Source organism: Ochotona princeps, chromosome 8, assembly GCF_030435755.1.
Source record: "Ochotona princeps isolate mOchPri1 chromosome 8, mOchPri1.hap1, whole genome shotgun sequence".
NCBI lineage: Eukaryota > Metazoa > Chordata > Mammalia > Lagomorpha > Ochotonidae > Ochotona > Ochotona princeps.
In genome coordinates, this window is record NC_080839.1 from 43,248,574 (window position 1) to 43,355,806 (window position 107,233).

At 44.5% G+C, this 107,233-nt stretch overlaps 1 protein-coding gene across 4 annotated transcripts; it reads left to right on the plus strand.

Annotated features, from left to right (window-relative positions):
• Positions 1 to 18,376: 18,376 nt before the first annotated feature.
• Positions 18,377 to 94,608, plus strand: ARHGAP25 (Rho GTPase activating protein 25). Of its 4 annotated transcripts, none has more exons than XM_004580078.2 (11): positions 18,377 to 18,762; positions 50,857 to 51,056; positions 57,496 to 57,583; positions 63,936 to 64,052; positions 77,624 to 77,831; positions 83,364 to 83,496; positions 86,157 to 86,230; positions 87,696 to 87,817; positions 88,554 to 88,747; positions 90,744 to 91,273; positions 93,778 to 94,608. In XM_004580078.2, the coding sequence occupies exons 1-11, from the start codon at positions 18,702 to 18,704 to the stop codon at positions 93,983 to 93,985; spliced, it is 1,935 nt and encodes a 644-aa protein (XP_004580135.2). In that variant the 5' UTR covers positions 18,377 to 18,701; the 3' UTR covers positions 93,986 to 94,608. The 4 variants fall into 4 exon arrangements, with proteins under 4 accessions (XP_004580135.2, XP_058523891.1, XP_058523890.1 ...); XM_058667908.1 differs by lacking the exon at positions 18,377 to 18,762 and adding an exon at positions 40,936 to 41,236; XM_058667907.1 differs by lacking the exon at positions 18,377 to 18,762 and adding an exon at positions 45,244 to 45,479.
• The last annotated feature ends 12,625 nt before the right edge of the window (positions 94,609 to 107,233 follow it).

Genomic DNA, 107,233 nt, shown 5'->3' on the forward strand with positions numbered 1-107,233 from the left:
GAATGGGAAGTCAAGTAGCCAGGAAGTGAGCCAACTCCCTCCAATACAGGATCCTGGCATTTGCAAGGTAAGGATTTAGCCGTTGAGCCAACATGTTAGGCCCTAGAAAAACCTAATTCTTACATGAATATCTCAGAGCTTGCTGGTACTGTGGTATAGTGAATAAACACACTGCCTGCAGCACTGGCATCCCATATAGATACCAATTTCTGGAGAATAAACCAATGGATGGAAAATCTCTTTACACACACACACACACACACTCCTGTATGTTTTTCTCCCTATCTCTGTAACTTTGACTTTCAGATAAATAAAGAAAAAAGAGTACTCCACAGTAGATGTTATCACACTGTCATTGCAGATGAGAAATCTGGGGCTTAGTGACCACAGACAGAGGCGATGGCAGGCTGGCACCGAGATACAGCCCTGGGAATCCAAGCCAAAGAAGCAGGTCTTAATCATCATCACGTTCTCAAAATCAACATGAGTGACACCTGACATTTATGCCTTGTCCAGTGATCCATCATGTTTCCTGATCTAAAGCTTATGGCTACTTGGAGAAAGAACCTTTAAATGTGAGGCAAAGATAACATTTATGGTTTTGGTGAAGACTTCTAGCAACTTCCTGTACACTAATAGCTTTTCTAGAAATCACACAGGCAAGGCAGGTCCCCATGTTGAGCATCACAAGCATCAGAGAGAAATGCTGCCCCTTGGCACAGCATGTCTAGAGATAGTCACTCAGATGAGTCTCTCTGATAAACTGCAGCTCTAAGGATCAGCAGGACAGAGGAATGAAGCTGGGACAGACCAGAGATCTTGAATGCTAAATATTGTAATGAAAATAGACACGAGACAGCTGAACAGTAATCTATAACCATTTTAAGATGTATAGAACCCGGTTGTATATAAACTAAAATTGAAATGTCAATGAAGTAGTCACAGGATGTGGTTAAGAACTGCATTTTTAAAAACATATTGGTTACTCAATACTGTGTCAATTAATTCCATAACGTTATAAATTGTTATGTTGGGGCTTTTAATTGATCGGGATGATACTCTGCCGGCTCTACCTTCAGACCAGAGAAGGTCTCCCCAACAAGCCGTTGAACTTATCTGGACAATAAGATGCTGGACTCTAAGCTTGGTATATGCTTGCAAAATGAAAGAATCTCAACTGAACTTGAACTGTGGTAATGCAACAAGGTGGAGGAATCCACCATGGGGGAAAGGTTTGGAGAAAGGTAGGGGGAATCCCAGTACCTATAAAACTGTGTCACATAATGCAATGTAATTAATAAAAAAAAGGAAGATAGGGAAACATGTCAAACACATGTTGCTCTGTGCACAGACTAAATTCCTTTTTATTATGTGACCATATTTACTTTATTACTTATCTTGTCTGAAAAAGCATGTTGAAAAGTCAATTTTCAACCATTTTCCTCATCACAAAAGTCCTATAGCAAGGTGGGATCTGTGGTTTTACAGCTTGTTAGCTATTTTCTAATAGCTATTATACTCATATACCCCTAAATGCTTTGAGATATTTGAAGGTGATCCCAAAGACCAACTTGACCAATAGACTCTTCCAACACTGAAATTCATTTTAAAGAGCTCTGGCTATGCTCACGGGCATGACTGAGCTATACAAACACTCAGGGCTTCCCCAGACTCTAGGGGCTTATTGTGGAGTAATATGCTCATTGCCTTTTTCCTGCCACATGTACCTGGAACCACCTAAGAAATTGCCTGGGGACAGTTGTGACTAATAGCCACTCTAGAGTAACATTGGAATTACTTACGCTTCAAATGAAAATGTGCGTAAGTTTCCATTACACTGGCTGCTTCAAATTTCATAAATACGGTTATTTTTGCACAGCAGATTACGCCTGGTGACTCCTTTTATGAAACTGTCCCAAACTTATTTCCTCTTTTGGACATCAGCACTTATCAACTAATTAATTTCTTTCTTTAGAATTTTACATGCTCTCTTAAAGGTCATATTGTGCATTTTCTGATCACTACATTTTGCAACAAAATATGAATTTCTGATCTGACTAGTGAACAAAATTTCCCCGTATTTCATGCTTCTTAGATGTGAAATGGAAGAATGAATATCTGCCTTCTTCACCCAAAAGGTAAAGTCCTGGTGAGAGTCAGGGGGGTAAGATGGATTTGCATTTGCTCTGAAAGTCGTGTTGTCTTGGCTCATGTGTGGGCTTAGCTAACTGTGCAACTGCATGCCTTTCCCCACCCTGGTGGGACTTCGTATTCTATGTGTAATTCATTATTCAATGTGAACTCTAAGTTTCATATCAGGAGTAGAATCAGCTGCCACTGTCACTTCCTGTTCTGACAGTACCCTGCTGAGAATCTCATGATCTCAGGAGAGTGGAAGCTGACAAGCCCAGAAGTGGGCTTTAGCTCAAAAATAGAGTTCTCCAACCGTGCCATTGGACTTCCTGTTTGTGAAACGCCAGGTAGACAGCAGAGGAGAAGTTCACTGTTCTCCCATGTGGATCCTTTTCCTTTTCCTGGGAGCCAGGATTAGAACTCTCACCCTTCCTAGCTCCCTCTTACCCTTCCCAGGATACCACTTGCTCCTGTGCACTGAGTCCAAGCAATCAGATTGGGTGTGTCATTCTTTGCACACATGCTGGGTTGCTGACCAGGCAAGGGAGTGGGGCTCCTTAAACCACAACGAGGGCTTGTGGTCCAGATTAGTCTCCTCCCCATGCACCTCAGCACTACAGTGCTCTGTAAGTAGACAGCACCCTGCCTCTTTCCTTCCCAGGACCCTCACCAGCTGGTCCATGCTGGCTCTACAGCCTGATAAGCCTGCTCAACAAGAGAGGGCAGTTTTCACAGGATCTAGTGCATCTTAACTCAGCACTGCACTTACTTTCTGAGAGAGTGATGTGACATGCAGGGCTCTTCAGGACTCATAATTTTACTAGTGGAACTCTTCCCTTCCCCCCTAACATTAAGAACTTGCTATGTGCCAGGCACCACACTGGCTGCTTTTTATATTTTATCTTGTTGGCTCTTATCATCAGCTCTGTGAGATAGACATAGTAATTACCTTAATTTTAAATATAAGAAAAGTGAAGCTTAGTGTAACTCATCACACCCATAGCCATGCAGTTTGGTAAGCTGAGGATTTGAATGCAGAATCCTGCCCTAGAGTTGCTGGTCCTTGCATCCCTTCTCACCATGGCTTCTGGACTTTCTGACCTTTCCATGTCACCTTCAGGCTCTTGGATGCTGAAGAATAGCTTTGTGAGCCCAGCATGGTGGTCTAGAGGCTAAAGTCCTCGCCTTGCATGCACCAGGATCCCATATGGCCGCTGGTTCCAATCCCAGTGGCCCCACCTCCCATCCAGCTCCCTCACTATGGCCTGGGAAAGCAGTCAAAGACTGTCCAAAGCACTGGGACTCTACACCTGTGTGGGTGACCTGGAAGAGGCTCCTGGCTTCAGATTGGTACCGCTTGGCCACTGTAGTTGCTTGGGGAGTGAATCAACGGATGGAAGAACTTCCTATCTGTCTTTCCTCCTTTCTGTATATCTGACTTTCCAATAAAAAAATTAAAAAAGAATAGCTTTGTATGGCATTGTAGACACACTAACAGGTCTCACTTGGTGCAGATACCCTTGGGCAGGAAGTCAAGTGGTACAGAGACTCCTCATTTTGCAAACTGGTAAGAGGAGGCTTGGTCTGGGGTTCAGCTGCAGACACATGAGCAGGGACACCACCACCTCTGTGTTGTTATCTTTTATGTATTTAGAGGCAGGGAACCATCCATGTGAGCAATGACTGTTGTCTCACAGAGTGTGCATTTGCAGGAAACAAGAACCGGGAATGAAGTTTAGATTTGAATCTGGCACTACCCTATGGGACATGAGTACTATAACCAGCATCTTCACCCCAAAATCCTCTAACCCCAAAAGACCCATGCCCCTGCTCTAACTCTTTTATGGAGTTTGGGTCACCATGGCTGTGTTCTTTGAGTTGGCTACTCCAGTGTTCATTTCGATGTCTCGGTGATGTTAAAGAGTGTGTAATAATCGGCAAATTCCATGCTACAGGGCCCAGGGAGAGGGATTAGTGTCAGATTACCAGGGAATTACGCACATAATAAAGGAAGCCAGCTGTAATTATTTTTTTAAGCAGAAACAAAAATGTAAGGTATTTAATTTTTTTTGCTGATTACCTATTACAATGATAGCATTCTGTAGTGCTGTGTTAAAATATATAACTAAGGTTCCTATCACTTCTTTCCTTCCACCCTTTTGAAAACAGTTAACTAGAAAAATCTCAATTCCATTTATAGCCCACAGCATGTTTCTATTGAACTTCTCCAGGAGAACAACACGTGAGCAAGTAGCTATGACCCGAAGTCTACTGGCAAAGCCTGCTTCACTGTATAAGAACAGTGGAGAAAGAAGCATATACCAATAAGGGTTCTCAGGGCCCTCCTTGAGCTTGAAGAACTCTGGAACCCAGAGATGTGAGCTTTCATGGAAACCAGAAACCTAGCATAAGCCTCCAGACCACTGCATGAGCAGTGGGTCCCACTTGAGCTCAGGTACAGCCCTTCTCCTCACCCAGGCAGGTCCATGTTGAGCTGCCTGTTGATATTATTGTGGTTGCAAGTATCAGGAAGTCCCCAAGAAAGGTAGCCAGGAATGAGTGCACTAGGAATGGTTCTTGGCTGGCATGGGTGATTACAGGGTACAGAGCCCCTTGTAGCAAACAAAGTAGATCAGGTTCCGGGAGTGGCTGAATGTTCCTGCGGGATGGTGGGGGATCCTGGAGAGAAAGGTTTTTGATACAACATCCTGGTCCTGGCACTTGCAGAGTAGTGTGTTGATGGCCAGATACAAAGCCTTTAGTCAGGTGAGGTGACCATAGCCCAAGAGGCCTGTCAGGTCAAGATCCACAGCCATCTGGCATCTTAGTGGACTGTGGCTGTCCACTCGGGAAGCAGACAGTCTCGTGGTCTGACACTCAGGGTCAAAAAAGGCCCCTGTTGAAAAGAGGGAGCCGTAGAGCCACACTCCATCCTGTGGGCTTAAGCTCAGGTCACTCAAGCCACAGACCGCTTGGCTGTCAAGCAGTGCACCTGTGGGTCAGACTAAGTGGATTTGGCTTCGCTGAGTGGCTGTTTCATTCATGTGTGAGGTCCAGGCAGGAACTCAGCAGGCTTCAGTGGTCAGCTGTGGGTCTGGTGTAATGGCTTTTACTTTCCGGATGCTTTATTTGAAATTGTCCCTCACACTTACAGCCAAGAGGACAGGGGCTGTGGGCACTTGCTGACTCTTGTGCCCTGGGTCTCAGCAGACACAAGCAATCGCATCAGTATCAGAGTGTGCCAAGGTTGAATGAAGGCTGATCAGTTAGGCAAAGAGAGAGTCAACAGGGCCCTTCAAGGTGGAAAGTATCTTTTCCTATTCACTGGAGATCATGGGACAGGAGAGAACTGTAACTAGAATGATTATGTTGTCTATGGGCTAAAAATCCATGAGTGGTTCTTGTCCCAGGAGGGTGAATGGTCTGCTGATGCTGTTGTCAGATACAGGCCAAGAAAGTCTAGTGGAGAAAGGCCTCTCAAAACTCCTGGCTCTCTGAATTACCCATTCAGGGGACTACAGTCTTGAGGTGGCTACATTCTATCCTTTGAGTCTTCTTCACAGGGTGAAGGACTAGGAGGAAATTGGACAAAAGATGAGTCTTTGGGATGGCTCACTTACTGTAAGGATCTAGCTCAGGGCTCCCCAAGCCCATGCTGAAGGAATTTTTTTTAAATTATTTATTATTTAACTTCATTAATTACATTGTATTATGTGACACAGTTACATAGATACTTGGGTTCTCCCCACCCCTCCCCAAACTCTTCCACCATGGTGGATTCCTCCACCTTGTTGCATAACCACAGCTCAAGTTCAGTTGAGATTCCCCCATTGCAAGCGTATACCAAACATAGAGTCCAGCATCTTATTGTCCAGTCAAGTTCAATGGCTTCTTAGGTATACCCTCTCTGGTCTGAAGACAGAGCCAGCAGAGTATCATCCCAGTCAATTGGAAGCTCCAACATACCATCAGCAAAAATTTTAGATGGGGCCTCTCTGCAGTTGAATAAGGCCACAGGACAGATAGGACATGGCTGCCAAAGGGCCCTTGGTTGTAGAATGAGGTCTCTAGGCTGGCTGATAAGAAGAGACAGACACACCTGCTCATGGTGGAACTGGACTTCCAGTGAACATGCTGACACACTTGTTTGGATGTGTAACTTCCTGGAGAACCCAAATGCAAAGCTGTACTCCCCTACCAAGCACCTGGCCACAGCCCGCTGTCCACCAGAACCCAGGCAAATGGTCACAACTCTTTGGTCTCCACTCAGGAAAACAGTTAGGAGACAACAGGTAGAAAGAGCCCTGAAAGGGACAATTAGTGGGACTTATCATCCATGGAGCCTATCATCTAAAGCAAGATACTAAGTATAGTTTTTGTTAGATGAGAAGTCGAGGAGTATCTCATTCTTTTGTTGAGGGGAGACACTGAAAGTCTGAAAAGGAAAGGTGGAAGCAACAGGATCTTGGGAGAAGTGGGACAATGCACATGAGTGTTGCCTGTCTGGGTACTTGGCTTGATGAGCCTGCTCAGGGCAGTGGGTTAGTATTCAAGGCACCAGGCAAGCAAAAATGTTTTTGCATAAGAAGGCCTGCAGTCATCTAGGTGCTTGTACCATGTCAGCTGGTTAACAGCCAAAGAGGCTTAATAGAGCCTGAGTGAACCAGGGGGTGAGGAGCATTCTGAGAGGATTCCCTGTGGGAATCCTTGAGAAACCTGCCTAGGCCTGCAGGCTAAGAAGCCAATCGAAAACCTACACATGGGAGGGATCATGGGAAATTGTGGGTCTGTGCTAGAATTACTGGGAGATCTTGAAAATGGACACTAGGGGTCAAGATACCAAGATCTTCTCTCTTAAGCCCTCTGAATGTAGTGGACTTGGCTTGCCAATCCCTAGAGGGAACCCTAGGGTAAGAGGAGCACCCTTTCCTCTTGCTCTTTGACCGTGGCTTGGATGGTCACCCTCCTTCCAATAACCACTTTGAACTTCTAACTCTCTCCTGACTATCACAAAAAAATATCTTCTAGGAGCTGGCTTGTCAGATGTGAAGACTTGGTGGCACTCTGGATATCCTGAAAGGATATCTTCCCTCCTTCTAGGGGAACCCTCCAGGACTCAGCCTCATTTTTTGCCCTGGGCCCTTTGACTCTCTGAATATCAAGGTGTTGGCATTTCTCCTATGCTGCCCAAACACCAGTATTTTAATCTTACACTTTCTGACACCTGAGCCTGTTCATGCTTACTTCTGAGCAAGACTTCTGCCCCTTCTTTTTAAAATTTATTTAAAAAAATTTTATTGGAAAGTCAGATATAGAGAGAAGAGAAAATACAGAGAGGAGATCTTGTATCTGATGATTTACTCCCCAAGCAGCTGCAATGGTCTGAGCTACGCAGATCTGAAATCAGGAATCTGGAGTCTCTCCCGGGTCTCCCAAGCGGGTGCAGGGTCCCAAGGCCTTTGGCTGTCCTTGACTGCTTTCCCAGGTCACAAGGAGGGAGCTGGATGGGAAGTGGAGCTGCCAGGATTAGAACTGGCAGACATATGGGGTCCTGGTGTGTTCAAGGTGAAGACTTTAGGCACTAGGCTACCGCACCACACCCAGAAGCTTCTAATAAAGGATGCAGCTGCTTCTGGTGGGGCAAGCCCCATGATACTGAGAGGACATGAGCTGTGGCCACTTGTGATCTTTCAGGTCCCTATGAGTTACAATTGCTAATGCCCATCCTGAATTGCTCTAGATGTTCACAAAATGTAAAGCTATGGAACTAAGTCTTTACATTATCTAAAATATCCATCCCCTAAATCTCAGTGATAAACACCAGACTCGTATGCAGCTGTCCACTGGACCACGTCCATTTTTATCCATTTGAGGAGGGGCAGCTCCAGCTTTACATTGTGTCAATCTCTACCTTTCATGCTTGGCTGCTCCTTCTCTCTCTTTTTGGTCTCAGCAAATAGAATCTCCAGAGTCCTGTTTTCTCAGGCCATCACTTTGTAGAGTCCCTTTATTCCTTTCTTTCTCTCTCACCCCTCATCCAACCCTGACAGGATTGGATCCATACAGCTGGCAGGACTGATCCAAGATGCACTTTTTGTCGCTTCCCTGGCTACCACTAGAGACTTCTCTGCTCCATAAGACACTTGTTTTTGTAAGTTAGAAAACATCTTCCTTGTGTCTTAATGGATGGACATAGCCTTCATGCAGCCCGTCCTGTGGAGGGCTGTAGCTCCACACTTAGACTCTAGGCTGTATTCCAATCCCATATCCTGAGGCAGATGCCTTGTATAGTGCATTAGCCATACAACTACATGCAGTGTGCTGGATGGTCCATCCTGTCCCACATCCACAACCCTGACTCACTTGAACTATGACAGTGAGTCCTCAATGTCTCTCTCTCTCTGTTCTTGCTCTCCCCACCACTCAGTCCACTCTCAACATGGAAACCATGGTGATCTCTAAGAGTATAGATCAGATCAAGTCACTTGTCTCCATATAAAGTGACTTCCAAGCCAAAGAGCAGGTCCTGACAGAGTCCTAGAAAGCCCCCAAACAGTTGGACTCCTGTTAGCTCATTGATTCTGATTCCAGCGATCTTCCGTTTTCTCCAGACACATGGCCTTCCTGGTATTTCTTGAGCAAATGAGAGTATTTTAAAACTTTGCCAAAAGTAGAGTTAAGAGACAGATTTATTTTGGTGGGTGAGACAGCTTCTGCCTTCTTTGCATTTCCCTTTGAAAACACCAGGCTCTGTTGATAATTGATAGGTAACAAATTCTCTGTCGAAATGGAATCTCCTTTCCCAAACTCCCATGATCTATAAGAGCAGTTTTGACTTTAGCAGAGTTTTTGCAGCAACAATGCCGGCCTTGGTCTGCAGGCTTTCATGTAGAATTTTCCCTGGCCATAGCCAAGGGTATGGCGGTAGGAAAAGTAAAGGTCAATGTGTTATCAAACTGTAGCCAGACAACAGAGCCCATGCCAGGGACCTAGGCAGAGGTGAGGTCAGTAATAAAACAGGCACTTCTAACCCTTACCCGGGGTGGGAGGAAGCAGCTCAGTGATCCAAGTCAAGGAACCTTTACCTGTTTGCCCAAAGCTCTCATGGAGGGTTTAGAGGATACAATTTTTCCAGTATTTTTCTGTTCCTCCCATATAGTAAGGGAGATGTGAATAAAATGTTGACTTTGCCACTTCTAAATCTAACTTTCTTAAAAAGTGTTAAGGTTCAAATAAAAAGGATTTTATTTTTCTTGCTTTTAAAAAGATTTATTTATTTTTATTGGAAAGATAGCGGTACAGAGAGAAAGAGAGACAGAGCTAGAGATCTTCCACTAGCTGGTTCACTCCCCAAATGGCCAATCTGAAGCCAAGAACCTGGATCTTCCTGTGGGTCTCTCACATATGTGCAGAGACCTAAGACTTTGGGCCATCCTCTGCTGTTTTCCTGTACCATAAGTAGAGACCTGTATTGGAAGGGGAGAATGTGGAACATAAACTGGCACCAATAAGGGATACCAGTGCCACAGGCAGAATCTTAGCCTCCTGTGCTATGGTACTTGATCCAGATCTTTATTTTTGATATCTTCAAATGCTGCACTCCAGAACACACATACCAAGCATCCTGTCATTTCAAATTGAAGATGTAGCCCGTAGCTAAAAGTTGAGTTACTAGTTGGCTGCTCCCCCACAAGTGGAGATCCCAGAAGGGGCCAGGTAGGAAATATGAGCAGCAAAACAGACTGACTCACATGCACAAATCAGGATGCTAACCTGCTTGACCTCATTCAACCGCTTTTTTATTTGGCCACTTTTCAATGAGATGTGTCTGTAGAGTACTTCTCTTTTCACCTTAAATCTATTGCAAGGAAAGCAACAGGACTGATGTGACTAAAAATGATAGTACTGTCTCACAGGACTATAAGGGCTTTGGCTGACTCAATGCACTTGGCCAGTCTGAGAGAGTCTATCTCCGGCAAGCTTCTTGGTGCTGATTAGGAGAGCACAGGCAAGGGCACATGGGATTAAGCCATCACTTGGGATGCCCACATCCCATTCTGGAGTGCTGTTTTGAGTACTGGCTTCCCGCTAATGCACCAGGGAAGGCAGTACTTGATGGTTCAAATACCTGAGTCTCTGCCACCCAAGCGGGAGACCAGGATAGAGTTAGTGGCTCCTGACTTCCAGCCTGGCCCCATCATGATTGTGGCTGGCATTTGGGGAGTACATCAGTAGGTGGAAGGTTTCCTCTGTCCATCTGCCTTTCAAATTAATTACTTATCTTTTCTTTGTAGGGCACAGTGCTACTGCACAGTGGTCTGTGTTGAGAGAAACCACTCCATGCAGGAGACTCTAACAAAGGTGGATACCCATCTTTTGGACTCTCCTGAAGACGCCAATGGAGAATGCAGGAAACTGAACTCCATTCTCCCTGCACCCCTCCTCCAAGTCTCTGATGTTCTTCAGTGAGGCAGCTGCAGCGTTCTCCCTCCCTGCAACAGCAGGCCTGGGTATCCTTACAGATCTCTTCAAAAAGGATGACCACAACAGTGAAGGTGATGAGGATCATGGAGACAATCACAACCTTCCAGTGTGTGATGGGGAAGGTGAGGGAGAGATCTGGTGCTACAGCTGTCTCCAGTATGTCTAATCACACCCAGGAAAGCATGACTGCTTTCTCATAATCAACATCACTTAAAAATTCCAGAGATCCAGGCAGGGAACTGGGACACAATGATCCACTTCAATGGAGCAAATGTACATGGGAATAAGGTTTCCAGAAATTTGGAATAGTATGGGGCACAGCATCCATCAGCTTCTGCTAAGGAAGGATTGAAAAGAAATAAAGTATGGGTGGGTGTTTGGCCTAGCAATAAAGATGCCAACTCAGATGTTCACATCTTACATTGGAGTACCTAGGTTGGATTCCTGACTCTGCTTCTAATCTAGCTTCTTGCTAATGAACACCCTGGGTGGCACCAGGGGATGTTCAAATCATTGAGTTCCTGCCACCTAAATGGGAGGGCTGGACTAAATTCCTGACTCTCAGCTTCAGACTGGCCCATCCTAGCCACTTGAAGGCAGTTGGGAAGTGAACTTAAGAAAGAAAGCCCCCTCTACTTTTCTTGCTTTTCTCTCTGCCCATTTGCCACAAAGGAAACAAAGCAAAAACAATAGAATTTAAATCTAAGTTGGAGGCTTGAGTTTTATTTTATGTGATCTTATGGGGATGCAGGCTTGGTGTGACTTACTACTTGAGATGTTTCGAAAAGCTGAATTTGTGTTTTAGAAAATCAGTCCAATCAATAAGCACAGGAAAGGGTGCACATTATTGTTAGCCACTAGATAAATGCAAACCAAAGCCATAATGAGATAATATTTCTGACCTATTATGATGGCAAAAATAAAAAGGGAAGATGGTAACAACTGCTGGGGAGGATGTGAAGAAAAATGGAACCCATATACATTTCTGGTAGGAATGTATACTTTATAAAATAGTGTACTTGAAAAAACATTCTGGTAATTTCTCAAAGGTTTCAAGATTGAGTCATGCCATGACCTAGAAATTCCACTGCTTGGTGCATATCCAAAACGAGTGTAATCATGTGTTGTAGCCACACAAAATCTTGTACTTGAATGCTCATAACAGTACTTTTCATAATGACCAAAAGATAGGGGGAAAACCAAATGTCCATCAGTTAATAAGTAAACAAAACTTGGCATATCCATACAACAGAATTCTATTTAACTATGACAAAAATAAGGTTCTGATACAATCTATAATGTTAATGAGCCTCGAAAATTGCATGCGAAGTAAAAAAAGATGGTCACAAAAGATCACCTCTGAATATTATCTGGACCTGCTTACATGAAATGTCCAGAACAGGCAAATCAATACAGATAGAAAGTAGATCAGTCAAATGGAAAGGATATGCTAGTGGCCTGGGTCACTTTGAGAATGGTGGCAGTGACAAAAAATGATCTAAAATTGGCTGTGTTGATAATACACAGCTCTGAATATACTAAATCATTGAGTTATACACTCTAAATGGATGGATTGTACTTGTGTGGAAAATATATCAAAAAATATTCTCAGCCAGTACTATGAGGATTATGGGTTAAGCCACTGCCTGCAAGTGCTGGCATCCAATATGGGCACTGATTTAAGTCCTGGCTGCTCCACTTTCAATCCAGCTCCCTGCTAATTTGCATGGGAAAGCAGTGCGAGATGGCCCAAGACCTTGGGCCCCTGTCCCCCTTGGGATACCCAGAAGAAGCTCCTGGACTCTGTTTCTCCCCCATTCTCTGTAACTCTGCCTTTTAAATAAATAAAATAATTTTAAAAAATAAATCAAAGAAAAAAACAAGCAATGGGGTAAAACATAAATATGAGAAAAGGGAAAGTAGTAGAAATGAATACATGAAGGACAAGTGACACAGTGGATTACTAGTACGAGGAAACTTAGAATCTCTTAGGAAGACTCTAGAGCCTATGCATTAAGGCTACAAAGATCACTCAGAAACGTTCAACCCCAACAAATGGTTCAGAATCATATTACACAATCACTTCAGCCCACATATGACACAGAATTGCTTGCTTATTTAGTTGAAGGTTCTACATAAAATCAACTAATAGGCCATGTAGGCAATGAGCTTCTCTCATATTGCTGATGGGAACATATTAGTAGAAACTTCTAGAGGGTAATTTTGAATATATGACATATGTTAGCATCTGATTATCCACTTTCTTACCTTACATGTCTTCAATAATTCCTCCTGGAGTGGGAGGTGGGTGTAAGGTCCAGCCGGGGTGGGCGAGAGTGGCCTAGGAGGAGGCTGAGAAGAGTGGCTGATAAGGCTGCACCAGGAGAAGGCAGCTTCCTCCTCAGCCAGCAGTCCAGCAGTGATGTATGGATTCACCAAGGTCAAAGGGAGCCTTTGACAATCTAGAAGGCACTTTCCTTTGTCCTCCCAACCCCTACCTCCACATCTCCCTAATAAAAACAACCCCTCATGTCCTCTGGACATGTCTTCCCTGGCCAGCTAGCTCTACCAGACCAGTCAACCTTGCCTGGGAGCACTCCCAATAAAGCTTATTTTAAGCTGAACTCTATTCTGTGTGGAATTCTGGTTCTGAACATGAACTCCAATCTTACGGTGGGAGAGTGGATTTATCTAGATGTTTAGCTATAAGAATATGATGACAATTGATACACATCTCAAATGCTCAGTGAAGCAGAATTTAGCAAATAAATTTTGTTCTTACCTTATAATTAAAAACCACGAGTTTATTGATAAGATGCTTCAGAAAAATGCATAATGACAATAATTTATGTTTTTTTCCTTTGGTCAAAGCAAGTCTAACATTATAAAACATATTTAGTATTTTGTAAAATTGAAAAGACATACATGCATGCGTGTAGCACATATACTTGTAAATACAGTAAGAGACAGGAAATCAGAAAACAGTAAAAATTCTTACCACACATTGGATGACAAAGTGATTCTAATTATCTATTGATTTAAAAACTTTTACGGATATCATGCCTAGATCTCTGTAGTAGGAAACAATGGCAGTAAAAGAAAACTCTTCAATGGCCTTCACCTGTGCCTCAGTAAGAGCATCAGGCCCTGGTCTGGTGCCTCTGCAGGATCTGTCCCTCGAGCCATCCCTGGACCCTCCCAAAAGCCTGCTGACTTCTGCTAGGCACTTCGATTTGCTACATTTGTCTGGAGGGTCCTGCCTCCCACTATTTCTCATGGGTCACATTTCCTGGAGGCCACAGTTTGCCACCCAACCACAGCTAGCCACTTCTTGCTCCCACCCTACCCTGTGCCTGCACCACTTTTACACCCCTCACATCACTGCTTTCTGTTTATACTTCTCTCCTGTGAGTCACTGAAGTATTGGGCCAGGTTCCTGATCTTCCATACTTACCACACAGTCCTGGACAAATGTTTATGGATAATGGAAGCATTGAATAAAACGCTACTTCTGAGCTCTTGGCTCTCACAGTTGCAAACCTGCATGCAAATGTTTGTGGGTCTGCAAACACAATGTGATGACCCTGACCCCATGGGTTTCTCCTGGGGGTACCCTGACTTCTTGCTCCTCATTATCAAGCCTTGCTCTTTTTTTTTTTTTTTTTGCATGTACTTGCATCTCTGTGATTGGGGCCTCCACTGAGAAGTGGAGCCAGAATCATAGATATTCCCCCACACCCTGTAACAATTCCCTATCCCCCAAACCATGGCCACCAGTTCACTCCACAAATGACCTGTTGTGCTGTTTTCCTTTGCTAAGGGGGCCCCTGCAGCTGCCCTCTCCCCTGCACCCTTTCTCATACTTGGGTCCTTGCCTCAGCCTCCTCTCTCACCCTAAGAGCAGCAATTTGGAGGCCCCTCTTTCCTCCAGGGTAAAGTCCACACTCTCTCCCAAAGTTTGCTGGGACTTGCAGGCTGCAGCCCCATCTGGACCTGGCCTATCTTTTCTGTCCCCTGACTTCCAGCCCTCCTGAAGACATCTTGATGCCTCTATGCCTCTTGCATGCTGTTTTCCCACTTTTGGAACCCTTTGGCTTCCCTAACTCAGGTACCAACCTTTCATTTAAAAGGTATTTCTTAAAGGAATCCTTCCCTGACTCTCCAAGTCCCAATTGTAGTTCTTCCCGTATGAACCCTCATAGCTCCCAACACTTCCCCAACATAGCCTTTCTAAGGTTGCTTTAAAAATGTTTACTCAGTTCTTCCTCTCCCACAATAGGTTATAAAGTGCCTGAAGGGAGGAACATACAGCCAGTCTGGATGTTTCTGAACATTCCTCCAAGGTCCTGCTGAAATTTAGGCCTCCATGAATGGTTAATGTACAATGAGGCACAATACATGGACTTTGGCTTTTGCTGTTGTGTATGCTAACTCACAATTTGAGGCCAGAGAAGACATCTTGTGCTTCGTGTTTTGCAGGTCCAAGAGGGGGAATGACAATACAACATGGCAGGCTCTCCAGCTGAGGGGCCCAGGTGGGGTTCTGCAGAGAAATGGAGGCACAGCAGCTGTGCTGGGCCTTTCCACAGCTGTCGTTTGTCTGCTTGCTTTTCTGAGTCTGCACAGCCAACTTCCCCCACGGGTCATGAGTTTTTCCAAGACTCACAGGGACCAACTCTATACAGCAAAGGAAGTTCCCTGTGTGCTTCTAAATGCTACTTTGAAGTATTTTCAGAAATTTAACAAAAAAAAAAACAATGTTGAGCTGAGCTGAAAATAGTGATTACTGGAGTATGGGCAAGGTGGAAGAGAATGACAGAGTTGTTGAATGTGGAGTGCCCAAGTGCAGTCAGATGGGAATAATGGGATCTGGTGTTCAACAGCACCGTGGGGTGATTATAGCTCACAATAACACAATATATTTGTATCAATAAGTAGAATAGAGGAGCTGGAGGGCACCCCACACAAAGAAAAAGTAGGAAAACAGAACAACTAATGGTCTGATATGATTGCTCTAAGCTGTATATATGTGTTGACGTATTGCACTTTACCCTATAAAATGTCTGATTGTGACATGTCAGTTCATCATTTAAGAAGAGTAGAAAGTGAAATATTTGCAGGGTTTCTGGATTAAAGATCCCAGGATTAAAACTCTGGATGTTGTCAAGGTCCCTGTGGAGATGCCGTAGCAGAGCTCAGGATGACTGCTGCCCCTCAGCCAGGGCATGAGAGATAACCCGGGTTTGGGTTGGGCAGGTGGTAATGCCGAGTCTGTAACCGGCTGAGCCAAGTTTCGAAGGACTCCAGCACTCCGGGGTAGCTTGTGCGTGGGGTACAGTGACTTGAAGCCTGGATCCCCTTGGGGCGGTATGTACATCCTGCTCGGAAGCTTTAGGCTTGGCTACAAGGATTGTATAGGCCAATGGAATGTTAGCAGGTGGAATATGGGCTGAAGCTTTCAATAGGGTTCTGAGATTCTTCCTTTTAAAATCTCTTGTCATTCTGGATGAGAATATGCCCCAGGCCATCACTAGCCTCTCCCCTCACCTCCCAAATGGAAGTTTTTCAACTCCTATAGTTTGGGATGACTATTAGGGATCTAAACAGAGCTGCATGTGGTTTGGAGTTCAGGAGTGAGGACTTGGTAGGCACAGTGGGTGCACTGCAAACCCTGGGCTGGGCATCTGCAGATTCATGGTGTTTAAAGTCTTGAGGCAATCGAGCTCAACAAGGCATAAGTGCAGATGGAAAAGAAGTCCATAGGTTAGGCTTGATTTCCTGTGATATCAGAGAAGTAAGAAGAAATCATTAAGCAACCAGAGACAGAATGGTCAGAGGATCAGACAGACTGGCCTGGGTGCAGGTAGGCCCCGGAGAGAGCACTCAGAGTTGGAGAAAATGATCAAATGTGTCCGGTCTTGCTGACAGGTCAGGGGGTTTTGGATGGAGGGTTGATCGATTTGTGGCTTTAGCACGAAAAGTTGTAAGTGTCCAGGACAAGAATATATTCTTTGGAGTTTTAGGGACAAAAACACCAATCGTGAGAATTTAGGAGGAAAGGAGAAGCATCATTCAGTGCAGATAATTCTTACCAAAGCTGTGCTCACAGATGAAGAAATCAGGCTGAGGCTGAATGAGGAGCAGTAACTGAAGATTTTCTAGAAGATAAGATAAAAAAAATGATCAGCTGAATGTGACAGGAAAGTTCAGGAAAGAAGGAAGTGGCAACGCGGTAGGAATGGGAGAGTGACGACAGACAGCTCACCCACGGAAACAGGGGTAGAGAGCAAGGGCCCACATGGAGGGAGGTGGGCAGAGTGTGTGATGGGAGCAGGACTCCTTGAGGGCATTCTCTCCCAGTCGCTGCTCAACGAAATGGGGAGACGGGCCATCAATGGAGGGTGAGCATGTAGGGGGTGAAGCAGCAGGAGAGCTGAAGAATGAATGGGCCAAGGATATGTAGCTTGGGTGCTGGCTGGCAGAGACCGTTCTGAGCCATTTGTTCCTGCTGTCTGGTAAAGTCAGACTCATCAAGTCAGCCCTCTGTTTGCTTCATTTACAGTTGAGAGAATCACAACAGAGAGTGGTCAAGAAACTTGTCCAAATCACAAAGAAACTGTTAAAGCCCACATTTACTAAGGTCTGAATACTGAACCACTCACTTAGGCTGTCTCTGTTCAGCATAGGAAAGCTGCCACAGAAGTGAGCTAAACATCATAAGGGTTGAACAAATGCTTGTGGAGCAACCACTGGTGTCAGGCTCTGAGCTAGATTCCTCTACGATGACAAACGTCACCAGAGTTATCGTCAACTTCCTTCTGTTTGATGAGGAGGCAGAGGCGCAGGGAGATTCAGCTACTCGCAAAAAGTTGCAGAGCTGGGATGTTGCCATGTAGCACAGCAATTAATGCGCTGCTTGCAAGGCCGACATTCCATACCAGAGTGCCTGGGTTCAAGTCCCAGCTCCTAATTCCAGCTTCCTACCAGTATGCACCCTGTAAGGTAACCAGTAATGGTCAAAGAACATGGGTCCCCACGACCACGTGGGTGGCCTGGATTGAGTTCCCAGTTCCTTGTCTTGGCCTGATTGTGGTAGGCATGGGGGAGATGAACTAGCAGATGAGGGAGCTCTGTTTGTCTCTATCTTTTGCTTAAATAGGCAAATAAAAAGTTTCTAAAAAGTTTCTAAAAAGTTGCTGAGCTAGAAAGTTAAAGAACTGCGTTCTGAGCCCCATTGTTGTCTGACGCTGAAGCACACACTCACACGGTGTCCACAAGGATAAAGAACCATCTGCCCTTTAAACGATTCTAGCCAACGAATGTTGTCTTAATTAGCTAAAGACATCTGAACTCTCCCTGCATCTGGCTGGAATCACTTGGATGGATCCTTCATTCTGGGCAGGTGGCGCATCTACTGTGTGGTCCTTACAACCAAAAGAACCTGAAGGAGATAACAGGGGAATGCTTGTTGTCTCCCCAATAATTTGGGGATATCTACTTCATCAGGTGAGAAACAGGCAAGCTTAGAGCAGAGGTATGTGGTAGGAGATCCAGACTTGCTTTCTTTTCATCACAAAACCACTTTAGTTTTACAAGCTTTCCAAAAACCATTTTCTCAACAAACAGTGCTCATAATGCACCATTACACAGAACAGCCACCCACTTCCTCAAATGCAAGGAAGCAGACAGTTAAAAAAAAAAAAAAAAAGCCCAGAAGCAGCCACAGCAGTTGTTTATCAGGACCTTGCTTTGGTGAGGCCTGAGATTCTTTTGAAGAGCTTTGCTTCCCATGACGCAGCGCGCAGAAGGGTCAACTGGGATATTTCTGGTAAAACTGAAAGTGGGAGGAGCTGCACACCCGCCCCAAGGGCCAGCGAACGGCCAGAGGGGGTATTTGGGTGACAGATGGGTGCACCTCTCATCTGAGAGAAAAGAGAGACCTGTTGGCAAATCAACCTCAAACCTAAGATTGCTGTGAAGCAATCATAAGAGAGAGCAGACACACGCCGGAGGGGAAGAGTGACAAGGCAAGACGGAGCGCCCGTGCCGACAGCCCCCGCCATTTACCCCAATCTGCCGCAAAGATGTCTCTAAAGTTGCCCAGAAACTGGGACTTCAATCTGAAGATGGAGGCTGTGAAAATAGGTACGGTCTGAGTCTCTGGGCTGCCTGTGTGGTTCTTATACCTGAGCGCACCCCCTTCCCCCCAATTTGCATGTGGCTGTGCAGGGAACAGAATCTTCTTAAAATGGATCTCCCAGCAAATTGGCAGACTTGAGTTTGGAGGGGTAAGGGGCGGGGAAAGGATTTGCATTAAAGTTGATATGTGGACTCCAAGTTCCCGAGTGCTGGGAGGGCCTTCTTTTCCCTTTGGAGGTGACAGGGGAATGAAGTTCTTTGGAGTGTGGGACCTGGGTTACTGTGAATGGTTGAAGGCTACAGACCATGCACAAAACCATGAGTTTTTCCTCCACAGATTATAGAAGAATAGTGTCCATCCTTTTTGGGAATTCTTTCCTGTTTTGAGTTTGTTTACAATAGCAACACCAAGATGGCTGTTCTAAGCGAGTCAATGGGGTGCTATTTGGTGAGCTCGATGGGTACAGGTGGGATTGCCTACAGCAAAGAGTGTGCAAGGAGGATAAGACGTGTGAAAACACAAAACAGGCAATTAAGAGGGAACAGAAAGAGAGGGAATTCTAAATAGCAGTTGAATTAATTAATCATCTTAGGGGATGTTGACACATTTTCTGAGATATTCTGGCTGTTTATCAGTATGTTTTTCCTCTAGTGTTATTGATGGTGCATTCGTTTTGACCTGTTGCTTCATGGGTATTATAGTGTTCTGTCTGGTAATTTCTTTTGTTACAAAACTGACCACAGAAATCTGGCCTAGAGTCTTTAGCCCAAAAGCAATTGCTTATGTTTTAGACGGCTCTCACTTGTGTGGTGAGACAATGTCCATGATACTCACCCTACGTAAATGTTGAGGTGTTTCTAACAGCTTTGCAGAGCTTTGTCTGAAATGAGCTTTAGGTTGGGACCTCTAATGTGCTACTCAAAGAGCGAGCCATTGAAAAGTCACAAACAGGGAGTGGATATGACACGGTTCTGTGGAAGAATTTGACAGAAAACCAAAAGCAACCAGAATTCACTTCTCTGGGTAACTAAAGAGGATTAGTGATCCCCATTCAGGCCTGGAATCATTATATCCTTGGTTCAGAGAGTTCAGAGACAACTGTTCATACCTTTTCCATACATCAGAGATTCTGTTCCTGACCACCACTGATAAAAAGATACTCGACTAATGCAATTTGCATGACACAATAATTCATCTTTCCTTTGAGTGCTTTGCTTCTCCTTACATGGTTCTGTGCTTCAGCAAATATTGGAGTTTTTACTGTCCTTTGGTTTAAAAAGGTAGACATTTAATTTAGTCTTTACTAGTTAAATCATTTTCCCCCCAGAGGCATAGGAAATACTACAGCAGATTAGGGACCTGGGCTTGGGTTGGCATGATTTCCTGATTTCTACTAATACTTCTTAAAATGTGGCCCCATGGGTGACCTGTGTGAGTCACCTTGAGTGCTAGCTAAAACTACAGATTCCTCAGCACCACCATAATTTAGGAAATCTGAATGTCTGGAGGGATTTCCTGGATTCTGCTCTACTGGGCACCCGCCCCCCACCTGCTGCGAGAGCTGCTATCTAATCGTATTAGCTCCAGAGAATTATCATCCATCAAGCACACAGTCCTGTGACTGAACTTACTGGGCACACAATACATCTGGTCTGATTTAAAGAATGTTTGGCTACAGGGACTTGCCATCATTTAGTATTACTTGAAGAAAAAATTAATAATGTCAAGGAAATTCAGAGGAAACTTTGTTGTCATACATACCATCTATTACGCCTGCTTCCGTGGCAGAATTGGGCTGTAATAGAATGCCTTTTGTGTCACAGAAACTAGGATTCTGATCATGAACGGAGTCCTTTGAGGAGAGTCAATCATAGTGTCCTCCATCACAGGACCCCTTATTTCCTCTCCAGCATCCTGCTCTAGGAAACAAATCAAGAGAGTTCACTCCATTCAGAAGACCTGAGGAACTGGGAGACAGGCCAGGGGAGCCAATTTTCCTGCCTGGGTAGTGAAGAGTAGATAAGAATTCTCTACTTGGGCACTAAGGACTTTGGGGCTGGGTAATCCTTTGTTCTGGGGGTGTCCTTTGCATTACAGGATGTTTTGCAGCATTCTTAGCCTCTACTCAGCAAGTTATGAAATCACCTCCACTGTCACCACCACTTGTAATAATCAAAAAAGCTTCCAAATATTGCCACATGTTCCCAGGAGCTAGAGAGTGGAAGGGAAGACATCTTCCCTGGTGGAGAGTCATAGGAACTTGGAGTAGATGATCACTGAATGGATGTGTTTCACCCAAAGAATACTCCATGATTCTCCAGTTCAGTAATCAGCAAGCTTTTAGATATTAGGGTATTTGTAAAAGTTCATGAGCAACTGAACTGATGCATAATTTAATTTTGGTGCAAAAATGTTTGAAACCTGTGCATAAAAACATTCATAGTACACATTTTCCATGAACACTTTGAAGACCCTTTGTTTGACTTTAGGAGAATGGACAATAGTGTGGGAAGACCCTAAAAGAACACCTACTGGCAAAGCAGTATGTTACTGCTTATTGACCCACTGAGTGGTCTCAGAAGGGGCCCTGCTTTTTGTCATTGAGCTCCTCCTCTAAACCTCTGAGTGCTGAGCCAGGGCTTAAGCGAAAGTGAAAGTCCCTGAGAGCTGGGACGGGACTCTCCACTGTGCTTCCACCTTAAAGAACTAAAGGCCCCATGGGGTGGCAAGACTTTCTCAAGACCAGCATCTTGGGCCTGGCACCTCTTGGTGCAGTGTCAGGAGGATGTGGCACAGACTGTCTTGGATCTGAACTGCTGATCCGGTGGGGAGCAAGGCTCGGAAGCAAAAAGGAGTTGGAGCAAGAGGCCTTGAGGTGGAGTCAAGAGAGCATGCTGCTTCCTTTAACACTTTAGCATCTTGTGCTGCAGTCAAGCAGTTCCATTTGTGACAAATTCCCACTCAATTATTTCACTCTTTCCTGTGTCTGATTTCTCAACTGTATGGCCATCACTGGAGGAGAGGTTCTGGGGCCTGGTATCCTTACTTGCATGTACCTCCCAGGCCTGACGCACCCTGTGCCTTGCAGGTAGGCATCCCATGGAGGTGGTACCCCTCAGGCAGGGAATGCCCTCTCTACTGTCCCAAGCCATTTTGAAGTGGGTGTTAGGGAGCCAAGCACTTGGGCCATTTTTCATTGCTTTCACAGGCCATTAGCAGGGAGCCAGACTGGACGTGGAGCAATAGGGACATAAATTGGTGCCCATTTGGAATGCTGGCATCACAGGAGACAAGGCTAGCCACTATGCTATAATACAGGCTCCACTGATATCTTCATAACTATATCAATTTGTAAAATCATAAGGCTTTATGCAATGTAGGTTACCGTTCTTGTGAAAATAAATCAGATTTGGAAGCATTGTTTTACACATATTTATGAAGAAATATGTGGAGAGAATAAAATAAATGTAAAAGGAAGTCCTATCGATCATTAAAAATGATTTGGGAGCAAGGCTCAGAGAACAATCATAGGAGTCTTACGGGGACACCTGTGAGTAGAAAAACTGGTCTCGCCACCCTCTCCCCTTTGCTGCCATTCTGTTCTTGAAGATAGAGATGTGTAGATTCCTCAGTTAGTCACAGACTTGCCATCCTTACATAATCTCTACTGTTGGTGCCAAGTCCATGGTCTGCCAGTCAGCGCAGAGAGAGAATATAATTATCCCAAGCCATTAAAACAGAGACATTCTAGGCTCTGGAGACTACCAACTTTCTATGACAGGAGAGCCGAGAGTGCCCTTGAACTTGCATGATATGAGTCATCCTTCTGAGGAACTGATCTTTTGAGTTTTGAACACAATGGTTTGGTCTTAATTAGATGTGTATCTCTGTCAGACCAGGAGCTGTGCTTGGACTGCATTGCCTTGGTGTCCCCACAGGGTAGGATGTACTCAGCTGTGCTTTCACTTACGCCTTCGCTCTTGTCTTTACTGCCAATAAGGATTTCATTACATCTGCTCCTGATGGCATTGGGAACATGAGACTGAAAACTGGGAAATGCCAGTGACTTCCATGAATCCCTCCCTGGTAGAGAGCTCCTTGAAACGTTGGTGCTCAGAAGTGATTTGGTCTTCCTTGAGGGACTGCTGGGAAGATGGCTATGCAACCTACCATGTGCCCGTCTGGGTCTTGGTGGCCAGGAAGCTGAGCTTACACTGAAGCTCACGCACAGTGACTTCCACTCATCTGCTTGATAAGAATGTATATGTTCACAGCACATGAGTTTCTGTTTGAAAACAAAAACTTCATTACTTTTCTTTTATGAAGATGATATAGGTCTGGTGCAGTAGTCTAGCGACCAAAGTCCTCGTCTTGCATATGCCAGGATCCCATGTGGCTGCTGGTTCTAATCCCTGTGGCCCCACTTCCCATCCAGCTCCCTGCTTGTGGCATGGGAAAGCAGTAGAGGAAGACCCAAGGCCTTGAGACCCTGCACCCACATTGGAGACTCTTGGCTTTGGACCGGCTCAGCTCCAGTCATTACGGCCACTTAGGGAGTGAATCAATGGATGGAAGATCTTCCTCTCTCTCTTCTCTCTGTATATCTGACTTTCCATTAAAAATAAAACAAATCTTTTTTTAAAAAAGAAGATGGTATAAGTATAAGCCACATAGCTGTCCACAATCCGGAGACAATTCCACACTTCCTTGTTGCAGCTGAGCAATACAAATGTACTGTTTTGAAAAATTTTTTTAAATTTATTTGAGAAGTAGAGGTGGAGAGAGATATGGATATGGATATAGATATGGATACAGGGAGAGAGAGAGAGAAAGAGAGTGTTCCAAACCACTGAGTCACTCTCCAATGCTGGCATAGTCAGTTCTGGGTCCGGCTGAAGTAAAGAGTCCAAAAGCCAGGAACTCCATTCCGATCTCCCACCTGCGTGGAAACAAGTCAACTACTAAGTACTTGAGCCATCACCTGCTGCCTACCAGGGTATGTACTGGCAGGAAGCTGGAACCAAAAGTGGAAACAGAACTCATACCCAGGGACCCTAATGTGGGAGGCAGTGTCCCTGGTGGTATCTTAACCTCTGCACTAAGCATTCACTCTAAGAAGAGTACAAAGGGAATGCAAAGTGCTGAGGGCCTTTCCTTTTAGCTCATACATGAGAATGCAAGTCTAGGACCACTCATTTTCACTCCCTGGAGCTGCAGAAACTGATATCTTCACTCAATCCAGGTTAGTCATGTCATGTCATTTACCACCAGCTCACCCGTTCATTCACTTGTAAAACATTGGCTCAGCTCTATGCTGTGGGAACTTGTTAAGCAGTGTTCCCCTTGCTGAGCAGTCCTTTACCCACAGCTCCAGCTTGGTGCAAGGTGTCTCATCTGTGCCTTTGTTCTGCCATATCTTGTCCATGAGCTGCAAAACGCCTGCCACTGAACTGGGACCGACCCAGGCAACGGCGGCTGCACTCTCTCCTTCCCTCCTTATTCTCTCCTTGCACCCCCAATGTCCTCACACCCAGGCTGTGGCTGGAACCTAGACCTGGGACTGCTAAGCCGTTTGTGTGCTTCCTTGTTGGTTGGAAGTTGAAAAATGAAAGAGGAAGTCTCTACAGTACAGAGTATCTATGTCTGATGCAAGATCTTTTTAAAAACAATTTTAATATCATCAAAAAAGTGTACAGAAATAATTTTCTGACGAAAGCTAAACTGATAACATGGATTGAGCCAGCTGTGATATAGTGTCAGCAAGCTCACTCTGGATTCTGAGTGTCTACATTAGAACAGGAATATCACTAATAGCTGCTCTGTGGCCTGGGCCCTGAGATCCTATAACTATAAAATGTGTATAATCATAGTGCTAGCCAGCAGAGCTATTGTGATTATTAATGGAGATGATTTATGCAAAAGTTTAAGCATAACAGTTGACATACAGTGAGTGTTTCATAAGTGTTAGCTGTTGCCATCAGCAGCAGCAGCAGCAGCAGCAGCAAAGGCATTACGCAGTGTAGGCTTTCTCCTTTGAATCAAATCATGGGAGAAAGTCACAACTAGCAGTGGTCTCTGTCAACTTTATCCTTCTTACTTTTCTTTAGACATCTGATTTCTTGTTGGGCATTGCAGTGGCGGCTGGGTGGTTTTCTGTGTGCTGAAAGGGCCCACAGCTGGTTTACCCCTGACTGCCACATACAGTTGTGGGGCTCCCATCTTACCCACCCTCAGTTTTGCTGTTACTATCCAGTGGTTCTCGCTATCACATTCCTTCCCTCTCACTATTGTGAATTCATTTAGAACCCAAATAACCACTTCGTGCCTGGGGGAAGCATCTCACTGCTCACAGACCCCCCAGAGTTGTACAACGATCAACACTCAGTGGTTTTTCGAGTCCTTTTAGACCAGCCCTTCTGGGTTCTGGCTGAAGAGCCTTCTACTTTATCTTCTGTTTGATATCCATGTTCTTCAAGAGAGCATTCCATGTTTTTCCTCCCAGCCAGGTGACTAGCTTTCCCAATTTGCCTGAAACTTGAATTGTGAGATGACACAGTTCAGAGTGAAAATAGAGTTATGGGAAAACTATTTTTAAAGAAAAGATTTATTCACTTATTAATTTAAAAAAAAAGGGACATAGATAAATGGAGGGAGGGACACACACACACACACACACACACACACACACACACACACTCCTATCAGTCCAGGCTAGCCTAAGCTGAAAGCCTGGAACAAGAATTCCATCTGTATCTCACACGTAAGTGTAGGAGCCCAAGCATTGGTGCCATCATTCACTCCCTCCCATGGCACATTAACAGGGAGCTCAACAGGAAATAAAGCAACCAAGGCTCAAATGGGAATGCCAGGGTTGTGGGTAGTGGCATAATTTGCTGTGTCGCTAACGCTGGTCCTGGAATGACTTCTTGAAGCCCAGAATTCTGTTCTTTCTTCCTAGTATCTGCAGTTAGGAGTTCTCCTAATTCATTTTCATGTTAGCCTGGGTGATACTAACATGCTCACTTCCTCCATCTCTGTATGAAATCTATTCTTGCTCAGACTTCCTTTGGAAGGATAGGGGGGGAGCCATATCTACCAGTGCACTGAAGGTACTGCTTCCCAGAATCACATGTGCTGCCCTCTAACCTTCCTGTTCTGTTTTCTAGACCTCCCCTCCCCTCCCCCGCCTTGCTCTATCTCTCCTATCACCACAGCCACCACTCCCTGGGAAGTCTTCTAATATTGTCCGACTATAACACGTTTCTCTTTCCCTGAAACTATGCCACTTAGTTCATTTGTCTTCTTTTCTGGTTGACACATGTTTAGTGGACACCTGCTATCTCTGCTAGACTCAGAATGGAACAAAATGCAGCAGATTTTGTTGAGAAATTGAGGGAAGTAAGACTCACCTGTTGAAAAGTTTTGAAAATATAACATTTCCTGAGCCAGCACATGATTTGTTCTGTGGCTGCAATCTCCTCTCCCCTACTGGAATCACAGCCTGTGAAGACCTGCATGGGACAAGCTCTGCACATAGTCTGTGCATCCCTCCCAAAACAAGTTGAGTTTCCAATTATGACTGCTATGCTGGGTGAGTGTCAGCAGAGAGCACCCACAAACAATGCAGTCACAGTTCTCCTAATGAAGTTGGTCTGTTTCTCTCCAGAAAGTTTTGCAATTAACTAGGTCTCAGGCCAACACCAGATTATCATCATACCTAATTTTTCTGCTGTCAGTCATTCCCAGCTTCGTAATAAACATCGATTGAGAGTGCAGTCACATTTGTGTCTTCTCAGTCAAAAGTAAGGTTCCCAGGTAATATTTTTCCTGGAAAGAAAAAAAGAAAGTCTTGCCCGAGCTGAGTGGGAAACTCAGGCTGTCTTGAACAACAGGAACTTAACGACAGTCTTTTTGTTACCTCTCTGCCTTTGAGCAACTCACTTTTATGTCTTGGGTTCTCAGCTTCCTCTGAAAAAAATGGGGGCAGTGGTTTTGTATGCTCTATAAAGTTCTATAAAGTGGTTTTGTATGCTCTATAAAGTATGTTCTATAATACTTCCTCCAGGCATCTCAGCCACTGTCATAGCAGAAACACATCCACCCCTACATGCTAGCCCCCAAATCTCACTTTCAGACTTCCCACTCTCTAACCACTACATCTGGTGCCCAGTTCACTGTACACGGTAGCAATTTTCTAAAATCATTTCTGTGAGCCACCATTTCATTGGTCCGATCATCTTTTTCACAGCCAATTACCCTGTGATATCCTCTCACCATAGAATCTCAACTCTATTAAATTCTGTGCTCAACAAACTTCTGATCCTCTTTCCTCATCATAACCACTCCAAATTTCCAAGGGTTTAGGTTTAATAAGCTACCATCTCAGGGCCTATACTTCAGCAGTGAACACAGTTACAGAAAATCACTTCTTGGATCTGGCTGGGTGTGTTGTCTTGACTTCTCCATCCAACGTCACCTCCTAGGTGATCTCAATGCTTCCTGTGGCTTTAAATTCTACCCATAAGGTAGGCATTTGGCACAAAAGTTGTTACTACTTGGAAGCCTGCATCTGTATCAGAGTGTTTGGTGTGAGTTCTGACTTCTCTGCTTTCAGTCTAGCTCTGTGCTAATGCACATCCTGGGAGGCAGCAGGTGATGGTATGGGTACTTGATTCCATGCCATCAAGTGGGAGACCTGGATAAAGTTCTTGGCTCTGGGCTTCATCCTAGCCCAGTCGTGGCTCTTGTAGGCATTAGGTGAGCAAACCAGTGGATGGATCTCTTTCGCTCTGTATCTACCTTTCAAATAAAAATGAAAGTAAGTATACAAAACTTAAAAAAAAAAATCTACCTGCACTTTTATTGTTAGTACTGACCTCTCCTCTGGGTATGAGACAGTGATACATCTACATTTGGATGCTTCTCAGTCTTCTTTCTCCCAGGGTAGCCAACACAGACTTCTGAATTATTTTTGCACCTCTTGTTATTCCATTCATCTGACCTTAGTATAGAATCTACCATCTACCAAGCTGCTCAGCTGCAATCTGAGAGTCATCTGCTGCTCGTCTGTACTCCTCCAATCCCACATCTAATCCATCAGGAACAATTTCCGGCTTCTGCTCTGATGTATGCCCATCATCCAATTGCCTCAATTTTATCCGCTGCTGTTAGTTTACCATTTCTTGCCTTGTTTACTGTGACACTTTGCTAGCTAGTTTTCCAACCCTACTCTTGTCCTTTACTGGATGTTTCTGCAGTGGGGACAGAATTGCCATCTTTCCCAAGTAGAAACCAACTTATATCACTTCTTCCTCCAAGCCATAAAACCAATAGACTTAGAAGTTTAAGATTGGGATCCTGGCCTGTGAATCAGGCCCCTGTGCCATCCCAGTCCCTCTTCGCTGGCATCCCGGTTCCTCCATCCATTAGTGTTTGTGGCTTGAGAGCCTGCCTATTCCTGTTCCTGGAATGCTCTTTCCTGGATCCCATCATAACCTTCCTCCATTTTACTCAACCTAACTTAACAATAGTCTCTCTCTAAAGAGAGCTCTCCTGATCATTGTATCTAATATTATAACTATTCCATCACTCTAGCTTCTCTTTATTCCATTGTCTATTTTCTTGTTTTCATAAGACTGTTCAGGCTGGAAGTCATCTAGTGCATTTGCATGTTTATGTCCTAGAACCTAAACTCTTTAAAGGCAGGACTTGATGTGTTTTGTTAGTTTTTAAATCATCCTTTCATCCAACAAGAAGAACAATGCCTGGCATAGAGTGGATATCAGGTACATTTCTGTGCAGTAGCTGGGATCTGGTCCATGTGTGGCCTGCCAATTTTCTTTACCTCAGTAAAATTATGTAAGTTCAAGACCAAAACATATTTTGCTAGGTTTTTGTTTGTTTGTTTGTTTGTTTTTCCTTAGTAGTGTGAGCAATAATTTGATCCAAAGACATAACTAGGACTTTCTTGTGGAAAGAAAAGTAGGTCTTCGGTTTCTGCAGCTAATTCAGAGCAGCATGCAAGTTACTGAGTGTTTAGCCATTCCTGAGGGAGACCAGTGCAAGTCCAAGGGCGTGTACTGCTGAACAAGGTCACAAGGGGTGCTTCTCACTCCTAAGAAAAAGTTTACTGGTGACTAAGACTGGAGTGTGGGCAGAGATGTCTCTATGTCAGCCCTAAGGAGTAGAGGAAGCTGCTTCCCTTGCCTCCACTGGTTCACTTCTCTCACTGGACAGGAGCTCTCAATGCTGAGGCTGAACCAGTCTGGAACTAGGATCCAGGAACTCCTTCCAGGTCTCTCATGTGTGTGGCATGGGCCCAAACACTTGGGCCATCTTTAAATGCCTTTCCCAGGCTATTAGTAGGAGATGTATTGGAAATGGAGTAGCTGGGACATGATGTGGCACCCATATGGGATACCAGTGGCACAGCTGGTGGCTTTACCACTGTGCCACAATGCTGATCCCTAGAAGAAAATCTCACTTCACATTTACTGATGAGCATGGAAAAATCAGCTGCATTCAGGAACCATAAATACTAAAGTGACATATCAGTTTTATAGTGTGATCAATTAGTATAAATAGGACACTGATAAACAAAGAAGAAGATAAGAAGGAAGGAAATAAGGAAGAAAAGATGAGGGAGGGAGGGAAAAAGAGAGAGAGAGAGTGAGTGAGAGAAAGGCCTAAACACAGAAAGGGAGAGGTACTCAGTGTGTGGAGGGAGACAAAAGCTCACCAAGGAAAGAAGGAAGAGAAAAATGAGAGTAGGTGAAAGAGAAACCTCCAGGAGTTTTGCAATTTGGAAACACGTCATCCAAGCAGCCACAAAAGAGCAGGCAGACTGAACTTATCAACCACATGTTGAGGAAGTAAGTATCCTGTTCATCCGTTGTGGATGACGAAACAGACTGATTGTTAGTCTGGTCTATTTCACTAGAAATTCCTTATACTTTCCCTCTATGTGGAGAGGTTGGAAAGCCATGAAAAGCAAAATAAAACAAAGCAAAATAACTTCTATGACTCTCTTGCAGCTAGGAATCTAGATCTAGACTTCCTGGTGCCAATTGCATTCATCTTGGACAAGATCTAGACGGTGGTGGTGCAGGGGAGGAGGGAGCAGGGCAGGGCACACACCTTTCTTTGGAATGTTCTCAGCTGCCCTGGCTGTGAGTAAGATCAGGGCCTAGGAGACTTCCTGGTGACAAAGCTCTAGGGTCCAATCTACAATCTCCTGGGCAGGAAATCAGGGGCAGCCACCGAGAGATGAGTCATTCCTTGTGGAGTTTGCCCAGTCATAGCCTCAGAGGGACTCTTTTTCTGAGAGAACTGGGTCTGATGGCTTGAGGGGGTGCTCCAGGGGATGAGAGCACCTTTAGGTACTGGATACACACCTATATCCCTGGAAGTTCGTTTCTACTCCCCCCTGGAACTCTGACTGGAAGACTGGCCTGTGTCACCACTGCAAAGTTTAATCTTCTCTGTCTGGATCGGCCCATTTCATAGCCTCTTCCAGCAAATACTTTCCATCAGAGTTGCTGATGCCATTTATATACCAATAGCCAGTCGGTGCTTCTAGACCCCAGGGACATAGACTCCCATTTAAATAGACTACAAGATTAATGATCAGTAAGAAAACCCACATCCCTGTAGCCAGTCTTTCTGTCGGTCTTTTCACATCTAGTTACCTCTCTACACACCTCCTCTCCTTGTCCACTACTTGCTCTACCCAGTAACCACCAGTCCATTCCCAGTGTTGGCTTGTGTGAACATGAACTCCTGCAGTTCTCCAGGATAGCCGTGCACAGAAGGGTGGTATGCTGACTTAATGTTTTGTTGTCAATATCTTGAAATTTTTAAATGTGTTTTTGCAAATGGCTCTACATTTTTATTTTGTACTCAATACTACACTATTTAGCTAGCCTTGATATTCTTGTGCCTTTTATCCCAGGAGCTAGGCAAATCTTTCAGCTAGCTCTGATTCTCAGAACCTCTTACTACCCTAATCAGGGCATAATCAGTCTGATTACTTCTCCCTGTATGTACAACTGAAGGTCACCCACTTCTCTTATCGCCATTTCAAGTTAGGTTACACTGTGAGCCTGCTAATTATTTCCAAGTGTTCAACTTTTAAAAAATGTATAAATACATTTTGATAGGAGAGACAGGGAGAGATAAAGAGAGAGAGAGATCGTTCATCATTTAGATCATGGCTGAAATGATTGCAAGAGTCAGGGCTAGACCATGCTGTAACCAGGAACCGGAAGCTCAATCCAAGTCTCTAACCTGTATAACAAGAACCCGTGCACTTGAGTCATCATCTGGTGTTTCCCAGGTTGTGCATTAGCAGGAAGCTAGAATTGTAAGCAAAGTCAGACTCAAACCCAGATCCTCTGATGGGGCTGCCAGAGTTCCAAGCAGCAACTTGAACTGTTGTCCCAAGTGATCTGCCCCAGCGTTCTGTCTCCATGGTCTCTGCATGTGCCTTAGCACCTACAAGTGTCCCAGTAGGACTTGAGGAATCATGGACAGGGAGCAGCAGCCTCCAGTGTTGAACATTCTCTTCCTCTTCCTCTAACTCATTGCCTCTCAAATTTGGCTGTCCTGGGAGCTTTTTAAAAATGCCAATACCTAGGTTCCACTCTGGAGATACTGACACAAATGTCCAAGAGTGTGGTCTAGCAAGTCAAGCTTCTTCAAGCACATTCCCCAGAGTCTGGAATGCAGTAAAGTGTGGGGTCTGTTGCTGAAGTGTGGCTAAGACAGGGTCATAGCAGTGACAGCAGCAGGTCAGAAGGAGATGGGGAGCAAAGAATCTCCTGATATTTGGAGTTGAATTGTTTCTTTTTAAGTGCCTTTTAGCTTTGAGTTTTTTCTCTAGTGATGGACATAGCTGAGTAATGTACAAACGCCCGCAAGGTAAAAAATGACATCATCGGTTGTTGCCAAACCAAAGGTGAAAGGCTATGTGTGTGGCAATAGAGGGAGGAAAGACTTGGAAAAGAGGCTTTCCCTGCAGCAAGCACAGCTGGCACATATTTCACCTGCACTAAGCATGAAGTGCCTGCAGAGTCTCTTGGAAGGGGTCACTATTCGTGGTAACATTGCAGATTGCAGGATTGTTGTGCCGCACTCATTCTCCCACTATTTCTTGCCAGAAGGGATTGAGACATGCTCATGCTCACTCAGAGCCCAGAGAGGGTGTGGGATTTGCTCCTGCCTTGCTAAATTGGGAGTGCTACCCTGAATCTCAGCTCCTCTTGTTCCCTGTCTTCCCAATGTCATCGCTGGTTTGCCAGAAACTTTGGGCAAAAACCAAATGGGGTTGGGAAAGGCTGGGAAAAATTCAGTCGGGTAAAACAGGGAGCCCATGTTAAAGGTGAAAAGGTAAGGTGGAGGACATGGCAGGAATAAAGCCAACCTGAGAGTCATGTATGCATGTGGCATGTTTGGGAAGTTAGGAAGGCGCTGGTCAGTGTGCAGTTAGCAGTAGCTTTCCTTCTCCACTTCTCGTGCCTGTCCTTTCTGTTCTGTTGTCAGACTGACTCACAATCATGTCCCTTTAGTGTCTTTTATCAGATCTATGTTGAGTGTCACTCCCTTTATGTCTGTGGATTTGACTTCAAGAAGCCCCGGAGTCTCCCTGACAAGTGCATGAAGATCATATGTGTGCATTCAGTGTCTCAAAGAAGGCTGTCATCCCAGAGGTGGGGACCACTGTGTTATGGTCCTAGTTCAGAACTCCCCTCAATTCTTCGATCAATCCTGTAATTTGTAGCCCAGGTCCAACACAGGTGGGCACACATCTCTCAACCTCTGCCCTGTCCATTTCCCCAGCCCCAGTCCAATGTATTTTTGAGTGCTTTGTATCAATAGAAGCAGAGGAAATTATTAGACTGGCAGGAAACAAAACATGGGTTCCCTATTTCAGGCTTTTGCTTTCTCAGTCTGATGAAGATAATACATTTCTAGAGCTGTTACGTGCTACCCATTGATGTGTGGGGTTGAAGCAAATAGTGGCCACCAGATGGCATCACATTCAGCCAGGATTTACTATGTATGCTGAAGGCAGCCATTTTATTAGCTTTCAGATCACATGAACCGGTGGTGCAGAGGACTAACTCAATTTTAAACCATATGGAGAGCTTTTTGGGATCACACTTATGGTACTGTGGCAGGAATTTACTGTTCTTTCAGTGATCTCACTTGGTCCATGTATCAGATGGCAAAATGACCCTCCTCCTCCAAGGAGTCAAGCTTGGGTTTGACATAAATAAGCAACATTTGTTAAAGTTCATGAAGTTGGCTATGCAGACTGTTATGTAACTGATTGCATTTTAAATCTGTGGCAATTTAAAAAATACAAACTGTTCCTTAAGATAGAAAGGAAATACAAACTGTTCCTTAAGATAGAAAGGAAATATTATGAATTTCATTTTAGGGATGTACCTGCAATTTCCATTTCCAACTTACGGGTTGGGAGGTGGGAAGGCACAGCCATTTACTAAGTAGTAGTTTCTGCAGTGTAGGAGCCATCACTGGCACATCCGTGAGAAATGCCATTCACCTCTTTGGGACATTTTCCCAACTCCACTTCTCTGGTGGCTCCCAAAAAACCTCCGTGGAGGGCCACAGGCCTGAGTTTGATCACTTGGGCCCCTTGACGTGGTTGACCAGGACAAGATGAAGAGCTGCGTAAAACTGGGTTTAATCTCATTTTCTCTCAGACTGAAACTTATAGATAAAAAGGTATTTAGCAATGAGTCCTGTCAATCATAGGGTATAAGGAAAAGCTTCTTCAACTTGCTAAGAATTCAAAGCATAGCCGGAAGGTGGCGGGGGAAGGGGGCACTGTTGTGACGTAGTGGATAAATCAGCCACCTGCAACACTGGCATCCAATGTGGGTACTGGTTCATGTTCTTCTTGTTCCACTTCTGATCCATCTTGCTATGGCCTGGGAAAGCAACAGAAGAAGATGCAAATGCTTGGGGCTCTGGCACCTACATGGGAGACCCAGATGAAGCTCCTGGCTCCTGGTTTTGGCCTGGTCCAGTGCTGGCATTGTGGCCATCTGGGGAGTGAACCAGCAGACAGCAAATCTCTTCCCTCAGTAGCTCTTTCAAAATAAATAATTCTTCAAAACAAAACAAAACAAAATCCCTCAAATCCTAGAGTAGACATTGTATTATTGCAGGTTAAGAAGCCACGGCTTGGGGCACTCATATCCCATTTCAAATTGTCTGGTTAAAGTCCTGGTTACTCCATGTGTCTTTCTTATGTACCTGGAAGGCATTGGATGATGATCTTGGCCTGGGCTGGACGTCAGCTCTTGCTCATGCAGACCATGGGTGGTTCCACTAGCTGGTTTCCCAACACCCATGTAGGAGACTTGGATTGAGCTCCTGGCTCTTTGTGTCAGCCTTGGCAGTTGTGGGTATTTGGAGAACAAAGCCATGGGTGGAAGCTAGCTCTCTTTAGCCTTTGTCTCTCTCCTTTTGCTGCCCAAAGTAAATGAATTTTCCTTGGATTTTGTGAATGATATGCTATGCTTAATATTTTACACAAACAACATTCTATATACTGTGTTGAGAGGACTTCAAGATGTTTATGGGGCAATGGAACAAAAAATAAAGTTATTATGGTGCAAAAATGCAGTAATCTACATTTTCTATGAGCTGTTTTGAAGACATGGTGTGTGTACATGTGTGTCTGTGTCAGGGTTTCCTAACCTCAGCATTAATGACATTTTAGGTTTGATAATCAAGATAATTCTTTGCTGTTAGGAGTCATGCTATGCATTATTGAGTATTTAGCAGTGTACTTAGATTTCCCCAACTTGGTGCTGATAACAACCTTCCAAGTTGTGACAGTTAATATCTCTAGATGTTGCTGAATGAACACTGGGGCTAAAGCCGTCCCTCAACTATGAACTATGATCTAACTACCTATTTGTCCATGTGTCTGTCCATCCATCCACCCATCCCTCTATCTCTTAGAAACCAACCTAATTCAGTATCTGTTTCTTTCAGCTAAAAATTTGTTGTCTGAGATAATAAGAAATAAAGACATGGAGAACTTATGTGAAATGCACGAATATGAACACAGCGAGTGGCAAAACAGACTAAGAATTACTTTCCTGAACGCTAGAGGACTTTCTGCTGCTTTCCACAGGAGACCTCCAGTGCAGGGACTTTAACCACACCAGCTGCACATGATTTTGTCACTTGTGCTAAAACCTTGTGTTACTTCAACTAGCAGCTTGTGTTCATGGAAGGGAATACCACTGGTTCCATTTCTTTATTTGTTTGAATAGTGTAGGTGAGGATTTTGGGCAGACTTTCTTCACAGGAAGTTGAAGTGGTGTGGGTTTGTTGCTAGGGAGAGTGTTGCCATGATCTTCCCTAGCATCTGTTAAAGGGAAAGTTACATGGAAGGGCATTAACAGCTGACTCTGTACTTGACTCCCAGATCAGTGGGATAGATTTAGTTTGATCTGTTGATCTTGCCTATGTTCCTTTATTTTCTTGTGGTTACTTACCTTGCCCAAGTTGCTGTGGAATGGGAAACATCACTTTTCTTATTCAGAACTTGCATTAGTTTTGGGAGCATTTAAAGATCAGAGGCAGATGTTGATTTTATGTGACAAATATGGAGCAAACGTGGGCAGATTAAAAATGCTTGTTTTAAAATTGATATCCAGGAAAATGTCTTTAGTTGTGTGAGTTTTGACAAATCCATGAAGCCATGTAACCACCACCTCAATCAAGAAACAGATTTTTACTGTCCCTGGAAAAGATGTCCTCCAACTCCTCTTCACTAACCCTGAGCATGGGCATCACTCATCAGTTCTCCATAGGCCTGTTCTGTTCCTATAGGTTTGTTATGCAAATGGAATCCTGCAGTATACAGTAATCTTTGAAGTTTGATTTCCTCTACTTAGCATTATGCATTTGAAAGCCAGCCATATTATTCCTTGATGTAGAGGGGTGGATGGGTGTAGCCTCTTTTCTCCAACACAAGAAGCAATTTGAGGACAAAATGTAGGTATAGGTTAGCAGATAAGCAAGATTTATTGCCATGCAAAGCAAAAGTATATGGTCAGGAAAGAGACTGGGCATACTCAAGGGAGGGTTCCACTCAACAAGGGTCTGGGGCATCCCTTTATGAACTAGAAACATACTGGGTGGAATCTGGGATGCAGTTTAACTGAGTATTCAAGAAAGTTGGAATTTAGGGCAGTGCTTGAGTATAGCCAATGTCCTTGCCCTTCTTTGGAAAATCCACAAGTGTCATGGAATCAGGTACATGATGGAAATTGACATGATAGTTGTAATAATTTTACAGTAATGACCTGATCGGGAGCTGAAAATCATATAGAGATACACCTGTCAGTCACATTGGATAATTTTAACTGAGGTCAGTTCTATAAGGCACAATTTTGGAAGCTATACTTTTCAGTTACATGGAAAGGTGTGAAGTTTGGTGGATAGGGCAGGTAGGTGGAATTGCCCTGCAGGTAAGGTTGTCAGGAGGGGTTGGTGAGCGCTCCTCCTCCTTGCTACCTTACCTCTCTGCCTATATTACCAAGAGTTTTTTGTCCTATGTATTTCTGAATCGCATTCCATTGCATGCATGTATCAGTTGAAAAAATATTAGAACTGCTTGAAATTTTTAGAAATTCTAGATAAGATGCTGTAAATATTTACTGTAAATATTACTGGTATTGTATGATCATAGTATTTTCTTTCTTTAGGGTAAATGTTGAGGACTGGGGTTGCTGGGTCCTGTGATAAGTCTGTTTAACTCACAGTTTAGAAGCTTCCAATTGGCTTCCCAAGTGTCTGTATCATTCATTTCTGAGTTCCCACCAGACATGCAAGAACATTTCCATTGCTTCTCATCGTACCACTCCTTGATATTGCTAGTTTTTCATTTTTATTGTAGTTGTTCTAGTATGTTTGTGGTTGAATCTCATGGTTTTACTTTACATTTTCCTTATGACTGATGATGTTTAGTATCTTTTCATTTGGCAATGATTCAGTTAAAACACCATTTAAAAATTGTATGTTTGCTATCTTATTGTTGAGTGCTAATAGTTATTTGTATATTCTGCATATAAATACTTTGTCATTTTGCAATTTGCAAGTATTTTCTCTTAATACATGCCTTGCTTTTCATTCTCTGAGTACCTTTCACAAACAAAGAGGCTTAAATTTTGATGAAGGCTAGTGTAAATTTTTTTTTGTTTTAAAGTTTTATTCTATTTTTTTGTTGGAAAGTCAGAACACAGAGAGGAGGAGAAACAGAGAGGAAGATCTGTCCATTGATTTACTCCCAAACCGGCCGGAATGGCCAGAGTTGCGCCATCCGAAGCCAGGAGCAAATTTTTTCTTTTTATGGATTGTGTCAAGAGTTGTGTCTAATAATCACAACCCAGCACATTCTATGGTTATCAACTACATTTCAACAGCACTGTAGACTCTGAGTGTCTCATTCACCTCCCACCTGCAATGGCCTACACTAATTTTCTTTCATTTTTTTCCTCTTCAGCATTGCCCACGTGAGCATACCCACACACTTAAGGATTATAAACACACATTTCCTGTCTCTCTCTGAACCCACATCCCTCCTTTTCCAGGCCTCCTTCCTGAGATCATAAAAGTCATATTTTCCAAAATAACTTATCACTCATAGGAAAGTACTAGAAGATTGGACAGGGCTGTTATTTTTATAGCAGGACATTTAAGCTATCATTCTGAATTTTCTTGCTTAAAATTATTCAAGTTACTTTGAAATGACATTCTGAAATCTCATCTTGGTTATACCAAATGTGCACATATAGCAATGGAATTTAGTGCTCCAGTCAATTAATTTGCTATACTTTTGCCTATTTTGGAGCAACCTTCCATGTAGCAAAAGAGAGATGTTTTCAATCTTTTCTTGACTCTAAGTAAAACTTCTTCCTCCATTTCACAGTGGATATAATAAGAAACTATCATGGAACAGAAAGAGGGATTGGAATGATAGAGTTAAAAACTTAAAGAAGAAAAAATAATGATTCATTCTTAAGCAAATGGAAGCAAATCATTTTCTTGTACTTCCCAGATTTCACACTAAAATATTTACTATTTCTTTAAAAAAAAAAAAAAGACTTATTTATTTGAAAGAGTTAGACAGAAGGATTAACGGATAGAGAAAGATCTTCTGTCTGCTGATTCCCTCCCCAAATGGCTCCAATGGCCAGGCCTAGGCCAGTCCAAAGCCAGGAATCAGGAGCTTCTCCTGGGTCTCTCACATGGCTAGCAGGGGCCCAAACACTTGGGGCGTCTTCTGCTGCTTCTTACAGTCCAATCAGCAAAGAACTGGATTGAAACTAGTGTACATATTGGATGCTGGTTTTGCGGGTGGAAGTTTTACCCACCACATCACAATTAGCAGCCTTTTTTCTTTGCTCAGTGTACCCCAGACCAGCATATTATAAAGCATGTAACTTATTTTCTGTTATATATATCTCTCTTTGATTTGTGGAGGATTCGCCCAAGATAAGAGAGCAGGAAGCACCAGGAAACTCTTCCCATCTAGGCAACAATTACCTTGTAGAATCTGCCCAGTGTAATTATTTTGGAAATCTAGTGACTAATGAACATTTGGGACTTCCAGGGGCTACCATGGACAGTAAAGTGTGCTTAATTTTAATCAATTTTGGCTCTAATTACATGAACAGCAGCTACTTCCTTCCCTCCCCATTTCCATGGTGAGCAGCTATGCAAGTTTTTCAGGAACTGCTTGTGCTCAGCTTGGCCAACCCAGGGTAGACCAGCTGAACCCTCACTTCCAAACAGAACGGATCAGCCTGTTGAGCCTAGTGTCAGAGATTCAGGCACAGAGGTGGTCACCTGGTTGTTGCCAGTCTCTACATTGCTGTTAGCCTGTCCCACTTAGTTGAAGGGATTTCCAGTGAATTTAAAGGGCCAGTTCCTTTCCTCCCCACCGAAGCCCCACTGGATTTTGTCCATTTGTGCCTTTTGGGAGCAAGCCATTGAGGACCAGGACGTTCAATTGCAAATACAGAGGAAATTGGACACTTGATCTTAGCCAAAAGGCCGAGAAGTGATATAGAGGAAATTAGAAAGTCCCTGAGTATGCCCAAGGGGAGGTACAGTTGCAGAAGAGATGGTAAATTTGCATCTCAGGCTAGTTGTTGGCTCAAAGATAGTCTAAATGATTTATAATGAGCAAACAAACATGACACATGAAAAAGTGGAGAAAAGGACAGAATCTGACTTAGAGTTGTTATATTGTTAAATTCAAATGTTCCATTTTCAATGACAAAATCACAAAGCATGCAGAAAAACAAATAGAAGAGAGTATCACTTTCAAAGAACAAAAACCAGACCAACAGAAATTGTCACAAAGACTTAACAGTTACCCAGCTATTCCACTTCCCATCTAGCTTCCCAATGCTGTGTCTGGGAAGGCAATGGATGATAGCTTAAATACCCGAGTAGCTCCCACCCACCTGATAGTCCTGGGTGGAGTTCACGGCTTCTGTCTTCAACCTTGTCCGCCACCAGAGGTTATAGACATTCGGTAGAGTGATTCAGAAAAAGGAAGATTGGGTCTCTCTCTTTCTTGGTCTCTCTCTCTCTCTCTCTCTCTCTCTCTCTCTTATTCCTCTCACTACCTCTGCCTTTCAAATAATTACTTTTTAAAAAATTGTTTATAAAAAAACAGTGATATGAAGGATGTTTAAAGAGGTAAAGTAAGATGTAGGAAAGTCAAAAATAATGCTGAACAAGATGAAAATATTCATAAAGAGATAGTAAACTTGAAAACATTGGAGCTGAAATTTACAATAACTAAAGTAAAAATTTACAAAGGCAGATGCAAATAGGCAGAAGAATCGGTAACCTTGAAGACAGAATAACAGAAATGATTAAGACTGAGGAGCAGGAAGAAAAAGCATTAAAGAAAGAATGATCAGATGGAGTAGAGGTTTTGCAGATTAAGCCACTGCTTAGAATACTCATATCCCACAGTAGGGTGCATGAGATTGAGTTCCACCTTGACTTCCAATCCTTCTTCCTGCTAATGCATACCCTGAGAGGCAGCAGGCCTCAAGTGCTTAGGTCCCTGCTGACAATGTGGGCGATCCTGTATCTGGCTCTTAGTCAGGCTACTTCAATTTCAGCTGTTGTGGATATTTAGGGAATTAACTAGCAGACAGAATACCTCATTCATTCATTCTCTCTCCATTGTAAGTAAATGCAAAAACAAACATGAAAACAAGAAATATAATCAGTGCCTGTAGGAGACCATTAAGTAGACCAACATATTGATTCATGCAAATTCTGGGAAAAAAGAGAGAGAAAGGGGCAGAGAGAAGTCTCTAACAATTATTGCAGACCTATTCATTTCTCCCTTCAATCATGTCAATTTTTGTTTCTTACATTATAATGATCTATTGCTAGGTGTTCTGATGTTTATGTTTTTATATCTTCTTGCTGTATTGCACCTTTTATTAACATGTAATGTCCTTTGTCCATTGTAGCATTAATCAGGGTTCTGAAGAGATATTTGTATGTTATGTTAACAGCAGCATTGCTTATAATAGCTGAATTGTGGAAGTCGCCCAAGTGTCCCTTGAACAAATGGATAAACTAAATGTCATGTCTACACACAGATACACACACACATACAATGGAGTATTATTCAGTCTTAAAAAGAAAGGAAATGCTACAACATGGAGGAGCCTTGAAGACATTCAATCACATGAAATTGGACAGTCAACAAGAAGACAAACATTGTATGATTCCACTTACATGACATACCTAGAGTAGATGGATTCTTTAAGACAGAAGGTGATGTTTTGATTACCATGGCTGTGGGAAGAAGGGTGGAGGGCTACTGTTCAGTTGTGCAAGATGAAGAAAGTTCTGAAGATGATAGTCGGGTGGCTACACAGCAATACAAATATGCCTAATGCCACTAAAATTTACGCTTAAGAGGCTGAAATGGTGAATTCTGTAGGTTGTGTGTTTTATCACAATAAAATAATCACCCAAATCAGACACTGCAAGTTGCTATTATTATTATTAGCCTTAAAATAGTTGTTATAGACTATCAGGGGTCAGGCCCAAGAGATTCAAGACTTGGAGAAAGTTGTGGACGCCTGTGTCTGCCTGTGACAGCGCTCATTGTGGTTCCCCTTCTTCCACTTCCTGTTTGGCCATCCTTGGTTCCTGCTGCTTCTGCCTCCGCCCTCACTCTTACAAAGCTTAGCTTGTCTTCCTGCAACTGTGGCCTACAGACAGATAGATAAAGAAAAGGCAAGAACACCATTCCTCCAGGTCTTCTGTGAGAACTGTGAAGGAGTAGCTAGCTACCAAGAGATGTCTCCGCCTGAAGACCAGGGTGTGAACACTCGGAAAGTCCAGATCAGACTGAGGCACTAAAGCCTGCTCACAGCTGTGTCTAAAGTAAGTCCTAGGATGTCTGAGAGGACGCTGAGTGATGAAGAGAAACCTCCTGAAGCATTTTTTCAGACAGCTGATAATGCTTGACAGTTTTGAAGACAGTTTTGAGGACCGCTGGATGTCAGCGGCAGAATCCTGGGGGTGGGGATAGGGTGGGGTGGGCATTCGGCATTCTGCAATGCTAAATTCAAACTCTGGCAGCGTGGTCTGCCATTGAGAAAAAAAGGTGGTGAGGGATGTAATTTCATGGAAAAGTAAAAATCTCAGAAATTGCTCAAAAGTCAGCAGCTCTATGTGAGGCATGACACGAATTTTCATGAATTTCAGGCAACGCACTCCTACCCTCCAAAAAAGCAGAATTACAAAATGTCACAGCTATGGAAATTCTGTGGACATTCATAGCGCTCTAATTATGTGGCATGGTGGAAGCAGAAACATTCTGCTGTGTCACTTTCTATGTGTCTGAAGAGTCTTACCTTGTACCATTTTTCCCTCAACAGCTAAGTACAAGAAAACTCTTGGCCTGATTCCTAAGAACTTAATAGTTCCTCTGATTTTCAGTGGTAGAATATTCAGCAGCACTCAGCATTTCTTACTTCCCTCTCATTGTTTGAGACAGCTATCCTTAAATATCTAACAGTCTTCTAGTCTTGCTAGTTGATTTTTAGCATAAAATTAAGTTTTAATTTTAAAATAAATTTAATTTAAAAATAAATTTAAAAATATAATTTATAGTATGGTGTTGAATTTATCAGATGCAGGTTCATAATCTTTTCAAGATTTTTTTATGCTTTTATTTATTGATGGGCTAAATAGTTTGTTGGTTTGACTGATATTGAAGGTAATTGAGGTGGAAAGGTAATAAAACAGACACAAAAGTCTCTAACTCTGTGAAGCTCCTGATCCATTTAACTTTGTATACAGTGTTGGGACTGGTTCCTTTTTTCTGTGAAGATTGTTTTGTTCTTTATTGTTTCCATTGTGGATTATTTGCATTGGCCATACCTGGGAATCTACTTAGTTCCAGACCTTTTCATTTAGATCTTTATGGAGGTACGATTTACATATTAGAAAATTCCCTCACTGACTTTTAGTAGATTAATAGAGCTGTGGAATAACCACTATGTTCCAATTTTAGAACACCTTCATCACTCTGGAAAGTTCTTTTCATTTCCTTTGTAGTCAATCCCTGTTCTGATCATCAGCCCACACAAACACAAATCCACTGTTTGTCTTGGCAGAGTTGCTGGCTTTGGGTATGTATTTCTTGCATCTGGACTCACATATGCTGTCTTTTGCATTCAGCCATTTGCCCTTAGCATTCTGTCCCTGAGCTTTCTTATGTGGCATGAATCAGTACCCATTACTCTTGGGTGCCAAGTGGCTGTGCATCCTTTGGGTATGGCAAATCTTGTTTATCTGTGTACTAGTTGATGGCTTCTGAATGCTTTCGTGTTTGTGCTGGCATCATGAATGTTACCGGGACCATCCACATACAAGGTTGTCCTTTGTCTTCACCTGAGTGGATTCCTGATGGTGAACTTGCTCTGTGGTAAGGTCAGCTTATATGTAATGCTTCCTCATTTGTGCTTCACATGGAATAATTGTACATATTTGCTGAGTACTGTGGGGTGGTTCACTACATATATCTAGGAAGCACTGACCAACTAGAATAAGTTGGAAGCATCTGTGGTGGGAGAATAATCCGCTCTCTGTTCTTGGGATGTTTTGTCTTGTTTTTCTGTTTGTGATGACCCCAGGCTATTCAGAAAATTGCACTCGGGCCTCCTTGGCATGGTGACTGATTTAGGAGCCAATAAGACAAGGCACCACCTTTTGTCTGCCCTAACTCTGCCCTGTGCTAGTGTCTGTTCTGTGTGCACCTCCAGAGTGGCTCTCTGGGATTCCACCAGTGCTGATGTTCTTTCTAGTTTTTAGTGTAGATTCTTCTTGGGTCCTCGGCTCTCTCTTGCAGGTTGCCCCCATAGGCATGAATTATGGGAGATCAGTTCTTCCCTCACTGGAGTTTTGCCTCATCTTTGAGATATCCCTTCCCCGACCTCTCCCCTCACCATTGCAAAAGGCATGTAGGTAGCATCCTTCTTTACTTTCACTTTCATTTCTAATCTCCGTTTATCACTGCCAACACTGTCTTGTGACCTTTCCAATGCCAATTTTGGACCATAGGAACTGTTGGAGTGAGGTACTGAAGGGGGTTACTGCTTGGGTGCCTGCTGCCCTTTCTCCCTCTAGGGGAGAGGAGTAAATGAGAACTTTACAGTAAATACTCTCTGAACAGGAAGCATCAGGAGCGCCTCCTTTCTTCCCATTCATTAACTGATAAAAGGACAGTGTTGGGGAAAGGGAGGAGTGGGCCTGTCTAAAAGGGAATACATGCATGTGTGGTAGAACATCTGGGTAGTGTCATTCCCCTGCACTCAGACTTATAACCAACAGGTCTGCAAATGCAGACCTAGGAAAATCAGCAAGTTGAAGTTCAGGGCAACAACTGATGCGTGAAAAAATGAAGCCTCATACAACTCACTTATTTGAGCCTAACAGAATCTGAAAAATAGATGTTTTCTTATCCAAGTATTTGAACATCAACATGGAGAGTAAGTGTGATAAACCCTAGGTATATCCATTATAGACATTCAACAATTGTTAAGTTTTTGTCACATTTGCATCTATTCTTTTCTCTGTTGATGTATTTTAGAGAAAATTCCAGACAATGTGTAATTGATTTTCCTCATGCTTAAGTATGCATCTTTAAAACTAGGGATATCACTAATTTTATAAAACAGGCAAATGATTTGAACAAAGGCAGCTTTGGGATAGTAAACATTAAAAGCTGCCTGATACCGTTAGTAATTATGGAAATACAAATTAAAACTCCAAAGAGCTGTCGCTATGCAACTGGATTATCTGAAGTTAGGAAGCCTGCAACTTCACCAAGCAAGGTGGTAGCAGAACTGGTTCATTCATGGCTATGGGTGGGGAGGTAAAATGACTGCATATAGAGTAGGGTGTGTCTGGATGGAAAGAACTGGAAAGGAATGCTTGGGAAAAATTTGGGGATTGAGGGATATGTTCAATGCTTTGGCGGTGGTGGTGACTTCATGTTTGCACAAATATCAAAGTGTATCAAATTGTGTAATTACCTGTTAACTATACCTACATAAAGCTGTTAAAAGTAAGCATGTGAAATTCTCACTGTATGCCAGGCACAGTACTTCATATTGTGCGTATGTTCTGCCATCAATCTGAGAAGTCCCTATAGTTTTTATTGCTATTTACCAGAAAATTAGAATTTAAACCCAAAATGTAAAAATAAAGTATTGGGATATTTTATTTCCTAACCATATTACCTGATCATGTGTGAAAAAATAAATCAGTGACTTATTGGTGTCCTCTGTCCATCATGAAACTGCCTTGGTTTTTGTTATGAATAATCCTTTAGTCAAGATGTAGACTAGGAGAAACATGCCATCACTTGCATGCCAAGCCCATGTCACTGCAAGCATTTTTTGTTGTACACAACACCAGTAGAGTTGAAATCTAACTCACTCTTTTCAAAGACCGGTGAGGGCCCCAGGAACTGACTGGAGCAACATCTATCACCCTAGATGGGTGATAATTGGAAGCTCCCAGCAGCCAGGGCTTGGCTATAGTTGCTAGATAAGCAGGGCATCTCTGGCAGATCGGTCTGTCAGGGACTGAATTCACTGCTGCTTACAAAATACCAATGCTCCAGGTGTCCCAGTGTACATCTTATTTATAAATGCTGGTGGCTAATGAAGTAACACATCTTACCTCAAATGAATGAGTAGCTGTTTCAATCAAGGGGTACCTACTTCTGCTACTGCTCTTGCTGTAATCCCCTGCTGGTGTTGGCGGGGGGGAAGTGGGGAGCTGGTGAGAAGTCTGTGCTAATTATCCCTCAATCCTACAGACTTGGAACTGGTCTTCCTAATATCACACTTGGGAGAGCAGGTAGCTTCCAGATGTAGTTGACCAGGCACGTAGTCAACCCAGGTCAAGCCAGAGTAAATTTACCACCGGGTCGTCCAATCCCCACTTTGCCCTGTGGTGAGGAAGGGCCAGGTCCGGGGCAGGGCTGAGTAGGAAGCGTTCACAATTCTCTGAGCTTCTTGTTAATACACTTGGCTTCCTGTTATGCAGCGCCAGGCAGAGGGTGCCGGCTGAAGTGTGGCAACTGATGGAGACAACTGCAGACACAGAGGAGGTAATTGCATGCTAAACCCCTAAGAAATGTGACAGCCCCAAGATGTGGACCCCAGATGGGAGGGCCCCACCAGCGGTATCCAAGACTCAGGGACTGTGCCTGGGAGTGGGAAAAAGTGGCAAGCTCTGTTGTTAGCTTGTGTTTCTAGAGAAGAAAGAGAGAGATAAGTGTCTCCCTCCTGCCCCCTGTCTCCCCTCAACACACACAGGCATATGCTCCATTTCTCTCCCTCTCTCAGTACTCTTCAAATTGCTACTCAGCACTTTTACCTCGTTCTGTAGAGGAGTTCTGCACTAACTCCCTCTCCAAAGCAGACTTTGTTGTTGTGTTGAAATCTCACTTTGCCACACAAGTAGATTCCTCTAAACTACAGAACATGGAAAAATGAAACTTGCTCCGATCCTGGTCCCTGAGTCAGACACTCAGAGTACAATTTTTGGAGATTCCTGGGCACCATCTATGTAAGTCTGTATCCAGGGAAGGCCTGTGTAGTGCGACCTCATTGGCATATCGAGAAATTCCCATGCCATCACCAGGGATGGTTAGGGACGTTGTCTTTTCTTTTTTTTTTTTAAGAGACAATGCTTTTTTCTACAAGTTAAGAAAGACACTTCGACTTTTAAAGCATTCCAGGAGAACCATCAAAATACAAAAGTATCCAGAAAACTAAAAAGTGAAAAAGTTTTAAAGTCCCCCATAGTCGTGAGCTGCAGAGGCTTTTTTATTTTGGTTTTTATTTTTTTTGGAAAGTCAGATATACAGAGAGGCAGAGAGACAGAGAGGAAGATCTTCCTTCCACTAATTTGTTCTCCAAGCGGTCGCAAAGCCAGGAACCCAAAGCCAGGAGCCCAAAGCCTCTTCCAGGTCTCCTACGTGGGTGCAGGGTCCCAAGGCCTTGGACCTTGGGCAGTCTTTGAGTGCTTTCTCAGGTTGCAAGGAGGGAACTGGATGGGAAGTAGGGCCGCCTGGATTAGAACCAGTGAGTGCAATATGAGGACTTTAGCTGCTAGGCTCCTGTGCCGGGCCCAGCAGCTTTTAAATGAAGGGCAGTTTGCTTTTCAGACAGAGAAGGAATGAAGCAAGTGGCATCAAATGCCAACCTTTTCTTCTGGGCAGAAACCCAGGGCTATGGACCCATAGTCGGTCATGTGACAGGCAGAGGTTGGCCTGTGCGGGATTGCTGGGGCTTGTGTGTGTTGTGTCGGCTGCGGGGAAGGCTGTCAGAATGGTCATCTGCCATGTCTGTGATGAGAGGTCTTTCAGATGGCTCCAGCGGCTCTTCTTGGCCTCGGGCGGGGCATGCCGTTGCGTTGTGTGGGCTGAGTGCTGGGCCCTTGCTGGGTTAACACAGGCTTCCTCCTGCCCACGCCTTGGCTGCTCTGGGATTTGGTCAGAATGTTTAGGTCTCTTGGAAAGAGCCTGAGCAGAGAGCTGGTATAACATGGGTGGATTTCCTAATATGTCCATTTCCCCATGGGGTGTCAGCACAGCTTTGGTGGTGGGCTGGAGGTTTCAGTAGCATTTCTCTTGTCATTCTGTCAAGACCTGCTGAGCCACACAGAGCACACAGTGGGCGGAAATTGTAGCACAATGTTGTTTATGCACAAGACGGAGGCGAATGGGTGGGGCTGAGGCAGGCTGTGAAGGTCTGAATGTGTCCTTCAGAGTTTCTGTATTGGAAACTTAGTCCACAATGCAGCTGTGTTAGAAAGTGGGACCTAACAGGAGGGGATGAGGTCAAGAATGCTGTTACTGTGGGAGTGGTTTAGGTACCACGAGAGTGAGCTGTAATGGAAGAGTATGGTCCTTTCTTGCTCTTCTCTGTTGCCCTCCCCTGCTCTTCTGCCTTTAGCCTTGGCCGTGGGGTGGTACAGCATCAAGGCCCTTGGCAGGTGCTGGCATTGTACCCTTGGACTTGCGAGCCTCCAGGATGGAAAGCAAACTCTCTGCTCTTTACAAGTGACCAGTTTTGGATATCCTGTTAGAGCACAGGAAATGACTAGGACAAAGTGCTTCCTGTGATGGAGTAGAAGGTGTGGCTTTAGTACCCGGCCCACTTCTCTCTTCTCCAACCCTGTGAATGACCATACATTGACTCCCCATGTGGGCAGCCCTCTTCGCCCCTGGAATATGTGCTCCTTTCCAGACTGGCTGGCCTAAGGATGCACATTGGGCTTTGAGATTGGGTTTCTAGCTTCTCCTAATGGAAAAAAAAATTTCTGTGTTTCTGAGCTCCACTTTCTTGTCTGTAAAATGAGAATGACAACCAGGCGTGTTCATAAAGAGTATGAGCGTGAACCGCGACTAGACAGCTGAAGTGCTCGCACTCTGGCTGTCACGTGGCAGCTTCTCAGTAAATAACCGCTGATGGTTACAGTGACTAGATCAGAGGTTGCATGTCCTCCTAGCCACTCTGATTGTGTGGACACAAGAAGCCCCACAAATAAACTGATACTGCAAAAGCAAATACTGAAATGCAACATAAGTAGCTCAATTAGGTAAGTCAGCTCTATTTTACTGTGGCCTTCCCTTGTTCAGGAACGTGAAAGGGCTCCCTATTCCCTTTAAGATCAAGGTTGAATGTCTGATTCTTCCAGATAAGCCTTGTCAGTTAGAAGCCCTCCAGCTTGATTTCTGTGTGTGGTGAAATGGCTCATTGGGTGCTGTGTTTGCTACCAGTAATCTCCAGATTCCAGGAATGGCTGGACAATAGCCACTCTATGGTAACAGAAATGTTCGCTCTGTGTGTTGTGTCATCCTGTGATTATGAGCTACACAGAGCTGCTGGGCACTGCAAATGTGCAAAGTGTGATGGAGAAACCAAGTTGGAACTTTTAAGTCACCCAAATGTACACAGGCATCATGGCTAATGGCTACTGTATCGGACTTAGTTCGGTACATGTTCTTTCTCTGCCAGAGTAAATGTGGGTTTCTGGTCTCAATGAGACACACATTTACCACTTGTTCTAGAACATTCCATTGGTGTTGAGCAGCTTCTTTCTTACCTTGTCTCCCTGGCCTGCCAGACCTCCTTTCCAAAAGACTGGGGAGTAGACTCTCAGAGCACAATGACTGGCTCACAGCAAAGTTTGTCTAGTTTTTACTTTCATTATGATAAACAGCTCTATTAATCATAGTAGATCTCTTTGCTTACTTTTTCTGGGAACAACTCACAGCCACAAAGAAAAGAGATTGCTTGGAGAAATTAGCAAGGAAAATTAGTCAGAACCAAGCCAAACTCAAAGCCTCCCAGGCCTTGATCATTGGACAACAGGCTTGACAGGGGAGCAGGGCTGTGGGCTAAGGCCGAAGATCACTTTGTATGTGACATAGAATGCTCCCATGCTGATGCAATGGCTGTCTGAACCCCCGTCTCTGGTGTTTGGGACTGACTCCAGTGGTGTGCAGCTTTGTGTGAGTGGCGCAGGGCCCAAGCTCACAACAATGATGGTGGACTGACAGTAGGCACTAAAGAAACATTGCTTCCATGCAGGGTGAATGGAATCATCTATAGAATCTGATTAGTCATGATTAGTCTGACTATGAAGGCAGATGAGACTTTCTGTCCCAAGGGCATCAAGCACCTGCAGGCAGTTTCTGAGGGCACCAGGTCTTCATACCTCCTCCTGCCTTTGCTGGGCCAATCTGAAATGCACAGTTATTTTTTTTTTTTTCATTCTTACATGTGACACCAGGGAACATGGAAAAATTTCCCAGAAAAAAGTACAAAATTATATGCCAGCCACTGAGTTCTATAGTGAACCAATTCTCTTTCATCTACATTATTTAACTCCTAATCCTCTTCAAATGCCATTGGATATCTTCAGTTTCTTTTGTCTTTTATAATGAATCTTTCCATTGTTGTGAGTTTCTGTGGGTTTCAGGGTGGGGAGGTGGCTCACAAGACTTGAATCCTTATAGCTCTTGTGAGGTACCTGCCTGATTTCCTGTGTCTTGGGTTGACTCCATCTGGGAGCATCACCCTAGAGGCTGAAGGTCCCTCATGACACTGCTCCTAGCCGGGACCCCTCCCTCTCATGGCTGGCTTCAGGTGGATGATCACTAAAGCCTTACTGGCATAGACAACACCAGGACTATGGAGATGGAGGAGAATGCCCCTGCATCTACCAGAATGCCTCACTCTTCCATATTCTTCCAAAATTTGTGTATAAATCACTTCTTTCATTCTATCCCTCCCCTCTGTATATGTGTGTTATAACACACATAACTTGATATTACAAGTGAGGAAATGAAATGTAGACAAGTCACATACTTTATTCCCAATGGAAGAGTCAAGAAAGGAAAAACTGCCTTCTCACCAGGGATGAGCTGATGGTTTAGTTGGGTATGTTGTGGATGTTCTGGGGACTGACAGAAGCTCAGTAAAGGGTCTGTAAGCTGCAAACTTCTCAGTGATGCTCAGCAGAAGGAGAGGGGTGCAGACAGTAGGTATGGAGCAAATATTGGAGGCATAGGAAACAAAGGGCTCCTAACTTGGTTTTAAGGTCATGGTCGAACAGACTGGGCCATAAAAGGAAGGTGAGGGTCAAGGAAGAAGTGTTGAATGGGAACCAGAGTGACGGACCAATGACTATGGGGTTACCCTGCAGGCAAGAAGGAACAGTCCTGCACCTGATTCAGTGACAGGCAGAGTGATTGTGGTTAGGGGTTGGGGGGGAATGCTTGGCTTCCAGTGCTGGTGCTGAGTTCTGTTGGTAGTGTTAGGGGAGGTTCTAGGTCCAGTGGCAATGCTGTAAATATTCTCAGTGGGCAGGGGATCTAATGTTACCTAAGAACACTGTGCAGGAAAATACGGGAGGTGCCCACTCTCTGTAGGCTGCCCGCCTGGCCAGACAGATATGATAAGTGTGAGCTGTTGGAGAAGGCCAGGCATCCTCATGGGGTCCCCCATTCCATAGCAAGCTCGGGGCCAACAGGACTGGTTTCTTCTCAAGAAGAGTTTCCATGGAAGAGCGCCCAGGCGGCTTCCGGTAGCCCCTGCAGCTGCGTGGGACTTATCGAGCCCTTATTTTCTCCTCCCTTGTCAGATATTGACTCCCACGCAGGAAAAGGAAGCACCTTGTGTCAGATGCTGTGGCCACTTCCTCTTCAGAAGGCTCCAGCCAATCTCTCACTTTGTAGAATGAGGGGGCCGCAGGCAGCTGCCGGACTGCGTATGTCTTGGTCTCACTCTGACCCAGAGCAGGAGCTGGCCCCTTGGCGGCCCTTCTGGCTTCCCCTGAACTCGTGATTCTGACTTGGTTGTGGCCCCATCTGCTTGCCGGCCCCCTCTGGGCTTCCTCTCTGTCTCCTTGACTGCTCTTTGGTGTCTGTTTCATGTCCCTCAGTCAACCTGCCTGTCTGCTCCTCTCCTTAGCTCGGTCCAGGAGCGTGATGACTGGTGAGCAGATGGCGGCCTGTCACCTGTCAGCCACCCCTAACCCGCTGGAGAGGCCCATCAAGATGGGCTGGCTGAAGAAGCAGAGGTCCATTGTGAGGAACTGGCAGCAGCGGTACTTTGTGCTGAGGGCACAGCAGCTTTACTACTACAAGGATGAAGAGGACATGAAACCTCAGGTACAGACATACTGTTTGTGCTTCCCACCCCCAGCCCTTCTTGCAGCTGTCTCTATCCCAACATAGAGGAGGTGGCAGGGAGCCCTCCACAAGTCTACTAAACCTCACATGGACCTTCTCAATAGGATAAGACAGGTGCATTTGAGTGGTGGTTGCTTTTGCTTCCACACCAGTTTCTAAATACATAAGCTGGGTTGCAAGGGACATTTGTGGGGGTTGTGGCAGGGGCTCAAGGTAGAGAGGTACCATGGGGTCTTCTCAATGCAGCTGTGATTCAAGGCTCATAACACGGGGTCGATGGAAGTGACCCTAAGTCAAAGGCTCAAAGACCGTGGATTGAGGTTTAGAAAAATGAATTTGGAGAATCAGTGTCTATTTTGTTCAAAGGATATTGATTGTACATTTACTGTGTGCCAACTACCTCTATTCTAGGTATTGAAAATCAGTTAGAGAGTTAAACAGATAAAAATCCCTGTGGTGTAGACCATAGGATATAAGGAGAAAGATAGAAAACAATTGTATTAGATAAGACAAGTACATAGTTTATTAAAAATTTTTGAGTTGTATGAAGAACAATGTAAGATGCTTTAAGAGGGATAACGAGTGGGAGAGGACCTGCATTTTTCCTTTTTTTAAAAAAAGATTTATTTTTATTGGAAAGGCAGATTTCATAGAGAGTGAGACACAGAGAAAGATAGTCTGTCTGCTGGTTCACTCCCCAAATGACTGCAATGGCAAGAGCTGAACCAGTCTGAAGCCAGGAGTCAGGAGCTTCTTCTGGGTCTCCCACACAAGTGCAGGGTCCCAAGGCTTTGGCCATTCTCTACTCATACCACAAGCATGGAGTGGATGGAAAGTGGAGCAACTGGGACATGAGTCGGTGCCCATATGGGATCCTGGTGCTTGGAAGTAGAAGATTGGCTAATTGAGCCATCCTGCTAGGCCATGCACCTTTCAATAATGTGATTGTGGTGGCCTCATGAAGAGGGTGATATTGCAACAAAGACTAAGGAGGAGATGGAATGAACTAGGTGCATCTCTGGGGAAAGAGCCTTCCTTCCATGCAGAGGCCCAAGGATTTGCAAGTCTAGTGTGAATGGCAAGAACAAGGTCAGTGTGGCTGGAGCAGAGTGAGGAAGGAGAATTGTGGGGGCGGCTGGAGGGTGGCACATGAGGTCAGACAGGCGAGGGTGAGAGTCAGGGTTGGATGCAGGGTTGGATGCGCCCTGAAAGTCACAGGGAGGTGTAAGAGGGTTCAGCTTTCTCTGAGTCCTATTGTAAGAAGATGCCTCTGCCTGCTGTGTACAATTCCAAGTAAGGGCTGTGGAGGAGGTGTGCGAATCTTCCAGGTAAGAGGTTATGATGTTGAGAATATTAGCTAGTATCACAGGCTGGAGGGAAATGGTCAGATTCTATGTGCATTGAAGGTACAGCAGATGATTTCCTGGTGGGGACGATGAAACTCTGAGAGTGATCTGTGGTCCCAGGTCTTGGGCTTCAGTCTCTTCTCCCCACCCTACTAAGGCATCCAGACCACTGGGGTATATGAGAGTGAGACGGCCATATTAAGGAGTACCCTGGGACCTCAGGGGTAATCCAGATGCCTGGAAATTCAACCCAGAATTTGTGGCTATGCAAATGGGTTGGGCCAGAGTGACTTCTTAGAGAAGACAGACTCTAGATCCTTCTGAGCCAGACTAAAAAAATAATTTTTTTAAGTCAACATGGGTGAAGATAGGAAGTATGTGCATGCATAATGAGATGAGTGGGTAGCTGTAGGGGACCAACTTGAAATGGCCATTTTTGGATGGGGTCAGTTGTCTTGAATGAAAGACTTGAGAATCTGTAACAGCAGGAATTGGCTATGTGGATCCTGCACTTGAGGGCTCCCAGTATTCTGTCCATCCTTACAGAAGCCAAGGAGGGGCCTCAGAGACTTTACCAAACCCTGGACTGTGGCCTTATGTCCTGGCATGGGAGCCAGATTTGTCTTCTTGAATGAGCATCACCTTATGAAAGCCGCACCATCCCAGGCTAAGCCAGCAGCAGCTGGCACGATGAGACAATGCAAGAGCCTTCCCCTAGCAGAGGGTGAGTAAGGGTGAAGGCGATGAGGCTCGGGCCACTTCAAGTTCCTGGAAAGGGCACGGGGATGCTTCTGTGGCGTGAGGGAAATGTCATTTAGAAAAACATAAATTCATGCCTAAGAATAAAATAAATATTTGAAAGGCCTTGTTTCTCCCCTTTACTTCTGGGAGGAGGGAGCCCAGACCTTTCTCAGGATTAAATGAATCTGCAATAATTAGGTAAGGCTTCCTCTAGGCAGACAGGATGGTTTATTTTTAGAAAACCTATTGATACAATGCATCAAACCAATAGAGCAATTGAGAAAAATCATGCAGCCCTCAACAGGTGCCTGAAAAAAAGCACCCGGTAAACACCAACACTCACTTCAGTACAAAAATTAATTCCTTATGGTGACAAAATGATCTTTTACATGGAAATTCTATAATTTACTTAATTTCCCACTGTTGGGAAATTGTGTGGATAGTCATGTATTATTGTCACAAAGTGTTTTATTATCAAAGCCAAGAATTAAGTGCGCATCTAGGCATCCTTGTAGATTTTTTTATTTTATTTTATTTTATTTTTATTCATTGATTACATTGTATTATGTGATACAGTTTCGTTGGAACTGGGAATCATCCCACCCCTCCCCCAGCCCTCCCCATCCTTGTAGATTTTTAATCCAGCTATAATTTCATCAAAATAATGTAAGATCTATTTAAAATAAAATGCTGTTATTATTCTCTAACATTGTTTTGGGATTTCTAGCCATTGCAAAAAATACATGAAAAGAAAAGTTGCAGAAAGTCATGATATACTTCTGCATTATACTTTACAACATTCACAATTCCGGGTGGAGTAAATTTAAATATAAAAACTCAAGTAAAAATGCCAAAGGAGAATATAATTACCTGCGTAATCTTTGGGGAGTTGTTGTTCTTAAAGTGTAACAGCACAGCACAAAGGAAAGACTAATTTTTGTTTCAATAAAAATGTATCTGAGGAAGCTTCATAACGTGAAATTGCAACTAATAAATAGGAAAAAAGTGTGTATCTGTGCGGTGAACAGATATTCTTCAGGAAGTATTATTTTAGGTCCATAATAAAATCCCAACAGCTGAATAGAAAGCTAAATGATGCAAAAGGAATTTCAAAGTTCATTATCAGCCATGGTTAAAGATATACAATGTAAGCTATTGAGACACACTGTTTCCTTATCAAATTAACAAAGTTTCCTGGAGTTTAGTAAGTCAATACTTGAAAGCAGGAATTCTCATGCACAGTTTTTTTTCTGGAAATAGCAATCTGGAGGTTAAGATACCTTTCACAACATACAGATCATCTGGCCTACTTTATAAAAAAAAAAAAATCACGTTTATGTGTTTGAAAGGAAGAGAGACAGAGAGAAGGCCGCTAAGTGCCTACAGTGACCAAGGGTGGGTTGGAGCTAAACCATGGTTAGAGCAAGGAGCTGGGAGCTCCCTTTAGGTCTCCCACATGGGTGGCAGGAATTCAACTACTCGCACCATCACTGCTGCCTCCTAAATCTGAATTAAGTGGGGAGCTCCCATCAGGAGCTGGAGGGAAGAATTAAACCCAGGCCCTCTAACATGGGATGCCTGCAGCTGAACTGCTAGGCCAAACACCTGCTCCTGGACTGTATTTCTAGTGGTAGAAATTTAACCTAGCAGATGCCTTTCTGTCAGTGGTGTGCTGGTAAATGGTTCATGACCAGCTTTCTGGCAGAGGAGTTGATTTTCATGCAGTGTTCACCAATTTCTGTGGCGTGAATGCTCCCATCCTGAGTGATTCAAGATAGCACGTGACAGCACTCAGAGTTGAGATGTGCAATAGTGTTTTCTAACACAGAGAGAATACATGTGAACAACTGCAACGACAGAAATAACAGTAACGTGTAAGGGGGCTTCAAAACATTCGTTGACAGTACATGCTGTGAAAGAAATCATACCTGTGTTTCAAAAAATGTTTGCATACAAATAAGTTTAGCTTTTCATTTCATCCCCTGTGAGTTTTGTTGTTGTTGCTGCTGCTGTTGTTCTGTAGTTGATACTTAGGAAGCATTTTTTTGTATTATATCTTGATTGGTATAACGTGTCAATTGTGAGTATATGATTTAAGCTTTAACAGCAGCTGCATTTAATAACAGGCTCGCAGTGCCCCCTAATAAGATAGTTCTTGCTAGCTTGTATAAGCTGGCTCTAGCACGACCCTGTCTTTGTTGTCATTTCAGCTCTGTGGTTGCAGGACTGGTGGCCTCAGCCTGCACCTCGCCCTCCTTCAGCAGAGTCCATCTTCATCAGCTGGCACACGGAGTGGAAGTACTTATGGACACATTGGACCCTTCCCCATCAATGTCCATTTTTGCTCCTCTCGCTCTGCCTGTCCTCTCTGATTCGCCTATGATGTTAAAGCTGTCAGGCTCAGTGTCAGGGCCTGTAGTTAGTCATTTCCATCTCAGTGTGAATAAACTTAGCTCTGAGGGTTCCACGTAACAGTTGTAATTTTGGAATTTCAATCGATGAAGGATTGAGTCAGAGTTTTCTTATGAAGTTGCTTTATGACCTCATGTCAGCTAATGAACTTCTTTGAGCCTTACTTCCTCTCCTCTCCCAAGAAGAAAACTGAGTCCTTACACAGAGGAGATGTGCTGATATATTCAGGGCAGTTTGCATAGTCTGGCATTTAGTGACTACTCAACAGAGGATCTGTATAATTTTATTATTTTGGTTTTACTACTTTCTGATGAAACAAGCTTGATAACCACTAGACCGTTTGGAGTGGCGCTTAGGGAAGGCAGGCACCTCTGAAGTTGCTATTTCCTTCTCTTCCCATCAGGCAGTGTTCCTTCCTAACAAAATGTAGCATGGCCTTTGATTCTGATGCCATACTTTGCCCAAAGCAGCCCAGGAACATACTCACAGGGTGTTCTGACAGCACTGATGTGACTTAACTACACATGATAACTAGCAGTGGAGGTGATTTTAAGAATCAGTTGCTTTTAAGGGGAAGGTGGAGAAACCTCAGAATTCTGTTGCATTGTTGGTTTCTTTTCTTTCTCCTCCCCTTTTCTCTCCTCCTCTCCCTTATCTTCGCTGTCCTGCTCTGCCCCCTCTCCTCTCACGTCTTTCAATTAGTGCTCCTCCCACACCTTATCTCTTTCTCACCCAGTCTTAGCCATTTTCATCCTAATACCTCAAGACACATTACTTTTGAGTGCATTTTACTTCTCTTAAGACGCTTTTGCCTTTCTAGCATTCTCTGGTTCTAGTTCTCTTCTCCCATATTTTGTTCTGGAATGCAAACATGTGCTTTCTCAGCTCAGAATAAGACATACTGCTTTCAACATCCAGTGATATGTGATTTGTGAGAATCGATTGCTACTGATTATTTTTGTCAGTTGGTGCAGTTACTTGGTCTTGCATGTTACCAGTGCTGGTTTCCTTGTCTGCCACATTGAAGTGATAAATCTTGTCCTGATCCTGATATGGAGCTGATATGGGGCTTCTAGGAAAAATGCACTATAAATGATAAAGCCCCATGCATGCATGTGGCGGATGTGACCTGTCCTTTTGGTGCTGTGTCTGATATGTCATGCTTCCTAAGAGCCTTCCCTCCTGGCTCCTGGCTCTGGGGTCAGGGGAGGGCTAAGCTGACTTTCCTACCATTTCAGCTAGGATGTTAAGGATCATTGGCTTGAGACTCATTTCTGAGAGGAGCCATCATTCTATTATCTTACTTATCAGCTCTGTGACATTGGGAAAGTGACAAGAAATCCTCTGAATCATGATTTTCTCAACTACAAAATGTATGTGATGATACCCTGCCATGAGAATTGTCAGAAAGAATAAGTGACTAATGCATTCAAGGTGGTTGGCTAGTGGTAGGAACCCAAAAGTGCTGCTCGGTAGGTCTTGTTGCTACTAGGTAATCTCATCCCCTCAGATGATTACCTGTGGCTCCTCCCTCTGACTACTCTTGCTAGCAGCAGGTGTATGGTCCCACTACCCTCAAACGTGTTTCCATACAGATCAAGTGTCTTGCTGAGTCCTTGGAAAAGTGAGAAGAGGCAAGTGTTGGTGACAGCAGGTGGAGTGGGTGGCGTGGTATTGCACATCAGGGCCTGGTTCTACTCTCTCCAGGCACCCAGCCTACTCTCAGACAGCAGTCATTTAATTTGACCATGACCTGAGTAGCAGAAAGTTCCCATTATGATTGAGCTGCTGGCTTTTCAGATGCCTCTCCACCTGGCCTCCTACCATTTCATCACTTTTCTACCTATCCTCTACTTTAAACTTGATCCATAGTTGATAAGATTGCTGCACATCTTGAAGATCTGATTTTGATCTTTCAGGGATCCATATATCTACCAGGAAGTGTAATCAAGGAGATTGCCACACACCCTGAGGAGGCTGGAAAGTTTGTCTTTGAAGTCATTCCAGGTAGGTGCCACAAGGTGGGGTAAAAGTACATTACATTCCCAAGTTGTTTCTGGATCCTAAAAGTCAAGGTGATCTTTAATAAAGTCATTCGACCAACCAATCAATCTTTTTAAAGGATGTATCATGGCTCTGTGTGTAGTTAGTGAACTTATCTAAGTCCATAAATTAAATCAAGTGGGATGGACAACACCCATGAACTAAGTGAGTGCTCATTTGGCTAACTCTGTTAACATTTCATCATTTCATGAGTGTGTGCTTGAAGCCAGGGACTGTCATTGGCGGTGGAACACAATTATGAAAAATGTAAAGCCCATTAAGATTGGGCCTCACCCATTAAAAGGAATTCAATCTGGGAGATAGATGGGATGTGAAAACTGAAAGATGTGAGCTATGTGAAATTGTCATATTGGTGGATCAAAAGTGGAGGAAAGGCAGCAGTCTCCTACAGTTCAGTGCCACCTAATGAGAAGTGATGGCTTTGACTACAACAGATGTTGTCCAATACCTATTGCATGTGCACATAATACTGAAGTGCTCTTTCCAGTCAGAAGCTCTCTTCTGCCAATGTATCTGGAACATGGCAGCTGGGCTCATGCTCCTGACTCATCCACACGGAGGGTGCTTCTCCCCATGTCCTCCCTGCTTCTTGCTCTCACACCAGCCCTTGCCCAGCCAGAGATCCAGGAGTGCTGATCCAGCCTCACCACCTGGCTGCCACACAATACTGACCACAGAATGGGTGGCACCTAAGTGCGCTTTCCCTTAACCTTTCCTTCCCACTCACACAAGGTATCTGTGTGCATGAGAAAGTTGTTGAGTTGTTGCAAGAGGAAAAGTAACCCAGAGCCCAGAAGCGCTTGGTCTAGAGCCAGCCTCTCTACGTTCACATCACGACCCTACCACTTATTGTTTCTGCAATAGGTTTCTCCATTTCTTTCTGCTTTTATGCTTTGTCTATAAAATGTGGATAAAGATTATGATGATCATGAGGTTTAAAAAAACATTTGTCTCAGTGCCTAGTAGATATTAATGCTTTGTAAGAGTTTGACATTTGGGAGATAACTAGAGAGAAATATACACACATATATATGTATATATATTTGACATTTATTTATTCATTTGGAAGCAGAGTTATAGGGGAGGGCAAAGATAGAAATCTTCCATCTGCTGGTTCGCTCCCTAAATGGCCACAATGGCCAGAGCTAGGCTGGTCTGAAGCCAGAAACTTCATCTGGGTGTCCCACATGCACGCAGAGACTCAAGTACTTGGGCCATTCTCTGCTGCTTTCCCAGGCACATTAGCAGGGATAGTGTGCGGAGCAACCAGAACTTGAACCAGCTCTCGTATGTGGTGACAGTCCCATGGGCCATTTCTTTACCCACTGTGTCACAGTGCTAGTCCCAACAAAAGGGAATTACAATGCAGGAAGAAAATCCTCAAATCAACAAAGGGAAGAATATGTTCAGGTGGTTGCTTCATGGGCATTTTTTTGCTTGTTAAATCTGAAGGTCTGTTCTTTCCTCTCCTTGGCAAATAGCCAAGGTCAGACTTCGCCAGGCACTGGCCTAAAGCCCAATGGCATGTATGAGAACTGGGTCTTGGAGGGGATCAAGTGGAGGAACTTGGGAAACTCCCCTGGCGAGTCATAGCTCCCGCTGGTGAACATGTTGTCCAGACCTGGGGGTCAGACAAGCTGGGCAAAATAGCTCCAACAGCTGGCTAATGTGTAAATTGGTAATGGAATGGGATGTACTGGGCAGGACTGAGCAAACCTTAGCCTACAAGCGAAACTAGAAACCAGGATGGAGCACAGGTCTTGCACCTCCTGGTCTGCGTGAGTCAAGTACGTTAAGTCACAGTGTCTAAGGCAGAAGCCAGGACAAGTGAGGGACTGAGCCAAGCTGAGTCAGAGCAGCCACTGGCATGCACGTGATCTATGACTGGGAACAGGCCTGGTTGGGGAGGTAAGGGGACACCCTAACTGGGTTGAGGTTCCCACCAAGGGGCGCATGTGCTGGAATGGGGGCTGCGTTCTAACCAGGAAACAGTTGTGGTCTCCCTTGGCACTAGTGTGGACTGGGACTGGATGCACCAGGCCAGGCCAGACCCCAACACCATCTGGTGTCCTGGAGGACCAGGGTAGATGTGGGACAGACTAGGCTAGTTCTCAACCCCTACTGAGCCATATGTGAGCCATATGTGGGTATGGACAAGCCATGGCTGGGCTGAAACATCCAACAGCAAGAACCAGAATGGGTTGAAAGCCATCCAAGAAAACCCACTGTTCCTACTAGGACAGGAGATGAACTGAGTAGGGCTGGCTCATGGACCCCCTGGTATGCACAAAATCTGGCCTTGGGAGGGGTTCTGGTGGAGGAGCCTGGGCAACTCCTCTGGCAGGATACAGACTCTGCAGGTAAACGCAAGAAGCATGATAGGAAACAGCCCAGAATAGGCCATGGAAAGTTTCCCACTGGCATACATTTGGCATGGGTTGAGGGCAGACCAGGCTGAATCAATTCATGTCATCCACTGGCAAATCCAAACACCAGAACAGAGTGTGGGTCGAGCCAGGTTCGGTCGTGACAAAAACCAGTGCAGAATATGGAATGCCAAGGTGAGGTTGCCTGTACTGGATGTGACCACAGTACCCAACCAGCATGCGTGAGAAGCAGGAAGGGAGGGGGCAGAGCCGGCAGAGGGATTAAAGGGGTGGTTCCCTTGCTGACAGATACTGCCATTGGAGAGCATGAGCTGGGATGGGGACAGACCAGACTAAGCAGGGCTACAACACCTGTGAGCCTCATGTGGACTAGATCAGGGAAAAGCCAGGCTGGGCTGATTATTCCTACTGGTGCAAGCATAAGTTAGAGTGGGTGAGGGTTGTTTGGGCTTAGCCGCAGCATCAGCTAGCAGAAACTGGCACTGGGGGCTAATTCTGTCAAGTCAAACACAGAACCACCTGAAGAGTGCACAAACCGGGATTGAGAGAGACCTGGGAGGGAAATAGTGGGCTCTTCCCTCTTGGGTTACTACTCCCGCGGGAGGGCACGAAAACTAGGACAGGGCTGGGGTGGCTAGACAGAGTGGCACTCAACAACATCCGTGAGGGCTGGATAGTTGAGCTGGTTAGATGGCACTAAGCTTCAATACTCATCGACATGTACGAGAGCCAAATGGGATGTGGGACAGACTGGACTAGTCTGCTACACATACTGGCAAACCAGGTAGGGGGCGGGCCTGGTGGGGGTTATTGTGGGTCTCTCTGACTAGGCTGCAGCTCCCACTGGTTTATGTGAGGGCCGAGTATGTGCTGGGCAGAACCAGGCTGGACTGCAACACCCATTGGTTCCAGTGGAAGTTGGGACTGAAAACAGAACCAACCCAGCAATTGCAACCACCAGCTGATCGGGGCAATGGACTGTGCCGGGCCCTGTGCTTGCTAGAACACACAAGAATCTGGTCTGGGAATACCTCAAAGTTTCTTTGGGGATATCCCCAATTGAAATGCTGGACTCAGAACCCTAGACAAGAAAAGACAGAAGACAGAACACGTCAATCAACCACCTCAACTATATGTTGGCAGTGAAATACTGGGCAAACGGAGACTCTATGATGGACTATGTCAATCAGTGGATTCTTCAATGACCTCATCGTGCTCGGAGTGGTGAGCGAAACTGGCAGCGATTCATAACTAGTGAACTAGCAAAACCACTTAAGCAAGGATCTCAGAGCATGCCCCACATCCAAGACTTGTGGTGGGTGGGAAACTGGGTGGGGCTTCTCCCTCAATAACCCCCTTTACCTCAGATACATGAAGGAAACAATATGGAAATAATAGTCTTACCCACTTCCCTAAAGCCCTTGAAACTTTTTACCCTAATTAACTATGTAAAGATTGTCAAAAATATAATTTAAAAAAAGTTTAAAAAAAGAATATTTGAAGGAAAACTAGAAAAAAAAAAGATTTAGTTTGCTGATGGATCGGATGTGGGCCCAAGGCTTTAGGGCTTTGGGTCTAAACAATGAGAAAGATTGGTCTACTTGCACTTGCTAAGACTTGTGCTTGTAGCATGTTGACCTGTTTGTGGGCAGGAGGAAATATCAGGGCTGAAGTTTTGCACATATTAAGTACAATGAAGTAATTGTATACTCTCCCCCACCATATATTAATTAATTGTACTGATAAGGAGAGAAATGTTTAGGATAATTGGGGCACTGCCATGGTAAGGCAAGGCTAAGATGTTAAGGAATTATAGACACTCCCCAGTCAGTCTGGGGCAGGGGTGGAGATATTAAGACAAGCTCCCTAGAATGACTGATTTGTGATTTTGTGTTATAAAGAAGGAACAGAAATTCCTTAGAATAGCAAAAGCAGCCTGGCCTGTATCCTTTAAGGGAAACTGCCTAACAGGTACCATGTGCTGACCTAACTGTGTTTGTATCTGGGAAACTATGTGCCTGAGGGCAGAGTTGGATTTATTGGGTTTTATACACTGTCACTGGAAGAAAGCTTTTCCTTGTTCCCCAGTTGAACCCAGATGGTTAAATTAAAGGTGACAAAAAGAGATAACTGAATTGCCATTGGCTCTGGTCTGCTAGACCTATCTTAGTAACATCTACCTGCGCTTCTATCACCCTTTGGAGCAACCTGACCCCAAATCCATCTTGTCTTTACATCATGAGCTCTCTTATCCCAAAAAGGTCAGACCATGGAAGTCCTAGCCATTGAGGGGCATCCTGAAAGCTGGGTGTTTCCCAGTGATGGTGCCTGTGACAGAACCAAGGGGTCAGGGTCAACTGATAGCACCGTAAGCTGGAATATAGCTATGATGATCAAGGGGCTTGGTACATTTTCACTGTGATCAGTTTGGAAGCAGTACGGGCTAGCAGAGAATTTGTCTTGGGGAAAAGGAGATCAGTGGTGCTGTTCAAGTTGGACCATAATTCAAGGGTCCTGATGTGCAGGTGCGTTGCATCTTTAAACTTCAGGTCTATCATAGGTGAAATGGAAAAACTAATAACTTCCTAACCTGTTTCAAAGGGCTATCATGTCACCTAGGAGGTCTTTCTGCATTGAGCACTTTCTGATTTCTGGAAAAATCAGTTCTCAGGGTGTTCCTGAATGACCAGTTTGTCCATGGACTGAATCTCCTGGTCTGAGAGCCAACGACTGAGGAAAAATTCTAGTCAGGCTATCTCCAACAGTGAGAAATAGAGAAGCGTGGTGTGGTTATATTAGGTTTAAGAGACCAGAGCCAAAGGGGAAGTTGAATGTCTGTTTTGTGCTGCAAGAAAGTACAAGTTTGAACAGAACCTGGCCCTGGAACAGCCTCTCTCTGCATGAGGCGACCTCACATTGGGAGAAGAATGAGTTGATGTTTACAAAGGCACTTGGAAATTTGATAGCATCCTACAATTGAAAGGAATCACTTTTCATCGCTTTTTAAAGATCTGGTTTTTTTTTTATTAACCAATTGAAAAATATACTCAACTTTGCAGATTTTGCTTTGTGAGGAGGTTGGTGGAGGGTGTTAAGGTCCTGGTCTCAGATCTGCTACTTCTTGGTCTAAGACTTAACATTTGCTCTTCTTCCTTTCCCTGTTTACTTCCCCCTCTCCTCTGTATTGTTCTTTTCTGTCATTTCCCCCCATTCTTTCTCATGATCTCTTCCTCCCTTCCACTTGTCACTTCCTTTACTCCCTTGTCCATTTAAGAGCAGCAACCTAGGAAACACTACATACATCTGCAGTCTTGGATTTAAAGTCACAGTGGTACAGAAAGTTCCAAAATGCTTCATATGTCCTGTAACTAACTTGCCCAGGAGAACCTCCCATTGGCAAGGTCTTGTATGGGCAGCAAAGGAGTCTTCTGAATAGGAAGTGCTGACTTTTCAATGAAGGCATTCACATGCTGGCTGCCCCTTCTATCTGGAATTACTGCCTACTTTCCCCACTCCCACTGCTGAGGTCAGTGTCACCTTAGGAAAGTGTTCATCACTGTGTAGCGCACTGAAGTCTTTGGACCTGCATGAGTTGATCCTGCATCCCCTCCCACCCAAATTGCACCTTGAACGTTCTCTTCCTTTTGGTAAGAGATGGCTTTTATACTGGGTGGAAGCAGCTCTCAACCCAAGACATTTGTCTTGGAAACCATTGTGTTCTGTGATTTGTCATAGGATTAGAGCTTCAACATAAGCTGTGCAGGATACTACTGGGCATCCTTAAATAATGCTCTTGTGTTGTCTGACTTCCAATGCCTGAATTTACCCAAGGAATGACTTCCTTTCTTCCCCTGGCTCTACTCCCTTCCCACTCAAAGATTTTCATCTTGTGCTACTTTTTCCTCCAGCCTCATGGGACCAGAATCGCACAGGACAGGACTCTTATGTCCTCATGGCCAGTTCCCAGGCAGAGATGGAAGAGTGGGTCAAGTTCCTCAAGAGAGTTGCTGGCATGCCCTCTGGAGGTAAGGACCCCTGCAGACTTCCCTGGGCAGGTGTCTGTGATGTCACAGGCATGAGGAGGAAGTAGTCCCAAATGTGATCTTCCTTTGAACCTGCCTGGTGGGGGAACCGTAGGGCCTGGCAAGGCTGGTTTGGGAGCTGGAATGGAAAGGTAAGTTAGGCTGATCAGCACAGAAGACATAGCTGCTGTCCAGGAGAGGAGAAAGAGCTCAGAGAAAAATCAGGACTTCTGTCCAGGGTCAAGCAGGGATGTGTGAATTGTGTGTTCAGTGCTTTTCTGGATCATATGACTCAAGTGTTAGAGCTCTGTGAAACTCCTAGTGATGTTTCCATGTTTGAGGGTTCTGCACACATTCACATAGGCATACTTTAAAAGCCTGTCAAAGACCTTGAAATTAACAAGCATGCCAATCTCATATGTTTCCCTCAATTTAAAAAAAAAGTCTGAAAAACTGCTGTGTAGGGGTTCCCAAGCTTCATTTTCCTTTATCTGTTTAGGGCCATATATACCTTGTAGGACCTGCAGGGTAACTGTGTTAGTATAGAGTTATTTATAGACTGTACTGCCTGTCACTTTGGAAATCTTTCATGGAGGCTTTCATGGCTTAAAGATGAATTTGATGGCTTAATCACATCTTTTAAAAATTGCAAGAGCATCACAATAATTATGTGGAAATCTGGGAAAAAAAGTATAATCCCTCCAACCACCAGAGGCGTTTTTATGTCTTCCTTTCAGCCAGTGTTCCTATGCCAGGGGACTTCAAAATGTTCATGGGAAATGAAGTTCAAAGAAAGTTTATTTTGGCACACAAATGTGTTGAACTCCATTCATAGGAGAGCTTTTTAAAAAGTTTGTGAAAAATGAGTGTATTAAGAAAAAGTATGCAGATTTCAAGAAAAATTTTCATCAGCATAGACTGATCTTTGAATTCTATTTCCACACTTTTTAAAAGTACTTCATATACATACTTCTTACTGAATGACTAATATAGAATATTTGCAGTTTAATTACATTTATTATCTAGCCTAAGCATGTTCCTATGTTTCTTTTTTAAAGATTTATTTCTTTTTATTGGAAAGGTAGATTTACAGAGAGAAAGAGACAGAGAAAAAGATCTTTTATGCATTGATTCACTCCCCAAGTGGTCATAGTGGCCGGAGCTGAGTCAATCTGCAGCCAGGAGTCAGGATTTCTTCCAGGTCTCCCACATGGATGCACATCCCAAGGCTTTGGGCCATTCTCAACTGCTTTTCCACAAGCAGGGAGTTGGATGGAAAGTGGAGCAGCTGGGACAGGAATAGTCCCCTATATGGGATCCTGGTGCTTGCAAGGTGAGGATTTAGCCACTGGGCTATTATGCCAGGCCGGTCCCTGTATTTCAATTGAATCTTCATTGATACATTTCAGGGCTAATTTGGTTACAGGAAGTAAAAATGGTGTCCTGTGATGTTATTCAACTGAGATTTATTGGGCAGCTACAGAATCTGTTCATAGAAGCCAAGGGCAGGAACTACCAAGAAGCCTTAAGAGCACAGGCATTGAGTTTATCCTGTCAGTTTCTCTAGGTCCTTCACTTTCTTGTTGTGTTATTCTTTGCATGACTGCCTGTTAATGTCTAGTAACCCCCTGGTTACTCTTGCCCCAAATCCTGCTGTGCCAGCCTGGCTTTCTTAGGCTTCTTCCATGAACTCCAACTCAGCCTGCAAGATTCTGGAGAACAGTTATACCCATTTCAGCCAAACTCAGAATTCAACCAGTGGAACCAGGATCTGGAGCAGAAGGGCAGTCATGGCCTATGGCCCATGTGGCCTGTGACATACTCAGATGGATTGGAGACAAGTAGTGATGTAAGTGGCAGACAGCCCAACTCCAGGGCACCTGCCACAGCCATTTTTACAAACATATGCCATTAGCAATTACAAGAAGATGAGGAGTTTGAATGCCTGCACACATTTGCCCTGGGCTATGCTTATGGGCTCAGACAAAGATTTTATTTATTCAAACTTGATTATGTGTTGGTTCAGCCTGAATAATTGTAGTTGTGACTTCCCTTCTTGCTCTGGCTTATGAGCCTGGGAGTCATATCACCGTCTGCTGCTTTCCCCAGGCCAGCACTGTAGGCTGTCTGCATTGACCAATGGAATGTGGCTGCTGCCTAATCACACACCTGCTCTGAGTCAAAACGCCATCTCTGTACTTTCACTGGGATGGTTGACTGAGCTGAGACATGGTAAGCGGCTGTGCTCTGTCATAATCCACCGGGGGGGGGGGGATTTCTCCCAAAGGCCACTAATATGAGAAGTAAGTCAAGCGTACATCCTGTGGGCGGTGGAAAGTCCAGGGCAGGGGACATTGACTGCAACACCACTTACTTACACAAGGGACAGAGTTGCTTGGATGGGGAACTGAAGATGCTTTCAAAGTTACTCAGGGAATTCAGATCCTAGATGTCAGACTGAGAAAGCATTTTAAGACAGCGGAGTCCCACGAAGGCCACAGGGAAAGGCAGGTATCTGTTTTTCCTGTTTGCCAGTCAGGAAACCTTGACTGTGAGAGAACCAATGACCTGCTCCCAGGCCCCAGTGTCCTGTATGGGACAGGGTCCAGTCACAGTAATAAGTACTTGTCATTTCTCCTATCAGGGGCTGAGTCACTTAGCAGGCAAGGTTCCCCATCAAATTTCATGCAGCTGTTGAGATAGGTTGCTGCTGTTTCCAGTCCTTTGTGAAGCATTTGCTGACTTTGTCCACCCAGAACCTGCCCACTTCTCACTGCCATCACGCCACCACCCTGGTGGAGACTTCAGAATCTCTTTTTGTCCACATCATGGTGATGGCCTCCACCCTTATCTCCCCTTGGTTCATTCTTGCCTTCTTCTTTCTCTTTTGAAGTTATATTTATCTATTTGAAAGGTAAAATTATATAGAGAGAGACAGACAGAGAGAGGTCTTTATCTGCTGGTGGTTCATTCTCCAAATGATGACAATGGCCAGGGATGGGACAGGCCAAAATGTGGAGCCAGAAGCTTCTTCTGAGTCTTCCAGATGGGTGGCAGGGGTACAAGCACTTGGGGAATTTGCTATTGCTTTGCCAGGCACATCAGCAGGAAGTTAGACCGGAAGTGGAGCAGCTGGTACACGAACCAGTGCCCATATGGGATGTTGGTTTTGCAGTCAGCAGCCTGAGCTGCTATGCCACAAGATCAGCTCCATCCGCACCTTACTGCAATCTGTTTGCAATCAATCTGTCTGGTGGCTGTGGTGCCACCAGAGCAAGCCGGTTCAATCTGTCACTTCAGGATCCTCTCCTGCTCACGAGCCTCATCTTTCCCTTTTTCTGAGAGTCAGCAGCTCTAAAGGGACTTACCAGGCACTACCTGCCCCAACCCGTCATCTCTGACCTGGTTTCCAAAAACCCTCTGCTGGTGCTCACTTCACCCCTTTCTTGAGCGGTTTCCTCAAGCACTCTCAGGCAGAGTGCCTGAGGCTACATGCACTTCTTACTCACTCTGCCAGGAATCCTTTCTCTCCAGGAGGCTGCGTGGTGTGGTCATTTGCTTTCTCTGGGCTTTTGCACAAGTACCATCTCAGTAAGTCTGAGTCTGATGACTGTATCCAGCCTGAGTCCTTCCCTCCTCTACCCCAGCTTTCCCAGTCCCTCCAACCTACTTCCTGCCTTCCCACCCCTCTTAACCTGTAGTGCTTTCTAACATGCTGTATGTTTTACTCACTGGCTTTGTTCCTAGTTAAGCTGCCCTCCCTGGACCACAAACGTCAATCTACTTGGCAAGCATTCTTTTTCTCTGTTTTGTTCAGTACTGGACCCCAAAATATAAACAGCGCTTGCTGTCATAAATGTTCAGGAAAATGTTTAGTCAGTGAGTCGGGGGAGAGAACGGCCTCCTCTTCCCATGGCTGGGCTCTGTTCCTCTCCCAAAGTCCCTCTCTGTTCTGGGTTGCTAAGTGTGAAGAAATCAGAGGTCAGTAGGACAGGGGCTGCTACCTCTGGAATGATCTTTCTCCACACCTGGCTGGGATGAGGCAGGAGACGCTCCTCCTGGGCTGGAGGTCCCTTGGAGAATCTGATGCAAGCAATGGAGAGTCTGAGGAGGGGCACCTAGATAGAGGCAAACCTTTCTGCATTCAGCAGCAAGCTCTTCCGACACCTGCAGCCTATCAGTGCTCCCTGGGTTGCTAGTATGTCTTAGCAACAGGTGGGTGTGGTTTTGGCGGGGAGAGGGCAAAAGGGAGTTCAAGAGCTGTCGCTAGCATTCGTGATGCAATCGCCTGTGTCCTCCTGGCAAGTCATCCTGGTGACAATTCTATAGAACTAAGCACCCTCCCTGCCCCAGCCTCACTGTTGCTGTGTCCCCTCCCTCTGGCCCCTGCTTTCCAGCACACAATGCCCTGTTGCTTCCCGGCCTCTCCTGTTACTCACTTTGGAGAGCTATGCCTTGCATTGCAGCTTTTGCCTTCTCAGCAGACCTGTGCCGCACAGCCCTCTCCCATGGGAGCCCTTCTTACCCCAGGAGTTTCGGCCCCAATTCTGGGTTTCTCTGATATACAAGAGGAGCAGAGGCAATCATCTCTTGCTGACTGATCATTTACAGGCTCACTTTTTGCCCATTTTCCCCTCCCAAATCATGCCATCCTGTTCCTAAGAAAGCCATGAATTTTCCAGGCCTCTGCATGAAAGCCTGGACCTTGTTCTGTCACCAGGTAGCGGGCTATTCCAGGTGCAGGTTGGCACTCAGCCTAGCCCTGCTTCGGGCCTCTTCCATGGAAGCTTTGCTCAGGGTCATGGTCGGGCAATGGACTCTGCCTTAAGTTGTTGCTAGCTCTGCTCTGCCCTGCCCAGTTGTAAGGGGCTGTGGGCAGGTCCTGTGTTGGAAGCCTCTGGTGTGCTTTCTAAGGCAAGGCACTTGGTATGTAAACAATGAATCCTCCTACACCTTGGTTTCCCCCGCCCTCTCGGCGGGACTCCGCATTGCATAGCCCTGGCCTTTCTGGTGGCGCGTGCTGCTTTTGCTTTCTCAGTGTTTCAAATGTTCTGATCCTTTCTGTCAAGTTAAATGAAGCATTTCAGATGGTGGGGAGAGTAATTTTGACTTGTTTCCTCCAATTCTCTCTTCTTGCCTGCTCCCAACTCCTAACATCAGATACTCATTTCTTGAGCCTGTGCCTGTGCAAAAACCCCTTGGTGGCCCTGACACATCACAGTGAGCAAATTAAAAGGGAGAAAAGGCAAGACAAAGTCCCTTCTTTCAAGGTATTAAGTATTGTCTACTTGGGACCAGAAGTGAATCAGCTTATGTGAAACACTATAAAGGGAGCACACATGAATGCTGTGTGGGAGACAAGTTGTGGTGGAGAAGGACAAGGACGGCTTCCCCGAGTCAGGGACGGGGGAAGCTTAGCTCGAAAGGCCCAGCAAGGACAGGCAGGGAGAAGGTGGAGGAGGCGCTTGTGCGAAGGTCCTGTGACAAGCAGAACAGGTCCCAGAATGCTAGGAAGATGGTGACAGCAGAGACAGCTTGGTTGAGGACTCACCAGGAGCCGTGGGAGGTTTCCAGCCAGAAACCGATACAATCAGACTACGTAAAAGGTCATTTGAGTGGCTGTCTGGCAATGAATGGAGCCGGAGGCAACAGGTCAGAGGGAAGGCAGGAAACTGAATGGGAAACTCAAACTGTCATCCAGGCAGGAGAGGGTGGGTGGCTATGGGGCAGTGCCGATGGAGCCAGGTCAGTGGATTCCTGTGAGGCATTGGAGGTGACGTTGCTGACGTGGGAGTGGATTTGACACACAGGGGGAAACGTGGTGTCCCATGTGAATCCCCCATTCTTGGGTCTGAATCAGAGAGAACTGAGTACTTGGCTGGCAGCAAAAGCCTATTCTGGGGCAGAGCCTTGCAACCTTGTTCCTGCCTGTCAGAGTCCATTTTGAGTCTCCTGGGAAGGTCTGGCAGGGCTGCTGCACCATTTGCTAAATCTCCTCAGCAGGAGGAAAAGGCAACTCAGCCTGTCCAACAACCCACCTCCATGATCATTATCTCCGAATCTCCCAGCTAAGCCACTTGCCACTCTGAAAGCACTTCCAGGGCAGAGTGGGCTGGCCTCATCAATGCTAAGTGAAATTCTGTGTTCTTGCCAGACACTTTGATAGATGGCACAGTGCTGGGAAAGGTTGGGCTTATGCACGCCTTTTTTTTTTAACCCACCTCTGAGGTATCCCTTGAATGGCAGTTGACAATTAGCTGCTAAGTAAAAGGAGGCACTTATTTTTATTGCGGCCCTGACAGCTTTATGTTCAGTCTTTAAAAGCCAAGAGTCCTGTGTGCAAAGGTGAGTGGGGAGGGGCAGTGGTGTGGGGAGGAGGGGCCGTAGGGCTGGGGCAGGTGCTGACAGATCCCAGAGTTTCCGCACAGGAGTCAGAACCTGAGCAGTGTTTGTGAGTATGCGCTGAGCTGAAGCACCGGTCTGTTCCTCAGGCCTGGGGTGGAGGGAAGGCCTGAGGGTGCCGGGCAGAGCTGGAGCCCTGGCCTGCGCCATGCCTCGTATTCCCAGGATGCCGCGGTGGGAGCTGGACTGTGGCTTTCCTGGTGTGGTGCTGCTCTTTTGCTGGGATTTCAGGAGGAAAACTCGCCAGCTGCGAAGGAAAGGTATTTCCTCCCTGCTTTGTGATTCACTTCTTTCACCAGACACACTTTCCTCTGCTTCTCTCCTCTGTCTTGTCACGTAGAGGGGATGTTCCTGGAGCTGGGTCCCTGGCTGACAGGTGCATGGGACCCTTCCTGGGGACTTGGGTGGGGCTGGAAGCAGAGTGGGGAAGAGAAGAACTCATGTTGGAGCCCAGGTGCATGTGACTTTTGACAAAGGAGGAACAAGGTTGGGAAGGAGGTAACTACTGATTTTGTCCATTTTCACTTCCCAAACCAGGTCAATATTCTGGGGTCTTCCAGCTTATCCAGGGTGGGGACTCGTGGCATCAGGGTGGAGGGAAGACTGGAAATAGAGGTAGGTAGGTACCTCCTCTGTGGTATTGAGGTCTTGTTCAGGGTAGAATACCTGCTGTGCAAAGCTTAAAATCTGGGAGTGGGCCAAGAGCAGGATGGCCATGATATGAGTCTTGCATGTGAGTGGTGTGAGGCCTGAATGGGATAGCATTACAGGTCTCTGGGAGAGACTTCTAGAAATCTTAACACTTAATATCTTCCCTTGAGGCTTAATACGTTCTAAAATTTTATTTCATTGGCTTTAAATCCAAGAAGTTACAGTACGAAGTAGAAAGAACATTGGTTTTAAACCCAAGGAATTACAGTACCAAGTAGAGAGAATCACAGGGAAAATATCACTATGTGTGAATTCCTAATCCAAGCCTCAGTTTTATCATCTGTAGAATGGGTTCTCATGGGGACTGATACATATAACACATATGAAGGCATCTAAGATATTTCCAGCATTAATTTAACTAAGTTGTCTAATTATTAGCGATTTATTTTATGCAATTTTAATTATATATAATAATGATATAGTGTATAGTGATAATTATACATAATTAAAATTGCACATAATTACAAGCATAATTGATTAATTAAAACTTATACCTCAGGTGGAACTTCTTCTAATGGTGACTGGCTAACAGTGATAAAAGGTTCCAAGTGAATGAGCTGCCAGAGGGTACAGAAAGTTCTGGAATGCCAGTGCCCCAAAGACTGGGTATAATCAGGAAGAGCACAATGCAGATAGCCTGCGATTTTCCACTTGTGGTTCTTGGAGTTGAAAATAGAGTTGGAATAACTCCTGTTTCATTCTCTTCTTCCTTTACTCCAGTTTTCTTAGGTTTTCTCTATTCATCTTTTTTCCCCTATGTCTTGGCATCTTTGTGTCCATCCATGTTTGAAGAGTAGCAGTCAGGATCCAATAGTCAGATTGATAGAATTTGGTATTAGCTCTTAAAGTTCAAGATAGAGATGAATTGATATCAAACTGCTCTCTGTCATTGGGTATGTAGAGTGACAAAGCCTGACTTAGACCCACTCGAGGCAGACACTCTTTCTCTCGTGTCCCTGTGTTTCTGGAGCACACAGTAGTTAGTTCTCATTGGAGGGAAGAGTATTGGCTGATTCCAAGGCTAGAGATGCAGCAATGAGACCCTCCATCACTTGGTTGATGTTGAACAGCATGGGACTAGGAGGCAAGTATTTGGGATGGGGAAGGGTCCCCGAGACACTCCAATACTTTGAGGACAAGGAGAAAAGGAGAAATCGTCAGAAGGGCGGAATGGGAACAGCCTAATATGATCAATGGAGAAACCAGAGAACAATGCCCTAGAAGCCATGTGATAGTGTTTCAAACAAGAGGGAATAGAGAGCTGTGTCTCATGGTGCTATGAAAGAGGTGGAGGTTAAGGCTGAGGATCTAAGGCGTGGGTGTAAAATGGCCAAGGCCATTCATTGATCTCCTTGAGAAGAGTAGATGTGGAGAAGTGCTGAGCAAAGAGAAGGAGCAGGGAATGGGAAGAGAGAGAGAGAGACAGGAGGTCTACCATATGCCAGTCTCTTTGCCAAGAGACAGAAATAGATGGCAAGCCAGACAGGCTGTCTGCTTTTGAGAAGCCCACATTATGATGAAAGAGATGTTTAAATAAGATGCCATAAAATGCCAGGCCCTCGAGGTAACAAAACTAACGTGTACACAAGAGCTCTGTAAGCTTAGAGGGAGTGACCACTTGGTGCCCTTTGAGAAGAAAGGCAGTAACTCCAGAATTTTGAAGAGCCAAGACCGTTTTCAGTCTTGGTTTCACAATCTCTAGTTACCAAAAGACCTGACCCATGCTTAACTACACTTGCTGAATACTTTGTGAATTCTAGTAGAAGGAATAGATTTATAAAAGAAATTCCTTTAATAACCTTGGCGGTAACAGTGAGGACAGAGAACTAATGGAAAGATATTTAGAGTATCCTTATACCTTACCTATAGGGAGGAAGAAGAGAATCCTGCAAAAAGTTTGAACACTCATGCCTTTGCTGGTTGAGTTGATTGAGTGCAGCTTCCCTGCATCAACAGTTTGATAATTTCAGTGTCTAGGAGTGGGCTTGGTGCTTATTAGTGGACTGCAATGCCATTGCCTATGAGGAAGACTACAGAAGAAGTAGTGGCTTGGGCTGGGAGGAAAATTAGATGAAGAATTGCCATTAGATATTGAAATTAAAGAGGGAAATAGAGAAAGGAAGGAAGATGAGAGAGAGTAGTGTGTGAATAGAGAGATGATGGTTTTATATAAAATATGTGTGCATGAAGATTCAGAGAGAGATGGACCAGCAGTATAGATTTATGAGTTATTGGTTTATTAGTGATACTCAAGTGGGAGAATTTATATATACTTTCCTAAGAAGGATGTCTGCAGGAGGAAGAAAGGAGAGGAAGTCTTAAAGAGGAAGAATAATAGTCAATACCATGTGTCTTCTGAGAAGACCAGGAGCGTATGGAGTCAACATGGGCTGGATGTGACCATGAAGCAGTGCCCAGAAGCATTAATGAGCAGATTTGATGGAAAACCAAGATAGGCATTCCTAAGGAGAGTGTTTATCCTGGTATGATTTCCTGCCATGGTCCCAGAGACATATTGTTCTGACATTCCTATATCACAGGTGCTCTTCTGGCCCAACATCTTTGGATAGTCTTATTGTCCTGCCCAGAGTATTCTCTCCATCTCCCTCTGCTGGAAGTCTGGTCATCTTCCCTGGCCCTTCTCTGACCACAGCTGGGGAGACTGCATCCCTACTCTGTTGGTATCCATTCCCAGTAGCCCCATCGTTTATTATGCTGAGCTGTAATGACTCATGTGTGCCTGCCTGAGTCTTTGGCATGTCCATAAGCCCCTCGATGCTGGGATTGTAGGCAGAGTTTATGGAATCCGAGCTGTGATGGGTTGAGAAGTGAGTGACAAGTGGGGAAGTGGAAGCTGTGAATGTGAGTGTCTCTCTGGAAGAAGACACATCCTTCTGTAAGTATACTGGTGAAGAGAAGAAAGGCAAGTGTTGGTCATTTGCATGAGAGCTCCAGTAGTAGATTATTATTTCATACATTGGCAGAAACCTAGACTCAATTAAAAGGGGGAAATTTAAGATCTAAAGAGAATGAAAAGATAAGGATCTGGAAGGATCAGAAGGCAAGTTCAGGAAAGCATCAGCCTCGAGGAAAGTCAGGTCTCCAGGACAGGGACATGGAGGAAAAGGAGTGGCAGAGACCAGGACTAAAGGAGTCCACTCATATTCTTTCCTGTGTGAAGAAGGCCACCTGCTGAGATGGGAGGAAATTGCTTGATGAACTCAGTGGGTGGCAAAGATGAACTAAGTGGGTGGCAAAGACTTGGGAGCCCAAGTCTTACTGAGACCAGGATTAGAAATAATACATAAGGACCCCAGTGATCGACACAGGTGAAGAGAGGAGTTAGACAGCCTGCTTTGTGGAACCATGCAGGATGGAGCTTGGTTCCAGATCACGTACAAAGTGGAGAATCCTCCTCATGACCTCAAACATGGAATTCACATTCAAAAGCACTTTCTTCCGAGGCACATTCTTATGTTGCATTTGGACTCTTTGGTAACAATGTCCAGTGGGATTCTAGGACCTAAAATTCAACATCTTGAGAGACATCTGCTTCTTCCTCTGGGGACTCCTCCCTCAAAGGGAATATTGCTAATGCCGGTAGGTTATGATCTCAATTATGTCATTTCAATCATGTCCTTCCGATTTGGTGAACATATTTGTCTAGTTGCTTTCACATACAGATAGAAATCTAATACAGCATGATTACTGACATTTGCCAATTGTTTCTCTGCATTTTTCTGTGATTTTTTGTTTTTTTCAATTCCGTGGTAGACCAATCAAAAGCAGGAACCCCAGGCCATATGCACCCCTGTATGATTTGTTCTGTGGGCCAACTGTTGGCCCATGGCAAGCTAGTCATACAGTTAAGTGTGAAGCTGAATTCATTTCCCTAGGAGATTCCTATGAGTGTTTAAAGAAATGCCACAGTAAGCATTAGGACAAATGCTTGCTTGAAGACAAATTAGCTGATTGAGTAATTTGGCTAAAGCTGTTGACCATCTGTCTCATGCCACAGTCATGCTGTGTACTGAGAATGAAGAGACCTCTGTATGTTCCCAGCAAATGGGAGGCTTAATGGTCATGCAGTAGACACAGGCACACGCGAGTCTTTAAAGTCCTGTATGGTACCCGCGTGGGAGACCTGGAGGAAGTTCCTGGCTCCTGGCTTTGGATCGGCGCAGCTATGCAGTGGCGGTCACTTAGGGAGTGAATCATCGGACGGAAGATCTTCCTCTGTCTTTCCGCCTCTCTGTATATCTGACTTTGCAATAAAAATAAATTTAAAAAAAATAATAAAGCCCAGCATGGTAAGGGTTGGGACTGCTGAAAGAGATGTGACAGGTGCACAAAATAGAAATGCAGTCTCCCTAGCTGGGGTCAGGGAAGGTGTGACATGATGATAGTCAAGCAGGGTCAGGGAAGACCACCAGACTTCCAGCAGAGGGGGCAGGGAATGCAAAGAATACTCTGGTTTGGACAATGAGACTGTCCAAGGACACTGGTGGTCTGGAGAGCATTGTGATATGAGGATGTCGGGATGAGCTCACACTGGGACCATGGTAGGAAGTCATACCAAGATAAATACCGATATTCCTGTCTTGGTTTTCAAGCTTTATCCACAGAAATATTTACTCAAAGTCTGGCTGAAATGCAACATGGCAAACAGCTGTTCAGATTGGACTTAGGGAGTCTAGAGGTTCACTTAGCATCTGAGTCTTAGTCTCTCTTCTCTCAGCACCTGGTATAATGATGGAGCAGCTCTGAGGAGTTCCCAGGGTTTTGTGGGACATTTGAAAACTGTCACTGTGGCAACAATGAAATGGGTGGCTACTGAAAGATGGGACGAAGTACTTGGTAGACCAGTAGTTTATAAAGGTAATTAGCAGGAGAGCTTTGTGCATGGTAGAGAGAAGAGACCATAGTAGGCAGGCACAGGTGAAGGAGGAGGCCAGCCTGGGTCTGGGCAGTGGTTAGGAAAGAGTTCAAGAGGGTTCAAGAACCTGATACAGTTCTTCAGGCAAGTGGAGTTGATGTCAGATTACAGAGCAGACATGAGAATCACGGAGAGGCAGAAAATCATGGAGAAGACCAAGGAAGTTTAAGTACTAGGGTGTAATGGGTTGGGCACAGCAAAGCCCTAGTTACGACAAAGAGAAAATGAGGCAACACAAAGTGAAACCATGGAGTATCTTTGGAACTTACAGGACATGAGGGATACGGGAGCCTGAAGGCAACCTGGTCTTGAATTGTAAACTAAATTCATTATGCTGCCAGGGATGGGGAAATTACAGGGTCAAGTGCTGACAGGCTTTGGGTAGAGTTGGTGCATACTTGTGTGGCTGGAGGGTGTATCATTTTGGAAAAAATATTTTTAGAAAGCTATTTGCCTAACATCGGATCATGCAAATGATCAAAACATTTGGTCATGTGATTCTCTGTGTGGAAATGTGTCCTAAGTACAGAATTCAAAAGAAAGGAATGCCTGTGTTCATCCATCCAAATGTTAATGAATTAACTCAGCCATTAATTAGAAATTATGCACGGTACCACCTACATTGCAGGACTCTGGCAGGCATATGAACAAGTTTGCAGTGGCAACGTGTATGATAGTAGATTAAACAACCTGAAGTATTTGAAATGCTATCATAGTTTCATATGGTATGAGACAACCACGTAGCAGGCTACTATGCTTTCCTGCTCTGTGACACAAGCAGAGTAACTGCTTGCTATTGTGGTTAAGTGCACACTCTCAGGAGCTGACTAGACTTGGATTTTTATATTTTTAAAGTATTGATGTATTTACACATTTAAAACACAGCTTTATCTGCCAACCTACTCCCAAATGCTTGCAGTGGTCAAAGTGCCACAAGCCCCATCACACCTCCTAGCAAACCAACCACTTGAACTCCCGACTGCTGCCTCTCAGAGTCTGCGTTAGCAGGAAGCTGGAGTCGGAAACCAGACATGACACTCAGGCACTCTGATGTGGAACATGAGCATCCTAACTGTTTTTTGAACCTCTTAGGCCAAATGCCCTTTTCTGGAATGCTTACTGGGCCATACTCCACGCTGCCTGACCTGCCAAGTTCCTTGTACCTTCAGGTCTCAGTGTCTTTAACAGCAAAGTGGGATGTGATCATCCTATCGTCTTTTGCAGCTGCTTGCTAAGATTAAATGAGAAAAGGGGTGCAAAGTCCCTGGCCTGCTTCCTAGCAAACAAATGCTCAGTATAAGTTACCTGTTGTGTGAATCCATAGAAGTTGGACAGACACAGTCCCAGACTGATAGTCCTTTATAGCATTGTGGGGAATATGTTTCCCATAGTCTGTTTAGGGTCACCACACTCAACACTTTAGAGTCACAGGTGAGGCAGGACTGAGAAAGAAAGCGCTTTGACCTGTGTGGCTGGTCCAAGGAAGGTGACAGTGATGGGCAGGGCCTCCTTTTTCTCTTTGCAGCAGTGTTTGGCCAGCGCCTGGATGAGACTGTGGCCTACGAACAGAAATTTGGGCCCCATCCAGTGCCCATTCTGGTGGAGAAGTGTGCAGAGTTCATCCTGGAGCATGGCCTGAATGAAGAGGGCATCTTCCGGCTTCCTGGGCAGGACAACCTGGTGAAGCAGCTCAGGGATGCTTTTGACGCTGGGGAGCGGCCCTCCTTTGACAGGTACGCTATCCTTGCCCACTGTGAGAGGACCCCTCCGTGCCCACTGAGCTTTATGTATACTTGCACAGACACTTCTCAGAGCCTGGCTCACAATAGCAAGAGCCTTTTGTTTTGCTAATAATTTGGGATTTGGGAGCCCAGAGCAGTTAGGAGAGTAAGCTGAGGGTGTGTGTGTGTGTGTGTGTATGTGTGTGTGTGTGTGTTGGAGGTGATGATGAGAATAAAACTGGAGCCCTGCTGGGCGGAGTCAAGGGATGTTGAGGATAGCAGGGAAGAGGGGAAGGGGAAGGCCTGACCTGAGACACACCTCTTGAGCAGATGAGGAACTCCAACGAGATGAGCTGGCTGCCCCAGCACCAGTGGGCTTCCTCAGTGAATTCCTTGCAAAGCAGAACCAGGAGCTCTTATTCATTTCTGAGCCCATGGTACTAAGAAGTTTTCTGAACTCAGCATTGAGCCCTTCTGGGGGAAACACAGATCACCATCTTGGCATGGGCCTTCTCCCTGGTGTTCCCCTTGGAGGTTGGGCAGAACTGTTCCAGGCACATTAGGAAATGCACTGTGGTTTCTTCCCACGGTTGCCCTCTCCTCTCCTCCTCCCCTCCTCTAGCCACCCAGCAGAAGCTTCCTCTTCTAGCACAGCCCCCATCCTCACACAGTTCAGCCCCTGCCTGTTGTGCAATACTTACCCTGGCGGCCTGCGTGCACTTGTCCTGCTGGCAGAAGATGGATTGTTCTTTCCAAGTTAAAAGCCCATGAGCAAGATTTTAAAAGTTGGATCCCTGCTCAGTTTCTAAAAGCTGAACTTGGCTAGCACTTATTTAGGATGGATGGTGGCTCTGATCTGAGAGAAATTATGAAGACCTGAATGTCAGGTGGTCTCATTGCTACCTCTCCTCACTCCCCATTCAAACATCACCAATGCCTGTGGTTCCTCTGAAACATATCAGAGGTCATCTGTTTATCTGCATGCTGCTGCAGACAGTCTTCGTTTAGACCACCGTGTCTGTTTTGTGTGCTGTTGGCATGCAGTATGATAATTTACCCAGAGTGTTAGCTCTATGTTAGCATGCTACTGTCTCTTGGAAAGTCCTAAGGTGGAGTTGTTACTGTGACCCTGGTGGATTATAGGCATCAACATTAGGGACTTCTCAGCACCAATATAAACTGTATTTCATGTTCATACCCTGTTCCATTGTGTTTGCCACCTTTGCATTTAGTTTGTTTTTATTAGATTTGAGTAGATCAAAAGATGCAGGTGATTTAAAAAGTAAGCCACAAGGAATAGAGGTGATTGTTGGGATTTTCCAAATAACTACCTTACATTTTGGCTTGTGCATCTATAGAATCAGAATGTGGATGGTGGTTGAGTGTTTGATTTCTTATGGAACATTTGAGGTTGGAAGAAAGGCTGTTACCATATCTGGTCAAGACATCTTGCTCTGTGGAAGCAAGAGGCAGAGTTTATACATCCAGGAGTAGGAAGGGTCACCTGCAGTCTTCAGGGTTCTACCAGAGCATCTCTTGGGTCTAAGTAGTCCCCTAAGAGGATGAGTGTGATTTGGGGAGATTAACTGGTCCTCGTTTGTATTCTGTTCAAATATATGTAGGAGCTGAGCCAAAGCCTCCTCTGAGAGCTGGTTTGGATTAAGACAACTTATTTTCTTCCTCTATATCATTAGGGCAAAGTATCCCACTGGCTTTTGCCCTCTGGGCATGCCTGTGAAGTTAATAGAGTTCATCTTCACGCCCAACTCTCCACTTCTTTGCCCTTGACAATGTAATATGAATTCCTAATGCCACATTGAAGGGAAGAGTTTTAGAATTACTTTTATATAAATTTTCTGATTTGGTGCAGCAGACAACCTTGCCCAGGGTTAGGCAGCCTGATCCTGGACCCTAAAGAGTAGACTTGGATCATCTGCTTCTGGGGCCTCTCATGAATCTCCAAATCCTCCCTTTATCCCTTCTTCTGCCCTCATCCCAAACTCTTCCCCTCTGCCCCCACCCACATACACAGTGCAGGTTAACTCATTCTCAAGGTCAGTCTCTTTGTCTCCTGTCCTCAGACCAGACTGAATCTCAGGAAACACCCTGACTCTGACCATCTTCACTTCAGATTTAATTCACTAGTTTTGTTTGATCTTTCTTGGGTGATTGGTTTTGTAGGCTTTCCTGTGATTGTAACCTAAAATAAATTTTAGGCATTGATAAGCAGAAAAGGGGAGATTTGGGAACACAAGGAGCCCCTGTTTGGTTGGAGTCCCGTGTGTGCATCACAGGTCATCTGTGTTGGTATATTCTTGGTTCTGCCATAAGATCTACCTCATTAGGTGGAATAGAAGTGAAAAAGACATCATTCAGTAAGAGTCTAGTGCATGTGTATGTGGATCTTAAAAAACACATAGAAAAGAATGGAAACCAATGTCTTTGTCCAGTTTACCAGACTGTCTTGCCTAATAATGCTGATCTGCTTCTCTTCCTTCCCTCCATTTCTATGAATGATGGACACACATTCTGCGTATTAGCACTGCAAGGGAAGGGCCAGAAGAACCATTTGAGGTCTTGGGCAGTCTTCAGTGGCTCCATTGTTGAACGCAGAAGCCAACTGGCTCCTTCCTGTCTTGCTTTTTGTCCTTGACTTAAAAACAATTATTCAACAATGTCTCAGTGGGTTGGAGGAATAGCCAACTCCGGAAAAAGTATGTTGGAAATTTGGACCTCGTGATTGAGATCTGAGTCAGCCATGGTATGATAAGAGCACAGAAATTAAAACCGAAAGTTACAGGAATAGCTATGTAAGGGCTACTGTATTAAGTCGTAAACAAGAAGGACCGCTAGTACTATTAGAACTTAGGATATAGATTCTGAAGCAGCTTTGGAACAGGAGTATGGTGGAGTTTAGGAGGGCAAGAAAATGGCATTTAAGCTGAGACCCAATAAAACAACTAGCTGGCCAAGTGGTTGACGCTCCTTATCAGCATAGCCTTTGGTAAAATGAAATGGGAATTTTCTTGTTGGCCTCAGTATCCTGAGATAATAACTCACATATGGCTGTGTTTTTATTGTAACTTTCAACTGTCTTTTATCTCTATAACTCCTTTCTCTTTTCTAATGTTGAATATTTGAGATGTTTATGTTTCCCTGATCAAACTATTTAGTTGCTGTTTTTTTTTTAAAAAAAGTTTTGTCTTTAAAAAGTTCAATTTTTCACTGATCATTTATGTTATTTTTTTTTTAACTCCAAACCCTTCTTTTTCTGCTTTTACTCCATGAATGTGTTTTTTGTATTGATGGCTATGCAGGTGGTGCACAGTGCATCAGTGCATCAGTGGCTTGGGGACACTGGAGACAAAGGGATTGGGTAGGAGGCTGGGCAGAGTCCTGAGGAACTACACTGACCTTCTGAAGCAGGGTAGTGAATGGAGAAGATGGGCTTTGTGGCATCCACACAATTTGGGAACAATGGATTTGAGGGATCAGGAAGAGTCATTGGAGGTTGGGTGAAGATGTGGCTCTGTTAAATCCAGAATTCTGAGATTCTGATAAAGACAGTAGGTGGGCTAAGAGTGAGAACATTAAGAGACTAGGATGTTAGGACTTGGCAAGAATGCAGCTCCTGCAGATTATTGCTTCCTGACATTCTCTTGGAAAGTTCTCATTGTGTTTTGACAGGAGTAGTAGTTTTGCCAGCAGAACTTTGTCTAGGGGTATTTTTAGGCAGTGACTCAGCAGGAAAGGATTTCCCAAGTCCCCAGGTGAAGTGGGGTCCCCACCCCAGACATCCTGTGGGTGGGAGCCTAGATGGGACCTGTGCCAGCTCTGTGACCTCCTGTGGAGGTAGAGAGTTCATGGCTGCAGAGATGGAGCCTTTTCAGGAGACATCTCTGACAACTGGCTGCAAAACCCAGTCAAACAGCACGAAACACAACAGGCCACTGTAGTCAAGGCCTGCGGTTCTAGCTTCCATAGCCCCAGATGCCTCCTTCTCTGACTTCTGTCTGATCCTTGCCAGATAATCAGCACCTCTCATAAAGTCACAACTTTTTAAGATTCTCCCAAGGTCCCCTCCAGTGAGTGCCAATTTGGGGGTGATTTGACACAATTGTTAAGACACTACTTGGGATGCCCAAATCCCGTTTTAGAGTAGCTGGATTTGAGTCCTGACACTCCAGCTTTCTGCTAATGCATACCCTTTGAGGCACCAGGGGATGGTTTCAGAAGTTGGAGCCCTGCCACACGTTACATACCCAGATTCAATCCCAGGCTGCTGGCTTTGAGCTCACCTTGGCTGCTGTGGGCATTTGGAGGTGAAGTGGAAAATGAAAGGTGTCTCCGTCTCTCATGGAACATTGTGTGTGTGTGTGTGCGTGCGCGCCTGCCTACCTGTCTTTCAAGTACATAAAAATAAATATTTTCAAAAGGAAAATGTTATATCATAGCCTATTAGCTAAAATAATATAATTTTCAACTATAAAATAGGCATTTATTCATTAATGAGTTTACAGTGTAGTCATGTACTGTATAATGTCATCTTGGTCAACAGTGCACTGAATATATGGCAGCTATGCATACCATACAGCTCGAATGTATGGCTATCTGTAAGGTATCTGTTTTCTGTGACATTGACACAATGACAAAATTGCCTACTGTCCTATTTCTTCTTAAGAAGCATGTAACTGTATGTGGTAGATTCAAATTTATTTCCTCCTGTAGAGCCCTGCAATAAATGCAATGGCCTTACAAAACAGAGGTCATCCACATTTTCCTAATGGACCTGGTATTAAATATTTAGGCTCTGCAGACTAGACCATCTCTACCACAGCCGCACTTGGCTGTTACAGCAAGAAAATAGATAAGATTCCATACAAATAATCAAGGGTGGCTGTGTGCTCTTACATTTGTATGTATCAACACTGAAGTTCGAATTTCCTATCATTTTCATGACATGAAATATCCTGTTCCTTTGAGTATTTTTTTCTTGGGCATTTAGTATGGGCTGCATAGATACAGCAGATGTGGCTGTGGGCGCACTGACAGTGATTTGCTGATCATTGCTGTAAACCAGACAAACGACACTGAAGAGCACCAACCTCCAACTGTTGGTCAGGGCTGAGTGCCATCTCAGTGCCCGTAAAGTGGCCTCCTCTTTCATCCTTCAGGCCAGCCCATGTGCTGTGTACCCTGTGTCGTAACTCCTGATCATTTTGCAGATCCTACGGGGGATGCTGCCTATCTGGAAAACCCCCACTATGGCTTGGGTATCCTTTTTCCCCCAGTTCCATTGGATCTTGGGTCCTGGATTTTTAATTTCCTTTCCAGGTACTTGGGTGGAAGAGAAAAAGTCCTGCAAGACGATGACTCCGGGAGGGTGAAATAGCAAAAGAATTCTGGTATGAGGCTTCTTCCTCAGCCTCTACTCCTTTGAGAAGCTCCCCTCAAAAACTGGCGGTTCTGTTGATGCGTTCCTGGGTGCTGGTGAGAAGAGTGCTGCTGTATCCTATTTGAAGAGCTTTGTCTATCTGCTTACAGGGACACGGATGTGCACACTGTGGCTTCCCTGCTAAAACTCTACGTCCGAGACCTTCCAGAGCCTGTGGTTCCCTGGGGCCAGTACGAGGGATTCCTGCTCTGTGGGCAGCTCATGAATGCAGACGAGGCCAAGGTTTGTATGCTGTGAGTGCTTGTTGTCCTGCTTGAGCAGACAGTGATTTATTTCTGTAACAGTAGCCTGGTAGGCAACAATGAAATTCCCTGACAAATTAGAACTTCCTCAGGCGGTGTCGGTCATGGGACTGGCAAGTGGCTAGGATGTGTAAAGAGGTAGGCCATGATCAAATCTCTCACTGTAGAGTTATATGGTGATGAAAAATGAGAAGGGAGGCAGGTTCTGTGGCCTTGCTGAGTAATATCTGCTGAGATCTGGGGGCAGGCTGGCTGTGCTGGAGGCCAAGGACGAGGCTGGACCATTCAAGATCTGTATTGGCTATGGAAGTTGTACAGTTGTTCAAGTAACACGTGTGCTGGAGAGAGGGAGGACAGGGGACTCTTTGTTCTTTTCAGCCACAATTGGAAGGGTCTGTGCACCTTCTGTAGCATCATGCTCATTAGAGCACACAATTCATAAGTGCATTTTTTTGGACCTGTGTGAACTCTTTTCAGAGAAGCGTTATAGTCAACAATAACCACACTGAAGTACATTAATAAATCAACCAAACAAAATAGGATTAACACACTACACTACAATACTACAATAAAGGCATCATAGTTTTTAGCCAAGATTTTCAACACCCAGTGACCAATGACTGCATGTATGTTACATTGCTAACATGCAAGTCCCTACTTTAAATAGGTTGTTTTTATTATTTTTATTTTTATTAAGATTTATTTTTACTGGAAAATCACATTTCACAGAGAGAAGGACAGACAGAAAATCTTCCACCCGCTGCTTCACTCCCCAAGTGGCTGCAACACCTGGAGCTGAGCCTATCTGAAGCCAGCAACCAGGAGCTTCTTCTGGGTCTGCCACACAGGTGCAGGGTCCCAAGGCTTTGGACCATCCTCTGCTGTTTTCCCAGGGCACAAGCATGGAGCTAGATTGCAAGTGGAGCATCCAGGATATGAATTGGCATATGGGATCCCCTATGGGATCCCGGCACATTTAAGACAAGGACTTTAGCCACTAGGTTACCACGCCAGGTCTTCTTTTTATTCTTCAAATTTTTAATTTTTTATTTATTTTATTTTATTATTAATTTGAAAGTCAGAATTGTAGTGAGAGAGGGAAATACAGAAAGAAAGACATTTTCCTTCTGCTAGCTTACTCCTCAGATGGCCACAATGGCTGGTACTAAGTCAGGCCAAAGCCAGGAACTTCTTTTGGGAATTCCACATGGGAGGCAGGGGTCCAAATACTTGTGCCATCTTGTGCTGCTTTCCCAGGCCACTGGCAGCAGAGTTAGATCAAAAGTGGAGCAGCCAGGATTCAAACTGGCATCGGCAAAGAAAGCCAGCCCTGTAGGCAATACCAGAATGGGGTTGGCACAAGTGGTCGCTGAGAGAGGCAAGCCTGCAGCACCATCTGGGAAGAAATCACCTCTCTGGACTGAGGGTGAGAGACCTCAGCAAGCCTCAGGCACTCTGTGTCAGCACGCATGGTGCTCCCAGCTGGCCAGTCTGGAGCCACTAGGGTTTCTCAAGTGGAGACACTGAGGTCTGAGGAGCACCTACATGAAAGATGGCAGAAGCTTCAGGCAGGTACTGCTGGTAGAGCAGAGAGCACCCTGTCTTTTTTCTCTCTGGCATAAGCTTTCTATGTGCAACCATACCTGGTATTCACAGCCAGCGCAAAACTTAATGAACACTTTGACCTTGCACCTGCCTCCCAATGTGATCAGCTGTCCTGCAGTCTCAGCAGGTCTCAGTAAGTGCATCGTACTTGAGATACTTTTCAGAAGTATTTTCCTTTCTCATTGTTTTGAAAGTGATTCTGAGGAATTTGCTTATAGTCTAATACTGGATGGTTGTATCTCAAGGATGCATGAAGCAAACCATTATTATGCATATTCATTGTCAAATACTACTTGCCTTAGAAGTGGCAAGGGGTGATATGGGGTGAGATGACATAATTATAGACAAATAAAAAAAACATTGTACAAAAACTGTGACTCTTTAGAGTATTTTGCTAAGAAGTGTTTACTTTAGTTGAGAGACAGAGTGACAGGATTTGTTTCCCTCTCCCAAAGCCACGATGGCTGGGGCTGGTCAGTGGATGCATTGGAACTGAGTCCTGGAGTCTAGAACACAACCCAAATGGCCCACATGGGCAGCAGGGATCCAGTCACTTGAGCTGTCATCAATTCCCTCCCAGGGTATATGTTTGTAGGAAGCTGGAGCTAGGAACTGGAGTTGAGTATTGAAACCAGGTACTCCAGTGTGGGATATGAGCATCTTAACAGTTGGACTAAACACCTGTACCCCCTTTCTATGACTTTTTTTTGCAACTTAATAACAATTGATAGCTCTTTCAAAATAAAAATGTTAAAAAGTCCACAAAACTATAGGAACAAGCATTACCAACAAAGTGATGTTTCTGGAAAAACCCAAAATGTTTCAGGATCTCATTGTTGCCAAATAAATAGGCTTACATCCGGGGCAGGTTTACTTACTGGTTGCCTACAGGGCGACCTATCCTCGTAGGCAAAAGCAATGTTTGCCGGGGGGAAAAAAGTTCTGTTTTTGAATATACTATTGGGATTTGGAAGCTTAAGGAAGTCAAGTATGAAAGGTCCTCAAAGGATTTATGGGAACTGAAACTTTTTCCAGGCTCAGCAGGAGTTGATGAAGCAGCTCTCCATCCTTCCTCGTGACAATTATAGTCTCCTGAGCTACCTCTGCAGGTGAGTCCCCTGGGATTAGCCGTGCCATTTTCCACTGCAGCAGAAAGGAGGCCCTGGTTAGAACAGGACCAGATATTCTGGTCCAGTACCTTAGAAGGTCAGCTCTATTCACACAGCACTAAGCTAGCTTCCTATACCACGGAGGGTAATTTTAAGGATTCCCAATTTTCCAGTTTGCACACAAACCAAACAAGTCACTTCCTTCAGACCTGTCCTAGCACTGCCTGTCACCAGGGAACCTATGAGAGAATTCAGAGTCTTTAAAATATTTTTGGAATTATCCCTCATTCTCTGAGCTTGGCTCTAAAACGTAGCACTCCATACACATTCTTCCTGGGCCATCCATGCTTTCCTTTTTCCATCCACCCTCTCCAATCATATGCTGTACCTCAAGCCTGTGGCATCATCCCACATGTGTGCTGACTCAGGGTTGCTGACTGAGATCCTGGATCTTCATTCCACCCAGACCCAATTTCTGACTTTTTTTGCTTTTTTATTTGCTGGTTTCCAGATTATAAAAGTTATCCTTGGTTGATTATATAGCAACCTATAAACAAGAAATAGAAATTATCCATACTCCTACTGTAGTGATAATCGCTGTGATCCTTAATGTGCTTCTGTGATAGACCTTGCTTTATACACACACACACACACAAACACACATGTGGGGTCCAAATTTAAATACAAGTTGGGATTACATTGTACATCTGAATATACTCACATAAGAGGTTATAGTTTGCCTTGTTTTATTCTGACTCTATTCTATATTGTATGCATTTCCCAATGTCGTAAAACAAGACCGTAAGATAATAAATAAAGCTGTGCTTCTCTACACCATTTCATCATTTGGACACATCACCATTTGTTAATTTCTCTCTGTGTGGAAGTTTCTACTCATTTTAAAATGATTTGTGCAAGTATCTGGAAATCCCCTCACTGATGTGCTCACTTTTTGCTTTGAGTGAGTTTGAGAGCTCTAGGCTACAAATGGATAGAACTATAGTAAAAATTCAGTTTCAGTTATTGGGTACTTGCTGGAAATTTGACATGTTTTGCACTGAAATGGAAGGATGAGGGCGAGAAGGCACCATGGAGTCCTTGTCTAAAACCTCACCAATAAAAATTTCCTCTCTTAGCGACTTGGGCAGAAAGGGTTCCAGAGCTGGGAGTTAAGCCTGTAAGGCAAGACTGTAGTTCTTCCAGTCTCTTCTTTGCTCACTTGAGCAGGATCCTGCCTCCTGCTCATGTGACTCCACTCCCACCTCCAGCCCTTTACCTGGTCCACAGCAGCGGGGCAGGAGCCTCCTAGTTTTTCTCCCTTCTTTAGCCTTGGCTCTTTCTGGAAGATGCTTATCTTTTGGGCATTCCTAAGGCCCTGGGGGAAGGAACTGGCTCTTGATATCTTCAAAGATACCCTCCTAGCAACTTCTCATTTTCTACTCTGGGGTTTCTGGGATCCTTGCAGGTTCCTGCATGAAATCCAGCTGAATTCTGCTGTTAACAAGATGAGCGTGGACAACCTGGCTACAGTGATTGGTGTGAATCTCATCAGGTCAAAAGTGGAAGACCCTGCTGTGATCATGAGAGGTAGGATTGCCCCTACAGAGGAAGTGGCACCAGTGACAGCAGGATCCCTGAACTCTCTGTGCTGCTCCATAGCTTGCTAAGTTGATTCTCTTGATTGGATTATACAGTGATCTTGTGAAGTAGGTGGGGCAGGAATTATGTCCATTTTCTAGATAACAACAGGAAAGAAAGGCCAAGGATTTACCCATTGTTCACATGGCATGATAGGCTAACATGCACATAGCTAGTATTTCTTCATTTTTCATTACCATTAAATATGTGTAGCCAAACAGAGTAAATAGTTTCAATTTATGAACCAGCTCATGAAGAGGGCACTCATAAAAATGTGTCAAGGAGGCTTCTGAAGTCACATCTTGTCCTTATGAACCCAAGTCCTGGCCCAGACGACTAATATCTGTCATAAGTGTGGGGAGGCAGTGTGCCTGGCACATGCTTTCTCTGTGTCCTATGAGAAACCAAATGTCATACTGAGAGCCACCTTGGAGGAAAAAGATGTCTTGATTTTTCTCATTATATTTCTTCTTGTAACATGGCCTACTTTCTTAGTCAAAGACTGAGCCAGTCCATCATAGGCATCAAATACCTTAATGGTTCTTTGATCCTACTCTGCTACCCATCTTCTATTTCATCTCTTCAATACGCCAAACACTTGGAAAGGATCGTATGAGGAGTAAAATGAGGTCTGTGGGACGCTTCAAGGTTACATGCCTCCTGATCTCTTTCTGCTTTCTTTCAGGGACACCTCAGATCCAAAGAGTGATGACAATGATGATCAGAGACCATGAAATCTTGTTCCCCAAATCCAAGGATGTACCCTTGTCACCCCCTGCCCAGAAGAATGACCCCAAGAAGGCCCCTGTGCCTCGCAGCTCTGTGGGTTGGGATGCTACTGAAGACCCTGTAGTTTCTAGGACGGGCAGCTTCAATAATGTAAGATACATAGCTTCCCTGATCCCATCAGACTCTTTTGCTAGTCCTACTCATGCCGGATGATGGGAGTTCTGCAGGGAAATTTGTGGAGTTTGGGCAGATGCCATGGGCATAGCTAGGGTGGACCAGGGTGAGGGCATTCTGAAAGCCTGTCCTCCAAAGTCTCTTCTCTAATGGCTGCTTGGGTTGGAGTGCAGGGAGCAGGTAGAGACGTGTTGCTGATCTCCAAAGCCTGAACAATGGGAGTCCTCACTGAAGCTCTGCAAATGTAGGTCAGAAAGTTCATGGTCTAGGGCAAAATATAGACCACATTGCAAGTATGTTAGTGGGAACTGTTGAAAATCCTGAGTGAAGATCGAGCAAGAACTGGTTTCCTGCTAACCCATGAAACGTGATTTCTTTCTCAAAGTATGCGAGATGTTTGTGTCATATTTCTCATTCCCTGATAAACCTTCTCAGAAATGTCATCCCCTCCTTTGCACTGAAGGGTTGGGGCGCACGTTCTCAATGTCGAAAAGCTCTGCAGACTCTGACATGTAGACTATTTGAGGATCATCATTCACAAAGGTCAAATACTTTCATATACTTATAGGGACACATGTTTTTATAAAGAGCAGGCAAACTTAATGTAGCAACTTGATTCATTATGTGTGGCCAAGAAAAGAATGTAAGATTACTGGTTGACTAGACAACTAAAATTACTTATAAAATTACTGTTAAACTTAAAAATGAAAAAAAAAGGTAGGTAGTGGTTGTGGTTTTCCTTGGTTGATGTCTGTCTAGAAGCTACACAACTTATTAGCACTCTAAAACCAGATAGAAATGTTTACACTTTATGTGAAGAAATCATCCCAGCATTCCTTGAGAAGCGCTGTTAAGATGCTGATTTAAGAGGGTCTTGCCATCTATTGTTAGCTATGGACAGCAGCCATCACACTGCACACTTCAATTCTTTTTTAAAAAAATTTTTTTTACTGGAAAGCAGATTTACAGAATAAAGGAGAGACAGAAAGATTTTCCATCCACTGGTTCATTCCACAGGTGGCTGCAATGGCCAGAGCTAAGCTGATCAGAAGACAGGAGCCAGGAGCTTCTTCCAGGTTTCCCACATGGGTGCAGGGTCTCAAGGCTTTGGGTCATCCTCGATTGCTTTGCCAGATCACAAGCAGGAAGCTGGATGGGAAGTAGAGCAGCCAGGACATGAATTGGTGACCATATGTGATCCCGGTGCTTGCAAGGTGAGAATTTAGCCACTGAGCCATTGTGCTGAGCCCTGGACAATTTAAATAGATCACCTCTGGGAATGAGTGCCTAGCCTAGTGATTAACACTCTGGTGAGGTCACCCATGTCCCATGCTGAGTGCTTCCTCACTCTAGATTCCTGCTGACAGGAGGCAGAAGGTACCAGATGAAGTAATTGGATTCCTGTCACCCATGTGGGAGACCCAAACTCAGTTCCTGGCTCCTGGCCTTGACCTGCCTAGTCCCAGCCATTATAGACATTTAGAGGAGTGAGCTATTAAAGGCATTTGGATAGACATTATCCCTGTGATAAACATTGTAAATATTCTTACCATTTTTTTCACTTGTTTTTTCAATTAGCATGTGTGGCTTGCTTCCTTTGCTTTGGTTCCTTTTAATTGGATGGTTAAGGAAATCTATGACAGTTAAATTCATTGAATTTTTCTGGCTTCTGCTTTTGAGTCATAGAAAGACCTCCCATTCCAAGGTTATAAAAGCATCCTAGTTAGGATTCTTTTACCAAAAGCAAAACAATCGATTCATCTGTAGCGTATGGGTTGCTGTAAGCTCAATTTCCTTATGGAAAACGAATACCATACAGGTAATCAACCAGTGTAATAAGTCAAGGGCCACTCCTCTACTCGAGAGTGTCATATATATGTAACCAAGAAACAATTTCTTCGAAGTCCTTGTTTGGGGAACACAATACAGGGTGGGAAAGAATCTTATAACCGCCATGGCCATTGTTTTCCAGACAAGCGACTCAGAAGCCACCAGCCCCTTTGGACCACAGAGCGACGGGCTACTGGACGATAACAGCAGAGTGCCCAGGGACAAACCAGGAGACTGGAAGATGCAATCGCGAAAAAGGACTCAAACACTTCCTAACCGGAAATGTTTCCTGACATCAGCACTGCAAAGCCCCAACAGCAGCAAGATGGAGATCTTTCAGAATGAGTTCTGGTCCCCTTCTGGTGAAGTGAAGGCAGGGGAAGGACACAGGAGAACCATGTCTCAAGATGTGCGCCACCTTTCTGACTCCCAGCGGACTTCCACCTACGATAACGTCCCAATCCCAGCAGGGTCCTCACAGCAGGAAGTGGGTGCTGTCTCTTCCCCTGCCTGTGACACCAAGGGAGACACCCTTGCCAGCCCACGCTCGGAAACTGGGTCTGGAAAACAGAACTCTGAAGAAGAGGAATTTCAGTCTCTGCAGAGGGTGGTCCGGGAACTGCGGCAGGAAATAGAAACACAAAAGCAAACGTATGAGGCACAGATTAAAAAGTGAGTCATGCACCCAGGAACGCTGGGTGGCACTTGGCCTCCCTTAGAAGCAAGAGGAATTATTCTCACCTCCCAAAGAATTCACACTGTAAAATTCAGTGTAAAGAAGACAGTGGCATGTGGCAGGCTAGAGAGAGAGAGAAAGTGAGAAAGAGAGAGAGAGAGAGAGAATGAAGGCAGGAAGTGATGAGATGATTAAATTTGTGAAAACTGAACTTAGGATTTGATTTATGAAAATTTAAATTGCTAATTCATCTCAGTCAGTACTATCCCAATAAGCTGTGACTGCTTGTGAATCAACATGCTTGAATGTACTAAAACGAGCTTTTTAGTTGTTTCCTTTCAAAGCCATTGATTGGTATTGCAGCCATTTCTTGAGTGCCTCCCAGGTGCCAGGTGCTGAAACGGCACTGGACAAGAACAGATAAAGCTCCACTAACTTCCAAAGCTGTGTTTCTAGTGAGCATAGATTTTGAATCTACATGATGAAGTATATGTTCTGTGAGATGGCGGAGAATGCCATGGAGTGGTTTGGGAAACTGGAGAGTCTGAGAAGGGAGTTTCCAATGATAGTAGGGGAGTTAGGGAAGGTCTTCTTTGGGGACATTTCAATCCTATAGAAGATGAGGGAACAACCAGGTATTTTTGGAAGAACATGACAGGTAGAGAGAAGCAGAGGTGTGGGGGCCATGAGAAGGGGTCAGAAGAGAGCTGCAGCAGAGAGCCAGAGGAGAGTAATTGAGGAGACCAGAGCACAGCAGGGTGTTGTCAGCTTCTGGAAAGCCTGAATGAGGCAGAAGCCTCTGGACAATTCCAACTTGCTTTTTGTTTCATTGGTCATTGACCTCCTGCTAGGCACAGACTGCAGCAAGGAAATAGAAGGAGTAGACCTGTTAGGAAGTCACAGCCACAATTACAGGCCAATTCCTAAGATGCTTGGACACACCTGGGGAAATGTAGTTTTGAAATTTCTTTCTCATGTTGGATTCCTTAGTCAGTCTTTGCATGTATGAACACAAGTCATAAGAATATAATGTGAATTAATGGTTTTCCCCATCTATGTCTACTTCTTAGTCCAGAGCTGCCCTTCTAGAAGCAAAATGTAGTGCTGTGTCCAGGAACATAGCAACAGTCATAGATGAGATGATGAGACTCATGGGACATCCTGGCAGTAAGCAGAGCAGTCCAGAGCAGGCACACAGTGCACTCTCACATGGTTTCATTTAAAGAGTAGAAGAAGAACCAGCTGCCAAAGCAGGGCCCACTCCTGCTGGTTAGGACAGAACTGTCTGAGCCCACTGACAGGCTGTCAGCCACAGCAGAGGGGCTAGGTTTGATGGGAAGCAGTGCTCTCTCTGATCTTTGTGCTTCAGAGCCATCTTCAGAACCCTGTGAAATAGATAAGCTCCATTGTATAGCAGAGATGAGGATCAGGAGGTATAAAATACTCCTGAAGGTCACAGACCTGATCATAGGTAGGCGAGGCAGGTGAACCTGGGTCTACCAGTTGCCAAAGCCCAACCAGTTGCCAAAGCCCACATGGATTCCATCCTGGTCCTGGACTCCATGGTTAAGAAATAACCCAACTTCTCCCTTTGGATCTCCCCTGGAACCCAGATGAGTATAGAGAATGTGAAGAAGAAAATTATAATGGTCCATAGAAATGAGACCCATTTAGCTTTCAGAAGAGCCAGGCAGGCATAGGCCGGGTTCTGAAGTGGGTCCATTATAGCCTTGTAGATAGAATCCAGGACATGGACTCAAAAGAAATCTCAGGTTGCCACAGGATCATGAGCAAGCATTTTGGGGAGCCAACATTGTTGTGAGGGAGCCCACCATAGCATGAAATTCTAAGCAAATTTCTAATCACACAACCTCATTCCATCCCCCCACCCTGCACATCTGAAGTTGCTTCATTTGGCTTAGAAATGATATGTGTGTATTTGTTTTTAAGGGTTAATAAGCACAACCTAGAAAGGGGACACCCAGGACCATGTATGGATTTTGGCCAGTAACCATGGAAAATTCAAGGAACTGAGAATCCTGCAGATATTTCACTTGCAGTAGGATTCACAAGAGGGGGTGGGACTCTTAGGACCACTTCTCTCCATAGATGACTGCCTTTGCTTCTCCAAACTCTGGTGCCCAGTAGGACTTCCATAGGGAGCGTAATGGCCTGTGTCCACCCTTGAAGATGAGACTTTCACAGCTTTTATTGAGCGGGACTAATAATACACGTATAGGGTGATCCTTTCTTACAAAGAAAATGAGACAGAACAGCATAAAAATCAACAGCAACCATAGAATGTTAAATGAGAAAGGATGGGCTCAGGCGTGTTCGGAGAATTGAGGCTTTACTGAGAAATCTTCAGGTAGGATAGGAGTAAGGGGTATGGGTTGAATATGGTTCTTATGATCAAAGGAAAATGAGCAAGAGGTTGGAGGCCAGCCAAGGTGGAGGCAGAATGTAGCATTAATGCCCTATTTGCTTTCTTTTCTTATAGTCTGGAGAAGGAAAATTATGATGTTTGGGCTAAAGTGGTGAGGCTCAATGAAGAACTGGAACAGGAAAAGAAGAGATTTGCAGCCTTGGAAATCAGGCTCCGTGATGTGGAACGTTCCCGGGAGGACGTTGAGAGGAGGAACAAGGTTTTGGAAGAGGAAGTCAAGGAATTTGTCAAGTCCATGAAGGAGTCCACAACTGATGCTTGAGGATCCCAGGGGTACCACATAGACATCTCAGAAGAGGCCCATCTCTGCCCTCTTAGTGCTCCTTGACAACTGGGAAGCAGAGTTACTCCCCAGTAGGAAAAGGACACTTAGGGAGAAAGCCCTGCATTTCCCAGCAAATAAAAATTGACCCGGTTTGCAGGCAAATGTGAGCTGGGACACATGTGGACTTCTGTGGCCACCTATGGCTGCATCCAAAGGGATTGTAATTTTGCAGTGGCCTCAGGATGTGTGGCCTGGAACCTTCCTTTGCTGAATGACCAAGTCCAACAGAGCTATCTGAGGCAGGCTGGCCTTCCCCAGAGGCAGGACTCAGGATTTATATTTTTGGTTTTCCCTAGGGAACATCTCATCTTGCCGATTGACCTCAGGGCATTTCAGACACAGGGACAGGAAATGGTATTCAGCATTTAAGTGTTCATTTTGGGAGGACTGTGTTTTGGGGAGACTGCACCTGCTAAAGTCAAAATCTCATTCTACTCCCACCACAATGCACATTCTCCAGGGGTTCTCAGGTTTATTGGAACTGAGAAAAAACAAGCAATAAATTGTATTTATAAAAAAATTAAGTGGCAAACTTGCAATCAAAGAAAGGACAAAAACAAGACTGTTGTTGATGCTTTGAGCACATTTGTGAGGATTTGTAGAGGACATCTCTTCCTAGGGCAGATGTGCTTCTCTGTGGCATGTGGGTTGGTGAGCTGGGCATGGGGTTGGATTTCAGTTCTTCCTTGCCTTTCAGAGTCAAGGGCCTAAGAACTTCTTAATATATTGTGCCGCCAGACACTGGTGGTATCATCATGACTTATTTACATAGTATTTACATTTTATTAGGTATTATCCAGAGATAATGTAAAGTATATGAGAAGATGAGCATAGGCTATGGGCAGATGCAGCACCCTGTTATCTATGGGACTTTAGTATCCCAGTATTTTGATAGCCAACACCCCACAGATAGTGTGGGACAACTGGATATATATGTATGCTATGAAACACTCAGGACAGAAGCTACATAATGATGAGATAAAAACAAAGGCTGTTGGCTGTTCTCAAATGTGCTTTCAGCTCTGGAAACTGCTGGCCTTATTTCCCAGTAGGTGTGACCTGTACCCATTTAGGACCTTTTAACCCATTGCTTCCCCAAGTTTGCTTGAACTCTAGAAATACCAAGGTTTAATTAGTGGTAGGAAATCTCACCTGAAAGCCCTTTGTGCTCTTCTGCCTCCCAGTATCATGCATGGGATGTTTCAGGGCACCTTTCTCTCAAGTTTAAAGGCAAATTTGTGGTTTTCCAGTGAGTTCTGCACTGGGCAGAACAGTTTGTACTAGACATTAGCCAGGATGACTGTGGTCAGAGTCTGAGGCTTGGAGAGCTTAGTCTGACATCCCTAGTACAGAGATGCTACACAGAAGTAAGCAACAAACAATTCATGTTGCTCTGTTGGCCAATTTCTTAAGCTACATTCAGAAACTCATCATTTCTGAAAAGTACAAAGCAGGAACCCCAAGACTGGCCAGGCCCACTGAATGGCGCAGGACGGGGATAATGGGGAGGGGCACGGCATCCACTGGCTGGACTCCACGGACATGGCCTGGAAGATGCCATATACTGGTGTCATGTAAACTTCCGTATTCCTCCACATCCTGTGCAGATAGCAGCAGCAATCAGGCCTCATGCTTGCTAGGGAACAGAGGACAGAGTCGGGGACCGCTCCTGCAATTAAGCTGAGCTGTCCTCACATATATCACATGGAATCCTTCATCTTGGGCCCAGAAAGCTGGCTTGAGGCAAGCCCCAAAGGTGGAGCTTGGGCTGCCAATGAAAGAGCTCAGGTTGGCAGAGAAGGCTGCAGCTGGAGGGCTCATGACTGGAAGATTCCCAATACACCTCCAGCCGAGCTATCGACCTGGATATGTAATGCCAACTTCTGCTTCCTCTAGTGCTGGAAAACTCTCTTAGAATGACAGAATAGCAGAACTGGAAGACATGCTTGAGTGCATCTGATCCAACCTGTCCACTTAACCAACAGGGAAACTGAGGCCAAGAGACATAAGCTGAATGACCCGTGCTCATACAGCAAGGAAGAAGAAAATTACAGGAGGCGATTTTTGAGGGATTCTGCAAATCAGTACTGATTCTGTGATTCCTGGCTTTTAGCCAAGACTTCTTACCCCTAAATTGCAACCATGGTTTGAAACTCATCAAACCTCAGGTGCTGAGCACTTCTAGAATATGCAACTGGCCTCAACTTGTGGTCACAACCTAGACACACCTCATCTGATGTCATTTTTTCACCTGCTTTCCGCACCCACTCCCTTCTGGGATTCTAAGTAGTGGTTTGCAGCCATGGCTACACAAGAGAACCACCTAAAAGAGTTTTTCAAATCAATGCTGGCTTTCAGATTCCAGCCCACATTGATGAATCAGAATCTTTGGGAGGGGGCTCTAGCAATTGGTGTGAAACAAAAAAATAAATCCAAGGGCCAATAAGGATTAAACCACTGCCTGCAACACTGGAATCCCACATCGGAGCAATAGTTCAGGTCTTAACTGCTCCATTTCTGATCCAGCTTCCTACTAATCTGCTTGGAAAAGCAGATGATAATTCAAGCTTTTGGACCCCAGCCATCCTGCATGGGAGACCTGGATGGAGTTCCTGGCTTCTGGTTTTGGTCTGGCTCAGTCCTAGCTGTTGTTGCCATTTGGAATAATGAACCAGTGCAAGGAAAATCTTTTTCACTCTGTCACTCTGCCTTTTGAATAAATAAAATAAATTGTAATACAATTTTTTTAAAAAAGCCAGTGTCTTCAGATGTGTCAGCAGCGAAGCACAGCTTCTGCCCTCTGGACGTGCAGAGTCGAGGCAGCCCATCCCAACTGGAGCTTTCACCATCTGTCTCCGGCCTGTTTCACATGCTTCCACTGTTTTCAAAACACTGCTGGTGAGATAGTGAGTGGAGGAAGCATCCTCATGTGATCATTTTGGAAACAAGGCCCCTCGGGGGGGGGGGGGCACATTGACCCGGACTTACCCTCTGCTTCTTCTGTTTTATCACTGCTGACTTTCTGGCAAAGCTATAAAGCCCTTATTTTTCGTAGGAGTTGTTTCTTCCCAGGCTGTGAAAGAAGGCTTTTGTTTGCCTGTTGTTCTTCTTTCAGGAAAAGAACTGATGAGCATTTGGACCAGCTTGGCCTGTTTGAGGCTTGACACCAGACGCTTCTGTGGGAACTTGAACTTGATCACTAGAAAGCAGGTGATCTGGATTAGATACTGTGTCTGTTTTAGGGCTGAATATGATCAGCCCTTAGTATCCCGGGTGGAGTGGTTTCATGACACTCCACAGATGCCCAAGTTGGCAGATACTCAAGTCCCTGTATAAAATGACTCTGCCACCCACAAGGGAAATCTGGACTGAGATTTCCAATCCCAGTTTTAGTCTGGTCAAACAGGTGGTCGTATCTGGGGAGGGAACCCAGGGACGGGAGCAGGGCTCTGTCAGTGGTATAATTTTGAATTCTGCACTACATGGAAATATTCAAGAAAATCCCCAGCCTTGGCATGTTGATTTTCTAGGAACTCCAGAATAAAGTACCAGATTAGATGGCTTAAGCAATTGAAATTTATTTTTTAAGGCTCTGAAGGCTGGAATTTGAGATTAATGTGTTGTGGGATGGGTTTGTTCTGAAGACTCTCTCCTTAGCTTGCAATTGGCTAACTCTACTCTGTGACATCATGTAGTCCTCCTTTTGTGCCTCTGAGTCCTCATTTCTTCTTCATCTAGAATCTAAGGACAGAAGCTGAAAGGTTATTTGTCTGTTTTTGAGAGTCAGAGAAAGAGAGGAGCTCCCATCTAGGGGTTCTGTGTGGGTGACATGAACCCAGTTGCTTCGGCCTCCCTTGCAGCCTCCCAGGGCCTGCATTAGCAGGAAGTTGAAGTGAGAAACCAGAGCTGGTACTTGAACCCAGACATTCTGAAGTGGGCACCTTAACCACTAGGCTAACCCTCCACCCTCAACCTCCTTTTCATACAGTAACATCCATTTCATTGGCAGTTATACTCTGAGGTGCTAGGAGTTAGTATTTCAGCACAGGAATTTTGGGGAAGCACAATTTATCATGTGCTGCTTCAGAACATTTTAGTATCATCGCTCAGTCCTCCTTTGAGAAGAAATCCTCTCTACCTCTCCCGCTCAGAACCTCCCCCTGGGAAGCAGTGAAAGTCCTAATGTCTTGCAGCAAGGAACCACAGGTGGCTGTTTCACCAAATGTTATACCCCAGGAGACAAGTGCATTCAGAGTTCTCATTAATCCAAGGATATAATAAGAAAGGCACAGGATGTGGTCAGAAAAATTGACTTCTCATTGTGATAATCAGGATTTGCATCATGAGGCTATTTATGAAGCTATCATTCTTAATAGCAATATTTTTTACTGGATTGGTGTGCTGAGATAGTATGGAATTTGACCCAGAAACCCTGAATGCCTGACCCTATGCCCACTCAGTTATTCCAATGATGGGTCAGGAGGGATATACCAGACCAGCATGTTCCTTATTGTTATAAAGATTTTGCTCCCCCACCCCAACTACAGTTTAATTCCCAGGAACCTAGAATTGACCTTAGGCCACACAGGAACCCACTGTGATGGAGGTGGTTAGGCAGCCTGCCCTTGGGAAGGGTGAGGGACCGGTTGTGCCCATCCAGCCTGTTCTCCTCCACTCTCCCCATTCTGACCCCAAGGGAAGGCAGACCAGAGGAAGGCATCGCCAGGGAGAAGAGGGGAGAGACTGTTCTGCTTATCACTGTTGGGGCTTCTCCGATCTGCTTTCTCTAACCTTTGCAGCTGCCTAGTCTGTGTTACTACTGGTGGAAGAGAAGGATCATATAAGTTAATTGTGTGTGTGTGTGTGTGTGTGTGTGTGAGAGAGAGAGTGTGACAGAGTGAGTGAGAGACAGAAATCCACAGCTCTTGATTCTGAACAATCTTTAGCAAAAGAGCTAGCAGGGGAAGGAGAGGGTACCCCTTGCAATGAGCTGACTTTCAACTTGGTCCCTCCTACTGCCTGAGGCTTTAGGGATCAACATGAAGAAACCCCATTAAAGGCCTAAAGGCATATTCATTGTTCTCTGTAAGTCCACAGAGAGGTGATAGTGTCAGCAGAAATGTCCCCGAAAACTAAATACAGGTTTTGAGATGTTCCTGGGCAACTATAGGCCTGACTGTTATGGCCAGTGAGTAAGAAACCAATGAGAAACCAAGCAATGTTGGTGGCCCACTCCTGCCACTAGTGGGAGCTCTAAGTTCATGCCTCCCCAGGAAGCCAAGGAGGGACTGGGATTCAGGAGGAGAATACTTAGGAAAAAATCTGGGTCTAGGGCGTGAAAGACTAACCAAACTCTCCCCTGCACTTTATCCTCTGGGCGCTCTGTGACCTCACAGCCAGTTTGGCTAACAAGCCTGGGGCTTTTTCAGGTCTTTAAAAGCAATGAATTTGAAAAACAGGAAAGTGGACATGAATGAGGGAGCCTGGGGCACAAAAACCCTGAGGTCAGATAGCATACTTCCTGGGGTTCAAAGGACAGCTACACTAATAGCCCTAGGCATTCAGCTCAGGCTAGCCCAGCTCCCAAGGTTTGGGGGTAAATGTTTTGCTGACACATAAAGCCATCTTTCTTGGAGATCCTACCCTCCCCCCATATACACCCACACCAAACACCTTTCCTAAAAAACAGGATTAACAAGATATTGCTAAAGTTGGATATGGGCATCCTCTGGACCAACCACCTGCAACTTGTCAAGACAATTGTTATTTTCCTTTCCACAGTTCTGGACATTACCAACTTTCACCCCAATTCAAGTCGTTGTTTTAGGAAGGATGATGCTGAGTAAAATGGTAGCTTTGCTTCTGCTGAGGGAAGCACCTGCTGCAACTAAATGAAAACAGATACTTCTTTAAGGCCTGAAAAAAAGACCCCAATGACAACACCTTGGCACTAGTACACTGCACTTACCAGGTTGATACACTGCATTTATTGTTAAAATATTTTATTAATATTGGTCTGTTCCACTCACCTGCCAGATTCACAGTGCTCACATTGTCCCCTCTGCTTCATGGCATTATGCTCATTGCTTAGCAGAGTAGTTCTTGGCACGTAGTATTTGATAAGGCTAGTGGTTCCCAAATTGTGTGCCAAGGAATCCCATCCTAGAAACAGACTGATGTATAAGAACACCACAATATTTTGTATTTCCAATGGGAACAGAACAAGTCCTATTATCCACAAGACTCAGCAAATGACTGTCCTGAGGCAGTTAAAGGATTCAATACTAGATTCCCTGCATTCCTTAATCACAACAAATGTTGGGAACTGGGCTTTTGGTTGTTGCAATGATAAAGTTCAGTGTCACACCAAAATCAATGTGGAGCACAAAAGGAGGATTTCAGAGTCCAAGCTGATTCCAAAGCTTGATAAATCACCCAATACCTGGTCCAGAGAAATTGTGACCTATTAACTGAGAAACCAGCAGCTCTGTAAACTGAAGGTTTGGAGATTCTGAGTCAATATTTGTTAATTGATGGATTGAGGATTGATTGGATGCCTTCAATTATGGACCTTCTCACCTCATCCACCAAGTAACTAAAAATGAACAGAAAAACACCTTTGAAGAAAAAAAATCAGTTACCCTTTGATATGCATTGGAAATTGGTTCCAGTACTCCTGTGGACACCAAAACCCATGGATGCTCAAGTACCTGCTGTGAGATAGTACAGAGTAATAGTACTAGTGTGCAACATGAATATATGTCCTGCATACTTTAATTCTTGTCCAGATTATGCAAAATAAATGCAATATGAATCATTATGTTGGATCAACTGGTTAATCCTCTACCTCCAAGTGCACGTATCCCATATGGGTATTGGTTCATGTCCCAGCTGCTCCACAGCCAGCTCCTGCTTGTGGCCTAGGAGGGCAGTGGACGATGGCCTAAAGCCTTGTGTACCTGCACCAATGTGAGAGACCTGGAAGATATTTCTGACTTCTGACTTCGGATTGGCTCAACCCTGGCCATTGTGACCACTTGCGGAGTGAATCAGATAGAAGATCTCTCTCTCTCTTTCTCTTTCTCTCTGTCTCTTGTTCTCTTTGTAAATTTGCTTTTCCAATGGAAATGAGTAAATCTTCCAAAAACGCAATAATATAATACCAAATGTGTACTTGATATCGTAGATGGTTTGGACAATAATAACAAGAAAAATTCTTTACATATTCAATACAGGTGCAACTCTTTTAAGCATTTTATGTCAACTTTTAAGACCATTTTCAAGGCATGGTTGATTGGATTCACAGATTTGGAACTCCTGGATAAGCAGGACTGACTATACTGAGTTTTTGTTTGTTTGCTTGCTTGCTTGTTTGTTTACAGAGACAAAGAGATCGAGGGATCTGCTCTTGATTTCTCTTTTTGAACACTTAACTGTTTTTTGAACACTCACTATTAGCCACGCCTCAAGTTTTTATTTGTTTATTTTCTAACACAACCTCACTCAATCACCCAATGAGGCTTGCTTGTTTGTTATTAAAGAGAAACAAAGAGGAAATTAGAGAGAGAGAGAGGACCAATATGCTGGTTTACTCCCTAAATGCCCAATACAGCCTGGATTAGACCAAGCCAAAGTTAGGAATTGGGAAGTTAGTCTGCGTTAGCTGGAAGCTGGAATGGAACCAGGACTCAAAGCCAGGCTCTGTGATATGGATTATGGGTGTTCTGAGTGGTAAATTAACAGCTAGGGTATACACCTACCCCTAGAATATTTTTGAGAAAGATTATCATCTATGTTTAAGTACATAAATGGGCAATAGTCCAACAATAGTGACAGTTATAAGTTTAAAAAACAGGTTTGTTATATACTAATGTCTGTTCTTTTGACAGCAACAATCACAATGACAATCATGATGATAAATTTTAATAATTTATAATGATTGGCTATACTTTTAGCCATGTAATTCTTATGCTACTTATAAACTTCAAACTTTATACTATTTCCAAAGTCTAAACTTAACAATACAACAGATACTGTGTAAGCTGTTCACCTAGGCTATATTACTCAGTAACGATATAATCTTAAGAACCAGATATTATATGAGGATGATTTCTCTTATCTCACTAAATAAAGAAATGAATAAACAAACAGAAGTGGTTTGGTGAAACCACATGAGCAGCCTAAAATCTCACTACTGTTTGGGGAACTGTGTTTTGACTTTGGACTGACTGTTCCATGCTGATAATGCTATTATGAAGAACTGCTTCAGAAAACTTGGCTACTAGAGAGAGAAATAACCTTGATGGAGGGAGTAGTCGCTGATGTGCAAAGCAATGGGTAGAGAAGTCCAGCTTGTTAACTCCCAGTGTGTTTTAGTGTAGTTGCATCTGCCAGTCTGGAGTGAGCTGGAAATGGGGCGAAGTATGCAGGTAAAGCAAGCCAAACTTCTCTCTCTAAGAGAAAGCCATTCTGTTTAGAGGAATTATGTAGCCATGTGGAATTCAGGTGGGAGGGCCTCTCAGAATACTTATTCCAAATATTCAGGGTACTTATTCTTAGTAGAGAAGTCATTCAGGAGAATGATTTATATTGAGGTGAATAGGGAGACGAATAAGCCAGGCACCCTTCATCCCACTACCTCTTCTACCATCACTTGCAAGGCACATTCAAGGTCAGCTACTCCAATGGGGGGGGGGGGCGGAAATCATGTCTTCTTTATTCCACAGTGACATGCAATATTTATTTTTGCTAGAAGAATTAAGAAAGAATAAAATAGGTAAGTTGAGTTGGGAACATTAACTGTTAGGAACTGGATTGCTGGGCTGGAGCTAGCATCACTTATATCTCAGCATTAGCACAAGGCTGGTCCCTGACATCCGGGCCCTGCCTGGTTGTTGTTGTTGTTGTTGTTTTGTTTTGTTTTTAACACATTTCATTTTTATTGCAAGGTAAGATATACGGAGAGGAGGAGAGAGAGGAAGATCTTACATTTGATAATTCACTCCCCAAGTGACTGCAACAGCTGGTACTGGCGCCGATCTGAAGTCAAGAGCCAGTAATTTCCTCCAGGTCTCCCACGCAGGTGCAGAACATCTGTGGGCCATCCTCAATTGCTTTCCCAGGCCTCAAGCAGGGAGCTGGATGGGAAGCAGGACTACTGGGATTAGAACCAACATGGCCCTGCCTGTTTACAAGCACAAGAAAATGACAAAGGTGCTACCAATGGCTTCCACAGAAGGTGCTTTAAAACAACTTCTTGGTTCAACCCTTATGAAGAACCAATAATCCCCCAGAGAAGTATATGGTCCTTCTCAGTAACAGATACTGTCCCATCAGAAAAACTTTATGCATTTGTGAAATGAACCAGCTAGTTGAAAGGTCTCTCCCCTGCTCCTGCTTTCCAAATAAATAAAGAGAAAATAAATTAACCTTTAAAATATGTTGGTCCATATGAAATAAAAAGTTTCAACAACAAATGTGTAGGTAATTTTGTCTTGCAAAAGGTATGTGGTAAAGCAGCCTCAAATTGAATTTCAAGTACAGTTTTAACTATCATGTGCTGCACATATTTTTATTTATTCTAACGAGTATTTCCAGAGTGTCTGATGAGTGCCAGGCTCTGTGACAGCAACATGAAAGCAAGGTCTTTAGTTGTTTTAGTCTCAGAAAGGGAAGGAAAATCAAAGAGAAAGCTAATAAAGATTTGCAGATTGTTGTTGATGCCACCACTAAGTCAATAAGGTTCTCAGCTAGGGCACTGAGAAGAACATTCTGGAATAGGGACAGGTAAATAATTATTTCACATATCAGGACCAGTGCTGTTTCAGAGACTTAAACAGGTTGCTGTAGGAACTCCCAAAATAGGAGCATTCATTAGTAAATGTGGATAAAGCTACTCAGAGAAGATGGTGCTGGAACAAGATGAAGGATTTTCAAAAGGTTCATGGAATTGCATGGAGAAAGCCATACATGGATCTCAGACTACTTTTGCACTAAAATAAACTTATCTTTGAATCCCATTTCCAAGAACTTCTGAGAGTTGTTTTGGATTTGATGGTCCTGGGGCTCGTCAGAGGGAGATAACACACACAAAGCAGGAATCATCAATTGAGGAAACTGCAATCAGCCTGGCTTTGTGCATCCAGGTCCCAGAAGCATGTGACCTGGGCTAAAATCAAAAGTGGCAGAATTCTATCCTGAGTGCACCAAGTTCCTATCTTTTCTGAGCATTCCAAGTTCCTATCTAACAGTTGGGTGTCCTTAGTTCCAGGCTAGACTTCTAAACATTTGCTGCTAAGCATATTGGTACAGCACTAGAACTTAAGAGCTTCCCCATAAAAACTACCCTTCAAATTTGCCTTGTGCCAGTCATTTCTTGCCTCTTTCTTTTCATTCTGATCTACATTGTGGCAGCTAGGGGAGTTATACACTCAGACCAGTAACTTTGGAGATTAAATTGATAGATGTAATAGGAAAGTTGTACAGAAGCTCTGAAATTCTATTCTGCCTTAGTAACCCATTACTCTGAGTTGTACTCTCCTCACAGAACTGAAGACAATGCCAACAGATGAACAGATCAGAATGCACTTTCTCTTTGGGAAGAGAATAATTTCTGTGATGTGTTGCCAGTAGCAGCACTTTTTTTCTTTTACTCTGCATCTTGCACCTTGCACATCCCAGTTTCATTGGATTTCTAAAACCTTTTCCTCCACCCTCACCCAAGCTGTTCTATCACCTGTTCATTTTCAGCACTACATCAGTCAACTTCTCTCCCTCTGTCCTCTTTTTATTATTCTACTTTATCCGGTTTTTACTTGCATGGCCCACACTATAATCTGTGTCACTTAGGTTTAATAATCTGGCAGAGACAGAGCCCAGAGATCATGCCTGGAGTGGGATTGTGGGTTTATTGTGAGACCAGTCTCCCCCCTTATCAGATTTAGCAAAGTCACTTGCCTTCTGCAAGTCTTGGTCTCCACAAAAAAAAGGGGGGAGGGTTTACTGGTGCTAAAAGCCTAGTTCAGCTAAGCTAAGACTCTTTCTAACAATGCATTAACCTTTTAGCCAATGCTCTGCATCCATTAGATTCAACCAATGATGCATTAAAACTACTTGGGAAAAAAAAGTCACCTTGAAGTAGGCACTTGGTATAGTGGTTAAAACGCTTATTAGGACACCTGGGTCTCACCTGGATCTGATCCACTCTGATGCCAGCTTCTTACTAATACGAAGCTCTAGGAAGCACTGGTGATAGCTCGAGTAGTCCTACTGTTTATATAGGATGCCCTAGATTGAATTTTTGGCTCCCAGCTTCGGCCTATCCTGGACTTTGCAGGTGTTTGGTGAGCAGGCTGGTAGATGAGAGTGCTCTTAGAAATAAACAAATATGCATTGCATCTCTTTTAAGCATATGTAGCCTATTTCTCTTGACATTATTCCCTAAATAACACAGTCATAGCATCTTGCATTATATTGAGTTGTGAATAATCTAGAAAGGATTCATAGTAGAAATGAGGATATAATATATGCAAATATTTTGGCACTACAACCAAGGGAGGTGGGCATCCACACATGCTGCTGTTGATAGGGAGTCCTGGAATCAGTCCCAGTGGGTGCCAGGGATTAGTGTGCTAGAACATCCAGGTAAGAGTGACCTAGGCTATGAAGAATGTAGTTGTCTCTCCTGAGGAGAACTTAGGGTGTAGGCAGCACTGGAATGCAAGGGCAACACCAGAAAGTTTTAGGGGCCCAGACTCTCATTTTTCCTCCCCTCCTGATCCTCAGCCACTTGACTTATCTCATGCAAGTCACTTCATGTTTCCCAGATGGCTATCTCAACTTTTAGGCCACCAAGTCACATTCAAAGCCAAGAAGCAGAGGAAAAACCACTGTGGCTTGTTCAGATTGTGAGCTGTGCCATGGTGCGGGCCTAACTGGGCTTCTCTTCACAAAGAAGCTTGGGTAAACAAGGGATCTGTTTCTATTCACTTCATGATGTTGTCATGAGGATTAAATGAGGTGACACCTTTGGAACACTGCCTGGCACTTACTAAGAGTTTAATAAGTGTGAACTACTATTTTTTATTTTTATCTTAATCATTTTTGATTCTGCCTCATCACGCCTTGTTGTAGCAGGCTGGAGGCTTTTGTGTAACCCTTCCAGGTTCACAGATGTGTGTGTATGTGTGTGTGTGTGTGTGTGCGTGCGCACACATGCATGTGCTCTCTACAGGATAGACCAAAAGCACTAATTTTTATGATGAAGCTGCAAGGGGAGATGAGATCCAAAGGAAGGGCAAAAGGCCCAGAGCATGAAAACAGAGTGAAGCATTTGGGATGCACTTTAACCTAATGGGACATCAAGAACTGGTTACAACCTGAAGGTTCTTGTTCTTGACCAGTTTTGCAGTCTGCAGACCATGAGATGACAGAATCTGTGTCACCCTCCTGGCTGTGTTACTTTCGGAAGCACTCAAAGTAGTCCAAGAGTGGAAGTATGGGGCTTAAAAAGTAATATAAACCCAAGCCTGAGGCTTTGTCTTGTGAATGAGCTGAAAAAAAAAAAAAAAACAAAAAAAAAACAAGGAGACCTGGTTGCTGGAGAATATAAGCCAGAGAGTAGTTGGACGGATGGCAGATCCAGGAGACATGAGGCAGATGAACTGGCATAACATAAAAAAGTGGATAAATTAAGATATAATTAAGAGAAGGGCCAAGGGAACCAGAGAACTAAGTGAACCAAGTGCCAGAAGGATCACAATTCAAAGTGCTAGGACCTCTGCTTCCCCGGGAATGGTGCTCAGGGACCCATCTTTGAACTGGGGCCAGAGGAATTCCACCCTTTATTTCAAGTCCTGCATTGAGACTGCCACAGCCATTGCCACTTATCATGCTGAGCCCAAAGCCAGAGGTATCATGACTACCTTTTGAAGGAGTGATGGCTTCACCACAGGAGTGTTTCTACCTTGGATCTTGAATACAAAGACAGGTGGTTGAGTGTGGACAGGACAGCCATCTGGCGGTGACTGGCAGGTCATTACCACATATAGTTTCCCAGTGTGGGTCCACATTGCATCCATCTCCACATTCACACTTCTACCTCTTGAACACTTCCTCTCTGGGACTGGGCATCACATTTGATATTTTCAAATTGGAACTGTTGACGTTTCCATTCAGATAGCCCCC

What these genes read in the sequence shown, in the direction of transcription:
- ARHGAP25 (XM_004580078.2), top strand. Translation starts at nt 18,702, where the DNA reads ATGTCTCTAAAGTTGCCCAGAAACTGGGACTTCAATCTGAAGATGGAG. An exon ending in TGAATGCAGACGAGGCCAAG is followed by an intron (nt 83,497 to 86,156) that starts GTTTGTATGCTG and finishes AACTTTTTCCAG; the next exon opens with GCTCAGCAGGAGTTGATGAA. An exon ending in CCCTGCTGTGATCATGAGAG is followed by an intron (nt 87,818 to 88,553) that starts GTAGGATTGCCC and finishes GCTTTCTTTCAG; the next exon opens with GGACACCTCAGATCCAAAGA.